This window comes from Ursus maritimus, unplaced genomic scaffold (assembly GCF_017311325.1).
Source record: "Ursus maritimus isolate PB19 unplaced genomic scaffold, ASM1731132v1 scaffold_22, whole genome shotgun sequence".
NCBI lineage: Eukaryota > Metazoa > Chordata > Mammalia > Carnivora > Ursidae > Ursus > Ursus maritimus.
In genome coordinates, this window is record NW_024424675.1 from 6,463,346 (window position 1) to 6,605,332 (window position 141,987).

The 141,987-nt window shown below is 46.7% G+C and overlaps 3 protein-coding genes and 1 non-coding gene across 6 annotated transcripts; 3 read left to right on the top strand and 1 right to left on the bottom strand.

The window, feature by feature from the left end:
- The first annotated feature begins 3,066 nt into the window (after positions 1 to 3,066).
- OVOL2 (ovo like zinc finger 2) lies at positions 3,067 to 31,031 on the top strand. Its single transcript, XM_040637953.1, has 4 exons — positions 3,067 to 3,166; positions 3,833 to 4,056; positions 16,814 to 17,003; positions 29,496 to 31,031. Exons 1-4 carry the CDS (start codon positions 3,067 to 3,069, stop codon positions 29,807 to 29,809), a joined length of 828 nt encoding a protein of 275 aa, XP_040493887.1. The 3' UTR covers positions 29,810 to 31,031.
- An 18,596-nt stretch (positions 31,032 to 49,627) lies between these two features.
- Positions 49,628 to 65,062, bottom strand: MGME1 (mitochondrial genome maintenance exonuclease 1). The gene is made up of 5 exons (XM_008710021.2): positions 64,886 to 65,062; positions 63,665 to 64,244; positions 59,568 to 59,784; positions 51,165 to 51,297; positions 49,628 to 50,793 (listed from the first exon to the last, which is right to left on the bottom strand). Exons 2-5 carry the CDS (start codon positions 64,176 to 64,178, stop codon positions 50,620 to 50,622), a joined length of 1,038 nt encoding a protein of 345 aa, XP_008708243.1. The 5' UTR covers positions 64,179 to 64,244; positions 64,886 to 65,062; the 3' UTR covers positions 49,628 to 50,619.
- Positions 65,063 to 65,167: 105 nt separating this feature from the next.
- On the top strand, positions 65,168 to 93,468 carry SNX5 (sorting nexin 5). Of its 3 annotated transcripts, XM_040637956.1 has the most exons (14): positions 65,168 to 65,310; positions 65,550 to 65,632; positions 76,961 to 77,065; positions 78,358 to 78,468; positions 79,272 to 79,393; positions 80,554 to 80,677; positions 82,413 to 82,508; positions 83,857 to 83,962; positions 84,048 to 84,123; positions 85,509 to 85,548; positions 85,638 to 85,724; positions 87,592 to 87,751; positions 91,475 to 91,560; positions 92,673 to 93,468. In XM_040637956.1, exons 2-14 carry the CDS (start codon positions 65,582 to 65,584, stop codon positions 92,721 to 92,723), a joined length of 1,215 nt encoding a protein of 404 aa, XP_040493890.1. In that variant the 5' UTR covers positions 65,168 to 65,310; positions 65,550 to 65,581; the 3' UTR covers positions 92,724 to 93,468. The 3 variants fall into 3 exon arrangements, with proteins under 3 accessions (XP_040493890.1, XP_008708242.2, XP_040493888.1); XM_008710020.2 differs by lacking the exon at positions 65,550 to 65,632 and having other exon boundaries at positions 65,289 to 65,310; XM_040637954.1 differs by lacking the exon at positions 65,168 to 65,310 and having other exon boundaries at positions 65,472 to 65,632.
- On the top strand, positions 71,384 to 71,620 carry LOC121104682. Its single transcript, XR_005837031.1, has one exon. It is a non-coding gene; the product is annotated as a small nucleolar RNA SNORD17 (small nucleolar RNA).
- Positions 93,469 to 141,987: the final 48,519 nt, after the last annotated feature.

The window sequence follows — 141,987 nt, forward strand, 5'->3', positions numbered from 1 at the left end:
CGTGAAGTGGAGTGGTGAGGGTAGGCAGCTTGGCCTCGTTCTGCGGTGCTGTCTCCTACAATTTTTTTGGTAAAAATTGACCAAGCTGTGTACTTATGATTTGTGCATTTTTTAAAAACACTATGTTATACTTCGGTAAAAAGAAAAAAAAATTATTTAGGACCATTTCCCCATCATCCTAACCTTTCCTTATCCTCTAAGGATGTCACTGAGCAGGTTTGTACCGGTCTATTTTCAACCTGACTACGTATTGCTGGAGAAAAGGAGTCTTAAGTGAGAATACCATGCTTGTTTTCTTGCATTTGAACAACTACCAGGGGGAGGGGGCACAGGCTGAGGGAGTCTCAGCAGCCCCAGAAGGCAAAATGCAGAGGGGAAATGGAATTGCAGGGAAACAGACTAACGTAAAGCAGAAGGAAAAGCTTTCCGACAGTATTGTCACCTGGCCAGAATAGACTGCTTTTTGAAAAAGTGAGCTCCCAGCCCTATAGGTATTCAAGCAAGGCTGGACACACACCTGCTAAGGACTCTGGAGAGGGCCACCCCCACCTCCCAGTGGAGAGGTGGGGGGCAGGGTGTGGGCCAGATCAGGACTTCTGTCTCTTTCAAAACTACCAGCTTTGAGATTTTTAAAGAATTGAGCTTATTTCTTCTCCTACTTTTAGGGGATGCTCTATCAGCTACTCATAATACTTAGAAAACTAACTATAAAATAAAGAAGAGTCAACAAAAGCAAAACATTGAAAATGTTAATAATACCCATCAATCCCTCTCAAGTCCGATCAAGAGAGAAAAAGAGAAAGATAACACACTACCATTCCTTTCTCCCAAAGAAACAGCCAGCAAATATCATAGTTAGTGTGCATCCAAGAATCAGTGAAAAAAAGTGTAGTTATTCCTGTTAATTTTCATCCCGAATCTGCTTCTTGGGGTGTCCAGCCTTATATTCTGTCATTTTATATTCTTTTCAGATAAAGGACAAACTGGTTCAGGCACTCATTGATTTGAAATCCAATAAAAGAAAAAAAAAATCTCTTAATGGGGTTTCTGCCTTTTTCACAGTATAAGGAATTTTGGAAGAAGGGAGGTTTTAAAGATTTTTACGAGATGGGAGGTAATTTTATGATTTCATAGTTTTACTTTATTTTACTTTCATTCAACCAAGCTCCTTCTTTCTAGAAAACCTTCCGTTTGTTGGTAGATAAAAATACATTCTCAGATTCTCCCAGAAGCTGCGCCATCAGCCTTAGACGAAAAGAAGCCTCGTTTCCTTGTGCCGCTATAGAAATGTCTTCCTTCTCCACTCCGGGCATAACCGGATCAAAGTCTTTTTCATTCTTAGTTGATTGTTCTCAGAAAATCTGGAGTCCAGACAGGCTTGAGCCAGGAGAGGGTGACCTCTTGAGGGCAGACCCCGAGGCATGGCGCTTCTCTCCCCTTCTCAGACCCAGGAGAGCTGCGCCCCCTCTCCGTGCGCGGGGAGAGTACTCCAGCCGGGCCGAGAAATCCGTTACCAGGCTGCTGTGTCCCCAAGGGCCATTCCAGGGCGGAAGAGGACGGGGAAAACCGCTGTGTTGATTGCTCGGCCCTGTGGGCTGGGCGCGCAGCGGGTCAGGTTACAGACAGGTGAGTCCGGCGGATGGGCGAGCTGCGGGCGCCAGGGAACTCCAGGCTAGACGCGCCCCTGCAGCCCCCGGAGCCCACGCCAGTCTGATCGCCCACAGGAGGGGTGAGCCCACCGCAGCGGTGCAGACACTGCTGCGCGTCCCCGGGCGCACCCGAGCAGCGGCCGTGAGAGGCACAGCGCGCGCGCCCCAAATGCCGGCACTGCTGCTCTTAGAAACTTGGCATCTTTTCCCAACTCCTCTTCCTTCGCTCCCAACTCCCCCTCCAGGTATAAAGGCAGAGAGGAAAAGCCAAAACCAAAACTAAATACAAAGCTCTCCAGCCACCTCCCCAGTAACAGCCCAACTTCACTTTACTGGGAAACTTACTTCCCAGCCTCGGAATTTGGGGAGCGGGCGGTTAGGGGGAGACTATAATGGGAGTGGGCGAGGATAAGAAATTTGTTACGAAGCGGCGTTTGCATCACATGCACTTGGCTTTTGTTTCCATTGTGTGTTTATTTGGGTTGATGGGGCTCTTGGGGTGGTAGGTCTTGGGGTGGAAGCTGCTTTAGCAGAGCTAGCCGACTTGTTTTTCCTAGATTGTATAGCACAAATCAATAATAACGACGTGTTCTAAAGCTGCCGAACTTTACATTTTATTATTACAGTCTTTATTGGGGGGACTGTTGTAAATGATGGGGACTAAGCCCCAAAGTTTCCCCCTTTACGAGATCAGAGCCCTGGAGAGGCTCCCCACTGCCTCCACCTTCCACCCGCCCAGATTTCAGCTAGCCGCGGAAACCATCCACCAAGTCCGGAGGAACTGAGCCATTTTCTTGCTTGCCTGTCGGAGACAAATCCACCTGGGGGCGGGGAGGGGGGTGCAACTCGCAGGAAGCTCCAACTCTTAGGATGGATGCCCTGGGAAGCGGACCTGGGGGCTTACCTCTAAGAGTTTGCCCTGAGGTGCATGTGATGGCGACTGGGGCGAGAGGTTGATTAAAAAACGTTCTTCCCTTTTTAAAAAGGGGAGGGGGGAAAGAATCAGACGTTAAATTCTTTTGCAAACATTCATGCCTAAGGAAGGGCTGGAACAGGCAGCCCCGGCCGCCGGAACCGGTCGGACAGGTAGCGAGCTTGTTGACACCGTTATGTTGCAGGGCGCATGCTCACTCCCAAGTTTCCTGGTGCCTTTTCTATTCCACCTTATGAAACTTTTTCCTCGGCGTGGTCTCACCGGCGATTTAAGGCATAGGTGTCGCCGAGCCTGGAGGCTGGGAGTCGCCGGGCGTGCGGGGGAGAGGCCTGGGCCGCGGCGCGGCGGGGGGCGGAGGGAGAGGGCAGGCGAGGCGGGAAGGTGGGCTCTGGCCGCGGGGAGCCGGGGACCGAGTCCCTGCCGCAGCTTCTAGCGGGGAGCAGCCGGGAGGAGGGGGCCGCCGGCTGGGGAGGGGGCCACACCATGCCCAAAGTCTTCCTGGTGAAGAGGAGGAGCCCCGGGGTCTCCGTCCGCAGCTGGGATGAGCTCCCGGATGAGGAAAGGGCAGACACCTACATCCCAGGTGAGCGCCGCGCGGGGGCTGGGCCTGGGCGCGGGACTCCCGGGGTGGGGGCGGGGGTGGTCGGGTCCCTTCGGCTCCTCGGCGGGGGCTGGACTCCCCACCCCTGCCCCCTCTTTCCGGACGGGGGGGTGGTCCTGGAGGAGCGGGAAGATCAAGAGTGAGAGGCTGGGGAACCCGGGACGCCCTGCGCCCCCTTCCCCCTAGTGGGCGCCGGTAATTGCCCGGCGGCGGGACCGTTGGCTGCTGCGCGGGCCGAGGTAAACCAGGAGGGGAGACTGAAGGCCAGTAGGGGCTACTCTCAGTCCCACGTCCTCATGGGGTTGCACCAGGATCCGTCAGCCCTCCGGGCTAGGTGGGTTGAGGTCAGACCCTAACCCCCTATCCCAGCGAGAGGAAACTTGGCGTGCGGGGTCCGCAGCCGCCCAAGGCCCTTGGTTCCTTGTGGGCGCGGGGACTGGGACGGAGGAGCCGCCCCCCGAGCCCCGTGCTCGCTCCGGAGGCCCAGCCGGGGACTCGCTCGCCCACCGCCGCGTGTTGCCCACTTGGCCAGGTGCCCAGGTCCAGGGCGGGGCGGCGGCGGCGGCACCGCCCGCAGGTCAAACTGCCGCGGACGCCCGGGCCTGACGCCGCGTGTCTTGTGTCGGGGCGCCGCCCCTCCCTCCGCAGTGGGCCTAGGCCGTCTGCTCCACGACCCCTCCGAGGACTGCCGCAGCGACGGCGGCAGCAGCAGCAGCAGCGGCGGCAGCAGCAGCGCGGGGGAGCCTGGAGGCGCCGAGAGCAGCTCGTCCCCGCGCGCCCCCGAGCGCGAAATCCCCGAGCCCGGCGACTCCGAGGGCCCGGGCGGACACCTGGCGGCGATGCAGCGCCCGGTCGCCAGGTCGAAAATCAAGGTACGGTGTCGACTCTGCCCCCGCCGCCACCTGCACCACGCCCTGGCGTCGGGCTCCGGGAGCCCGCGCCCCTCCCTGCCGCGCCCGCCCGCGCACTCGGGCACCCGTGCACCCGGGCACCGAGCGCGCCCTCTGCGCTGCTCCTGCACCTGCCTCTGGGTCTCGGCCAGGGCGGCTCTGCGCGTCCTCTTGTCTGCTGGGTAGCCAGCCGCCCGCGCCGCTGAGCCCTGGAGGCCGGCTCCTGAGCCGGCACAGACCGCTGGGGTGGCCTCTGGAACTGCCTAAAAGACCCAGGCCCAGCTTCCTCGCTCTGGCAGCCCATTCTGTGCGCAGAGCCTGAAGAATCACCAGGCCGTCGGGGTTCCCGGGTTCGGAAAGGAGGGACCCAGGCTCTCAGGAATTCCATTCTCTGCGGCGCATTCCTAGGGCTATGTGAATTCCGAGTTTCACACACTTCCTTGCGTTCTGGAGACAGTGGCGGCAGTTTGGCACACAGTGGACCTCTCACAATAACAGCTATTCCCGTTGACAATTATGAAGTGTCCGTTAGACTGGAGGTCTGTGCTGGGCACTTTAAATTTGTCCTGCCTCTCAAATCTTCTTGAATTAAATTGATGGATAAAGGGGTTCAGCTGCAGATTGCCTCAGTGCCCCGCCCCCAGTGGGTTGGAGTGTTTGTTACCCTGCATTATCATTCTTCAGTCCCCCCCTCCCCAAGTCTTCTAGAATTGTAGGCGACATCTTATCGGGACATTCATCTGGCTTTTCTGGGTAGAACTTCCATGATTGCCTGCTCAAATGTATCCGCTACCCGCAAGATTAAGGATTCCCATTCCACTGATTTGGTCGGCTGGAGCCAGGGAGTGGTGTTTTAGGAATCACATGACCCCATTTCCTAGCCTGGTGGGACTCTGCGGGCTTCAGGCCCTGGGTGGTGGGCGATAATTCTTGCGCGCGCCAGGGCGGTCCTGCAGCCCTGCCGCCCAGGTGGGGGTTGGGGGGATGGGGAGGAGGAACTCTAGTGTTTGCTGTGGATTGGGTAAGACTAGGTTACTTTTCCTGGGCGAGGCCATCCCTCCCTATGCATATTACTGGTTCCTGGGGTTTGGCTTGGGGGCTGGCTAGGGTGCATTTGGTTATGAATTGAGGCTAGAGGCTGGAGCCAAATCCTCTGGAAAGACATCTTTAAAGGTTGCTACGGCGCCCGGCGCCTGCTGCTTGGTGTTAAGTGGGCTGCTGAGGTTCAAAGTCAGCTGGCCTGAGGCTTTGCTGGGCCAGATGGGGTTAAATGGGAGGGGACAGTTTGCCGGAGGCTGGCTGGTAGCTCTGCCCTCCAGGAAATTCTACAAAGTGTCCCACTTGCATATTTATCACCGGGCTGGAAGGACAATTGCAACGTTGTTTTGGGATTGACTGTAGTCAGTTTGCCCCTCTGTCCCCCAATTTCCCAGATTACACTGGGAAGAAAATGGCAAGGGAAAAAGATCCAGTCCCTTAACCAACATTTTAGGAGCTCTCTCTTGCCCCAGGCAAACAGCGCCATTGGAACCCTGGATTAAAGGAATAAATACACACCACGGTCTTATTTCTATGATCTTGCCTACATGCTGCCCCCGGGGCTGGGGGGTGGGGTAGAGTGTTACCTCCTCAAACTTAGCACAGCTTCCGGAGAAGTTTCATTTGTTTACTGAGGGTGTTTAGATTCCTTTTCCCTCTCAGCCTCCATCCGAAAATAGGAGACGTTTTGGCATTAAGATGCTCCAAGCCTCCAGTATTACCATCTGTGGTATTGGCCGTTTTCAAATGATTGTCCAAATCACCTGTGACTTAGCATATTGCGTAATTTTAGAGTTCTGTGCAAAACCTGCTGCTCTCTTAAAAATTCGTTTCTTACCCAGAAGAAAAGGAATGCCACTCCAGGATGGGGCCCCTATATGATGCATAATGACTGAGTTTGAATGACTTCAAGACGCTCGCAGAGCAGAGCAGTCAGCTTAGAGGACTAGAGGACTGGCAGGTTTGAGCCAGTGCCCTGCAGAGAGACAACGTCCCATCTAACATTCAGTGCCTGCTCTGTGCCAGGCAGCCAGGAGATAAAAATGTTCCCTGCGTGGTGTTCTAGAATCATCTGACTGTAACGGTTAAGCCTCTACGCTCTGGCCTTGTCACTTCTTAGCTGCCTGACCTTGGGCAAGTTGCTAAGCCCTCTGGGCCTCAGTTTCCTTGTCCGTGAAATGGGAATAATAATGATACCTACCTTATAGAGTGGTGAACATAATAAATGAGTGAAGAGGGGAACATGGTAGGTGCCCATTAACTCCAGCTAGAATTATCAGGGTTGGTGGGGAGACACAAATATTAATTATTAACTCTGTTACAGCAAAGGGACTGCTAAAGCACAGGCCAAGATGTATTAAGTTCTGAGCAGGGGAAGGTTTCTTGGTGTGGATTTGAGGGCAGTGGAGAAGGGGGAGAGGCAGGCTTTAGGGCAGTGGCATGGGCTGAGCCCGAAGCTTGAGTAGGTAAAGGACTCAAAGTTCTGGTACCCGAAGATGGAAAATGGACCTGGTAGGGTCAGAGAGAAGAGAAAAGTGGGAGGTGAGGAGCTGGGACAGGTCGAGATGATGAAGGGGCCAAGCCAAGAGGTTTGGATGCTCCTTTCACAGGCACCAGAGGTGGGGGGGCGGCGGTTCTGGAAGGGTTTTGAGAAGGAAGACCTCACTCAGTTGGGTCCATCTTAACCAGCCGTGTTAGGGATACATTATCTGTCCTGAGTCTTAGTTTCCCTGACCTGTAAGATGAAAAAGCAGTAGAATCGGCCTCTCAGAAGGGTTGGTTAGATGAAATGAGGGGTGCAGAGGGCCTAGCACTTTTGTGTGTGTGTAAATTGGCACTAGGGGGTTAGCTAACAGTGATGTGTGGCAGCTTTCAAGCTCATCTGTTGGTTCGCCAGAATTCTATAGCAGTGGCCAATATTTTGTGGCTTACAGTGGGGACAAGGGATCTGCCAATCTGGTTGTGCTGGTGAGCGGATCTAGAAAGGAGTTGCAGGTGCTGGTTAGGGAACAGGCCTTTTCCAGCCTCTCTGCCTTATGACTGTGTGCCTCAGGGCGGTTTGCAAAACTGTCTCTTCACTACTGAGGATTCAGTAATTTTCCAAACAGATCGAGGTGGAGAGATCATGTGTATCTCAGAAGGCGGTAGTGACAGGCCCAGGTGGCTTTCAGTCTCTTTTGTGCTGGTCCCATTTGCAGGACTCCAGCTGCAGGACAGAGCCCCCCAGAAACCCTGATAATCATTGCCCTTCCTTTGAAGGTTTATCGGAGACTAAGTAACTCTGAAGTTAAATCAGTTAGTTGACGGACATTTTTCCTTCCTGACTCAGTGGCTGGGGGGACCCAGGTGCAAGTACAGAGTAGCAGGTGAATCTGTCTTCTCCCCTTTTCCCCTTCTGTTGGCCTCTCCCAAGGAAACTTCAAAAGGAATTGAGTGTAGAATTCCTTCTAAAGTATTTTGGGTCTTTTACCTGGCTCTGTTGTCCGAGTCTTCAAGTCGTGCCAGACGTAGGAACGTGCGATAGTCTTTTTCCTTTCCTCCCATCGGTTGTCACCCAGCCCCAACAACCCATAATCCGTGGCCATTCCTGCTCATCCAGCCCCACCCATCCCGACACCTGATTTTGAAACAAATCTCAGTTATCATATTATTTTCAACCATAAATACCTCAGAATGTGCCTGTAATAGGTGAAGGCCAAAATACATGATCACACCCACATCAACAGCGGGGTTCACATTGCCGATTGTCTCATAAACTCGTATTTTTTTCAGTTCGCTGAATCAGGTCCACGTACTGTCTACACATTGTAATTGATTGACGCGTCTTTCAGTTCTCCTATAATTTGTCTATGCTCCCTTCATCTCTTGTCCATGTCCTTACAAGGTAATTATTGAAGAGATGAGTAATTTGCTTGGAGAGTTGCTAACAATCTGGATTTTGAGGAATGCATCACCACGGAGTCGAACGCTCCTTGGTCTTCTGCGTTTTCTCTACGCGGGTAGTTGGTTCTGTAGCTGCGCTGCCCGCTATGGTAGCCAGAGTCACACGTGACTGTTCAAATTAAACTACGTAAAATTAAAAATTAAGTTCCTCAGTTGCATGAGCCACATTTCAGGCGCTCAGTAAGCATGTGAGACCAGTGGCTACCGTATTGGACTGTACAGATTAGAACATTTCTGTCATCGCAGAAAGTTCTTTTGGGCAGCACTGCTTTAGATGCTTGCTCAGGTGTATTTATTTTAGCTAAAAAGTATGTCGGGGGGAGGGTCATCTATTAGCATCGAGAAGCACACAATATTTGGTTGTCGCTTCGTGCCGTTAGCAGCTGTCGATACTCAGGGTCTAATTAGGGGCTGTGATATTCTGCCCTTCATTTCTTAGCCAATATTTTTGTATAGAGATATATTTCCCCTCATCTGCTGTTTGGTTCCCAGTGAGACCGTTCATTTAGGAAAGACCAAGTAAGATTCCCTTTATTTACCAGTTTTCAAGCTAATCTTTTGGTTCACCAGAATTCTATAGCGATGGCCAACTTGTTTATTTTTAAAATATTGTTGTGAATCTTGGATTTAAGTGGTTTTTAAAAACCCATCCATTTGTCGGTTGGAAGGGAAGATAAGCTCTGTCCCTAACTCCTTGCCTGTCGTCTTTTATCTCCCGAGACACAATTGGATGCCCCTTGCCCCTGCCCCCATTGTAGCTCACTAACCGTGTCCCTGATGTTTGGCTGACCAGACTTCTCTTCTTGACTCTAAACCCACCAACGGCCGGAAACATTCCTACCGGGCTTGTATCCCCAGCACCTGGTACAGTAATGCCTGACTCATAGGAGGACATAGGTCAACAAAGACCAGAAGTACAGGCGGGGAGGAGGAGTCAGCAGTCCCTGGATATAAATGACAGCATTTGGAAGAAAATAGGAAGCAAGAAGAAAACATAGATCTGGGAAAATATCTGGAATAGATGCTCAAAAAAGGCTAAGTTAATTAGGAGAAAAAGGAATAGGAGAACCATGTAAGTGTTCATTGCACTGGCTTTTAATCTGAGCATGGATGCAGGGGTTTAGTTGCAGACAACAGAATCCATTGTAGTTAGCTTCAGCGGAGCGTGGTTAATGATAGGGTAATAAATGCGCTAAAGAAAGACCAGGATACAATCCCAGAGCCACCGTGCAGAACTGGACCTCTAAGGGAGCTCCACCCTACTGCCTCCATGGCTGCCTGCTCCTGCATGGGGATGCTTCCGCCCAATGAACTCAGGCCCACATTCAAATCTCCTGATACTGCATGTAAATTGGCGGAACCCCAGTCACATCTAAAACCCGCAGCTGCAGGGGAGTCTGGGAAGTGTAGCTGGTAGCTTTTGAGCCTCTGCAGTACAGGAAGGGCCACCAGAAAAAGTAGGAATAGATGCTGAAAAGAGTGTCCATCCGTAGGCTCCACTACAGGGACCCTTAAAGCTTGTGTGGTCCAGTCCCCTCATTTTCAAGGAAAGAAGGGGAAAGCCCAGAGGTGTTTCACTGAATTCAACAGTTTTTGGTAGCAGAGCCCAACCCAAGGATCCTAACTCTTTTAGGGTGGTTGCATTGCATTGTGGGAGGTACCTTTGACACTTTAGCCATTAGCGTTGACAGTCTGACATGAAGCTATTTCTCACCATGATATGAGACAAACAATAGGATTCATTGCCTTTCTCTCCCCCACATCATGCCCAGACCCACGGGCCTGTCCAGGGGAAGTGTAGGCACATGTTTGCAGGCAACAGGCCACATCCAAAATCTCAGTGTGGACACCTACAAGTCGTGTGCCCACAGGCAGGTTAGATCTCTTGGAGCCTCAGTTTTTTCCTGGATTAGAAGGATGTACTCTCTTCATTATCTCTGCATTTGAGAAGGTTCTCCATTCTACCATATAGCGGAGTTGTGAACCCTCAAGAAGTGAGTGGTACAGGGACCAGGAGGGGATTTTTTATACCAAGAGAATTGGGCAATATGCTTAGCATGTTTATTTATTTCTTTATTTTTATTTTTTTTCATTTTTTTAAAGATTTTATTTATTTGAGAGAAAGAGAGGGAGAGAGAGAGCACGAGCAGGGGGAGGGGCAGAGGGAGGACCTATGTCCTCCTGAGTCAGGCATTACTGTACCAGGTGCTGGGGATACAAGCCCGGTAGGAATGTTTCTGGCCATTGGTGTGTTTAGAGTCAAGAAGAGAAGTCTGGTCAGCCAAACATCAGGGACATGGTTAGTGAGCTACAGTGGGGGCAGGGGCAAGGGGCATCCAATTGTGTCTCGGGAGATAAAAGACAACAGGCAAGAAGTTAGGGACAGAGCTTATCTTCTCTTCCAAACAGCAAGATGTGGGGCTCGATCCCAGGACCCTGCGATCAGACCTGAGCCAAAGGCAGATGCTTAACCAACTGCGCCTCCCAGGCGCCCCTGTTTTTTTTTTTTTTAAGTAATCTTTGCCCATCGTGGGGCTCAAGAGTCCCATGCTCTGTCAGCTGAGCCAAGCAGGTGCCCCTTGCTTAGCATGTTTTAAGGCTGAAGCATAGCAAGTGTGTCCATGGGAATCTTATTCAAATGGCCACCACCTTCACAGTACTCTTCCACAGGAAATAGGACCATTAATAATTTAATAAACTTGTCTGGGGGAAGCGTCAACAGAAAATAAAGGATTTTTTTTTCTGCTTTAGAAGTTTGACAGGTAAATGACCTTAGCCAGCTTTGAAGTTGGTCAGAGGGCCAGCCAAAGTCCCTATCTCCCCAGACACTCCTGCAGTTTTCAGCAGCCCTGATACAATGATCGGTTTGTTTTTGCTGCAAAGACCTGTTTTTTTAGAAGAACTAGAGGGAAACCTATGTGTTTTTTAAAATGAAAGTCGAGATCCTGCAGAAAACAGGACAGCAAGCAAAAAAAGCCCCCCCCCCCAACCCTGGCCATGGGGTTGGAGAATCACTCAGTCTCTCTCCATCTTTCTTGCCCTGAATTAATCTCCAGACCGATGTCACCTCCCACCGTCCATGGTAGCTCCCCCATTTCATTAATAAGCCTTTTGCGAAGTGTTAATTTTGGATTAAGGGTGAGACTGTTAAGCTTTTCCAGAAGGTAGCATGGTGTATATACCACCCCGGCAGGTCTGGAGCGGTACCCTATAATTAAACACATTAGTAATTTCCGTATCAAAACACATGAATATTGACACCAAATGGGATGAAGTCTGCATCGCTCCGTGTCTGCTCGGGCCCACTTTTATTGCCAAAGGGAGATATGTGAGAATGTTGGTTTTCAGAGCTTTTTGGATTTCAGAGTCGTGGAGGAAGGACTGGGGGTTGGCAGCTCACACTGAAGGTTAGTTCCCTTTTTTTTTTCCCCATCAGAGAGAAAATTCAAAAGGGCAACAGAGAAACAAGAGATTTTGACCAATTACCTTTTTTTTTTTTTTAAGATTTTATTTATTTATTTGACAGAGAGAGAGAGACAGCCAGCGAGAGAGGAGACACAAGCAGGGGGAGTGGGAGAGGAAGAAGCAGGCTCATAGCAGAAGAGCCTGATGTGGGGCTCGATCCCATAACGCCGGGATCACGCCCTGAGCCGAAGGCAGACGCTTAACTGCTGTGCCACCCAGGCGCCCCTTGACCAATTACCTTTTATTCAGGACCACAGAACTTTGGAACTGGTCTATGAGTTACGAGTTACTGACCTCCATGCCCTTTTTTTTTTTTTTTTTAAAGGTTTGTTTATTTTATTTGAGAGAGAGAGAGCAGGGTCCGGAGAGAGTCTTAAGCAGACTCCACGCTGAGCATGGAGCCTGACTCTGGGTGACCTCAGGACCCTGAGATGGTGACTGGAGCCAAAAGCCAAAACCAAATTTGTCACTTAACTGACTGTGCCATCCAGGCGCCCCCTCCTTTTTAAGTAGCTTGTCTTATTTAATTCTTTAACAATCCTGAGAGGCAAATACAGTTACTGTCCACGTTCTACAGGTGATGAAATTAAGGCTTAGAGAGGGGGAGTAACCTGCCTAGGCCCCACAGACTTTAAGTGGCGGAGCAAGGGTTGAACTTAAGAAAGAGGAAACAGACTCTGCTCTTAGATCCTCAGACTGCCGAAGATGGCTGATCTAAAACCATTTTATCATTTTTTAAAAAAGTAATCTCTACACCCAACGTGGGGCTCGAACTCACAACCCCGAGATCAAGAGTCACATGCTCCACCGACTGAGCCAGCCAGGCATCCCGCCGTTTTATCATACTTACACGTGGGCAGTTGTGGCTCAGGGATATTACATGACATCCCACAAGCAGGTGACGGCAGGTGTAAGCTTTTATTTGATGGTCAGCATTCCCTGTCTGTTCATGCCACTCTCATGTTATAACTACGTAGGCCAAGACGTAACTAGTTTCGGTCTACTACTTGCAAAGTAGCCTAACGAGATAAGATTGGTCAACCTTATTTTGAACTTTTAGGAGATCGGGTGTTGGGTATAAACCTCTGTAAACATTGTAAAGATGACCCAGTGACCTGGGGAGGGATTGCTGGTGCTCTGGCCCGTGGGCTGTCATTCCAGGAATCAGATGTGTCGTCTGAATCCTGCAGCCCATCATGGAAGAGAACGTTAGGAAATGTGGCAGATCTGGTGCTCTGGAGAGAATGTGATACATCTCTTCCTGGGCCAGTTCCCTATTGCGCTTTCACAAGTAACCCCACATTTATCCTAAGACTTTATTTATTAATTTGAGAGAGAGCACACGCCAGCACAGAGTTGGGGAGGGGGGACAGAGGAAGAGGGAGAGGGAGAAGCAGACTCCCCGCTGAGCAGGGGGCCTGAAGCAGGGCTCGATCCTGGGACCCTGGGATCATGACCTGAGCTAGAGGCAGATACCCAGCCGACTGAGCCACACAGGCGCCCCTAGCAGCCTAATTTATTATCCTGTATTCTAGTTCTGTGGAATGACTGGGCTTAGCTGGGCCATTCTTGCCCGAGGTTTCTCTCGTGGTTGCGGTCAGATGGCAGCCGACTGGAATCTTCTGGAGGCTTGACTGGGCTGGATCACGTGTCTGACAGCTGACACTGTTTCCTTTTTCTAGCTGCTTTAATTATATGGTTCTACCATCTTTTTAAAGCCCCTGTTGATGGACATATAGGTTATTCCTGGTCTTTTGCCATTACAGATAGAATTTTAGGGCACCTGACATGTGAAATATACTCTGGGATAAATTTCACATTTAGGAATTTTTCCTACAAATAGTGCTTCCTTTCTGAGAATTGAAATAGTCTGGCAGAAGCTAGCTTCATTAGCCATGGTCTTTTGCCATTTAATTAACTTTACATCTTTCAACAGGGCCCTTTTAAGGCTTCAAATATAATTCACTAATGTCTGGGTGCCTGATTGGTCATAGATAGAGAGAGGTGGCAAACAGTGCTTCTCGGATTCCCTAAATGAGCCCGTTGGTGCTGGCTCAGTTTGCCCTCCTGTGGAATGGGGATGTATAGGAAGATGGAGAAATGGAAAATTTGCCTTTGTTGAGGCACACTTGGAGAATTTCTATTTTTGTTCCAAGAAAACCAGAGGAAAACTCCTCCTGGGACTGGGGCGGGTGGGGGGGACTTAGTTCCCAGTCTCCTCCCCCATTCTCATGTTCTCCCCTCTGTTAAAAGGCTTTCTGTATCTCGGTCAGATGATCCACTGGCCCTGCACTCCTTTAAATTGTCACTAACCTCCTTTCTCTCTACCCTTCAAGATTTTATTCTTTTCAAACAAAATAATGCCAGTGATTTGAGGTTTTCACCCTGGACTGTGATAGAAGATGTCCATATTACATGCAGAGCATTTTAAAACAGGCATTTACCAAAAGGCTTAAAGTAAACAGGAGTTCAGGTTTGGACTATAAGTTGGCAAGTCCTTAAGAACATCCTGCAGGAACAGTTCTAGCTTTCTGCACGTTCTTAAACTACCTGGGTCGGTTGTCTGTGTTCTGTTTTATTAGGCACTCACCAGCTCTCAGTGACCTTTCTCCTGTGTAGACTTGGCCTTGAGAAGCTCCAGGTATTCAGTTTGCCAAGACTTGGGTCATATTTGTCTTTTTTTTTTTTTAAAGATTTTATTTATCAATTTGAGAGAGAGAGCGTGCGAGAGAGAGCACCAGCCGTGGGGAGGAGCAGAGGGAGAGGGAGAAACAGGTTCCCCGCTGAGCAGGGAGCCCAGCTCTGGACTTGGTCCCAGGACCCTGGAATCATGACCTGAGCCATCCAGGCACTCCGAGTCATATTGAGTCTTTTCACATCGCTTCAAGGGCTGCAGTGCCCAGAATGGGGACTTCCAGGCAAGGAGAAGACCTGCCCCATCCTGGTGACAGAAAGAAGAAAGTCTTGGGCTCAACCGGGTCTCCCTCAGGACGAGGGCCAGGCCCTACCCCTTTGGGGGACACAGGGCAGAGGTGGGGTGTGAGCAGTTGGAGGCCCAGGCTGGCTACCCACTGGGTCAACAACCCAATCCCTGAGGCCATCCTCCTGTGTGCCCTCCAGAGGCCCCTCTGCCTTTAAATACAGCTGAGTTTCTTTAGGACCCCAAGGTAGAGCCCCAAAGGGACACTGCCCTGCCCTGCTGCCCCAGCTCTCTTGGGCTCAGGCTAGCCATGTGGAACCCCACGCAGTCTCCTGTTGCCCATTGCCCTCCTCTGGAATATTCTTGGCCGTTGCCCTTCTCTTCCTCCTCATCTTTGCCTGGCTGAGGAGCTCACTTCCTTGGAAGCACCTTCCCTCATACTCTACGTCTGGGCTAGGTGCCTCTCCAAGGTGTCCGTTATGCCCGGAACTTCCCAGATATCAGTGGCCTTTTGATGGGTCTGCTTCCCCACTAGACCAGCAGCTTCTTGGGGACAAGCCATCCTGGTGACTGCACTGCCTCCAGCTCTGAGTACAGGGCCTGTTGCAGATCGGGCACTCCATATGTCTGCTGAGACAAATTAAGCTCCACGCGGACGAGGAGGCCGACCGAAAAACTGTGTTCTGGGGTCTTGTGCCTTCCCCAAGTCTCTTAGTGTTTTGCCACTTGTGAGCCATTGCCAGTCACCACTCCGCACTGGTCTGAGTCTGAGCTTGGGGAACGGGGCGCAGGAATGTGCACAGACACTTGCTGACTTCTGCAATGGGCCCTGATCTTAGGGGTACAGAACACGGTTTGGGCAGAAGCTGCAGTAATTGGAGAAGCTGCATCAGGGAGGGAGTAGTTGAGCTGGGTGTTAGTGGAGGGCAATTACCGAGGGCGGAGGGAAGTGGAAGGGTGTTGGAGGCTATGGAGGTGTTGGGCCAGGCAAGGACCAGCTCTTCCTGTTAGTGATGTTTGTATGAAAATCAGGTTATTAGGCCCTTTTGTAAATAGCAGAGCAATTGGCTCAAGCTTCTAAAGGATTTGATTTGGTAAGTAGGAAACCTTTGATGAAAATATCAGCTCTGGTGTTTTTCACCACTTAATTATAGATTCAAGTTTCTGCCTTAGAGGTGGCCAGCATGGTTGGGGGAACATGGGATGGGAAGCTCCGAGCCTGGGGTTTGATTATTTTGCTGAAAATGAAGCTGTGGGATCCTGACCAAGTCACTTCCCAAAATGATCATTTTATGTGTTCATACTTTGGTGGGTCAGGAGCTGGGGCATGGCCCGGCAGGGCAGTTCTACTCCGGGTGGCATTGACTGGAGCCACTTAGCTGATGGCAGCCATGGGCTGGACACCTCAGTGCCCCTCCCAAGAGCCTTGCCCTCCACATGGCTGCTTGGGCTTCCTCACAGCATGGTGGTCCTAGATGTCTTACATGGAAGCTGGCTTCCAAGAGGGAACAGGCGGAAGATGCAGAGACTCTCTCTCTCTCTCTCTCTCTCTCTCTCTGTCTTTTTTTTTTTTTAAAGAGCACTCGCACACATGGGGGTGGGGGAGGGGAAGAGAGAAAGGGAGAGAGAGAATCCCAAGGAGGCTCCGTGCTCCCTTAACACGGAGCCCCAACGAGTGGGTCTTGATCTCACGACCCAGAGATCATGACCTGAGCCAAAATCAAGAGTCAGATGCTCAACTGAGTGAGCCACCCAGGCGCCCCAGCTGCGAAGTGTCTTGAGACTTAGAACCTACACAGGCCCTGCGCAGATCCCAGGGGAGAGGACAGGGTTTCCATCTCCTGATGGGCGGAGCAGCGTGCAGGCACTGGGAGGAAGGCATTGACTGTAGGTCTGTCTTCGGGGACTCTGTACACAGGCTCCACGACCTCATCAGGACCTGGACTCCTTTCTTTCTGCTCTTCCGTCCCCAGCACTGGCTTCCCCCTCGATGGTCCCGGGTGGCTGCTGAAGCTCCCGCCAGCAGGAGGGAGCAACGCAGGAAGAGGGCACCATGTTCCCCCACAGGAGGGGTATATGCCATTGGCCCACTAGTCCCGCTGCGTGACTTGCCGTCAGGCTGGCAAGGGTAGACGGTCGGCTGGGGGCCCTTGTGCCCAGAACTCAGAATTCTGTTCTGAGGAAGGAGGGAAGAATGAATGCTGGGGGGAGCTGCCAGTTATTTCTTTCCCAAACCCGCTCGGAAGTTGTAGGGGTCGGGAGGCCCGGTCTGGCCAAGCCTGGAGACACACAGGGAGGTGCGCTCCTAGGCTGAGCCCACGGGGTGCGCCCACCAGCACTGGGGCCCTCACCCTCCCTGTCTCTCTGTCCCAGTTCACCACAGGCACGTGCAGCGACCCCGCGGCCCACAGCTGTGAGCTGTGCGGCAAGGCCTTCCGCCTGCAGCGCATGCTCAACCGGCACCTCAAGTGCCACAACCAGGTGAAGAGGCACCTGTGCACCTTCTGCGGCAAGGGCTTCAATGACACCTTCGACCTGAAGAGGCACGTCCGCACGCACACAGGTGAGGAAGGGGCCGCGTGCTTCGCGGTTGCTTTGGTCCTTCTGGGCGGTGGCACTCCTGCTCCTTGGCCACCAGGGAACCAGATCAGGAGCATGGGGCAGGGTGGCATTTCTGGGAAGACGGCAGGTTGGGGCGTGTGAGGCCAGTGCATCCGGGCTCGCCTCCTGCTTATGCCACCAGCCAGCTGAGCCCCTTGGGCTGGGCCAGCCCCTTTTCTGACTCTCTGAGTTTGCGGTCCGGCCCCAGGCTCCCCGGGGGCATAGTTTGGCCACCGTCGGGCTGACTGCCAGAATGGATTCCCGTGGTCTCCCTGCTGGTGTCTCTTGTTCCTTTGTTGGGATGTAAGTCTGTCTCAGAATGAGCTCCTGAGAGGTCAAGAAGAGAAGGAAATGCTCGACTCCTATGTGAGGCTGACAAGTGTCTTCCTCCCCTTGGTCCTTCCTCAGTACAATCTGGGTCCCATCTTCAAATCCCCGTCCCGTCCTGTCCCATTTCATCTCATTTCAACACATCCCGTCCTAACCATTCAGCCCCATCCTGCTCATGACTCATTCTCCCTACAGCCTCCTAGAATTTACTGATCCTCAAGCCCTTTCAGAGTTTGGGGTTTCCCCTGGCATCTTGGTGGGATAGAAGAATGTCCATGCCTCCAGATGGAGATCCCAGCTCTTCTGTCCTCACACAGGGCCCTTCTCCAGTCCTGTGTATTCAGATTTCTTTTATAGCCTTTATCAACACTGTTTTGTTCGGAGAGTGCTGGCCAAGAGCTGTTTCCCGGCCTGGGAAGAGTCCCCTCCACCTGAGAGAGTGGGCTGGCATACTCAAAAGTTCCTTTTAAAAAACCTTTTCTAACGTGGATTTTTCATTTAAATGTAGCATGCACGCAGAAGAGCACACAAATCATAAATGTATAGTTTGGTGAGTTTAGGAATTTTTACAAAGTGAACACACCCATATAACTAGCACCGAGACCAAGAAACAGAATACAGCAGTCCCCCTTATTCATGGGGATACATTCCAAGACCTCAATGGATGTCTGAAACCACAGGTAGTACCAAACCCTCTCTATCCTATATATACTTACCTACGACAAAGTTTAATTTATATATTAGGTGCAGTAAGAGATTAACAATAATAACTGGTAATAAAATAGAACAATTATAGCGATATACTATAATAGAAGTTAAGTGAATGGTGTCTCTCTCTCTCAGAATACCTTATCGTATTATACTCACCCTTCTTGTGATGATGCGAGATGATAAAATGCCTGTGTGATGAGATGAAGCGAGGTGAATGACTGAGGCACTGTGACGCAGCGTTAGGCTACTACTGACCTTCTGGTGATAGGTCGGAAGGAGAACCATCTGCTTTTGCACTGTGGTTGACCGTGGGTAACTGAAATCACTGAAAGCAAACCCACAGATAAGGGGGACTACCGTGCTTGCAGCCCCCAGAAGTCACCGCTTTTCCCTGTGTCAGTATCCCCTTCCCTTGGTCTCGGTGCCTGATTCTGAGCGTAGTAGAGATGGAATCACATAGCGTGTACTCTCCGGGGTCTGGCTGTAAGGCTTCTTTCTTAGTCCGTAGCACCAGTGAATCAGGAAAAGTTTGATCCCTGTGTGGCCAGGCTGGCACCTGAGGTTGGGGCAAGGAGAGTGCTGAGGGAGTGGTGGGCTGACGGGGATCGGGTGGGTTTGGGTTGCAGACCCTGACCCAATGATTTGGGTGTAAGCTGTGTTTTTGGGTGGTGATCTCAGGAAGCACAGTGAGGAGTTACAGAGGGGAGACAGGAAGGGGAAGACAGCCGATAAAAGCAAGCTAATGAGCAGGTTATCACTGTGGGCAACTGGGGCTCAACCCCACTGGGGACCCTCTGAAGAACCATGTAGAATGTACTGCAGAATTGCTCCAGAGGTGAGGAAGCAGGGATGTTTATCCAGTAACTCCCATCCCTCCTTGATAGGGTCCATCCTGGGAACCTCATTTCCTAGGCAGCCCCTTGCAGGTCTCTGGTGTGTCCTGGGGAATCTCCTCATGCAGAGAGGTGCAGGAAGCCGCTGACTTTCCTGGAACTGAGGTGACCCGGTAGAAGGCTGGGGGGTGGGGGTGAGGTGTTGACAGTGTCCTCTCAGGGAGAAGAAGGGTCAGCAAGCGAGGGGGGTAGCTTGGCAGAGACTGGGAGTCCCTGCGGAGGGTGACACAGCCTCTTTAGACGGCAGCAAGCCACGAGTGCTCACTTTCCTCCATGCCAGGCCCTCAGCACTTGCGCTGCTCTGTCAACCCCAAGGCGGCAGTGAGCCCCACTTAGCAGATGAGACCAGGCTCAGGGAGGTCAAATAACCATAGGTGGTGGAGCTGGGAACCAGACCGGCTGGTGCTGGACTTCATGGTCTTCCATTTTCTCAGTCCCCTTCGCTGTCCCCTTTGCCTCCCGGGGCCTTCCTGACCCAGGTGTCTTCCCGAGGCTGGGGCCTCACCAGCTTGCCCCATTCCAGTTTCTGGAAGCCTGCTTGCCCTGCAAGAAGGTGCGATGAGGGGCCGCTCAGGCCTGGCACAGACTGCACGCTGCAGCCTGGGGGCGGGCAGGTTGCACGGGAGGCTTGAGTGTGTGTGCGTTCTGTGGTGCCAGTGGTGCCAGGATACCCACAGAGCGAGCAAGGAAGAAGGCCAGCATCTCAGACTCCTGAGCTCCTCCCTCTCTTGCTCCTCAAAGGTGACATTTCTAGTGACTCATAGAGGGGCTGAAAATTACTGAAGTTGGTGAATCATAATGCCTTCCACCTAGTGCTTTCTCAAAGAGCTTCACGGTTTACCCCATGAAGGGGCGGCATCTAGGAGGGGGAAAGCTGCAGCCGTCCTGGCCAGCACTGCAGCCTCTGGCCGTGGGTAGCCGCCGAGCCCCCAGCATGTGGCTGGTTGGATTAAGATGTGGTGTTCCGTGTAAAACCGACACAAGATTTGGAAGATTCAATGCAAAATAAGAAGTAAAACATTTCAGTTTTTGATGTTGATTCCACGTTGGAATGGTAATATTTTGAATACATTGGGTTAAAATATATCATTGAAATTAATTTCACCTGTTTTCTTTTTCCTTATTTATTTATTTGTTTTTTAGAGAGAGAAAGTGATCATGTGGAGGGGGAGGGGGCAGAAGGAGAGGGAGGGAGAGAATCTTAAGCAGACTCCACACCTAGCACAGAGCCTGTGTGGGGCTCGATCTCACAACCCTGAGATCATGACCTGAGCCGAAATCAAGAGTCGGATACTTAACCGGCTGAGCCACCCAGGTGCCCCTCTTTTTACTTATTTTAATGAGGCTACTGGACATTTTAAGATTAGAAAGTGGCTTGCGTTTTAATTTCTGTTGGGCAGCATTGAATATAAGATCGAATCTACAGGTAGTGATTTAAAATTTTTCAAACATAATTTTGACTTTTAAAGTGATCAACGAATAAAATTAAGGAAATGTCTTGAACCTGTTTTTCCTGCCCTGGTTTATTTGCTGCTGGAGATGTGCCTCCAAGTAATAAGGGACCAGAATGAGGAGCAAAGGGCTTACTGACAAATTAGGCAGTAGCCAACGGAAAAAGGATTCCTGGCTCTGGAGATGCGGCCACGCCAGCAGCGGGAGGAGCCGCCATCGAGTCCTGGTGTGAGGGGCCTGCCCTGCCTTCTCTTGAGCTCTACACAAACCGTTTTATCAGTAAAAAGAGCAAAAATTTGGGATTCTCAAACATTTTCAAAGTTCATGTAAACAACGTGATTCCAAAAGATCTTACCAGAATTCTGCGAATTTGGGTTTTGATTAAGACGTGAAGGTCGGGGGCGGGGGGCACCTGGGTGGCACAGCGGTTAAGCGTCTGCCTTCGGCTCAGGGCGTGATCCCGGCGTTATGGGATCAAGCCCCACATCAGGCTTCTCCGCTATGAGCCTGCTTCTTCCTCTCCCACCCCCCCTGCTTGTGTTCCCTCTCTCACTGGCTGTCTCTCTCTCTGTCGAATAAATAAATAAAATCTTTAAAAAATTAAAAAGTTACAAATTGAGCTACCCTATGATCCAGCCATTGCACTACTGGGTATTTACCCCAAAGATACAGACGTAGTGAAGAGAAGGGCCATATGCACCCCAATGTTCATAGCAGCAATGTCCACAATAGCTAAATCGTGGAAGGAGCCGAGATGCCCTTCAACAGATGACTGGATTAAGAAGTTGTGGTCCATATATACAATGGAATATTACTCAGCAATCAGAAAGAACGATTTCTCAACATTTGCTACAACATGGACGGCCCTGGAGGAGATAATGCTTAGTGAAATAAGTCAAGCAGAGAAAGACAACTATCATATGATTTCTCTCATCTATGGAACATAAGAACTAGAATGATCAGTAGGGGAAGAAAGGGATAAAGAAAGGGGGGGTAATCAGAAGGGGGAATGAAACATGAGAGACTATGGACTATGAGAAACAAACTGAGGGCTACAGAGGGGAGGGGGGTGGGGGAAAGGGATAGACCGGTGATGGGTAGTAAGGAGGGCACCCAGTGCACTGGGTGTTATACACAACTAATGAATCATCGAGCCTTACATCGAAAACCGGGGATGTACTGTATGGTGACTAACATAATATAATAAAAAATCATTATTAAAAAAAAAAATCTTTAAAAAAAAAAAAAAGACGTGAAGGTCGGATTTTTGCTATTGACGATTACAAGTAAATGTATTTAGACCAGAAGCGAAGATGTGTGAACACAGATGCGGTAGACAGCAGTTGAGCGAAGGCTGTGTTGCTTAGTCTGACTGGACCGGTCATGACTAATTTAAACACTTACCTGGGATCGCAGGACCCTTCTTTTGAGAACTGTAGCGGCGTCAATGAGGTGGACAGAGAGAGGCGTAGAGAGCCAGGATTGATCTCTTCTTCCCCCGCATCTCCTGTCCTGTACTGGGAGGGGCAGGGCATCTAGGGAAAGACTCAGAACACAAGGAGACATCTCGGAAGAGACCCAGGGAAACCAGAACCTGTAAATGTCTTACCTTAATATCCAAGTGGATGAAAGAAAAGATTAAGGTTTGTTTTTTTTTTTTTTGGATATCTTCACCAAGGAAAAAGTAACTCAGAGTGTGTGTGTGTGTGTGTGTGTGTGTGTGTGAGTGAGATGGGGAGGGGGGATGTTAGTCATGGGGAAGGGGGGACGTTAGTCAAATGACATCTGATTCAAGGTTGGAAGACAGAAACTGATGTACAAAAAACTAACATTTTGTGAAAATAGATCAGCAAACGAGGGGCTATTTTCAATCCAGACCGTCTTGGGTCAGGTTCCCTAGAAGCAAATTCTGAGATGGTGATTCTTACAAAATGATTTTTTGAGGGAGGGGTCAGAGGAAACCTGGAGGGAAGAGGGAGCAGGACAGGGCAGGGGCAGAGGGTGAGCAGAGATGGGGCCTCAGCCTGGTCCCACGGGGGCTTTGGGGTGTGAACGGCACTCTAGGCAGGTGGGGGACACTTGGATGTCAGTCAGAGGGCTCATCCATTACCCACATAGTAGAGGAAACTGATCTACTTAACTGACAGGACCACTGAGGCCAGCGTGGGAGATTCTGGTCAAAATAGAGAGCAGGGGCCATGAGCTTTAAAAAAAACGAATGTGGAGCGTCTGGGTGGCTCAGTCGGTTAAGCATCTGCCTTCAGCTCAGGTCATGATCTTGGGGTCCTGGGATCGAGTCCGGCGTCAGGCTCCCTGCTCAGCCAGGTGTCTCCTTCTCCCTCTCCCTCTACCCCTCCTCCTCCACACACTCTGTCTGTCTCTCTCTCTCTCTCAAATAAATAAATAAAATCCTAAAAAAAAAAAAAAAAACAATGCATATTCAGTTTGCTGCCTGTGAAAAACATCACAGGCCTGTTTTTAGAGAAGATTCTTTTGGCTTTGTTTAAATGTTTAGGTTGAACCAGCTGGGATGCATCCTAAGAATGGCCATCCATGGAAGGAAATGATTTGCTTTCGGTGGGGGTGCGGTGAGACCTGTATTCTAGAATAAAACGTAATAGCCGGCATTTGCATGTGCCAGACTCAGCACCAAGCACCCACCTCACTGCCCGGGAGCCAGCACCACCACTGGCACCTGGGTGCGTGTTGGAGGGGCAGAACCGCATTTACGGAGGGCCCCAGCACGTCAGGTGTGGCGTGGGCATTGCTTAGTGGTGTGGTCAGATGTGCCAGGCCCTTCAGACAAGTCCAGCATTTATTGAAATTATTTTATTTTTCTTGTTCGGAAAATGCCTACTTATTCCGTAAGAGACTCCAGCCAGTGCAGACCAGAAAGCGTAAGCCACTATAAACAGCTGAAAAGGGCACACGCATCTGTGGGGTCCCCAGCTCAGCCTTTAGGGCGGTGGTGCCATGAAGTAGAACCCACGTTGGTTATAACTTTATGACTGGAATAAAGGAGTCCGTTCAAGGCGCCTGCCAGTCCTGTGGAAGCTTCTAGAGTTCCAGAGAAAGCGAAGCTGAGGAATGCAGATTCGAGGGCCGGGGAGGGGGCACGGGGCCCAGGCTGCAGTATCTGCCCCACCCCTTGGGACGCCCTCTGGCCTTATCTTCCATCGGGCCACATTGAGAGGGATGGGAAGGCAAACAAATCCCATCTTGATTGAAGAAGAGGAAACAATGGTGTCTTTGTTGGGAGCCTACAGGGAAGGATTGACTGGTGGGGGGAAAATGCAGATTGGGAGAAGTTTGCAGTGGGGCAGATGGCAAAAAAAAGAAGGTAAACTCCACCACTGGGGGGTTCAAGGCTGTCTGGTGGGATCACCTCCTTCGCTCCTCAGGCTGTCCCTGCTCTATTTCATTTTGACTTACTTTTTAGCTAAAAAAGCAACAGGAAAGGGGGAAAAAGTGAAAGAAAAAAAAAAGTAAGCCTTCCTCTCCCACCAAGCCCTAAAAGTTCCACACCTGAAAGCAAACCACCATTTAATGTTTCTCCCCCGAAGTTGTTAACACACACTGCTTTTTTCATGTCATATGTATCTTGGACGCTGTTTCATATCTGCACGTAGACACACCTCTTTTTAATTGTTGTCAGAGCATTTTTTAATAGGAGATTACGATTTCAAATACAGAGGCACCATCGTTTTCCCCTTGTCCCAACTGATGAACTTGTTTCCATTCTCAGAGTTTTCTTTCCCTCCCTCCCTTCCTCCCTTTTTAAACATCAGACTACCATGAATACTCTTATACATCCTTTGTCTACCTGTGTGAGCCTTTCTGTAGAAAATTTCCCTGAAGTGGGCCAAAGGGTAGACCCATGGTGGTCTTTGGTGGGCATGGCCACATTGCCTCCCGAGGAGGCTCCCCCAAGGAGGCCTGTAAAAAGCTTCTTGCTGGAGTTCATGTTTGTATGAAGTTCAGTAACGGAGCACAGGGCTACGGCAAGGAGAGCAAGCAGAAAGCACCAGTCGTGAAGAATTTTCTTTGGCGATGTGGGATATGAAGCTTGATTCGGTAATAGGAATAGAAAATTTGAAGAGAAGAAACCCTTTGGGATAACCCAACGCAGTATTTTTTGGATGAGTTCACAGAGGCCATACGGCACAACATTCAAAAGGGTCACAGGAGGTCACAGGTCTCTCCACCAGATACCTAATGACCACATTGAAAACAATATCCCCTTTTTTCCCCCACTGAAATAAACAACACATCCCAAAGTGCATGCAAATACAAAAAGTGTGTATAGAGAGCCAATGTTAGGACAAGTACTACATAAGTGCCCACCAGCCAGTTTATGAATAGAGCCTATCCGTGTTCTGTTGAGCTGAATTATAAACTCTTTGGAGCTGTACCCTACTGAGTACTTAATACGTGCTGGGCCCTTTGCAGGTGACGTCTCCATTAATCCTCAGAGCAGCCTCCTCAGAGGGGGTATGAATGTTATCCCCATTTTACAGGTGAAGAAACTGAGGTTCGGAGGGGTTCAGCCGTCTGTCGTGGGCTCCCGTGATGAGGAGCGGGTGTGTGATGCATGGGTTTTCAGAGGCCTCGGACTCTTGCTGTGTGGTGTCAGGAGGTTAATGGTGTCTCTTGTGGGCACGGTGTTTTCCAGTTCTGTTATCCCACTCCAGACATGGACAGGGTTGGCCTTGGCTCCAGAGTGGGTGAGTCTCCAAAGTCAAGGAGGCCTTGGCGTCAGTCCCCTTTGCCCAGGGGTCCTCTCTGGCCACCTTCATCTCCCACCCACCCCTGAGTTCATGGGAGGATGGGGGCTCCAAGAGGAAGGGGTTTGTTCCCAAGCCCAGAAAGGGTCACCTGGGGGCTGCTGCATGACAGCATCTGCTTGCACCAGTGAGTGATGGATGAGTGTGGTATTTCCAGAGAGGGGAGGTGAAGCAGGTGTGCAAAAGTCAGAACTGCCCTAACTGGGATTTTGGTGCCTGCTGTCTTCCACCCATCTTGGTGTCTGCGAGTCCCCTGTCCTCCAAGCCTGGTTCACATCCCACCCTCCCTGGGAAAAGCCCACCTGCAGCAGTCATCCCCATTCTCTCCATCATCTGGGTGGCGCAGGGCTCTGGAATCTCTAGCCTTTGCTGTCCAGGCCGTGCTAGGTGCTCTGCCTGCGGAAGGTGTCCGCTGACCTGTTGGATGCAGAAGGAAATGCGCTCCTGGCACGCTCACCTCTGCCAGGGGGCAGGGATCTGGCAAAGCCCTGGTCAGCAGCCACTTCAGATCACCTTTCTGGGTCACCAATGGGGTGGGGCTTCCTAGAGCAGGACTGGAAGCATCCTTTCCCTGGGGCCAGGAGCTTGTCTGAGGAACTTGGGGGGGGGGGTGTAAGTGTACTGTTCTCCCCACATGTTTAGTTTGGATGTTTTAGAACAGTAGTGGGTTATTTCCAGTAACTATTGAAAGGCGTAACCGGTCTCTGGGTGAATTTCTTTTTTTTTCTTTTTTTTTCTTTTTTAGATTTTATTTATTTATTTGAGAGAGAGAGAGCAGGGTGGGGAGAGGAAGAGGGAGAAGCAGACTCCCTGCTGAGCAAGGAGCCAGACGGGGCTCCGTCCCACAACCCTGGGATCATGACCCGAGCCGAAGGCAGACAGACGCTCAACTGAGTGAGCCACCCAGGTGTCCCTCTGGGTGAATTTCTATTGTTATGAGCTGTGGGTTTGAAATTAGGTTTGTTGCTTGATCTGCCGGAGGTTGGGGGAGCCAGCTGTTCTTACGGCCCAGAAGGCCCAAAGAGATACAAAGCCCTCTATGGCGTGAGCCTGAAACTCCAGGCAGCCCTGTTCCTTAAGTTTGTTTCTTAAATCTCTTTCTGTGGGCCAGTAGGAGGGGTTCCTTCATTCATTCCTTCATTTAAAAAGTATTTACTGAGCACCTATTATGTACCCAATGCCGAGGATTATAAAGGAGTTTCTTAACTTCTGACAGTTTTTCTAGAATGTGTGGAATATAAGATAGCCCAGCATCCTGCTTGAGTAGAATTGCATTGGCCCAATACACCTTTCTCACGTGAGCGTACAGAACGGGCTTCACGAGTGTGCTTCCGGATGGGGACTGCATGAAAAATGGAACCGATTTGGTCTGTTCGGGTAGTTGGATGGGGGTTGGAGGAAATATTTTTTTCCATTTCAGCTTCCCTTATCATCTGTGTACTTTGTGAACAGGAGGGGGGCTCTCTCGGCCCCCCCCATGAGCCCCCATTAGGGAAGTGGGGACATTGAACCTGGGAGAGAAAATACTGGGGTCAGAGCTGCTTTCAGACCGCAAGTGCCATCCTCATGCCTCATTTGGTATCATTTGTCTGTGAAGCCATCTGGTCCTGGATTTTTGTTTGTTGGGAGTTTTCCGATTACTGATTTGATCTCCTTGCTGGTAATGGGTCTATTCAAATGTTCTGTTTCTTCCTGCTTCAGTTTTGGTCACACCTCATTTGGCGTGGCTTTAGACCTGTGACTCCCAAAAAGGTCCCGGGACAAGCAGCCTCCACGTCATCTGGGAACGTGCTGGAAATGCGGGAGTCTCAGCCCTATCCCAGAATGAGAAATGCCAGGGCTGGGGCCAGGAATCTGTGTTTTGACGAGCTCCCTGGGTTGGAGGACTACCGCTCCACATTTTATTCAGTCGGGGGGTGGGGGGCTGAGACTCTGCATTTTCTACAAGCTCCCAGGGGATGCAGTTCGACGGTTGGTCTGAGCAGCACGCGTGAGGACCCGGACGTACAAGGCAGTCAGTCTGTCTCTGGCTTGTGAAAGGTGGCATTCGGGGACAGCCGTCCAACAAAACACCACGGTGCTGCTACAAAGGAATGAAACTGAGATGTAGGCACCAACATGGGAAAATCCTCCAGATTATTGTGAAGCTAAAAAAGTAGATTTTGAAAATATCTTTGGATAAGTTTGCTTCCATTAAAGCCAGGATAGTAAAATCATCATAAATTCCGTTTTTGTGTAAAAAAATATTTAAACATTTTTAAATGTGAGTTTTAATTCAGCTACTTTTCAGTTGTTCAGTATATTTTTTCCAACAGCTAGAACATTATGGGGAAAAGAATAACCATTTAAAAAATACATGAAAACATCTCATAGCACGCTCGTCTTTGCTTTCACCTCAGGCTCCAGGACGGCATTGTTGGGTCTTGTCCTGTTTAAGATTTTGATAACTGGTTTCTATGGATTTTTTTTAATGTGCTTCGATTTTTGAAATATTATCTCACTTGACTGATGAGTTTTTGGCATGCCCTTAAATTTTGCATCTGAGGCTTTGGAGATTCCCGTAGCGGATAGCTCTTTTGGCCTCCGGGCTCTAAGATGGTCCGACAGTGGGGGCCACCCCCTCTCTGTTCCCTGTACCTCTAAAGGCAAGCCTACGTTAGGTGTGACTTACATCAGTCCATGTGACATTCCGACCTCACAGTCAGGATGAGGGCTCTTAGTGGAAATCGGAAGGTCTGTGCTTTCACGAGGCTGAGCTCCCTGGTGTAGATGGCACATGGGAACTCTCCGTCTAGAAGGCAGGCCCCACTAATATTAGCCCCATGCTGAGGCCAGCACGAGATCTAGTTTGGAAACGCTTTCATAACTATAGCAGATGCCACCCACGTCCAGCCCACGCTCCTGGCTCCTGCCATTTCTGGGCACACCCATCTATGTTGCAGCTGTCCGCACCTGCAACTCTGCCTGAGAATGTTCTTGCTGGCACAAGACAGGGAGGGAGAATCGGCACCACCCAGGGACGGCCCCTAACAGGCTGCTGGAGCGGGAGCGGGGCGGGGGGAGGGAACCCTAGCCGTGAGGGGCAGGATGACGCAGAGGTGAGTGTTCTCCCTTGTCCCCTCACCTTGTCCAGTGGAATTGGACTCTGGTCGCTCATGGCAGTGACCGCCCTGCTGTCCCCACCTTGTAGGGCTCCTTCCTCTCACTGATCCACTTCACTCACCGACAAGCGCTGCTGGAGTCTTTGTCACCGGGTCTGTTTCCAGGAAAACCGCAACTAAAATAAAAACAAGATTTACTTTGCCCACTATAAAGTCAAAACAGTAAGGCATACAAGTGGGAAAACTGAAACCCTTCTCCCAAAGTCAGGTGGGGTTTCTTCACTAGGTTTGCATCCCTTGTTATGTTTGCTCACATGGATGTTGCGAAGCCTTGTAGACACACTTTGCTGCCTTAATCATTTTCCTCGTGTTGAGTCCCTGGTCATGCTGATTTTTTTTTCTTCCTATTTTTCCTACCCCTCAGCTCCTGGCAACCGTTTATCCACTCTGTTCCTATGCATTTGAGTTTTTCACATGAAAGTGGTACCACGCAGCGTTTGCTTTCTCAGTCTGGTTTATTTCACATAAAGCCCTCACGGTTCATCCACGGTGTTGCAAATATCAGGATTTCCTTCTTTCTCGTGGCCGAATAATATTCCATTATATAAATATACCGGTCTTTTTTATTCGTTCATTCATCGATGGGCGCTGAGGTTATTTGCATGTTCTTGGCTGTTGTGAATAATGCTGCAGTGAACACAGGTGTGCCAATGTGTCTTTGAGACCCTCTTTTCATTTCCTTTGGATATATATCCTAGATGTGGGATTTCTAGATCATATGGTAGTGCTATTTTTGATTTTTTGGGAAACCTGCATACTGGTCTCCATAATGGCTGTACCAGTTTACCTTTCCACCAACAGCGCACGAGGGTTCCCTTTTCTCCACATCCTCGCGGACTCTTGCTATCTCTTGTCTTTGATGATAATCATCCTAACAGGTGGGAGGTGGTATTTCATTGCAGCCGTGATTCACGTTCTCCTGACCATCAGCCGTGTGGAGCACCTTGTCATGTACCTGTTGGCTCTTTGCATGCCTTCTTTGGAGAGAGGGGCCTGGTTTTGAACCAGGTGGTTTGTTTTTTGGCTGGTGGGTTGTGCATCATGTTTTTAAATGGCTTCGTGGTTGGGAGGCTCTGGCTTGGCCGTGACCCACTGGTGATGTGTCTGCCCATCGACCTTGCAGGCATTCGCCCCTACAAATGTGACATCTGCAACAAAGCCTTCACCCAGCGCTGCTCCCTGGAGTCCCACCTGAAGAAGATCCACGGGGTGCAGCAGCAGTATGCCTACAAGCAACGCCGGGACAAGCTCTACGTCTGTGAGGATTGTGGCTACACGGGCCCCACCCAGGAGGACCTGTACCTGCACGTGAACAGTGCCCACCCGGGCAGCGCCTTTCTCAAAAAGACATCCAAAAAACTAGCGGCTCTTTTGCAAACCAAGCTGATGTCCACGCGCCAGGGGAATGCCAACCTGAGTGAGGAGGAGGAGAAGTGAGGAGGAGGAGGCAGCCAGAGCAGAGCAGCCGCGTTTACAGGGATTTGGGGTTTGGAAGGTCCCCCGTCGCCCACATCCTGTCCAACAGTCGCATTAACAGATGTTTGCGGATGGTCACGATCTCTGTGAGACATTTTTCTTTCTTTTTATTCTTTATTCTTTCTTCCTTTTTTTTTTTTTTTTTAGGATTTTCACCTGTGTAGGCAGAGGTTTCTTAGAGAGACGCTCATTTTATGGTGCCTTGAAATAAAAGTACTTCCACTTGCCGTGATACCCAAGCAAGGGAAATGCATTGTGTTGTTCCGAAAGAGTTTACAGGACTTACTTTAATAAATGAAATGTTCTCGTGGAACTCTCCTCATAAAAACAAAACAGAACATTGAGTTCTAGCTCCCTGTGTAGGGCCTAATGCGTGACATTTGACGTCAGGTCGTTTGGGGTGGCTCATTCTGTGTTGGCGGGTGAGTTCGAGGAAGCCGATCTTGAGCCCTGGGTAGGAGGGCAGATGGACCGGTGCCCCAAGGCTGATGGGCAGAGATGCAGGGGGTGGCCGGGGAAGGTCACTCATGGACGCTTTCGTCACTTTTTGTGGCCCTGGGGTTACTGTGGAGATGCTCTGGCTTTCTGGGGCAGGGACTTGCTGGCTGCAGGCGCTTGGCCCTCCCTGGAGTTTGGCCCTGGTGGAGAAGCCGCAAACGCTGGACCGTGAGGAATGCTTGCTGGCCGGGTGCACGCTGTGCTCTTGTGGGAGGGACAGCAGTCTCCTTCGGGGCATATGACTGCCGAGCGCTGTGACCTTTGGCCACCTGCATCTCCTTACCTGGGCGGCCTGGCCCCAGAGGCCCAGGAGGTTCACAATAAAGCAGGCCTGAGACTGAAATCGGGCAAAGGAGAGGCAGCAGCCTCTGGGGATGAGAGGGGTGGTTTCCAGGGTCCTTTCATGAGTGGAGGGGTAGCAGGAAGGGCCCGAACCCTCAGGGAACCCTGGTGGCCGAGAGAGATTTTCCCCAGTCCTAGGAGCTGCATGAACTGAGTGGAGTGCTGATTTGCTCTACCCTGCAGTCCTTTGGCTGCCTTCCCCTGGTGCCCCGGGTCTGAGGGCCCCAGTTTCATTTCCACCCTGGAAGAGAAAGAAAATCTTGCATCAGGACCAGGCTGCTTCTTGGTCTGGGGAGCATTTGGGTGATGGGGCCATTTTCGTACTTCTTCCTCCCCACCTCTTCCTCTCCTTTCCTCTTCCTCCTCCTACCACCTCTCTCTCTGCTTCTTTCCCCCATACCCCCACCCGCCAACGTCCTCCTTTCCCACACTGTGGGCCAGGCATTATGCCAAGATCTGGACAATTCCAGTGGCATGGTCTATAACTTGAGTTAACATTTCCTTTGCTAGTCCTCTCTTTTCTTTTTGAGGGGAGGAGATAAACGTTCTGTGGAGCACCTATGATGTGGGGCACCCAGCTTGGCACCCCTGGCTGCAGAACATTCTCTGCAACAGTCCTCAGAGCACTCCTGAGGGGGTCAGCGTCCCGGTACCCAGGAGCAGATGAGGCAACCACAGGGGCCATCGGCTGGTGGCCGGAGGAAAGGGCTGGGAGTCCTGAACCTGGTCAAAATCCCCCTTTCGCTCTCCCCACCTTTAAGAAAAGAAAGAAAACTCCCCAGGTTCAGTTTGGACTACACAAGAGGCGGGCATGAGACTAGGGCAGGCTTTGGGAGATCCTCACCCCTCTGGTTTCTCTGAACGGCAACGCTCAGCGCCCCGGAGCAACCTGAAGGGTCGTCATGGTCCTGCTCTGCCTCGCGTGAAGGTCCAGGAGCTTGGGCCGAGGCCGCAGCACCATGTGGTCTGCATGGCCACGTCCAAGCATCCGCAGCGGCTGGAGATGCGCTTGGGACCCAGAGCAGCAGGTGGGGTATTGCGAAGGCTACGTGGTGTAGCCGTCTGGGACGGCCAGCACTGAGGGCGGCTGCTTGCTGACGTCCTGGCAGGTCTCCTAGCGCTTGCTACATTTGATTTGCTTTCCACAGTTATCTGGGTAATTTTGACAACAAAAATGAGTGTTCCTATAAGGGAATGTCTAAACGACTAGCTGGGGCAGGTGGCCTGTGGCCTGCTTTGCACAGGGAATTGTGAACTAGCTGACATGATGTTCCCTCTAGGGATGGATTTTTATTTACTTATTAAAAAAAATTTTTTTTTAAGTAAGCTCTATACCCAACCTGGGGCTTGAACTCATGTCCCTGAGATCAAGAGCCGAATGCTCCACTGACTGCGATAGATTTTTATTAAACAGAACTCTTTTGCTTGTAAGTGACAGAAACTCAGTTTAAAATGACTTTAACCGGAGCACCTGGCCGGCTCAGTTGGTAGAGCATGCAACTCTAGATCTCAGGGTTGTGAGTTTGAGCCCTGTGCGTGTAGAGATTATGCAAAAATAAAAATCTTTAAAAAAATAAAATGACTTTAACAGAAAAGAGAATGTATTGGCTGACAAATCTAGGGTTGTTCCAGCTTCAGGGATGGCTGGATCTAGGTGCTTAAATCATGTTATCACTCATCTTTCTGTCTGTGTTATATCTGGTTTTCCCACAGGTGACTTCTTTCTCAGGCAGGTTCAAGTGGGGGCCTCATGGCCACCCATTGCTCTGGACTCCTTTCCTGTAGCACAGCAGCTCAGCAGAAGAAGGGTTTGTCTTTCAGCCAAAGATCTTGGGCTGATGCTTCTTGTGTCTTAGTGGCCTGATTTGGCTCTTGGGTCTATCCCTGATACCGTCACTGTGCTCTGGGAGTTAGGGGGCTTTGTTGGCCCGGGCCTGAGCCATATGCTCCTGCCTCCCCCGAAGCCAGGGTGGCATGAGTAGGTCAGCTACACCACTGGCCTGGGAGTAGGAAAGTGGTTCCCCAGCAGAAAAACGGGTGTCGTGATGAGAGAGGAAATGGATGTTGGGCGGGTTTCCTAGTTAGGAAAAGGCACAGCTACTGTAACAAAGATTCCCTACAAATTCTGTGGCTTTAAGAAGAGAGAAGATTGTTTCTCACCTAGCAGTTCTGGGCTGGTGGTGGCTGTCCTCATGCTGTCACTCAGAGACCTGGACTTCCTCTTTTTTTTTTTTTTTTTTAGATTTATTTATTGGGGTGCCTGGGTGGCTTAGTCAAGTGTCTGCCTTCATCTAAGGTCATGATCCCAGGGTCCTGGGATCGAACCCCACATCGGGCTTCCTGCTCAGCAATGAGTCTGTTTCTCCCTCTCCCTCTGCCCCTCCCCCTGCTTGTGCTTGCACACACTCTCTCTCTCTCTCTCTCTTAAATAAGTAAATAAGATTTTTTTACTTAATTTGAGAGAGAGAGCAAGCAAGTGAGGGGGAGGGGCAGAGGGAAAAGGAGAGAATCACAAATGGACTCCACCCTGAGGACAGAGCCCGATGTGGGGCTCGATCCCATGACCCTGAGATCACAACCCAAGCCGAAATCAACAGTCAGATGCTCAACCGATTGAGCCACCCAGGCCCCCCAGAACCCTGGACTTCTTTCCTTTGTTGCTGTGCCACGCCCCGGGACACCTCTATCATTTGCATGGTTGAAGCTGAGTCTCTGTGGGTTTCGTCTGGTGGGAGAATTGCTTGCTTTGGGTTTCTCCACAGGTTCTGAGGCAAGGGTTCAAGTTCAAGTCAACTGCTTAGGAGGCGATCCCAGAAAGCATCTGTAGCAGGAGTGGGGAAGTGTGATAGGAGAGAGCAGACAGCCAAAAAAGGGAATACAATCAAGGAAGTTATGACTGTGGGAATGGGAGCTTGATCCGAGTGGGGATTTCTGGGAAACAGTAGAGACGTGCCTCAGTGTTAGCGCACTTGAGAGCATAGGAAACCATTGGTCCGCTAACTCCGCATCCCTGGGGATTTAGTTGAGGGTGCTGGCATTGGGGACTTTCATTTCTGGGCCCTTCCAGCTTGCCCTGGCCAAGCATGCTTCCCATGCCAGGAGAAGCTGTCAGGCAGAGTTAACAGGGGTTGGCCGTAAGCAGTTTTTAGCACAGAGAGCCGAGTGCCGAGACCTGAGCAGGGTGGTGCGGGGTGTGGTCCTGGTCTGGTACAGGTGTGGAAGGGTCACAGCCACTATCTGAAGCTGCTGGCCCAGACAGGGCAACATAGCCCTTCCATTCCCATTCCAGGGTGAGGATTTGCCACATTACTGGAGGGGCAGGAAAATGCAGCCGTTTCAGCCTTAGCACTCTTGTATGCCAGGACCAGGGAATGGATTGTGGTGGACATCTCGAAGTCTCTGCGACAGCAGACAAAGCCAGCTGACATTCACTCTAGCCTTTGGCCCCCTCTTCCCAACCCTGTTTGCCTGTCCTACTCTCAGCGAGTTGTCAGGAAATCCAGCTAAAGTGTCTGGGATCATGATTTCAAGGGAACTATTTCTCAGGCTGGGGTCCTCGGGACCTTAGGTCCATGGGTGCTGGGCATATGCGTGCATGCATGAGTTATTGTCAATATTGTCTATCCCGCATCGAAAGCCATGTATGAACTTGTGTGAAGCCCAGCCAGCAGGAGCTCCACCTTTGGTTGGTATTAGGTCAGCACAGTATGGAAACTCACGCATGTGCTGGTCAGAAGTGCCTACTGGTGGTGCGTTTTGGAAAAAGGGATCTGTTATCAATTAAGGTGGTGTATTTGATTGATGTCTCAGGTTGAGTTTCTAGAAGCAGAGCCTGAGACAGGGATTCTGGGCTAAGTGATTTCTTGGGAAAGGCTCTCAGGAGAAACCAGTAAGGAGGAGATGGAAATAAGTTACAATAGGAATAAACCATGCAAAGATGTGGGCTCACCTGGAGTCTAGCCTCAGCTTGATCCCAGGGCAACTCTGGAGGGTGAATGGCACTATAGACGCTGTCCCTCTTTGAGGCCAGGGAACCAGTCATTGGCTTTGGGTTATCCCTGGTGGGGAGCAGGAAAAGGACATGACCACTGGGCCATTTAGCTGCCAGTGCTCTAAGCAGCTGGGGGTGTAATCACAGGAATGGACTGTTAGGGGTGAAGAAGCTTGAGGTCTGTGAGCTCTGGCTATTTCTCCATGGATTATGTACTTTTTGATAAGGGACCTCTTTTAGAGCTGAAGGAGTGAATCACTCCCTGCAAATTATGTTGTGTTTTGGGGAGAAATAAAAAATATATATATATTAAAATGCATACCCAAAAACAGTCTTCCTTCCAAATCTGTCCCGCATCTGTCAAGCCTCTCTACCATTATAGTCAACCCCTGTTAGCTTCTTCTGTAACTTTCTTTTTTTTAAGTTTTTATTTATTTATTTACATACTCTCTACACCCAACATGGGGCTCGAACTCACAACCCCCAGATCAAGAGTCGCACGCTCTTCCCACTGAGCCACCGAGGCACCCCTTGTGTCACTTTCTTGAGTCTCTTTCCTCATGTATAAGCACACAGGAATAGAAGTATTGTTGTTCTCCAGGTTTTTTTTATTTTTTTTATTTTTTTTTTTTTAAAGATTTTATTTATTTATTTGACAGAGAGAGAGACAGCCAGCGAGAGAGGGAACACAAGCAGGGGGAGTGGGAGAGGAAGAAGCAGGCTCATAGCAGAAGAGCCTGATGTGGGGCTCGATCCCATAACGCCAGGATCACGCCCTGAGCCGAAGGCAGGCGCTTAACCGCTGTGCCACCCAGGCGCCCCTCCAGGTTTTTTTTAAATTAGATAACATTATGCGTCCTGTTTGGAACCTTGCACTTTCCTCTTTACAATGCATCTGTTAGCTCTTTCTATAATAGGACAACAAAGTTCTCATTCTTCTTTGCAGCTCTCTAGTATTGTGTTGTATGCATGTGTAATGAAGATTATCGATCTTCTACCGATGGGTGTTTATGCTGTTGCCCGTGTTTGGCTGCTCTGAAGAATGGGAGGTGAGGGATTTCATATACATGATGTTTCACATATGTGCAGACCGATCGGTGGGATCAGCTCCCGGAAATGTCATTGTTCAGGCTAAGGGTATACCCACCGTAACACTGATGGATACGGCAAGTTCGCCGTCCCACCAGTGACACGTGAGAACAGCCCCCTCCTCGCCACCCTGCCAGCGTCATTTGCCACGGTTTGGGATTTGGGCCAATCTGATGGGCGAGAAATAGTTGCTCAGTGTGGTTTTACTTTACATGTCTCTCATTGTGTGTGAGAGAAAGATGTTGAGCATTTTTTCAGACAATTAAGGGCCCTTTCTGCGCATTGCCTTGAATGGCCATGTTTCTACCGAGTTGTTGGCCTCTTTTTTTCTGTCCAACCTCGAGGCGTTTGTTTGTTTGTTTAAATATATCAGGAAGTTTAGCTCTTTGTGATGGAAGCTACTGGCTTTCCTCCCAGATTGTCATTTATCTTTCGATTTTGCTCATGCTGCTTTTTCTCGGCCAAACAGAAGTTTCGTGATTTTCATGCAGTTTGAATTGATCCATCTTTTTCTTTTATGGCTGCAAGAGATTGAGTCGTCGTTAGAAAGGCCTTCCCACTCCAAGGTTATATCGGAATTCTGTCGTGCCTTTTTCTAGGATTTTAATGGTTTCGTTTTATCACGTATAAATCTTTGATCCGTTTGGACTGTTTCCTGGCGTCTAGTGGGAGGTATAGATCCAACTTTATCATTTTCCAGATGGCTGACAAGAGATATTTTTTAACAGGGAGCTGGTCCAAAACACACCAGAGAACGCTTTCTTCAGGAAAAGGTCGCGTGCCTCAGCGGAAGGTGTTGCAATTATAGTACGGAGCAGTTTTCTTTAATTAGCAAAGACTCGTTTGTTCAACAAGTATTTACCGAGGGCCCGCTGTGTGCCAAGTACTTTTCTAGATACTGAGGCTCGGGAAAAACATGCAAGTACCTGCCCTCCAGGAGTTCCCATTCTCTTACGGGGAGACACAAGATTTAACCAAGTAAATACATACGGTCTTAGCTTATAGAGAGAAAAATCAAAAATTTGGTGTTCAGTTACTATGACTGTGGAACAAACAGTGCCAGCACTTGGGAGTTCTGTGGGTCGGGGCACAGAATAGGGCGAGGGGGTGGCTTTTCTCTGCTCTATGATGTCCAGGGCCGGAGCTGTAAGACTGGAAGCCTGGGGCCTGCGCACCCCCTGAAGGCTGATTCACTCGTGCAGCGGGCGGGTAATGGTGGCTGTTGGCTAGGGCCTTGGTTCCTCCCCTTCTGGTCTCTCTGGGCAGGCTAGTTGGGGCTTCCTCTGGCATGCTGGGTTCCCAGGCAGAAGGTCCGGAGAGACAGTCAGGAGGAGGCTGTATCACCTAGGAAGAGCCCATCTCCGGAGCCCTGCAGGTGTCACTTGGTTGCATTTTATCTGTTAGAAGTGAGTTCCTAAGGCGGAGCCATATGGAAAGGAAGGGGGATTAAGACTCCCTTTTGATGGGAGGAGTGCTTCTAGAAGAGTTTGTGGGACCACACGAGTTGCAATGGCCATTTTTAGAAAATGCAGTCTGTTGCATTAGGCAAGGAGGGCTGGGGTGGGGAGGCATAGGTGATGTTGGTGGAGATTACTGGTGTTTTATGCAGGGAGCAGGGTCACGCGGCTGGAGGAAGTGGGAGCACGCGCTGCAGTTACCTGGCAGAGGCGATCCAGGCTGAGGGAACGGCAAGGGCAAAGCTATGGTAAAGACCGAGGCTTTTCCTCTGAATGAGTAGGGAAACCATTGAGAATTTTGAGCAGAGGAGTAACGTGATCTCACTTAGGCTTTAATGGGCTTGCTGTGGCTGCTGTGAGAACAGATTTGGAGGTGGGAGGCACGGGTGGAAGTGGGGAGACCAGTTAGGAGGCCTTGCAAAAATCCGGGCAGGACAGGATGGATGCTTGGGTCAGGGTGATAGGGCAGGACGTCGGGAGAATGGCCGGAGGCTAGATACGTACTTAAAAGTAGAGCCGGCTGCGTTTGCTAATGGATTGGATGTGGGTTAACGGCCAGACCACACATCCTGGTTTGTCCGGGACAGCTCTAGTGTATGTAATGAATGACATGGCACTCTAGCTTGAGAAGAAAGCAAGGAGTCCGGAACGGCTTTAAAGTTTTTGGCCTGAGCATCTGGAAGCATCGTGGAGCCCTTTGCTGTGATGGAGTGACTGCACGTCGCTGGTCAGGGAGGCGTGGCCTCAGGGAATCAGAAATGTCCGAGGGTCTCATGAGCACGAGGACAGGTGAGTAGGTGGTGGGGTGTCTGGGGCGGAGGAATGTGAGTGTTACATGACCAGAGAAAGATGAATAAAGATGAATCCAGGAGGCTGGCCGCGGTCGTCCGAGGCCGTGAGAAGAGCCCTGGGCACACCAGTGCAGAAGCTGGGGTGTGAACAAGAACCCACCCCCCCACCCCCCCACCCCCGCCATGGAGAGTAAGAAGGAGTTGCCTAGGGAAGGGGGGGATGCGGTGAGAGGTAGTGGGGGTGCTTTGAATGAAAATCTTTCTCAGATAGAAAATCTTTCTCCTCATCTTAGAGCACAGTGGGGCGCCCGGGGTGCTCAGTCGTTAAGCATCTGCCTTCCACTCAGGTCATGATCCCGGAGTCCTGGGATCGAGCCCTGCCTCAGGCTCCCTGCTCAGCGGGGAGTCTGCTTCTCCCTCTGCCCCTCACCCTGCTCGTGTCCTCTTTCTCTCTCAGATAAATAAATAAAATCTTAAAAAAAAATTTAAATAGAGCACAGTGAGCACAGTCTGACCTTTTGGAAGTGACTTAGTCATCATTCTACATGTGGCCTGTCGTCAGACCACGTGTGGGCATGGCTTCCGTGGCCCACGGGCCCACATCGGGACTGCTCGGCTCCACACCTTCTGTGTGCATTTGGAGTTTTCTGCCTCCCCTCACTGGCAGGTGTCGCTTTCCTTTTGTCCTAGCAGAGGCCCTCCCTCTTTAGTCCAGATCTTTCCAGGCCACAATTGCTCCATAACCGGCTTATCAAGCACACTAAAATAGTAAATTCAGGGGCTGTCCTGTGACCTTTAGTCACTCTTGAGGCTGCTTTGAAGGCTTTTTTCCTTTCTTTTTCATTTTCCCTGGATAATTGCTTACTGGAAGGTAACTTCTAGATAAGCGCAGTCTAACTATAAAAGTTAGTTTGTTGCCAAATTAATTCAGTCGTTCAGTATTTACCAGGAACATGGTCCCCGCAGGAGACGTGTGCTAGGCTCACCTGATTGTCATTCCTACAGCAGATATTAGCGGCGGGCGTGCAGATAGAATGGACAAAAACCCCAGCCTGTTTCCAGTGTACATGCTCGAGAGAAAAGGTAGACCACAGCTGAGATGAAAGAGCGCATGTCATGTATGTAGTTGGTGCTGAGTGCTGTGGAGGAATCATCGGTCAGAGAAGGCGCAGGGAGAGAGCGAGGGGAAGGGGCCACAGTTAAACAGCCTGATCCTGGGAGGCCGGAGTGAGAAGCTGAGGGGGAGTCTTGACCCACAGTCAGGACCCGGCGGCGTTGGGATCAGGTGACCGCTGTGGACCACGGCACTTCGCGAGCTTCCCATCACACTACAGCCAGCTCCCAAGTCCCTTTGTAGGGCCTGTGCCGCTGAGGTGGTCTGGCCTCCAGCTGCCTGTGGGCCCCATGGTTCACGGCCCAGCTCCTGCCTCGGTGGACTCTCCTGTCCTCACACACCCCGAGCACGCTCCTGGCTCAGGGCCTTTGTATGCCCGCGATCGCTACATGTCTCACTCGTCCACCTTGTTCTGCTGTCTGCTCCCACGTCCCACGCTCAGCGAGCGCTGCCTCCCAGTGCCCCCTGCCCAGCATGCCCCCCTGCACACACACACGGAATCTATGCCGCCCTGTGACCCATTTTAACCCACAGAATGTGTCAGGAGGGAGGCTGTGCCAACGGTGGGCCTGAGCCTGAAGATGGCCTGGCAGCTCCTTTTGAATCTGGGGAGCCCTGGGCTGCCATGGGAGAAGTCTGGCTACGCTGCTGGCAAGGCCAGGACGTGGAAGGGCCATCTGGACAGGCCACCCGGGCAGGAAAAGGCCCTGAGACTACCTGGACACGGGCCGGGCTGTGCTGGCATCCCAGCGGGGCCCAGCCTTCTTGCTGTCCCTGCCCAGACACCAGACGTGGGAGTGAGTGGTCTTGGACGTTCCCACTCAGTGAGGCCTCAGAAGACTACAGCCCCAGCGAAGATCTGTGGGGAACCGAGGAGCCACCCAGCTGGGCCCAGTCAGTCCACAGAATCTCGGGAGAGAAGACAAAGACTGTTGTTTGGAGCCCTTCGTTTTGAGGTGGTTTGTACTGCAGCACTAGCTCCCCTGAACACTCCCTGACCACCCAGCCCGTGGTCTCTGTCCCTTCCCTGCCTCGGCTTCTCCTTCACCCCACTTCACATTTCCTGCCATTGGTCCGGGCGTTTGTTTACTGCCCTCTCTCCCACCCCACCGTGATCTCCGCTGGGGGGGGAATCTTCTTCGTTCTGCTCACTGAGCTCATTCCTGGAGCTCGGGACAGTGCCTCGCTGGGCACAGGCGCTCCGTGAATGAATAACTCGCGAATGAATGAATAACAATGAATGAACGTGTTGAATGAATATAATAAGTATCCACTCTCCTAAGATCAGAAGAGCCTTGGTTTCAGAAGGGCCCTTTTCCTCAGAGGAAGAACAGCCCATCCCCAGCGCGTCGGGCCACATGCTGTCCGGTAAGGTACATCCTGCCATTGACCCAGGGCATGAAATCGACACATTTTTATTGAGCTCTTTCTACAGGGAATGCTGATTGGAAGACTAACATAAACATTTAAAAATCAGCAGCAACTTTAAACAAGTCCAGTTCTGTGTTTGGGGACCCCTCCCCCCGTGTCCCCGACAAGGGGGCAAGAAGCAGGAGGGGACGCAAAGCCAGGCTTAGGAAGGGGCAAAGAGCACCCAGGGGCCAGGTGGAAGAACAGAGGGGAGGGCCCTGCCCCAGCTCCTCATGACTCCCAGGGCCCGCCCTGCACCTCCCCCACCCCCATAACGACCTCCCAGGAGGGGCCTGCAGGCTCCCTGAGTCCTGCCCGCCAGGCCAAGGGGCAGATTTGTGTGGTCCCCACGGTGTGTACAGCTGCTATTTCGGTGCTTTCCTCTGTTCCATCGGCCTGACATTTTCTCAACGGATTCCAAGCCCAGTACACCATTTTAGCTGACGTGGGTGAGCATTTCGTGGGGACAGCAGATGGATGGGATGACAAATAGCAGGATGGTGGGGACAGCTGAGAAGTGCTTTTCCTGTGCCAGAGCTGTCGGCAGTGCACGTGCTCCAGCGTAGTCTAGACACTGCGGAAGCCACAGCATGTGCTCCGGGACAGCGGGCAAGCTGGCTTCCATTTCTTTCTTTGCTGCTAAGCGTCCTCCGCTACAGCCATCAACCAACTCACCAACTGTCCCAGCAGCAGACTCCGAGACAGGAGCTCGTTGGACCCCGCGCAGTGTGACAGGTGGCGCGGCAGGGAAGCAGGGCAGAGGAGAGAGGCTACACGGGGTGCGGTGTCGCGGTGAGGGGTGACCGCTGCGGGCGGCTGGGCACAGCACACCCCCGGCTGTCCTGTCCGAGGTGGGAGGAAGCGGGGCTGTTCATCCACCGATTCCTGTTTCTCCCGTTGGCGAAGGGGGGCCCCCCGGGGGCCTCAGTCCGTGGAACGGAGGCCGCCCTGCGGCTAGACCAAAGCTTCAGATCACGCTCAGGTTCTTGGAAGAAGCCGTCTGTCTTAGTTTGGGCTGCCCGAACAACGCCCCGGGGAGCTGGTGAACAATGGAGATTTCTGCCTCACAGTTCTGGGGGCTGGAGGGCCCAGACCGGGGTGCTCCCGTGGTCGGGTTCTAGTGAGCGCCCACCGCCGGGTTGCAGGCCGCCGTCGCCTTCTTGCGTTCTGGTGGGAAGAGGGCAAGCTAGCTCTCTGGCTTCTTCCTAGAAGGGCACTAACAATTCCACCCCCGGGGCTCCACCCTCATGACCTCATCATCCCCCCAAAGCCCCACTTCCCAATCCCATCACACTGGGATGAAGGCTTCTATGTATGAATTCGGGGGGGGACACAAACATTCAGCGCACTGCAGCCATCATTGACAGTGAATGCGGAGGTGGGACGGGCAGGGCCGGGCGGCGTCTCTCCGCCAAGCAGCACCGTCTGTCGCCTGCCCCAGTCAGGCGCTCTGCATGTGAATCCGGACCCTTGCTCATAGTCTAGCGGGGGAGACGGATATAAAGTGGATCCTGCGAACACTGATGCAAAGGCCCGTGTCAAAGGCTGTGGGGGGCGGATCACCACTGAGGGCACCGGGGACCTTTGCCGAGCAGGGAGCAGGAGTGGGGTCTTGGGAGCCAGATATGATTTCAGGGTCACATACGTGTACTACTGCACTCATCGGGTGGCTGCCTTGTGGGGTGTTGGACGCCTGGAATTCTAAATCCGTGAACTGTTCCCGGGCCTTCATCACCGAAGCCTACACCGGAAGGGGGCCGAGGCCTCTCAGTCAATGCCACATCCTTTGGTGGCACGTGAGGTGCAAGGCTAGGAGGGCAAGCTGGCCAATGGCCCTGTGACAAATCAGAGGTCCTGGAGCTGGAAGGTGGTTGGGGAGGCCCTCTCTCCCCACCCCGGCTCTACGACTGGCTGGCTCCTTGATTTTAAGAGCAAATGGGAGGGGAGTGAGCCAACTCTTGGTCATGTGTCCTGGTGGCCCGTCCTCTACGGCCCACTGGCATCTCCTTGTGCCCCCTCTTCATGCCTAGCCTCTGGGAATATCTTACGATCTGCTCTGCGTAGATTACGCTTTACAGATGGAGAAGCAATGTGACATACAGACTCATGCTGGGTGCTTACGGCAACTCTGTGAGGCAGGTATGATGCTCCCAACTACATTTTCAGTTGAGGAAACCAAGGTGCCCCAAATGTCAATCAGCTAGGCCAAGATGTTATAAGGCTAGAAAGTGGCAGGTCCCTGAGGCACTCCCGGGTCTTTATCCCACATCCCGTTTTTCTCTCTCTTCTTACTACCTTTCGAAGGCCCACTGAGCCTTCATGACGGTGGGAAGCGATTCTCTCCTCGTCTCTGGTCTGCCCTCGCGTTTCCTAAAACTTCAGACCATTTCTGTCCTGCACATTTTATGTGCTGCTCTGGAGATAACACAGCGAGTCTTCTATCCTGCTGGTTAGAAGGAGAAGAAAACCTCTGCAGGTTTTCTTTGGCACCTTTTTCTTGAATACCCTCTTTTTTTTTTTTTTAAGATGGGGGGTGCAGAGGGGGAGAGAGAGAGAGAGAATCCCAAGCAGACTCCACTAAGTGCAGAGCCTGACGAGGGGCTTGATCCCACAACCCTGAGATCATGACCTGAGCTGAAATTGAAGAGTCGGCTGCTTAACTAACTGAGCCCCCCAGGCGCCCCTTGAATACCCTCTTCTAACAAAAAGATAGCAGACCTCAGATTTGGCCTTTTGCAAAGCAAGAGAACTGAGTTAGGGTTAATAGCACTGCTTTGTTTTTACTGTATTTACTTTATGGTTGCCTTCTATTTATGGCAAGCCATGGCCTATTTTTATTGTGGTAGTAAGGTGAAGTTTGCTTTTGAAATAAAATTCTTTTTTGTAAGATTTTATTTATTTATTTGAGAAAGAGATAGTGAGAGAACACGAGTGGGAGGGGAGGGGCGGAGAGAGGGAGAAGCAGACTCTCCACTGAGCAGGGAGCCTGAGGCAGCTCGATCTAGGACCCAGGGACCCTGACCTGAGCTGAAGGCAGATGCTTAACCGTTTAACGACTGAGCCACCCAGGCGCCCTGAAATAAAATTCTTTAAATAAAAAAAGCGAACCTGTTTAAAGAGAAATACTGTGTAAATACGAGTCTAAGTTGTCCTCAAAGACGGCAAAAATCCAGGTGGTGGCACAGGAGGGACCGAAGTTTAGGAAATGCTAGTACCCAATAGAGAATAAACTTGATCATTGTTTATTACCACAATAAAACAGCTACCTTCAGGTATCTGTTCTATGCCCAGGACTTTAAATTTGCTCTTTCTAGGGCGCCTGGGTAGTGCAGTCGTTAAAAGCGTCTGCCTTCGGCTCAGGGCGTGATCCTGGCGTACCGGGATCGAGTCCCACATCAGGCTCCTCCGCCATGAGCCTGCTTCTTCCTCTCCCACTCCCCCTGCTGTGTTCCCTCTCTCGCTGGCTGTCTCTCTGTCACATAAATAAATAAAATCTTTAAAAAAAAAAAATTTGCTCTTTCTAATCCCTATAAAAATTCGGTGAAGTTGTTGTCTTGCCCATTTACAGATGAGAAAACCGAAGCTCAGACTTTGGGTAACTTGCCTGAGTCACACTGTCAGCTTGGTAGATTGTAAAAATGCCCCCAGGTCTTCCCTTCCCTGGATCCACCCTCTCTTTGCAATGTGACTTTTTGGCTTCTCTCGTCAAGGGGTGATAAGTGTAATTAACAGTTCCCCTGCCCATCCCCCACCCCCTCCAGAATCTTGGCTTGGTCGCATGACTTGCTTTGGGCAATGGGGCGTCCGGGAACAGGACCCAGACAGGCTTGAAAAGCACAGTGCACTGGGGCTTGTTCCTTTGCTGCTCCCGGGAACCCTTCTGCCACTGCCTTGTGAGCTAGCCAGGCTAGCCTGCTGGAGGACGGGAGACGCAGGGCCATCTCCATGGCCCCAGCTGCTGCTAAGCTAACCACGGGCTATCCTAGATCGTCCTGCCCCAGCTGAGTCCCCACACCAGAGCCTGTCTTCGGACTCATGAGAAATAAGTTTTAAGCCACTAATGTCGGGCTCATTCATAACACAGCAGAGCTAGCTGATGGCGTTGGCAATGGGGGAAGAGCTAGGATTTCTCCTGGTTTGTCCTCCCTCTTTATCTCTCTCTCTCTCTCTCTCTCTCTCTCTCTCTCATGTTTCCCATTCCAGCAAATAACACCCACCTGCTCAAGCCCCGAACCACCTCGATACTTCTTCCTCAACTCTACCCATCCAAACGGCCAGGCAAGGCTCCCAAAGCCCATCTCAGGTCTGACTCTTGCCCAGCATCTCCTGCCGCCTTTCCTGCCCAAGCCACCATCAGCGCTCAACCAGACAGAGAGTTGGCCAGCTTCTTCTGTAGAGGTCTAGAGAGCAAATATTTTAGGCTTTGTGGGTCATACAGCCTTTGTTGCAAATACTTAACTCTGCAGACAATATGTAAGCAAGGGGGTGTCGCTGTGTTCCAATAACACTTTCATTTTTAGACACTAAAATTAGAACTTTTATAATTTTCTTGTGTCACTAAATCGTCTACTTTAGATTTGTCTCAACCGTTTCAAAATGTGAAAACAATTGTTCGCTCACAGACTGTACAGAAACAGGCAGCAGGCTGGATTCAATGTCTGCCTGTTCTGAGGCCCGTAACGTCTATGCTACACCATCTCCTTCCTCATAGTGTTGGTGAGACCTGAGGGAGGATTGGGGTTCGGGCCCAAGCACTTCGAAAACTAAGATCTGGCTGAACAGAAGAAGGGAAGTTATTTTAGGCCGAGGCGTCCACACAAATAACAGCTTAGAAATAGGCATGAGGGGCGCCTGGGTGGCACAGCGGTTGGGCATCTGCCTTCGGCTCAGGGCGTGATCCCGGCGTTATGGGATCGAGCCCCACATCAGGCTCCTCCGCTATGAGCCTGCTTCTTCCTCTCCCACTCCCCCTGCTTGTGTTCCCTCTCTCGCTGGCTGTCTCTATCTCTGTCGAATGAATAAATAAAATCTTTAAAAAAAAAAAAAAGAAAGAAATAGGCATGAGCGTGGTGCCAAGGGACAGTCTAGATCAGCCTTGCTGGGTGTTTCTAATCACAGCCGACCTTTGCTTGTTGTTGTTGAGATTGTTTGCTTTCTTCAACTTTTAATATCCCATTATTTTAGTAATGGTACTTCATTAAATGCATGTTGTATACGCTTTTCAGTGATATTGCTTTATTTATACCTTTATCTTTCATGGAACATTACAGATCTTTAAAAATGTACTTATGTGGGGCGCTTGGGTGGCTTAGTCAGTTAAGCCGGCTCAGGTCAGGATCCCAGGGTCCTGGGATCGAGCCCCACATCGGGTTCCCTGCTCTTCAGGGAGCCTGCTTCTCCCTCTCCCTCTGCCCTTTCCCCCACTCATGCTCGCTCGCTCTGTCTCTCTAATAAATAAAATCTTAAAAAAAAATAATAAAAATGTACCTATGTCTTTGATGATTAATATTGAACATTGTCATGCACTTTTAAATCTTTGTAGACGATGATTTTAAGTCTTCACAGCAGACAGTCCGAGGGGCGGATTTGGAAGGACGGTCCTTGGGACCGTGCTCAGCCCTCTGGGGCGGTTTGAGGGATTGAGGCTGATGCAGGCACTTGGGCGCGTCTCCACTGGGGAGTTGGGATGGCTTAAGGAAAGCCCGCCCTGCTGGGAGCCACAGTCTCCTGCCAGATTGTAAATAGCCTCGTTCCTAATTTATCTCACTCCTCTTTTCTGAGCCAGTGACCCAGATTCGTGGGGCTGTGAGGCTGCACGCACAGGGCTGTGCAGACGGGTCTCCATGTTGCCGTGCTGGAAAAAATGAGGAGAAAATCACGAGCTGCTTAAAAATAGGGGAAGATAATAGAACCCTCGCACAGTGGAATTAAAGCAACCAGACCCGTGGTAGTGACTCGAATGCCCAAAGTACCCCAAGCTACCCGTGTGGCCACCCAGATTTGGCTTGTGCTGTGTCCGTGCAGTCTACTCTTCCCACCACTAGATGGCAATCCCGTTTTAAAGCAAACTGTATTCAAGCACTAACGCGGCTCAAGATAAAAATTAACAGTTTTCACCCCATGATGTTGGGGAAAAAAAAAAAAAGTCTTAAAACTCTTGTGTTAGTGGCTATGTGGGGAAGTAGGGAATTTCAGAAAGCAGTGGTGGCCGCGTAAACGGGTAGCACTGTGTTGGAGGAATTTGAGAGTCACGTTCACGCTGCGCGACGCACGCCGTGTGACCCAGCCCTGCACGTCTGGATTTGATCATTTGCGAAGGATGAAGACGGCTAACGTTAATTTTGTCCCGCGTATGTGCCAGGACCCGCCCTAAGTGCTTACCGCAGCCAGTCCTCCCAACTCCATGCAGCCGGGTACGATGATTTCCCTCCCAATTTACGAAGGAGGAACCCAGGCACACAGAGGTCGGGCACCTTGACGGAGGTTACAGAGCCAGTAAGTGGCAGAGCTCCGGCGCTCACCCCGCTTCCAGTACACTGCACGTGCCTCGTGTACCCCAGGAAACACGCACAGGAGGGTGTTCACTGCGGCGGTGTGTTAGCCAAACCGCCTTAGGGAGACAAGAAAGCCTGGGGGAATACATGCACTCCATCTAGAAGTGGTCTACCCGGCAAAACAAATGTTGCGACAAAGCAAGCAAATATCAAAAAGACGTGAAGCAAAACTGCCTATTATTCGTGGAGACCAGCCTGGAGACTAAAACTATAAAAGGATACACTGGAAAGATACATACCAAATTTATGATGGTTTGTCAGGCGTGAGGGAAATAGGACGAGGGGAACAAAAGACAAAGGCTTTTAAGCGTATCTGTAATTGGTGCAGTTATTTTCTCCTTCTACCTACCAGTCTCTTGAGCAAAAAGGCAAAAGCTCAAACCCTACTCTAATCCAGAATATCATTTTATGATTGGAGCCTCACGAATGCATTCCTCAACCCTGACAACTGTTATTGCCAAGCAACCATACAAACCTTTTGCTTCATCCGGTCATCTCCCCAGAGCTTTTCTCAAGCTCCCTTCTATAGCGTAAACCACTTGAGGCTCCATACCTTGGACTTCCTGCAGCAGCACAAACCCGTAGGCCTCTGAGGTTGGAAGGAAGGGAGGGAAGAGGGGGCAGGGAGCATTCTGCCTTGTTCTTAGTGACTGACGTAAGACAGTGGTTCTCTTTAGGGCACCAGTTCCAAGCAACTGAAGTGTTTTTCAAGTGAAGTTCTGTCTATTCCCTTGCTTCACTTTTGTGGGGGGGGGGGGGTTGGGGAAGGCAGGTTATAACCTAATGTTTAATTGCTCAGGTGGAAAGACACAGTGATTCAAACAAATTACCCTTCTCTAACTCCATTTAAAGCCAGTAGGCAAATTGGTTACCTAGAAACACAATGACTTACAATTAACCCTCTTCCTGTATTTATCAAAGTCAACACATATGAAACCATGGTCATATGGTGACAAGTTTTCCTAGAACTACAGTAGGTTTATAGAGGTTAACGTTCTCTGATTGAAAGGGGATAATGGCTCTGAGCAAGAGGCCAGTTCTGCGGGTGAGGATGGGAAGGGGGAAGGCAAAACTTTTGTATAAAACTGAAAATTGGTTTTTAGTGCCACCAGCATGGAGCTTTTGTCAGCGGCTGAATGCACTAAGAATGTGTAGAACTGCAGAGGAAAAGCGTATGTGGATAGCCTTGAACCTAACAGATTGTCTCCAAACCCAAGACTGTAACACTATGTCCTGTACTATGAGGAAGCCTCCTCACAAGAGCAATGTCTACCTCCTTTAAAAAGTATTTTAGGGGCATCTGGGTGTCTCAGTCAGTTAAGCGTCTGCCTGGGGCTCAGGTCTTGATCCTGGAGTCCTGGGACCCAGCCCCACACTGGGCTCCCTGCTCAGTGAGGTGTCTGCTTCTCCCTTTCCCCCTGCCCCCCCCACCTTGTTCTAATACATAAAATTTTTTAAAAATTTTATTTTAAAGGTTTTTGTCAGAGAGTGAGAGAGAGCGCACGTGCACAGCAGGGAGTGGCAGGCAGGAGAAGCAGGCTGTGCTGAGTAGGAAGCCCGATGCAGGACTCGATCCCAGGACCTTGGGCTCATAACCTGAGCCAAAGGCAAACGTTTAACTGACTGAGACACCCATGTGTCCCTCAAAATAAATTAAAAAAAAATTAAAAAAAATTTTTAATTATCCTCATTTAGAGAATTCCTCATTACAAATCTTCATTTCACTGGAGTTTAATATGCTGTATCACTTAGGGGAACGGGTGGTACCTACAATTTAGTAACATACATGGTAAATCTTGAAAAGTTCTCTCATTTAGAAACTCTGATTTGGCTTTCTTCTCCTATGCCTTAGCAGGGAAAATAACTTTTCATTGACATTTCCCTCTCAAGAGGATTGAGACTCTGTAGTCGGTGAAATCTGAGGAGTATCAGGACTGTAGTGAGAAACTAGTATGCTCTTGTGTCTTTCTAGGAAGCCTGCCCAGGGATTAACTTTGGTTGTTCTCATGCAACCTTGGCTGCCTGGTCAGACTCTGAGGGTCTTGCACGGAACTCTTCATGCCATTAGCTTGGGAGAGTCAGTGCAAAGCAACAGGTCCAACGTGCACTTCTATGAGCCCTAGAGAACTGTATTAAAACGCAGTCTTGCGGGGCCTAGTCTCCTAAATCCTGGAGGGAGGCTTATTAAAGCAGTGTGGAAAAATCTGCTGTTACAACTTTTAAAATCTCACTTGATTTTTGACTTTGGAAAGGCCAGGCTACGTGACTATCTGCTGTTTGAAGAGAATGCAGAGGTGTGTATTACTGAAAGGTCCCTTGCAATCCTCCCTCCTACCTGAAGCTTACCTTCCTTGCCAGGTGACCATGGCAGAGGACGCCTCCTTCTTTTACGCACTTATGGAGAACTCATGCCAAAGCTACTGGGCCAGTGGCAAAACTGTGAATTCTGCTTCTAAATACAAAGTCTAAACAATTTCCAGGTTTACGAAATTATAAACACACAAATCTAAAAAGAAACAGAACCAACAGCCTCATTACTTTACTCATGTTATATTTTATTTCTTATAATTAATGGCTAATTAAAGAAAAAAACTAATTGTAGCACCCTACTATTTTAAGACCACAACTGTAACTTAAATGCTATCCCATTCCATAAAACAGGGAGCCTTCCCCCAAAGCTATAGTGGGCATTTAAGTTTCCCGATCCCAGTGACAACTAATACTTTTTATTACTTATCAAATACACAAAAAATTACTGTTCCCCCAGCTGAAGAATCTCACAAATGATACTTTTTCTTTATGTACATGGTTCACTGACTCAAACCAGAACAGAGCTACTAAAATATCCATCATTACAAATCTCAGACTGGGGTCTAGCTACTCCTGGGGGTTATTTACTGGTATGCTAAGGGGGATTGTCAACCATGTGAAAATGTTCCATCTTTCCAGACAGCAAAGTTGACTTGAGGCTAAGGAATCACATTAAATATAAAAAAAATAAATTTTTTCAAAAAGGGTAAATGGAAGCTTTTTCCCCCATATGAAATATATAGAAAACCTCAACATATAAAACCAGTTTTAGGAAACCACGTTGGCAGGAGGAGTTGGCCCACACGATTTCTCCCTCCACACACAGCATCGGGGCATGTGATCCCTTCCCTCCTGGGGTACCCTGGGGAACTTCTTGCATGCCAAGCCTCACGCCCTCCAATCTCAATTCAAGGACTGGGCATTCTGCTCGGGATACAGAAGTTCTACAGGGGAGTCCATGAGCCACCAACACTGTGCGAATCCTGCTTCCCTTTTTCAGATAAATGATAGACCATGCTTACTTGTGCTTCTTCTATGTGCTCAAGTCTAACCCTTAAAATCTAAACTTTTCTGGCTTTTCGATCTTTTTAGTTGTAATACATTTCAACAAATACTTCCACTTGGGTTATGTAGCTCTCAGATCCTGTGGCATCTCTACCATAAACAGCAACAGATCTTCCCAAACTGTAAGGAACTACTGAATGTTCCCAGACATCATTCTGTCCCCTCATCTGGTTTCTGAATATTCTGATTCTTTTCCTTCTTTGTATATTCTTCTAGTCGAAGAAGCCACTTGGCCCAGTACTGGGAACAGAGCTCAGTGTCCATGAGATGTGGGTGGGCAGGGGATCCATCCTTGTAGGCCACCACAATTAAGCCACACTGAACCTAGGAAGAAACACAGGGCAGTTGCAGCATTTATACAGTAGGACCAGAGTTGAGGTTCATTTCCTTCTTGCTCTAGGGCAAACTCAGAACAAAACAATCTACAGTAAAATCTCCCAACTGCTTCTAAGAGGGGTTGATGAAAGATGGCACCAGGATACATAAGAACACAAAGATGACAAGTAAGATATTGAAGAATGGACTGTAAACACTAAAGCACTATTAGCAATGACAGAAAGCTCCGACAGGGGGAAGTGCTTTTTAAGGTGGTAGAAGGACAAGAAACAGAGCAAGCAGTGGGACACAGACAGAATAAAAATCACAAGGAGTGAAGTAGCCATGGCTTTATGCAAGTAGAGGCTCAGTGTCCTGACCTGAAAGCTATAGTTGGCATCGTTATTTATGGCACCAACATAGGCCACAACCTGCAGCGGGCTGTCAAATGTATTTCGAATATAAGGTTTTGGTTTCTCCGATGTCTTCCAATCAATCACACACAGCTTGCCCCTAAAGAAAAACCAAAGGAAGTCTTCATAGGTAATAGTTCAAACTAAGAAACTCTAAGAGGTTAAGCCTCTTCTTAGGTGTGGTTTACTACTTATCACTCAATGACTGCTGCTTCTGTTCTCCACTTTCCAAAAAGACAGCTGCTCTGAGCTTTACTTCTGAGGATTAGAGAAGTATGGTGTTCTCTTTCCTCTGAGTTCTATATTCAGGTCAGTAATGTGCCTGTCAGAGGTAAGATGGGAAATGCTTCTGGAAGCACACCAGTGAGAGCTACAGGGGTGGACCCATTGGAAGTACTGGGGGACTTTCCCACAGTTCCAGTTTCTAAACTGTCTCAAAAGTCCTCTGGACCTCCACGGCCTTGTTTCCTTTAACAGCTGACACACGAATTGGAACTATGTCTATCACCATCTTAGTTGATCTTATTTCAAGTATCTATCAGGATGAACCACAGGAGACCAGTAGCAAAGTCCCTATCATAAAGGACAAAAGCATCATGGTGCTTCAGAGATTCTCTTGCTCAGAAACCAAAGCTGGGGTTCAGATCTATCAGCATTTAATAGGCACCAGTTATATGCAGAAATAGAAATAAGAAGACTTGGTCCCCGCCCTGAAAGTTTACAGACAGGGTAGGGTGTCTTACTATTAGGGATATTCGGAAAATAAAAAAATTCCTGCCACTTAAAAAAGTCAAACAACCAGTACATTCCTCCCCATTACTCCTCATCCGGTGGGATTTTATACTTGCCAAGTGCAGATATCAGAAGGATCACAGGGTAAGCAGACTGATAACTGGTTACTATCTGTTCATTCTGTCTTTCATGAACTTCAATTTCAAAACCAGCATTTTAGAGGGAGATTTTGTATTAAGTATGTCTGTTACCCACCTGTCACCATAGCTCTACAATTACAACTTATACAAGGTATTTATAAAGTCAACCTAGAGTAGCACTAAAAGAAATAAAATGCAAGCTACGTATGTTATTTCAGATTTTCTAGTAACCACATCAAAAAAGAAAACACAGGTGAAATTTTAATAATTTATTTAACCCAACATACCAAAAATATTTCATTGTGTAATATAAAAAAGTTATTAATGGGATCCTTTACATTCTTTTTTGTACTAAGTCACTGAAACCTACTTTGTATATTTATAGCATACCTCACTTTAGATTGGCCACACTCAAGTATTTAATGGTCGTATGTGCCTAGTGGGTAATCTCTTGGACAGGGCAGGTCTAGAGGTAGTTTTACTGTCTCTCAAACTTTGCAATATTACAAAACAATTATAACCTATGCAAATGAAGAGAAGGCCCCAGTATTCCCAGGGACCTTCATAGTTCTCAACCTGGAATAAATCAAAATACCCTAAAAGAAAGACTTCTGACATGGACCACTGTTTCTTGCAGTGGGACTCGATCCCAGGACCCAAGCTGAAGGCAGACACTTAACCGACTGAGCCACCCAGGCATCCTTCAAATATCTAGTTTTCAACAACAACAAAAATCACAAGGCATACAAAGAAACAGGAAAGTATGGCCCATTCAAAGGAAAAAAAAATAAATCAACAGAAACTGTCCCTGAAAAAGATGTGATGGCAGTTCTACTAGACAAAGACCTTTTTAGTCTTAAAGATGCCCAAAGACCTCAATAAAGGTAAATACGTAGGCAATTATAAAAGCGAGCATTTTTGTAACAATGATTTATACCTCCACTTTTTGTTTTCTACAGCTCTTTTTTTAAAACTTGAAGCAAGCAGAAAAAATTATTGCTCTTTGGTTGGTTGATCATACAAATCTTGATCAATGTTTAAGCACAATGTTTAAGCACTGGTTCATTATGTTCTTCCAACTCTGCTCAAGTGAGCTGCCCCATCAGGGCATTAACTTCAACTAGTGTTTTGCGTGAGTCTCCTGCTGTATCCTTTTGATGGGAAACATCTTCACTCTTATTTTCTATACTCATTCTCATCTCTTTTTTTTTTTAAGAGAGAGCGTGCAAGCACAAGCGTGGGGGGGAGGGGGAGAGGGGCAGACTCCCCTGAGGAGCAGGGAGCCCCATGTGGGGCTTGATCGTAGGACTCTGAGATCATGACTGGAGTGGAAGGCAGACAGTTAACCAACTGAGCCACCCAGGCGCCCCACTCATCTCCTTCTCTAATTACTCTCTGCAGTTCTCCTAATCCAACTTTTTCTTGCATTTCCAGCTCCAGCTGGAATATTAGCTGTTGCTGCTGAAACAGGAGCTCTTCTGACTTGAGTCTCTCCATCATTTCCTGCCCCATCAGAGCTAGTTCTCATTCATGCTCCAAGTTGTCCATTTCGTCTCAGTTGCCCCACAGTCACATTTCCTTGTATTTGTAAATCCACAATACTCTACATTCTATTGGATCCACCAAATTCTTGCCACTTCTGGAAGACCCTAAGGCAGACATGTTCCAAGGTACTTCTCAAGATATATTGACTCCCTTTCTAACTCTTAACCTTAACCTGCCAGCAGCATCCAACTGCTGGCAATGAGCCATGCACCTCAGGTACCAGAGACTGCATGCAGCAAAGAGGAAGGGGCCCACGGACAGGTGAGTGGAGGGTGAGTGGCTTGTTTTCTACATAACTTAAGAGATTAGTAAACCTAAGAAAAATTATGAGTTTATGTTTTGGGGCACATAATATATAAAGACAATTCTGTGACATCAACAACTGAAAGGGACAGGGACAGAGTTGTGATAGGAGCAGTTTTCGTATATCAATTGAAGTTAAGTTAGTACAAATTCAAATTAGAGTGTTATAACTGGGATGTTAAATGTAATTCCCATGGTAATCACAAGGAAATTGGATATAGAATATACACAAAAGGGAATGAGAAATTGAAATGTTTCACTACAAAAAAGGAAACAAAACACAAAAGAAGACAGCAACATAAAGGAAATGAGACAAAAAAGCTATAATGCCTATAGAAAATAAATAACAAAATGACAGAAGTCTCTCCTTATCAGTAACTAATTTAAATGTAAATGGATTAAACTCTCCAGTCAAAAGACAGAGACTGGCAGAATGGATAAAACACATGATTCAAATATATGCTGTCTACAAGAGACTTACTATATACTCAGACACAAACAGGCTGAATGTGAAAAGATAGAAAAAGATATTCCATGCAAATCATAACCAAAAGAGAGCAAAGGTGGCTCTAACAGCAGACAAAATAGTCTTTAAATTAAAAAAGACAAGATAAAGAAAGACATTATGTATTAACAAAAGGTTCAATACATCAAAAAGATACAACAATTATAGACATTTATGCACCTAGTAACAGACTAGCAAACTATATGAAGCAAAAACTGACAAAACTGAAGGGAGAACTACAGTTATTTTTTTTAACTTCTATTTAAGTAATCTCTGCACCCAACATGGGGCTCTGACCCTGAGATTAAGAGTCACATGCTCTTCCGAACAAGCTAGCCAGGTGCCCCAAAAATATGGGTCTATAATAATAGTTGGAGACTTCAATACCTATTTTCAATAATAGAACCAGCAGAAGGAAGTGAGGAAATAAAGGACTTAAAACAACACAATAAACCAACTAGATCTAACGAACATAGTATTCTCTAACCAACAACAGAATACACACCTTTTCAAGCATACACAGGACATTTTCCAGGACATAAATTAGGCCATAAATTAAGTCTGTATATATTTAAAAAGATAGATATCACAAAAGTATCTTCTCCAACCACAAGTTGAAGTTAGAAATCAATAAAAGAAGTAGAACTGGAAAAAAAATCACAAATTTGTGGAAATTAACATAATCAACCAACCAAAGAAGAAATCACAGGGGAAATCAGAAGATACTTACAGGTGAATAAAAATGAAAACATAGCATACCAAAACTTACAGGACACAGTGAAATTAGTATTAAGGAAGCTATACAGCAATAAATACTTATATTAAAAAACAAGGAAGAATTTGGGGCGCCTGGGTGGCTCAGTCGTTAAGCGTCTGCCTTTGGCTCAGGGTGTGATCCCAGGGTCCTGGGATCAAGCTCCACATCAGGCTCCTCCGCTGGGAGCCTGCTTCTTCCTCTCCCACTCCCCCTGCCTGTGTTCCCTCTCTCTCTGGCTGTCTCTCTGTTAAATAAATAAATAAATAAATAAATAAATAAATAAATAAATAACTTAAAAGCAAACAAACAAACAAACAAAAAAAACCCCAAAAAACAAGGAAGAATCAAATCAATATCCTAACCTTACAACTTAAGGAACCAAAAAAACGAAGTAAACCCAAAGCCTATAGAAGGAAATAAAAGAGATTAGAGAAAAGACAAATGAAATTCAGAATAGAAAACCAACAGGAAAAAAAAACAATGAAAATAAACACTGGTTTTTTGAAAAGATCAACAAAATTGACAAACCTTTAGCTAGATGGACTTAGAAAAAAAGAAGACTCAAATTACATAAATCAGAAAAGAAACTGGGACATTACTACTAATTCTACAGAAATAAAAAGGATGAGAGCACTATGAAAAATCATATGCCAACAAGTTGGATAACCTATATGAAATAAACAAATTCCTAGCAACACAAAACCTACCAGGACTAAATCATGAAGAAAGAGAATATCTGAACAGCTCTATAATTAGAAAGGAGATTTCATCAGTAATCAAAAATCTTCTGGCAACTAAAAGCTCTAGACCTGATAACTTTATGAGTGAATCCCACCAAATTTTACATAACTAATGCCAAAGCTAAACCTTTTCCAGAGAAATTGAAAAGTAGGGAACTCTTCTTAACTCATTCTATGAATCCAGCATTACCCTGATACCAAAGCCAGACAAAGACACTACAAGAAAACTACAGAATAATAATCCTTATGAACATGGATGCAAAAATCATCAACAAAATAGTAGCAAATCAAATTCAGCAACATATTAAAAGAATTATACAGCATCACAAAGTGGGCTTTATTCCTGGAATGCAAGGATGGTTTAACACACAAAAATCAACCAATGTGATATATTTTATTAACAGAATGAAGGAAACCACTTATCTTAACTGATGAAGAAAAAGCATCTGACAAAATGAAATACCCTTTATGAAAAAAAATACTCAACAAGCTAGGGATAGAAAAAAACTACCTCAACATAATAAAATCCATATATGAAAAGCTCACAGCAAACATCATAATCAATGGTGAAAGGCTGGAAGGTTTTCCTCTAAGGTCAGGAACAAAGCAAGGCTGTCTACTTTCACCCCTTCTATTCAAGAGACTCAATGTTCTAGCAGGAGCAATTAAGCAAGACAAAGAAATAAAAAAGCATCCAAACTAGAAAGGAAGAAGTAAAATGATCTGTTCACAGATGAATGATCTTTTATCTTAAAAACTCTAAAGAATCCACACAAAAGCTGGTAGGACTATATAAATAAATTCAGCAAAGTAGTAGGATAAAAATTCAACACAAAATTCAAGTACATTTCTATACATAAACAATGAACAATATGGAAAGGAAATTACAAAAACAATTCCATATAGTAACATCAAAATGAATAAAATACTTGGGAATTAACCAAGGAGACTAAAGACTTCCACAATAAAAACTGCAAATCGTTGCTGAAAGAAATTAAAGACCTAAATGGAAACATGCCCCCTGTTCATGGACTGGAAGATTTAATACTGTTAAGATGTTCATATTACCCAAAATGATCTATAAATTTAATACAATCTATAAAAATCTCAAGGACGATTTTTGTACAAATCGAAAACCTATCCTAAATCCACATGGAATCTCAAGGGACTCTGAAAAGCCACAACAACCTTGAAAACTGGAAGACTCACACTTGCTAATTTCAAAGCTTACTACAAAGCTATAATAATTAAAATAGTATGGTACTTGTATAAAGATAGACACATAACCAATAGAAATCAATAGACAGCCCAGAAATAAAACCTCACATACATAGTCACATGATTTTTGACAAAAGGTGCCACGTATACTCAATGAGGAAAGGACAGTCTTTTCAACAAATGGTATTGGGGAAACTGGACATCCACATGCAAAGGAACGAAGTTGGACTCTTACCTAACACCACATACAGAAGTTAACTCAAAATGGATCCATGACCTAAAGGTAAGACCTAAAACTACGTAAAACTCTTAGAAGAAAACAGAGGGCCCAAGCTTAATGACAGTGGATTTGGTGGTGATTTACTGGATGTGACACCAAAGGCACAGGCAACAATGACAACAAAATAAACAAACCGGCTTACAGGAAAAACTTTAAAAATTGTGTAAAGCACAAGGATAAAGTCAGTCACAAAAAGACAAATACTTTGATTCCACCCACATGAAGTAGGTAAATTCATGGAGACAGAAAGTAGAATGATGGTTGCCAGGGGTTGGAAGTAGGGGAGAGTAAGTAATTACTGTTTAATGGGCACAGAAGTTCAGTTTTATAAGGTGACATGCCCTGGAGGTAGATGGTATTGACGGCTGTGCAACATTATGAATGTATTTAATGATACTCAGCTATATACCTAAAAATGGTGAAGTTCATGGTAAATTTTATGTTACATGTATTTTGCCACATTAGAAACCTTTTTTAAAGAAAAAGTGGAGATGGGGGACTTACTTTTAGTAGCTTCGGTTAACCAAACACATATATTACCTATTAAAAATAATAATATTATTAAGTAATAAGCTTTATTAGTTTTCAAAAATATTCAATGGGCATATTCTCAATGTCGATGCTTTCCACTTAAAGAGAAGAGAACAAACATCAGTACTGTGGACAGCACTGTGAAGAGTTTGGTGTCAGGAACTTTTTTTTTTTTTTTAAAGATTTTATTTATTTATTTGAGAGAGAAACCAAGAGAAAGGGGAGGGTTAGAGGGAGAAGCAGACTCCCCGCTAAGCAGGCAGCCTGAGTCAGGATTCGATCCAGGGACTCCGGGATCATGACCTGAGCCAAAGGCAGCCACCCAACCGACTAAGCCACCCAGGCACCCTTGGTATCAGGAACTTCTGGAAGGCCTTGAGTAGAACTGATTGTGTGGCTACCTTGGTTAATCTAAAGGGCAGCTAGAAATAGCCTATTAAATTTCTAGGGACACGGGCTCTTCTCAGATACAAGGCAGTTATGGCACAAAACTAAACAGTTTTCAGACTAATGAATATTGTCACTTTTTTTTTAATTTAAATTTTGACTAGAGTTCCAAGAGTTACACTCACAGGTTTTTACCTATCCTGGTGTGTCGCCCACATCCTTTTTTTGGAATAGGGGTAACCTGCAGGTTATATCTCCCCTTGGAAACTGGAGTTAAGGGGGAAAAACAGTAACAGAGCAGCAATTTAAAAACCCCAGGAAGCTTTAGTAAGCTCAGAGTTTCTATCATGTCAAATACCACCTGGAAGTCAGGAAAAGAAATGATTTTCAGGGCTAGCAGATCAAGGTGCTATTTTTAGGGAAATGGGAAAGAAAATGCGGGAATCAAACTGGATCTCTTGGGGCGCCTGGGTGGCACAGCGGTTGGGCATCTGCCTTCGGCTCAGGGCATGATCCCAGCGTTATGGGATCGAGCCCCACATCAGGCTCCTCCGCTGTGAGCCTGCTTCTTCCTCTCCCACTCCCCCTGCTTGTGTTCCCTCTCTCGCTGGCTGTCTCTATCTCTGTCGAATAAATAAATAAAATCTTTAAAAAAAAAAACCAAACAAAAACAAAAAAAAACCAAACTGGATCTCTTTTTAAGATTTTAGAGAGAGAGAGAGAGAGTGAGAGTGTACGTGTGTGTTGTGGGGGGTTGGGGGGGACAAAGGGAGAGGGAGAGAGTCTTAAGCTGACTCCACACTTAGCACACAGCCCGACCCAGTGCTCGATCTTACGACCCTGAGATCAGGACCTGAGCCAAAAGCAAGAGTTGACCACTTAACCAACTGAGCCACTTAGGTGCCCCATCAAATTGGATCTAGTGGTTAGTAGCTTGCTTGGGGGTAGGGAAGGAGGAACATGCTGGATATTGAAAAATGATTCCTTTTCTCCACCAAACACATTTATGCTGGAACACAGATTTACAAGAATTATGAGGCTCTTCCTCCTGTATCTGTCCTTACCTCCTGCCCCATACCCAATTCTTTTATGTATCATAGAGGTTTTGACTTCACAGGGCTGTACTTTGAAGCAAGAGTTCAGAGGAAAAAATAGTGTTTGACAGGCATCATCTGTTCCGCCCCACATTACTTTATCTCCACACTTTGATAGAACAAAAATCGAATACTTACTGATATTCAGCCACACAGTCCAGTAGACCTACATACTTTAAGGTCTCATGTTGAACAGCACTTTCAAGAGCTCGCACTCCACTGACATCTTTCAGGATATGCTGGACACTTTGGATATATCCAGATTCGAGATTCTCATCTCTCTCTTTCAAGTCCCCTTGGGGTGCAAGTATGCTTTCCAAGGCTTTATGGAACCGTTTCCCTTGTAAAAATATGTCTGAAAAGAAAATCAGGGGAAAAAGAAAAAACAAGAACAAAGCTAGTACTAAAAAACAAGTAACTTAAAAACTTCTGAATATTAAAATTAGAAATTATGTAAGTTACCTTTAAGTGACAACTGCTAAGATCACGTTAGCCTCTTGTGAAATCTAAGAATGCACTTTGAAAAGGAAAGGGACTAAAATAGTTTGAACAATAAAATGAATTAAAATAAAGAATTTCTAGAATTAAGCCAAAGCTACAAGTGAAGATCTGGGGACAAAAGGACCACACTGAGTGTACTGCACTGTGAATTTAAGTATCCATTTTAGTAACCTAACTGCTTACGATAAATAATTGTTAGAAAGTTAAGGAACTGTGCTTGTTCACAGTTCTTTTTACAACCAACACTGAATTAATGAACATAGGTGGGGGAATCCTTTTGCTAACAGGCTTAATGAATGGCAAGGAATAAAAATCAAGGCATATACAAATTAAAACAAATTGGATGTTTTGGAACTTTGGGGCGAGAGAAAATATGTAACACTCTTCCGTACTTTTTTGGGGGGGCTAAACCTCTTAAGACATTTGCTCTGTCCTGAAATTTTTCCTCATATGCTTAAAAAAATTTTATGTATAATTGACATATGAGATTGTATTCGTTTCAGGTATACAACATAATGATACCTGTATATCCTCACACAATTTTAAGTTAAGAAAACACAAACAAATCCAAGAAATTCTACATACTCACTTCACCCTTGATGAGGGAAGGAAACAAAGAGGAGGCATTGTGCTAAGCAGTGGCCTTGGTGCTTTCAAAATACTATTTAACTTTCAAACACAATAACCCAGCAAGATAAGACTCGTTACTCCCAGTTTAATGAGTGAGGGCTACACAATGCTGTTAACTTGCCCCAAAGCGAAAAGGTACACTAGCAGCCTGGCATCAGAGTCCATGTTCAATTCCAGTCCATCATACAACAGAGTGAGGAAGGCAAAATTAGGGACCATTATTTAGAAACACACAGAAGCAGAGTAGAAAATATACATGCGTGGAGACTGACCCATTGAAAATGAGGAAAATCTGATCTAATAAGATAATTTCAAACCATATGCTACATTTATCAAATACTATTTTACCAAGATTTTGAAAGGTCAGTTCTACCATCGTCAAAAAATGGAATCACTTCTGGGAAATTACTTGGAGAGTTCAATGAAATGCAACTAAGAACTGAGCTATTACACTCCAAATTTACTTGGCTCAATTGGACTTATTAGCATATGAAAGGCCTACAAGAAATTTAAGACAGATGGAATTAAAATCTAGGTAAAACTACAGCATTCACCTATAGACAATCTTAAAGCAGAACACAAAACATGGTCAAAAAAGGAAGAAAACAAACTGCTTTATCAATTGCCAAGCAAGTAATTCCTTCTCCACTGCGGACTTAATCCCTGGCTGGGCTCTTCACATGTAAGAGGCAACAAACATGGGAATCTGGATTATAGGATCCCTTAGATTGTAAGGCTCAGAACATTAAATATGACTGAACTTGTCTAAGTAAATTTTACGTTTTATTATTATTATTATTATTTTTAAGATTTTATTTATGTGACAGACAGACAGCAAGAGAGGGAACACAGCAGGGGGAGTGGGAGAGGAAGAAGCAGGCTCACAGCGGAGGAGCCCGATGTGGGACTCGATCCCGGAACGCCGGGATCACGCCCTGAGCCGAAGGCAGACGCTTTAACTACTGCGCTACCCAGGCGCCCCGTTTTATTATTATTTTTTAAAGATTTTATTTATTTGAGAGCAAGGACGAGCAGGGGGAAGGGGCAGAGGGAGAAGCAGACTCCCCACTGAGGCGGGAGCCCGATATGGGACTTGATTCCAGGACCCTGGGATCATGACCTGAGCCGAAGGCAGACGCTTAACTGACTGAGCCACCCAGGCACCCCTGTCTAAATAAATTTTAAAAGGCACAAAATTTATTGCAGATAGCACCAAGTTAGAATATTCATTCAATAAATTAAAGGGATGAAAGTGAAATGTTTTCAAATCCCAGTATATAAAGTGCATTAAAAAAAAAAATCCATCAGTCTCCAAGATTCTGACAAACTGGCAGGATGGGTAATATTTTAAGATTAAAAAGTCACAGCAGCAATAAACTGAAAAGATAAACCCCATCCCTTTCCACTATGATAAACACTTAAATATAAATCCAAGTCAGACTTTCTTATCCTTGGCAATCTTCAAAAGGTAAACTTTTGGTTGAGAAATTGACCAAATGTTGAGAATGCCAGCTCTGGGCACATCTCCATGCTCTTTGGAAAGAGCAGGTAGAAAGGAATTTATCAGTACAGTATTTTAAAAACTACCTCTCCTGAACCACTAATCAATTTAGTGGGTTATGACATGCTTTTTCTTTTTCTTCTTCCTTTCTTTTTTATTGGTAGGGGGAAGCATGACACTAATCCTCATGTGATTGCCCCCTACGGAAAAAAAGTGATTCTGCCTGTTTCTTAGAATTTATCCTGAGTTAAATGAGAAACACATCAGAGTAATAATCTGGATAACAAAGTTGATTATATGGAAAACAACCAGTTTTATCTCTGCTTGGGATAGTGGAGCACCTTCACATTCCCAACAGAAATTCCTTTCCTTTATCAAGCGGGCCTCCAGAGTACTTTTTTACTTTGTGCCAAGGGCTACAAGTCCTAGGTTCCCAAACTCCTAGCAGGTTTCTGCCTTTACTTTTCTATCAGTGATTTCAGGATTCCCACAAACTATGATATTCCAGGTTTAAGGAAAATCAAAAACAACTTCCTATGAGGAAACAATGTCAATTCTAAGTCCTAGTGGTACAAATAAGAAACAGGAGATGCCATTAAAAGATTTAATTTTATGTTGCTTGTTTAGAAAGCAAAGAATAGTTTAGTGGTTGTTACTTATTACCTAAAGGCAGTTAGCTCCTGCATATATTCCTCCCCCTCACACAGCTGAGGAATGTTCTAGAGGACCTTGACCATTTTTTGCCACATCCAGGTGCTGTCTATATACTTAATATACGTGACTACATGTTTTATGTGTTAACCACACACCATTTTTTCTAAGATGCCACAAAATAGGTGCATTACTCTTAAAATTAAAAGTGCTCTGTACCAACCACTGGGGTATACTTACTGCTCTCTTGGAAGCATGGGCTAAGGAATGATCAACATAAAACCTAGCTTTAATAAAAGACAATTACATAATCCTGATGAGGACCAGCTAATTCACCTGTGCCAATGGTCTCTAACCTTGCTACTGAATGCAGCCTGTTTGAAGGAAGCTATTCTCCTCACCTAAGAATTTAGTAAATTAGGAGTTGAAAACTAAAGTTTATTTCTTCTCAATGATCAAGAGCATCAGATTATCTCAATTTACCAAAATCTAAATACAAATCATGTGTTCCGGCTTATTCCTAGTCTTTAAATTTACATGTCAATGAGGATAAGTAGAGCAAGGGGTATTTACTACATTCTGAATAGAATACCTAGCAAACAAGTAGAATTCCATTATCAGGTGATTGAGTCTTTCCCTTACTCGAAGAAGAAAACAGGCAACTTCAATACTTAAGTCTGTAGCTTATAAAAGAATTTTCTGCATCATTCAGTCAAACTACTTGCTCTCTGTGCTCCAGTTTTATCTGAGAAATGAGAATAATAGTATATACGCTTCATAAGGTTGTTATGATGATTGAGTTAATACACATAAAGTGCTACTTAATGCTAATTATCATTCGAAAACAGCGCCTCACTAGTTCAGGTCAAAAAACACCCTAAGTCTTTTCACACAGGTGCTCTATATTCTAGAAAACACAGTAACCATACAGAACCAGGATTGAAAAAATTACTTGAAGAATATTCTGCAAAGCCATCCTCTCCCAGTTCCAGAATCATCCGCTGTCTCCACCTCTCCAAGTAGAAAGTCTGTTCTGATGTCATGGTCTGCTGAAGGATCTTGGTCACACTTGGTATTGTATTTCTTTGCAAAGGGATTTTCAAAGGAATTGTAGGAGTACTTGTTGCATTTGGTTTTATGCTTCTGTCTGGATTGAAGAGAGGACACCAGTTTCGTGGAACTCTTGCTTCCTCCTCTTTCTTTGGGGGCTTACACTTACTCACAGGTCCATAGAGTAAATTATCTTCCTCAAACAACGATTCTGGAGTCTGAGCAAGGGCTCTGGATGACAAGACAGACTGTACTAAATCAGAGTACTTTTCTTGGTCCACTTCTTTATAAGGGTTCACTTTTTTCTTCCTGCTACATGAATAAGAGGAAGTGGAGAAATCCACACGGGCGGTTGGTTTAAGAGAAAACCCCTTTGAACTTCTGAGCAGCCTGCATATGGTCTGAAACGCCTTCATCTTTAGATGCTTTCTCACTTCCCTCTAGTCTACTTGCAATGTTGAGGGCCTTTTATTTTTGCACTCCTATTAAAGAGAAAAGTGGAGTTAGATACCAAATGTACGAAGTATTTGAACGTCTGAAATGGAAGCTGCATCAGTACAAGGCACATTAACCTGCATTCCATTAAGCTTTTTCGACATGTTTGGACAAAGCTATTTCCAAAGACTCTCTTTAATTGCCAGAACGACCAGCACTTGTTAAATATGAAATGGTACAGCTTGGGGCAAGACGTCCCCAATATTTAATCTGAAGAACGGGGACGCCTAGGAAGGGAACATGTGTGAGAGAAAAACAGAACGCTACACTCCGTCCTATAGCGAGCGGCTACGACGGTCACGGTGAACCACTGATCCTTAGATACCAGGCTCCCTGCTAAGGATTCCAGGAGCAGACTTCTCACTAACTCTCACACCCTTTAAGGTGGTTGCTTCTGCGACACCGTTTACAGACATGGAAATTGAGCTTCTGAAGGGTCCCACCAAGAAAGAGCAGGTACGCGGTGTTTAGCGGGGCCCGCCACCGTGATCTCCAGAAGGGGGCCTCCCACTCCGCCCTACGTGTGGAACCACGGTGGGGACAGGACGGCTGGGGCCCCTGGTGTGGGAGTCGGGATTAAGGATAAGACGGCTTAAGCAGAAGCCCAGCTTACGGCCCGGGTCAGTACCTCAGAAGCCACCAGACTTCACTTAACTTCCAGAGCACCGACAACCTCTCGGGACCCGTACTTTCCTCGGTCCCGCGCTCTGATCTAGAGTTAAGCCCCGTCTAAAGGGCGGCGGTCCCGGCATGCACTGCGGCGCTTGCGCCCCGCTGCTAGGCTCTCCTTCACCGCTGTAGACACTCCCGCGATCCTTGGGGAGTCCCTCCCCTCGGGCGTTAGCGCGGGCTCCTCCAAATCGCGCCCTTACGCTCTCACGATATCTTGTGTACGTCACAGCCCGTCGCCATCTTGGACTCTGGCTGAGTAATAAATTGCCTTGCACTAGAGTGCGGGCTTTCTTAAGACGAGCCTTGCTGTGCGAGTACCCGTTGCTCCGAGTCCTTTTCGCGGCCCTGCGGTCGGCGATTTCCGCGTGGCCCGGAGCGAGGGTAGGCCACTCGTAGCTTTTTTGCCCGGCTCCAAGATGGACGGCAGCGGGGACGGGGGAGGCCGCTCTGGGGGAGCACGTGGCGCGCCGCTGGCCTTTCTCGGGGCTGCTGGGATGGTGGCGGAGTCCGGAGGCCTCCCGCCGCCGTCGGGCAGGGAGGCTGGCGGAGGCGGGGCCGCGGCCGCCCCTGAGAGGCGCCCCGGAGGCGGCGGCGGCCCAGCCTCTTCTTTCCTCGCACAGCCAGGCGGCCCCTGCTCGAGGCCCGCGTCGCCATGGCCGCGGTTCCCGAGTTGCTGCAGCAGCAGGAGGAGGACCGCAGTAAGGTGAGGCCCTCCTCGCCCTCATGTTCCAGGACGGGAGGCCCTGCCGACCTCCCGGAGCCCCACATTCCTTCCCCTATCCCTCGCGGGCTGATCCTGCAGCCCTGTTTTTCCGTGAAAGACACCCCCCCACCCTCCGCCGCGCGGAGGCACCTGCCGGACCCCGCGCTTTTTGCTCCCTCCTTTTTGAGGGCTGCGGACCCTGGGTGAGAGCCAGCGTCGCGGAACCGGTCCTGGCTGCACGCGCCCGGGTGTCCGGTACCAAGGGCGCGCGGCGAGTCTGGAGCTCCGCTCTAGAGACTCGAGAAAGTACTCTCACGTAAAAAGTTGTGAGAACTTCTCTGGCTTTGTAAGGATTTGACGATGAACGTGAAATCCACTTGACCTGCAGTAAATGGCATATTTTGGTCTTGTTGCCTTCGAACCAACCCCCCCCCCACCTTGGGAAAGCTTTTTGGCCCATCTACTGGGGAAATTCCATCAAGTCAAATTTGAAGCATGTTCTTTAGAACTTTATAAACGCCAAATGCGTCACTGCGGGAATTTTCGTCATTTTTAGTAGGTACTCAAATACTTGTTAAACTTAGTTTTTCTTTCTAAAAACGTGTGTGTTTATGTAGGCTATCTCCATGCCCCTTAAATCTTGAGGTCTAAAAGATAACTAATGCAATAAGTTCAGGTTATCTTTCATTGGTCATTTACGCTTGTTAGTTTCGCAATTAATAGAGGCGGGTACGAGCCACAGCGTTATGTGCAGAATCATCACCATGGAAGTTTTTCTGACAGAAAATGAGAAAAAAAGTCCTAAGACTACAAAGCGCTCTCAAGTGTAAGTAACCTGGAAGGCATCTTACAGAGTTCCAACTAACTTAGAAGTCAAAGGCAACCTTTGAACCACACACAGCACGTGTGGAGAGACTATTTTTCATCTAGGAAGTACCGAAGTTAACACACAGCTAGCTGGGTATCATTGCCGCGTTAGTTATTGAAATGCAGCTTTGTGTGTGAGGGTACGGTCTTGACTGGGGTATTTACTTTTTTTGAATATTGAAGTAAACTTTTTTTTTTTTTTTTTTTACTAAACCGAAAGTGGGAGCTTGAGATGATGATTCTTTCTAGAATACTGTAGGCATAGTTTTTTCTATAGACGTTTAGATGCTGAATAGGAATTTTGACAGCAATTTGATTTCCCCCCCCCAGTGTGGTACCTCACCTCTTGATCCAGAATCTTTTTTATACAGCTATTTAAAAGGACTTAACTCCTTCAACTGACCTTCCTATTTACTGCACTATATTGTAGCTGCCTTTTAAAGTAATTTTCCCACCACTCTGATGCTCCGGCAGAATTGGAGGACTGTAAAGGCTATTTCCTGCCTGTTTTAGTGGTTACAGGATTATACAGCGTTATTTTTAAGTTACAGAAATCAGGATATTAAAAAAGCTTAATGAAATACCACTCTAACTCATGGCTTCGTTTTGCCTTTTTTTCTTTTCTTCTTTTTTTTTTTTTTAAGATTTTATTTATTTGAGAGAGCCACAAGCAGGGTGGAGGGGCTGAGGGAGAAGGTGAACAGACTCCCGCTGAGTAGGGAGCCCGATGTGGACTCACCAGGACGCTGGGATCATGACCTGAGCTGGAAGCAGATGCTTAACCTTAAGACTGAGCCACCCAGGCGCCCTCATTTTGCTTTATGTCTGTGATGCTAGCGCTGTGGATTGAGTCTAGGTGGTTTTCACTGTTCAGCAAAAGGGAGTTTGGGACAAATGTGAAATAACAGGAAGTCAAATTTTGGGCAAACTATTTTCTTGCCATAATACAGCTTTGTTAGTCAGCTGAAGTATTTTACATTTTTACAGAAAATACCTTAAGTGTGAACTTCCCACTTAGAGATTTACACGAGAATAGGGGTTCATGGCATTTAGATCCACTAGTAAAGTAGGGAACATAATTGACTCATGAGGATTTTGAATGCTATTGCAGTAACTACTTTTTCAGCTTGTTCAGCAAAACTAAAAGGAGTATTGGTTTGTATCTGGTAGCCTAATATTTCCGTTTAGTTACATCCGTTAGTTGAGGGTGTTGGGATTTGTCTCCTTTCCCAGAAAGCAGTTGAGGAAAAGAGATAACATGATTAATTTTGTTTTTTAACTCATCCTCTACAGATAGGGAAGATTGTATTTTGATCTTTAGAAAAGTAAGGTTTTACCAAGTCTAGCTTCTGAAAGAGTTAAAATATTAACATCATTTTAGGCCTTATCGGCATAATAAACTAGTACTGAGATTCCCCATTCCTCCAGAGTTCTCTGGTGTCTTGGAGTTTTTTGTGAGTAGGGGAAAATAATTGGAGATTATGCAGAACCTTTTTCCTGCAAAAATAGTTACCCTGGCCTTCGGTCATTTTGTACTTTTCTAGGCTTCCTGAGCCTTCCCTTTGCCAGAAAGTCATTAAAATAGATGGGCAGCATGTTTGAGTTTCTGCTTAAAGATTCAATGTGTATCTTTCTAAGTTGATGAGTCTCATTTCTATTAGTTTAGCAAACCTATGGTAAATTGAATGTGGGTCCTGATTGCTTCTTAGAGGTTTTTGTTTTTAATGATAAATTGCTACTAGAGTGAAGTTAAGCATGAGAAAGCTGTGAATACTCCTCCCTGTCTATTGCTATTACAGCTTGGCCCTTCACTAGTTGGTTATGTGGAATTTGAATGGTGACTCCTCAGTCAGTCATTAATGTTTATGATGCAGCTCTGGTTTGCAGCTAGTTGTTTTTATTTTATTTGTTTAAAGATTTCATTTATCTCAGAGACAGCAGGGGGAGGGAGAGATAGAATCTTAAGCAGTTTCCATGCTAAGCGTGGAGCCTGAGTATGGGGTGCAATCCCAGGACCCTGAGATCATGACCTGAGCTGAAACTAAGAGTCAGATGCTAATAGATTGCTACCCAGGCACCCTGTGTTTTTTTTTTTTTTGGTTTGTTTTTTAAAGATTTTATTTATTTGACAGCACAAGCAGGGGAAGTGGCAGGGAGAGGGAGAAGCAGGCTCCCCACTGAGCCTGGTGTGGAACCCCACCCCATGTCTTTTTAAACTGGTGTGGAAGTTGTAGGGACACTATTCTCTTTCAGCTTGGATGAAGAGTGACCTACAATTCATGTTACAGGAACAATCTTGAACTTTTTAACAATACTATAGCAAGTCCAAATTACTGATTTTTGTAGACTTAAGTTTCTATTAAAATGGTTGACTTCATTTTGCTCTTAATTTTCTACACGCCAGAAGTATGACTTAATCAGAACTGCCCAAACCTTAGTTCTGGATCAGTAACTTGTACACCGTGTCTTCAGATCCTTATTTGTGAATACTACTTTAGCAGGTCATAATCTGTTCACATTTTTTTGGCTGTGAGAAGAAATGGCCAAGGGAGAATTTTTTACATTTTGAAATTCTCATTTGGTGAGACTTGAACATCTAATATAGAGCTTTAGTTTAAAGCAGGATTTCTCAACCTAAATACTGTGGACATTTTGGGCTTGATAATTTTTTGTTGTGGTGAACTGTCCTGTGCATTGTAGGGTGTTCAGCAGTATTCCTGGCCCCTTTTAGGTGATGGCTCCCTTTCCTCCAGTAGTAGTGAGAATAAAATCATGCATTGTCAAAGGTCCCTTGAGAATCACTTTTCTCCCTAAAATGTGTGATATGTGTGGGTCAGGTTGTGTTACAGAGGCTAATATTTAGTAAGCCCATTTTAAATTTTGTCAGATTTAGGATTGATAAATTCTAGGGAAATAATAAGCATTGTTGACCATCTTTGGAAGTTAGCTTTCTCACTTGTATTGAGGAACCATATCCAAAGATGGTTAAGGGTGGTTTTCTTCATCAGTTGAAGGTTGCAGGGGCTGCTGTGTTTACCGTGGTGTGGAGTTCATTGCCACTTTGGAAACCTGAGGCTGCTGAGGCTCTGACCCAGCACTCGCAGAGCATTGTGGGCCGAGAAGTATGCTGTGGGTAGAACTGGTGTAAAGTCCTGCTTTTTGAACATCTTGCTTTGTTTGTCAGGGCCTGAATGTTTGAGGAAATTAGGCAAGAGTAGTTCTGTAGGTTAGTACTCTGAATGCTTCAAATAGCCAGTGGTGAAAGTCTCATGCCGTGAAGGTAGGTAGTATTTAAGGAAACAGCCTAACTTCTAATGAACCCAGTTCTTTTGAGGAAAGTATTTCAGAGCTTTGTAAAATTCTGCCTTTACTTTTTGAAACGGCAGGAAGACAGCTGCAGGACATCTTGTCTCACACAAATGTGGCAAACTTATCACAAGTATAAGTTGAAGTTTCTCTGCATGATCTAGCCTTCCAAAAAGCTATTTCTTTACCTCTTAACACCTATTTATAATTGGCCAATGAGTTAACTCTTAAAAAGAGATCTTCTCCCTAAAAGAGGAATGTGGAAATCATCAGCTGTTTCACACCCCAAATGCAAACCATAAATACACAGAGGGTGTGTGTAAGTTGTAGCTGGAGGAGCACAGAAATGAGTGAACTTCCTTCACTTTAGAAATTGGGTCCTTGGCTTGATTCCCTCCTGCTTTTTCCTTTCACAAATTTGGTGTAGTTTTTTAAGGTACTACTGTGGTCTGGAGAGAAAGGGTAATTTTCACAAGATAGTTGCCTTTTTTTTTTTTTTTTAAGATTTTACTTATTTGACAGAGAGCACAAGTAGGCAGAGCGGCAGGGAGGGGGAGAAGCAAACTCCACCGAGCAGGAGGCTCTACGCAGGGCTGGATCGCAGAATCATGACCCAAGGTGAAGGCAGACGCTTAACTGACTGAGCCACCCAGGTGCCCCTCAAGATAGTTGCTTATGTTAACTTGCGGTGTGCATTTTCTGCCTGAAGAGTTTACAGTTCACTTGTTGCAGTGGGGCAGACCGTCCGTGCAAATCATGAAGAGCACAAAGGCGGATGTCACCAACTTCCAAGGCTTTCGCTTGACCTTTCACAGAGAGCACTACAAAGCTTGAACATTGTGCCAATGGATAGGGGGAGCTGGTAAATGATACAGTTTTAAAAAGCTAGTATTGCAGTCTTTGCATCTGAATGATCTGGGTAATGTGCCGTACCTCTGACTCAAAGCAGAAGAAATACCACCACAAAGCAGGCTTCCTTCTCTTTGTATGTTATCCTTTGTGTCTCAAATTTAGATGATGCAAGCTTAACCTCAGACACTTCTCTGTCCATGTTGCTGAACCACTTCATTGGTAGTAAAGGTAAATTGTTTTTATTCTCAAACCTGTCTATTTCATCTTGGGTTGATCATAAAGTAAGTTCATGAGGATCAGGTGGTGAATGTTTCTAGTATATGTGCTGCTTAAGCAAGCATGGTGGTTAATGTTTCTAAACATCCTCATCAACGTGACTAGTGTGTAAAATGTCAGGTTTGTTTCAGAGGGCCCTGGACTTGATAGACCAGGAAACTGCTGGGAGCAAGCAGCCCTGGTGGGGAGGTGAAGGACTTGGGGCCTTGAATGGATTCGTTGGAGCTACTTCCTCTGAAGTGTTGGTTTATTGCTTCCTAGTAGAACTTCTGTGGTACAAGATCATTACAGATCATATAGTTCAACCCGTTTGTTTTGTGAACTCATTTGAAAATCAGGGATCTGGCACATAGATGGATTTCTTGAAATTAATGTATTTAAGCCAGTAATTCAGCTTAATCTCTTCTGGTTCCTTGTTGGAATTTCACTAGTTCATAGGCTTGCAGCTTTGTGAAGTGATGATTCAGTTTATCCATTCGCTGAGTGCGCTGCACTGACCTTCTTCCAAGCCTCAGTTCCTGTTCTAGGAACTTGGGGCTATGTAGCCTCCAAATGCCCTGCAGTCTGCGGTGTTCTACCGTGGGCAGCTTGTGTGTTGGTGGACTACCGGTTAGAATGGTTGGTGTCAGCAGGGATGGGTCCCTTTGGGTCCCATCTCACCAAGATGAGTGGTGGAAATCTGATCACTTGCTGCAGGCTTTCATCTAGTTGTAAAAGCATATGAAGTCTTTGGTCCTATTATCTTTGAGGACTGAGATGATATTGGCAGGCCTGAATTATAGGAAGGGGAGATCCAGTTGGTGTGGGGGGAGGGAGGCAGGAGATGAAGGCAAATATCTGTAAAAGCAGAGCCCAGACATTGCTTATAGTTGATTGAATTGTTTTTCATGCACCAGTGCTATGATGAAAAGTTCGAATTGAATGCAGATAATAAATAGATTGTGGTCACCTTTCAGGATGGAGGAAAACTATAACAAACACTTGGAGTAGTAATACTTGAACCATAAAGAGGAGTTTGGAGGATATGTTATTAGAATTTCTTTTTTTTTTTTTTTTTTAAAGATTTTATTTATTTATTTGACAGAGATAGAGACAGCCAGCGAGAGAGGGAACACAAGCAGGGGGAGTGGGAGAGGAAGAAGCAGGCTCATAGCGGAGGAGCCTGATGTGGGGCTCGATCCCAGAACGCCGGGATCACGCCCTGAGCCGAAGGCAGATGCTTAACCACTGTGCCACCCAGGCGCCCCTGTTATTAGAATTTCTAATAGAGCACTTCTTACGAATTGAAACAGTAGCAAAGTATATTTCGTAAGTATGATCATGTGAGTCTTGTTTCAGAACTAATACAAATCTAGAGTAAGTCTGCAGCTGAGCATTTTTTGATATATTTCCTCACTAATGAGTATTGGACTAGGCAAGGTGTGCATACCTTTCTAGCTGAAATACCATTTCTTGGTTCTTGTGATCAAAATGAAAATCTGGTTTACAAGGCAGGCTTCTTGCCTTTGTTTTTGCCTCTGTTTTGGCTACATGCTGTTAACAGACCATTCATGGATGACGTGTCTTATTGCCCCCATCCCTGAAAGGGGTCTTAGTTCCTAGGCAGTAGGAAGGATAACAAAGCAAAATCCTTAGGAGGTAGAAACAGTTTGAAGGGGCGCCTGGGTGGCTCAGTTGTTAAGCGTCTGCCTTCGGCTCAGGGCGTGATCCCGGCATTCTGGGAGGCATTCTGGGATCGAGCCCCACATCAGGCTCCTCTGCTGAGAGCCTGCTTCTTCCTCTCCCACTCCCCCTGCTTGTGTTCCCTCTCTCACTGGCTGTCTCTCTCTTTCTCTGTCAAATAAATAAATAAAAATAAAAATCTTAAAAAAAAGAAACCGTTTGAAGGGAAGACTCATTGGTGTCGCATGTGCTAGCATATCCAGTTTCTTCCTGTGTGTGAAACTGGTTTTGTTAATTTTTTATTTTCAAATTTTTATTTAATTTGTGGTTAGTTACCATATAGTGAAACATTGGTTTCAGGAGCAGAATCTAGTGATTCATTCACTTAGTATAACACCCACTGCTCATCAAAAGTGCCCTCCTTGATACCCATCATTTATTTTTTTATTTTTTTAAAGATTTTATTTATTTATTTGACACAGAGAGAGAGAGACAGCCAGCGAGAGAGGGAACACAAGCAGGGGAGGTGGGAGAGGAAGAAGGAGGCTCCCAGCAGAGCAGTGAGCCCGATGCGGGGCTTGATCCCAGGACCCTGGGATCACGCCCTGAGCTGAAGGCAGATGCTTCCAGTCACAGGTAGCTACCCTTTCCCATCTGTAACCCATTAAGCCATTTGAAGAGGGAGCTTTGCAGATGGTGTTGTCTTGTACCAGGGTGAGTCCTAAGTAAGATTTGGACCAAAAAGCGGTCCTTAGCGGCTCAGAGTCTGCAAATTGTCCTGTAGCAGTATCAGGTGCCCCAGCTGTAAAGGTAATAAATAGGTGAGGAAATGCACAGGGATTCTGTGTCAGTTTTTCTCCGTTTCAGGTTCTCTTACCAAGCATTCAGATTTTTTTTTTAAGATTTTATTTATTTGAGAGAGAGAGAGAGAGCACGAGCAGGGGGAAGGGGCAGAGAGAGGGCAAAGCAGGCTCCCTGGGAGCCTGACTCCAGAATTGGGACCATGACCCTAGCCAACTCAAGCCGCAGAGGCCTAACTGACTGAGCCACTCTGGCACCCCAGCATTCAGGTTTTTTTAAAAACAGTTAAAAATTCGCATTCTAAATGGAACATTGCTTGTTTACCACCCCCCCCTTTTTTTTCTTCTCATAAAATTATTGTAATCCTAACTAAGAATTAATCTGGTAGGGAAGAACGCTGGGGGCCGAAACACCATCTAAAACTTTGGGTATGTGATGCAGTGGTTTCTATGGAAATCTACAAAAGAAAGTTTTAAAACTTCCATTGTTTGAGAGTAGGTAACGTTTTAAATTCGATTCTCAGGAGGTACCTAAGGGAACTGGGAAACAGAAAAATTAATATGCCTAAGGTCAGATCTCAAGTCTGCCTCCTTGCTGATTTAAATAGCCATTCTAGGCATTTTTGGCATCTGTGGCCCAAGTCAAAGACTGACAGTGTTGGCCTGCAGTGCTAAGCAGTACTCTGAATACTTCTTTAGGATAGGGGATGGAGGTGGGTGCATGGGGGAAAGTATGTGGAGGGGTGCTGTCCTTACACCCTCCATCCTTGTGATTTATTAGCAAATACTGTGGCATGGGGCTGCTGGGTGTTGTTTTTGTTGACTAAGAAGAAGGAATGCTGACCTTTTAGTCACACTTGTGCTTCCGGAGTCAGGATACAGTGCTGACTTAGAAGCTTTGAACATTTCACAACTTTTTATTCCTTGATGGTGTATCTGCTGCATTATCTGGAAGCAGCACATGCTTCTTCAGTACAAGAAAGTTCACTTCACTTGTGAATGAGGACTCTTGAGTTGGTAATGGCCTGAATGCTTGGAATTTTACTAGTATCTTTTTTTCAGACAATAATTCTTCAAGGCTCAAATGCAGGCTTTCTGTTATGTGAAGTTTTTTTGGTGGTTAAGACTATGTCAGGTGGTTGGATTTTTTTTCAGTCCCTTTGTAGAGTGATGTGCCCTGGCAAAAATGATTACGTGCTAGAGAAGCTTGGATGCATGATATCCTATGATGGAAAGTCTTTTGAAATCTCCAGTGGTTTTTGCTATTTCTTTGTGTACTTGTTGCAAAAAACCCCAAAAAACAACCCCCCCCCCCATATTTCTATGCTGATGAGAAAGGAAGGTAGTAATATAGTAAATAGTCTGGGGTTTTACCTCTATGTGGTTGAAAGTATGGGAAGAGAGGAAACCAGAATAATTTGTTGAGTGGAACAAAAAGCAGTTGGGAAAGTCCATTGTAGCTTTGACTGAGGTGCTTAAATGAACCCCATTTACTAGAGTGTGTTCCCCTAGGGTCATTCAGTCTTAGTTCAAAATGTAGTCCTTGTGGAGTTTGTAGGCTCATGGAGTTTGCTTCAGTTGTAATGGGCTAAAATGGAATTGTCAGTGTTCAGAAATTGAGAGCTGGCTAGAAACCAGGATTTGTGACATCCTTGGGAGCTGGAATCTTAGGAAAGAGAGTTGTTTAAATGCACCTTAGACCTGTCCCATGGGATACGCTGTCTTTCCAGCAGTATCTCTTGCCTCTTTTACACCTGGCCTACTTTATTTCCTGGACTACCAGATATAAACATAAGATAGATGGGATGGCTAGTATTCTCTGCAATCAATTTGGTGTGTATTTTGCTGTCTTTTCCAACACTGTATTTCCCCAGTGGTAAATGAACAGAAGGAAGGAAGCTTTTATCAGAAATATGTCAGAGCTAGAGTCACAGTTGTGATAAAATGAAGTATCCCTGACCTTGAAGCATTATCTCCGTTTGCAGAGATATCCTAAATGGACATGTGACTGTTAAGCCAAACAAGCAAATTTTTCATAGGAGTCATCAAGAATCCATTTGAAAGAAGTATTGAGGTTGAGATATCAGGGACTGTTAAGTATACTGTGATCTTATTAATACCTGAAGCCTTTCTTTGAATAAGAACTATTTTTTATTATTTGAAGCTTTTTTTTTTTAAAGATTTTATTTATTTATGTGACAGAGAGACAGCCAGTGAGAGAGGGAAACAGCAGGGGAGTGGGAGAGGAAGAAGCAGGCTCCCAGCGGAGGAGCCCGATGTGGGACTCGATCCCGAAACACCAGGATCACTCCCTGAGCCGAAAGCAGACACTTAACAACTGTGCTACCCAGGCGCCCCTGAAGCTGATTTCTTAAGAGGGGAGCCATTGTTCTAGGGCTGACTGGTTTTTGCAGTTTAAAATTTTTTAGTTGCAGTGCTCATGGGGAAAGAGTACTTTTCGATTTTAAGATAGAAAGAGAGAAATAATCCATTTTTTGTATGTGAATATATTTAATCTTTATAGAACTGATTTAACCAGATTTTCTAGTTTCAGAAGTTAAACCTTGGTGTTGAACTTCAAATTTTGGAGCAAAGAATTCGAAGGAAAATATGTCCGTGTTCCCTACTCTGTCATCCTCTTAAAGCCAGTCTTCACTTGGCATTCCCGGGGTTCAGTAATCTAGAGTGTTGTGACAATTCAGCACCAGCTTACTAGTTGGGTGAGCGGGGGATGAGCTGCTTACTCCACATATACTGTCATGCTGTGTTTGTGTCAGATCTTCAGATTGACCATCAGCTTGTCTGCTTTCAGAATTAGGTAATTTATCATGTTTTAAATTTAGTAGGAGAGCCATTTTAACCACATCCCCCCGCAGCAGTCTAGTTCTTTCAGAATTCTTAAACTGGGAAAAAGAAATTGGGTATTCTTTTCCTCTGTATTTCCAGATCACAAAATCAGTTACTTTTGCTTCCAGGACAGTGCTCACACTTGTCCTCATGTGTCACCACAGTGGGATACTCCTAATTGAGGCTTTTGTTTTTATAATAATTCACATCTTGTGTCTAGATTTCTCATCTCTTTGAAACAGTCCTGGTTCTCTCGAGCTGATTTTTCTTGTCTTTCTACTTAGAAATCCCATACCACATGACTGTTCATTGTATCTTCTCTTTGTTTTCTTAGTTTCTAACTTCTTTCAGTTCTGCGTACTATCTGGTAATGCCTTTTGAATGTTCTTTGTAGTTGGGGCATTTATGTGAGAAGTTCAAGATCTCATTCTATCTAGTTCCAAGCAACTTTAGTTGAAATATTTGGTTAAGTGTATTTTTCATGTAGACATAAAATCTTGTGATTGCTTTGTTCAGAAATACAGGAATATTTTGGACCTACCCATTCATTTAAAGAGCAGGTTTCCCCACAATTTCAAGTAAACTTGAGAGATCTAAACTGACTTTGTTATAAATGATCTTGTATAGAATGCTTCTTAATTCCTGGCTTTCATTTTTGGAAGGATACTTTTTAACACTACAGTGAAATTGGGACTAATAGCCAAAAAATGTATTTCAGCTGAGATCTGTATCTGTGGACCTGAATGTTGATCCCTCGCTTCAGATTGACATACCCGATGCGCTCAGTGAGAGAGATAAGGTCAAATTTACAGTGCACACCAAGGTAAGTGACAGAATGACTTCAGTCATCAAAGCAATGCTATGTTGTAGTTTCGTGATTCACCGTGGGCAAGAAGAGATGTCCTGAACTGAAATGGTTGCTGTTATTTTGCAGCAGTAGCACTGCTGCTGATCACTCGTCTTGCTTGTAGTGAGCACCAGATAAATGCTCTTCCTTCAGCATTTTCCACTGGGCTGGAGCCCTAGGGCTGTGGGTATTGCTGGTGGTGTGTGGCTTATACTCTGCTCTGTGAGGAAGCAAACCAGGCATAGTGATATGTGGAGCCACTACCTACACAGCTCAAATCATCCACCTTTGTTTTTATTTGCATGAGTGAGAAGTGCTTGCTTTTTCCCATATTAAGTTGGCCTTTGCCCCTCCTGTTGTGATTCAAAACACTTTTCTCTTTATCCAATTTTTTACAAAGATTTTATTTATTTTAGAGAAATATATTTATTTGAGAGAAAGCATGAACAGGGGAAGGAGCAGAGAGAGAGGGAGAGATAATCTTCAGCAGACTCTCTCTGAGCCTGGAGCCCTGTGTAGGGCTTCATCTCCAACCCTGAGAACATGATCTGAGCCAAAAATCCAGTCAATCTGAGCCACCGAAGAGCCTCATATACAGATTTTTATTTGACAAAGGCAATATGCCAGTCTGAAAAATACGGAGAGTATATGTAATGTTCATCCTTTCAGGAACATTTTCAGTGTCCTTTCTCCTTCCATACTAGTTAAAATGTCTTGAAATCTTGTTTTATGCCAGGCATTGTTGTAAAGGGTTTACATGGATTTAATTTTGTTTTTATAATAACCCTATGATAGTATTGTCTTATCCCCTTTTATACAGGTGAGGAAACCGAGCCACAGGTTTAAGTAAATTAAATGGCTGAGGCACGATTTGAATTGGGCAGTTTGATGCTATACAAAGTTTTTGGGTTACATGCCATCTCCAGCGTACAGACATGCTATCTGTACGGTCCTCCCCCATGTGGTTTTCTCTTAATACCTTGGTGGCTTGATTAGCATACCTCACTCAGGAGGCAATGTGATCACTATGTGATTATATCTGCCTGAGATGACCTGAGAGGTGTTTTGTGAAAAGAATTCCTTAAAGAACATGTTGAATCTTCAGCAGTGACTTCTGCAGTGAGATCATGTGTTGCTGCTTTTGTTCTTGACTGGGTCTCACTGAGATGTTTTGTTATGCAGAATTTTCCCATAGCACAGCCCAGGAAACCCAAACCACTTTATCAAAAAGTGGTGGTTCCCAGTTAACTTCTTACTGTTTTTCACAGACCACGCTGCCCACGTTTCAGAGCCCAGAGTTTTCTGTTACAAGGCAACATGAAGACTTTGTGTGGCTACATGACACTCTTATTGAAACTGCAGACTATGCTGGGCTTATCGTAAGTGCATTTTGGAAGATCAAATAATTACTGAAGCCAGTTTTTCTACCCTATCTTGTTCATTTTAACTTTTACCCATTTTTTATAATGGGTTGTGAAAACTGATTTCATGTACCAACTGGAGCCTGTGCTATTGGTAAAGGCTAAACTACATGAGAACTGTGTTACAGCTATGAGGGGAAGCATAGTCTTAAGACCTTAAGACTAAATGGTTTCATGGTTTGAATCTTCTCTACCTTTGGGTTTGGTATTTATTTCTCTGGTACTTTCAGGCATGAAGTAGAATTGATTCCTAGGAAATCCTCAGTAGTGGTGATGGTGTATGATAGATTTCTCACAAGTGTTGTCCACTCAAGAGTAGAGGGAGCAGTTTTCTTTGTGCTAATAAAAGTAGTATTGAAGCTTGTGTTTGAGAATATTCTGTTCCCTCAAAATTGGAATCTTTTCATTATCCTCTGGAATTAAAAATTGCCTTTGATGTCTAGAGACTAATTTTGATGGTGCTTCATTGACTTCATTTTAGCACTGATTGTAATATATACGTTTTAAACTGACATTGAAGCAGGTTAAACACTATTATCCCGTACAAATCCTTAATGGGTAACCTGAACAAATGATTATAGTCTGAGTGCCCAGTTGTGGGGAGGAGACTTCTTTTATATGGCCAAAAGGAATACGGTTAAGAGAAAAACAGAGGTTGACCTGTTAGCCCCCTGGGCTGGCTTCCTCCTTGTGCATAGGCACTGAGTAGAACATCACTGCTGGGACAAGAATGCTTGAGAGTTAACCTGCCTCTCCTACAGATTCCGCCTGCTCCTACAAAGCCTGACTTCGATGGCCCTCGAGAAAAGATGCAGAAATTGGGAGAGGGTGAAGGGTCTATGACCAAAGAAGAGTTTGCTAAGATGAAGCAAGAGCTGGAAGCGTAAGTGGGTTTTCTTGATGGGGCTGTTTCTTTTGAGAAGAACCAAACTAGTGATGTGTACAGAAATCAGGAGAAGCTGGCAGTTCTCGTAAAGTATGGCAGTTAATTAGTTGCCTAGCACGCTCGCTGTCTTGTAGAACTACATTTTGCAGTTGATTCCCTGGGGGCTACGGGCACTGGATAGACTGATTGTTTTCCCCCATGTGGACTACTTGTTATGGAATTCTGGTCTGGCATAGTGAAGAAGTAAGCCTTTGTTTGTGTCTTTATGGATAAAGAACTCTTTAGGCTGCTGATAATGTACTAAGTCTTATTCCCTGAAGTTTGGTGACTGGAAGTACAGTTGAAACTAAATTGCAGTGATGCGGTTACAGAGAAGCACTCTGAATAATAATCACATTGATGGTTTGAAAGAAGTCCTATGTTCACAGGAAGCATATTTTAATTTGGTTATAATTATTTCGAACAAAAATGTATCACAGTTGGATATTTGCATTAAACTTGGTTGTGAAATTATCCTTGCCCTTCTTTCTCTTGCCCCCGCTCTCCTTCCACCATCAGTATGGTGCCCATCTCAGCCTTTGTCCTCTGTGCTCTGCCCCATGTCCATATTCTCTAGGGCCAGTGTTCACACCTTCAGGTACTAAGTCATTCTGCACATGCTGGAGTACCTGTCATGGCTTGTTCTGAGGATAAGGTACTGAGCACAACAGACTGAAGTCCTACCATTGAGAAGTTTAGAGTGATCTGTAATGCCTAGGTTGAGATAAAGTCACTTTATAATGTCTGATAATTCCATGCCTTGTTAGATTTCAGTGCTATGTATGTGGCTGCAGGACTAAGGCGTTTTCATTGTTGGACAGAAACCAGTGTTCTGTGGCTGCTAAATACTAGCATATTGCATGTAGGTTTGGGCTTTGTATTCTTGCTCTCTCAACTCCAGTTATAATATTACTTTCCCCTTTCTTTGGTTTATTCCACAGGTTCCCAAATGGCAAATGCCTTATTACTAATTAGATGAAAGGTTATACCAAAATGTTTTGGTCCAGTTCAGGTGTTTTCCTTAGTGGCATGAGCAGAACAGTGGTGATAAACCGGGACCAGTACTGGTCGTTTAGTCGAGCGGTGCCAGCTGAATGCCTTGTGTGCTTCTCTTCCAGTGAGTATCTCGCGGTCTTTAAGAAGACTGTATCCTCCCATGAAGTCTTTCTGCAGCGGCTTTCTTCTCACCCTGTTCTCAGTAAAGATCGCAACTTCCATGTGTTCCTGGAATATGATCAGGATGTAAGGCATTTTTGTTCCATTTCCATGATCGAGTGAAAGTGCACATAATTTTTTTTTTTTATTCTTTTCCTTTTTTTCCTTAGGGAAGGGGGGAGGGGCAGAGGGAGAGCAAGAGAATCCAGAACAGGCTCCACTTCCAGCACGGAGCTCGACGTTGGGGCTCAATACCACAACCCTGAGATCATGACCTGAGCTGAAATCAAGAGTTGGACGTCGATGCTTAACTGACTGAGCCACCCAGGTGCCCCCACATGACTGTATTTAAAAAAAAAAAAAAAAAAAGGCTCGAGGGGCACCATGCTGGCTCAGTCAGAAGAGCATGCAGCTCTTGACCTTGGGGTCATGAGTTTGAGCCCCACGCTGGGTGTAGAGATTGCTTTAAAAAAATAAATATACTTGACGGCCTGATACATTTTCTGAAAAATTGACTTTTAAAGTACTGAATTTTTCAGTGACATAATGGAATCCCTTTTTAGATACGGTTTCCATCTCCCCCATAGAGCCATTTCAAGACATCTTTATAAAATGCTGCTTAAAGATTACTTTTTTCCCCTTTTAATAAAGGACCAATTTTTGGGGCACCTGGGTGGCTCAGTCGTTAAGCGTCTGCCTTCGGCCCAGGGCGTGATCCCAGGATCGAGCTTCTCCCTCTCTCACTCTCCCTGCTTGTGTTCGCTCTCTCACTGGCTGCCTTTCTGTCAAATAAATAAAAAATCTTTAATAAATAAATAAATGACCAATTTTTGCCCTCAGTTAATTTTGGGATTGTTATTTGTTTTGAAAGGTTTTATTTGAGAGAGGGAGAACAAGCGGATGTGGGACCGAGGGAGAAACGGACTCCCCAGTGAGCAGGGAGCCTGATGTGGGAATCCTGACCTGAAGTCAGACATGCAACTGACTGCGCCACCCAGGCACCCCAGTTTTGGGATTAAGAGGAATTTCAGTTCACATTTGTTTCTGGTTACCGGTTTGTTAGAAGGAGTTCAAGGTTTTGCCTTTTTTTTCCCCCCAAGATTTTATGTATTTGTTAGAGTGTGCGTGTGCACACAATCTAAGGGAGCAGGAGGGGGAGAAGCAGACTCCCCACTGAGCTGGGAGCCCGATGCGGAGCTCCATCCCGGGACCTGGAGATCATGACCTGAGCTGAAGGCAGACACTTAACCATCTCTGCCCCTCAGACACCCCGTTGCTTTTTTTTTTAATGGTGTGGGGTTGTTTTTTTGTTTTTACATATGTGTGAGGCAAACCCTGGCTTAAAAATTTCCTCAGCATCTTCTAACCAGCAAAGTTCAGTGAACAACGTAGAACAGTACAATAATTCAGCCAAGGATTTAAAGGCCATTAACGCATGCCTGGCTGTCTCAGTTGGAAGAACTTGCAGTTCTTGATCTTGGGTCCATGAGTTCAGGCCCCATGTTGGGTGCAGAGCCTCCTTAAATAAATAAATAAATAAACAAATAAACAAAACTAAAATGCAAAACAAAATAAAAGCCACTGAGACTTAGTGCCAGGTATTTTTCCAAAATATCGTTAGGTCACGCGTTTAGAACTATGACCTGTGTTTTTAGACTTCGTGGCTAAGATGGAATTACAGGTATCTTAGGTGTGTTCCTATGTTAGTACACAGTATCACTTGGAAGATACTTAGAGCTTAAAGTATTTAGAGAAATATGTATGCCATAAAACTACTTTTTTGTAATTTTTTTCTTTCCCTTTTTTTTCCCCCAACTTCCAGCTAAGTGTTAGGCGGAAAAATACCAAAGAGATGTTTGGTGGCTTTTTCAAAAGTGTGGTGAAAAGTGCTGATGAGGTCCTTTTTTCTGGAGTTAAGGTAAGGGCTTTTAGCTGTTATAGAAAATTCTTCACTTCATGTGAATAGCTGACCTTTTATTTCTTCACAAGAGATATTTGTGAAACAAATGGTATTAATGTCACAGAAATGTAAATAATTTTTTAAATTTTGGTTATTTTTATCTACTCACTGAATTTTCACTTATATTCCTAAAATACCCTGTTCTCAAGGGAGGGGATAAGAACAGTCTCACTTAATTCTTAATTTTCTCCTTTTCTGTACAGAGAGCGGTTACTCAATCATTTCTTAAAAAGAAAATAAGCTACAAGATTAGTATTACATGCCATTCTCCAGAACTATGTTGTCCATTTTGGTAGTCTCAGCTACACCAGATTTTTAATTTTATTTGCATGTCCAGATTTCAAGGATCTGATGTGAAGAAAAGAATGTAAAATACTAACAGTAGTTTCGCCTGTTTTTTGTGGGTTTTTTGTATTGTGGCTACTAGAAAATTTTTAAATAGCACATGTGGTTCACATATTTCTGTTGGACAGAGCTGTTTTAAAAGACTAACAAACAGGTCTCTCATTACCCTCATAGGTGATACTCATCTCTCACTCTTCAGCCCCTTCCACTTTTTAACTGAGTTACCATCTTTTTTTTTTTTTTCAAAGATTTTATTTATTTATTCGACAGAGATAGAGACAGCCAGCGAGAGAGGGAACACAAGCAGGGGGAGTGGTAGAGGAAGAAGCAGGCTCATAGCGGAGAAGCCTGATGTGGGGCTCCATCCCATAACGTCGGGATCACGCTGTGAGCCGAAGGCAGATGCTCAACTGCAGTGCCACCCAGGCGCCCCCTAACTGAGTTACCATCTTGCGTCTAACTTTGCCACTTGTGAGGCCTTGAGCCAGGAGCCCAGAGTATAGGTGCTGAGTAGAGGGCATTGTCAGGAATTTGGAAACTCTAGGAATTTCTCCTTGGTGCATTTGAAGGTGTATGGGGCTGTCCTGGACCCACATATCACAGGATGTTTGGCATCCCTGACTGGTGCCCACCATACAAACAGATGTGGGTATCCACTGCTAGGTTGCAGCCTGCCAGGCAGAACCACTTCTCTGCCAGGATTGCTGGATGTTAGGATACAAGTTTTCCTGGGCATTGTTGAATGGCTCTTGAAAATGGTTTTCTCTTTTGACATTTCCTGCCAGCACTTGAGTTTTGCTCATCTTGGGTATGAAGTGCTGTCTTATCAGTTTGGGTTTCCCTGGTCCATGGAGGTTAAAGTTCTTATGCATGAGCTTATTTCCTTAATGTTTCTTCTGATGCAAAATACATTCGTATTTCTGAGAGTTTTGCTTCTTAAATTTCTTTTTTCCCCTTTTAGGAGGTAGATGACTTCTTTGAGCAAGAGAAGAATTTCCTCATTAACTATTATAATAGGATCAAGGATTCATGTGCAAAAGCTGACAAAATGACCCGATCTCATAAAAGTAAATACCATTCACCCACTAGCCACTTAGCTTTGCTAATGTGCTAGCTCTGTTCATATAAAAAGGACTGTCCTTGTTTCTGCAGATGTTGCAGATGACTATATCCACACTGCAGCCTGTCTGCATAGCCTGGCTTTAGAAGAGCCCACGGTCATCAAAAAGTAAGTTTTTTGTTGGAAAAGCATTTTCCCTACTCCCCTAATTAAAAACTCCTGAGTGGTATAATGAGAATGACTGTATAGTTTCACTTCTGCTTTTGAGTACCAGCTCATCAAGAGTAGAGGATAGTATAGTCTAGCGGTTAAATCTTTACACATCCTCTGAACATAGACACATTTAAGGTGTTTGTAGAGTACTCAGAGGGCACTTTTATACCAGACATGGTAACTGTTGTCAAAGCCTTTATTTTTGTTAAACGGTCTCTTTTTATTGATTTAATTCTGGAATTGTCTCTGAATGAAGTTTGCCTTATATGTTCTCTGGCAGATGGTGTTTCACCTGGTAGTGCCCTGGACCTAAGAAATTTGTTTTGGTTAAGGTGGCCTTAAGGGTAATGCAATGATCCCAGTCTGGTTTTGACTGTGAATTTTTCACAGTTTCTTCATCCTGGGCATTTCTGCTGTGAGACTGCATTCTCCTGAACATGTAGGGCTTCGTATAACAGGTGGTGGTATTTCTGATTTGAAGATGGAAGTCAGGGTAATGTCAAAATCCAAATGTAGCTTTTTTTTTTTTTTTTTAAGATTTTTTTTTTTTTTTTTTTTTAAGATTTTATTTATTTATGTGACAGAGAGACAGCCAGCGAGAGAGGGAACACAGCAGGGGAGTGGGAGAGGAAGAAGCAGGCTCCCAGCGGAGGAGCCTGATGTGGGACTCGATCCCGGAACGCCGGGATCACGCCCTGAGTCGAAGGCAGACGCTTTAACGACTGCGCCACCCAGGCGCCCCTTTTTTTTAAGATTTTTATTCATTCGACAGAGATAAGAGACAGCCAGCGAGAGAGGGAACACAAGCAGGGGGAGCGGGAGAGGAAGAAGCAGGCTCATAGCGGAGGAGCCTGATGTGGGGCTCGATCCCATAACGCCGGGGTCACGCCCTGAGCCGAAGGCAGACGCTTAACCGCTGTGCCACCCAGGCGCCCCACCAAATGTAGCTTTTTAAAATTTTTATTTATTTTACTTATTTAAATAGCATATTTATGGCTTTGGGACACCCATGGTGGCAGCTCATTAGAACCTGCCCTTGGTTAACACAGCTTTGACATTGGTTAAAGACTATCTTGGGACACAGTGTCTGCATGGCAAGGTGGCTGAGGGGCACTGAGAGAGGTGGATAGCCACGAGTGTGGCACTGTAGACCTTCTCAGTTCTGTAACCACCTTCTCTACTAGATTGGGCCAGTTGGTGATGGAAGTACTACTTTGATAAATTACTTCTAAAGCACCAAAGGCTCAGAGTCCTGCATTTACTCATTCATTTCATACTGATGAGGTCCTATTTCATACATGCTTTTAAGACCTTAAGCCAAAATCCGTGTATTTTTTCAGGTACCTATTGAAGGTTGCTGAGCTATTTGAAAAACTTAGGGTAAGGATTTTTATGTTGGTCTTTATAATATGTATTTTATAATCTGTAGATTGCTGCTTAGATGATGGTGACCTTTACTTTTTTAATAGAAAGTAGAAAGTCGAGTCTCCTCAGATGAAGACTTAAAGCTGACGGAGCTCCTCCGATACTACATGCTCAACATAGAGGCTGCGAAGGTAAGGCAGCAGCTGTGTAACCCGTCGGAGTAATACAAGACCACCTGCCGTGACCCAGAGGAGGTCTCAGGTTAGAGATGTACTTTGTTGTTGTTGAAAATGAAAGAAGATAGGAATTGTCAGGATTGTTTGTGTAAGTAGTACTAGTCTAAATAAAGAGATAAACTGAGACAAGTCTGAATGACCAGAAATTGAATTGATTTGGGAATAGCAGAGGAATCACAGTTCAGGAAACACATGCTGTAGCGAGCTATAGGCGAGTACACTAAGGGTTTGGGCTGGGCTTGTGTTTAGCAGGGGTGTGAAGAGAGGGATGTCCAAGCAGTAAGTTCATTTTGGCTTGAGGGTGTTTGTGCCAAGAAGTGAGTTGATCAGTCAGGAGAGACGGCTTTATCTTCCGGGTCTTCTGTAAATTGGGCATTTGAAATCAGTCCCTTAGTTCTTAGGTTCCATTCTTTTGAGGGCATGTGTGTGAGAGTCTCCCATTTCATAGCCTCTGGTTCCGTTTTAGATTGAAATCTTTCTACAGTAACATACCTTTTTGTGGCATTGTGTCCTTAGTTTGTATCAGGGGCAGTAGGGGTGGTGCTGAGTGGACAGGTAGTAATTTGGGGAATTAAAGGCTATTGGATGCGGGTATAATTGAACACATTCCAAAAGGGCTATTTTTTTTTCTTTTTCTTTTCCTTTTTTTTTTTTTTTTTTTTTTTTTTTTTTTTTTTGAGGATTTTAAGATTTTATTCATTTGAGAGAGAGAGAGAGCACAAGCAGGGGGAGAGGCAGAGGGAGAGGGAGAAGCAGACTACCCCCTGAGCTGGGAGCTGGACATGGGACTCGATCCCAGGACCTGGAGAGCATGACCTGAACCAAAGGCAGATGCTTAACCATCTGAGCCACCCAGGTGCCCCCCAAAAGGGCTATTTCTGAGGGAGAAAAGGTTTTGGGGTTTTGTGAGTTTTTTATTGAATTGTAGTTTTGGAGTCTATAAACCATTACTTACCAAAAACAAGACTAAGTGGTAAGTAGAATGACCTTTGGGAATGAAACATGCATTCACTGGCATAACACTACCCTGAATGTCATTAGGAAATAGAAATTTGTTGTTTTCCTCATAGTTTTATTTTTAGTTAATTCGTCTTGCTTGGCATGTTTCCTTAGTCTTCTATTTGAATATATTTTTGTATGCTTTATATTTCTTATTTCAAATTCCAGTAGATTTGAGCTGATGATAAACCCAAGTTTTTTGTGTACACAAAAACATGTATGTTGAACCTCCCGTATCTATTCTGTTTTAAATACAGAGGTAATTTGTACATTGCTGGAGAGAGTCTTTATTTCAGATCAGAGCCTCTGACGGACTTGAGGCAGGGCTTGCAGTGGGGTGAGGTTAGATGTTCTTCCTGCTGCCTCGCTGTTCTAGTAGCATCACTTGACACGCCCAGCAGCGCCTGCTGTTTCAGTAGAAGTTGGTTAGTTTTGTGAAACTGCTTTCCACGATTGAATCATGGAAGTGATTCGTTCAATCCTTTAGTTTTCACTGTTGGGTGTTTTATTGTTTTTAGCTTTTTGAGGTTTTTTGATCCATGTAAAGAATTTCAAAAAGCTCTCAACAGTGCCGCAAGAATTGCTGTTCCCAGGTTAATCTTGAGATTTAAAAAAAAAAAAAAAACAGAAAACCCATAATGGAAGGGGGAGGCCGAAGTGGACTAGATTGTTGCCTTCTGACATCTCAGGCAGTGCATTGGCACCGTGGTACTTGGGCCTTCTTAAATTCTAGAGTAGTTTAGATACTTAGTCTTCCTGTTTTGTTCTCTAGCAATTTCTCAGGATAAGTTTAACTACCATGTCCTGTCAATTTTTTTCTCAGGATCTCTTATACAGACGCACCAAAGCCCTCACCGACTATGAGAACTCAAACAAAGCCTTGGATAAGGCCCGGTTGAAAAGCAAAGATGTCAAGTTGGCTGAGGCACACCAGCAGGAATGCTGCCAGAAATTTGAACAGCTTTCTGAATCTGCGAAAGAAGGTTGAGCAGGGCTGTTCTTTACTTTTTGCTTTTTATTTGGAAATAATTTCAAGCTTAGAAAAGTTGCACAGATAATACAGAGAACACCCATGCATTCTTTACTTGGAGTCCCCTAGCTGTCCAGTTGCCTCTTCTGCTTTGTCACTTGTACACGCACATGTGGTGGCACATGTTTACGGTTACAAATGCACACAGGGTGGAATTTTTTTTTTCCTTTTTCAGCCATTTGAGATTAAGTTGTGTCTACTGTCCTTTTATTCCTAAAAAAAACTTTGTATTTCTGTTACATCCCTATGGTATACTTTTTGACTTTGGTAAACTTTGATACAATACATTCCAACCTGTTGTCTGAATTCTCATTTTGTTGTTTGTCCCAATAATGTCTTCCTGTCTGGGGTTGCTGTTAGGTTACCATAGCTCTTAAGATTCCTTTAATTTGGAAGGAACCCCTTTCAGGGACCCCTGCCCTTGCCCTTTTTTTTTTTTTTTTTTTTTTAAATGACATTTGCCTTTTTGGGGACCAGTCTCTACAAATAGTGTTCCTCATTTTCAGAATGTCTTTTCCCTCATGAGTAGGTTCTGGTTAGGCATTTCCAGCAGAATACTATGTGAGTAATGTGTCTTTCAGGTGTTACATCTGAGGGCTCCTCATTTGTGGTGTTAATTTTGATTACCCAATCAAGGCGTTGCCCAGTTTCTCCACTGCATAATTTTTTTTTCCCCTGTGCCACTAATCAGCAAAGTGAGGGGAGACGGTTTAAGACCTTGCAGATAGCCTGCTCTTCATCATACTTCTCCCTAAGTTTAGTCTGTTTGTTCTTGCCTGAGCCAGCCTTTATTTACTGTGATGTTTGCAGAAAGGCGGTTCCCCTCCCCCAGTTCTAGCATTCTCTTTCCATGCCCTTGGCATCACAATCCTTTAAACATAAGCCTTCCCTTCTTTCCCACATTTCTTTCCTTGTCATTATTTAAGAGTCATGGGTTTTTTTTGTTTGATTTGTTTTTAAGATTTTATTTATTTAACAGAGCCTATGAGTGAGTACAAGCAGAGGGAGAAGCAGGCTCCCCACTGAGTAGGAAGCCTGATGCAGGGCTCGGTCCCAGGACCCCAGGATCATGACCTGAGCGGAAGGCAGACGCTTAACTAACTGAGCCACCCAGGCGCCCCTAGGTTTCTATTTTTGAAAATAGTTTTTAAATTCATTATTGTACTCCATTGTTTTGATGCTCAGTTTGTCCTGAGTTAGGGGGAAGCACCTTTAAGTTGGTGTGTCCAATCTTTTGAGCAGTTGAGATGTTCTGTGTCCCTCTCTAGCCCTGGCAATCACCATTTCTTCCAGAAGCCCAGGTTCTGTTCACTTACAGAATTGTGACAAGATTTGGGTGCTAAGTGCTCATTCCTCCTGGGGTATATCTGCTTCTAGGCCCTTCAGGAGACAGAGCCAGGAAATGGAGGATTGTGTAACTCTGTGTTCAGAAATCATGAGTCCATGGTGGTGACTCAGTGCCAGTCCATAGCCATGGGCTTCTTTCTTGCCTTACCTCATTCCAGAGTAGGGGGGAATATGGCTTAACTTTATTCAGGAGATAGTGTTCCATTTCCACAGGACAGGAGTATATATTGTAGTCTCCTTAGGGGGCATATCACTGCCTGGCAGTTCTCAGGAGACATGGAACATGCTGGAAAAGTAAAGAACTTTTTTTTTTTTTTAAGGTTTTATTTATTTATTAATGAGAAGCAGAAGCAGAGGCAGAGGGAGAAGATGTGGGACTCGATCCCAGGACCTGGGATCATGACCTGACAGACACTTAACTGACTGAGTCACCCAGGCGCCCAAGAATGTATTTGCCTGAATGTGAATATAGTTGTAGTGATACTCTGTACCTGATTCATCCCCAAACTCTGGTTTCTGTGAGAGATCGCTATCTCGTTTTAAGATTTTGTTTTCTCAGAACATTTTTCCCCCCTCCCCTGTGGTTCCGGAATCTAATAAGCATTATCTGAAGATGTCCTGATACTAGGAATGAGCCAGTAGAATTCCTTTGTCTTGGCTCATTGTTTTCAGTAGTATCATTCCTTTGCTGGAACAAACAGAGTTTTTCTGTATAAAAATCTTGAAAAGGGCATGCAGATATGCTCACATGGCTATCTTCTGGATTCTTTCAAAGGAATCTCCTTGCTGCCCTAGGAAAATAAATTCTCGCCCTTTGTTTAATTAGCTAATTTAAAATTATAAGGAAAAGAAAAAACTTCAAAACTTCTGAGTTGAAATCTTAGGTTATTACATAGGCTAGAGTTTATTAGCTCTGACAACTTCAGAGGGGATTAAAGAAAAACTACAGAGCTTTGAAGTGGTGCTGGTTGAGGATTGTCCTTTCCTAAGGTTTGTCCCTGTATTAGATTTTACCCTCTTTATTCAAAATGTAAGGCTGGGTATACTATATGTAAAAGTACAGTATTGTGTAGAATACTGCAGTGAATGGGTCTTAACTAGTTTGCCTCTGGTCCAGGTTCTTAATCATGGCTGAACTGATTGGTCAGTTGAACGAGCATAGTATAAATGATGGTGGTGTGGACAGACATCACGGGAGATGAGACAGGTTAGCATTGAGTCCTGGTCCTGGATGCAGGCCTAGAGGAAAGGCGAGTTTATCTTGACCCTTGGGAAGACCTATTTAGTATATCCAAGGTAATGTCATAACCCATCATGGTAAGATTTGTATTGCAAGTATTTACTTTTTACTGTTGGCTGCTTGATCTTTTCTTTTGGTCAGTGCTGCATAGGCTCGGTACAGGGGAGGGTAAGTTTGCTCCTGAGGACTGGAACACCAGCTTGAGCTGGGGAGGGTTTGACCAAAGGAGTGATGATCAGAACTGCAGGTTTATGGAAGGAATCCAAGGGAGGAAGTACTTATTTTTGTTTTACCCTAATTTTTAATGGGGCATTAATCCTGAATAGTGTTTGGTGATAGGAAAGAACAGATACAAAGGTGACATGTTGTATAGATCATATATACAGAGAAGCTGTCTGAACATAAGCGGTAGTTTCAAAGTTTAAAAATAATCATTAAGTAGCCACTGGTGCAGATATGTATGTTTGGCTCACCACCTCTCCAGCCTTCTTTCCACAAGCGCTGGTAGCTAGAGGATCAGGGCAAGACTGCTCATTCTCCAAGTAGTCTGTGGCATTCTCTGAATTTGAATGTTCAGTAATGGGTGCAGTGCTCATTTTAAAGGCAATGGCAGGGGCACCTGGCTGGCTCACGCGGTAGCTAGAGCATGTGACTCTTGATCTCGGGGTTGTAAGTTTGGGCCCCACGTTGGGTGACGAGATTACTTAAAAAACAAAGGCAGGTGCCTGGGTAGCTCAGTTGGTTAAGCGTCTGCCTTCGGCTGGGTCATGATCCCAGAGTCTGGGATTGAGCCCTGCCTCAGGCTCCCTGCTCAGCAGAGGAGTCTGCTTCTCCCTCTCACTCCCTCCCCGCTCACGTTCTCCCTCCCACTCTCTCTCAAGTAAATAAATGAAATCTTTAAATAAATATGGCAATGGCAGGCACATCACTACATTGTCCATAAAATGTCAGTATGTGTCCCACTTGGCAGAGATGATAAAAATAGGAGAAAATGTGTGTGTCTAAGCTCTGGAGATTATATTTAAGAATGATGTTTGGAAATTAAAAATGAAAATTGTTCAGCTTTTGTTGGTAAACTTTCTTTTACAGAACTAATCAATTTCAAACGAAAGAGAGTGGCAGCATTTAGAAAGAATCTAATTGAAATGTCTGAACTGGAAATAAAGCATGCCAGGGTAAGTGTTTTTCCTTCAAATTAAGCCAGAAACTTTGTAGGGTTCCCCGTCTCAAGTTACTTTACCGGTTCACTGTCCCAGTATCATCGGGCAGATAAGGTTTGCTTTATGGTATTAATCTCTTGTGATGTAGGTGGGAGTTACTTGTTCGATTATTTTTTCTGCTGCAAACCAAAATTCTCTAACATCATGATGAAATACTGCTTTTGAGAAGAGCATATTAGTGTCTTAAGATATTTAATTTTTTTTGTTGTTGTTGTTTAGAAAGGAAAGAACTTCCTTGTGTGTTTAATGTCTGTAGCTTAATTTGGTACAGAAAAGATGATGAAAAATGGTTCTCGATGTTGGGTACACATTCGAATCTCCTTAAGGAGCTTTTAAAGACTTTTTGGTGCTCAGTTTCCGGGCATGGTTCCTGGGTACAGCTCCTTGTGAGTCGCAGAAGTGCTGTCTGACCCAGGGCAGCAGGATCAGCAGGGAGCCATGGTAGGAGGGAACTGTCACTGGCCAATCAGCATTGGTAAAGCAGGAAGACTTTGAACATATGTGTGTATTTTGAATTTATTTTGACTACAATATTTATTTACTTTTTGATTAAGTCCAAGTCCTGTTGTGTATTACCTTTTAAATTGGGGTTTTAGAGTGTCCTGTATGTGTAAATCATAACGGTAATATTCTGGGTGTTCTGAGTTTTCTCAATTCCTTTAAAGTTAGAACTCAATTCCTTTAAAGCAATTTGTGCTGAGTTCTTTATGAATATTTATCATATATAATCTCACTCAAAATTAAGTTTTAGCACCTTTTTAATCTGGTCTTTCCAAGGCCTTCGATTTCAAAGAATAGCTCTTCTGTAGCCTTTAGGTTAAGTCACAGTAAGCAAAATTGGCGGGATTGCATTGAGAGTAGACCTGGGCTGGAGCTGTGAGCCTCTCCAGGTGGCAGTCCCAGACCCTCAGGGAGAGGAACTTGCCAACATGAAATGGGGGTGGGCTGGCTTTAAATCTCTTGTGAAAAGCTTAAGTCAGTAGATTTGAGTTGAATTCTTACAGATGTGTAGGAGGTCTGGACTCTAGAGGGATTCATTGGTCTTTCTCGACTTGTCTTTCTTCCAGAACAATGTCTCCCTCCTGCAGAGCTGCATTGACTTGTTCAAGAACAACTGATCTGCCTTTTCTCTGAATGAAGGACGTGAATGTGAAAGAAAGCCAGCATCACTTGCACTTAAATCATTACCACAGAAGATTTAGTACCTTTGACTTTAGTTTAAAATTATGTGAATAAATATTTTGATTTCTAAAAATCTTAACACTTAACCATGTTGGTTTAAAAAAATTTCTATTGCATGCTACTTGGACATAACTAATTTTTTCTTATGCATTTAATACCTCAGAGTGGGCAGAATCTACATGCTGGGTCCTCCTGTAATTTGTCTTTAGTTATTAAAGAGTGCAGGAAACATGTGCCTTCTGGAACCAAGTACAAGCAACAGCCTGGCACATGTTGTCTCACGGTTTCATGTGCCCATGTCCCTACAGTCAATCTAGAGTAGGAGCCGCTGACAACAAGTAAGTCAGCTGCTTGTTGCAGGTAACACACATTCCATTCCTTAACGTGATTTCCCCCCCTCCCTTATTAAACTCATGGTTCTTTAGTCACCTTAAGTGATTGTACTATAACAAGAGCGAGAAAATCTTGTTTGTCTTTATATACCCTTTGCAGCTCCATTTTTTTGTAGTTGGGATATAAATATTTGAAGGGAGAGAAATATCTTAGGGTATAAAGAATATGGCCTACTTTAGAAGATGGCCAGTCTACATTAAGAAAGATGTGAGCCCCCTTCCTGACCGTAGGGGGAGGTGTGTGTGTGGACTTTTTATAAAGTGTATAATAAAATAATAAATCATGTTACCATATGGAGTATTTTTGTGGAAAACAGGGCCCAAGTGTGCCCCAAGACTGCAGTTGATGCTAACCCTCGATGATGCTGAGGGCATCAAGGCCTCTGCCCACAGTCTTAGCCTCTGTTCTAATCTTAATTTCTTTTGAGACTACTGATGTCCCGTCTTTGAGAAGGTTTCCCAGATCTGGGTTTGTCTGGCTTGCTCGTGGGTTCGATTTGGGTTTGCATTTTTGACATGCTTAGCATAAGTGATGCTGTGTTCTCAAAGGCTGCATCGATCTGTTGTGATGAGCATTTAAGGTAGTACCTGCCAGGGGTTCCCTGTGAGGTTTTACATCTTAACCTTTGTAGGTAACTATTGGGAAGATCCTTTGAGGCTGTGTAAAAGGTGTTTACCCACCGCTTTTACCCTGTTCTTGGATTAGCTATAACGTATAAGGGTTGCAGAATATTGATGTCTGAACACCGCAGAGAGCAGTTTTTCTTCTGTTAAACTGGCATTGAAGGCTTGCTTCCCCCACCCAGCCAGTTACTAAAATGAACCAGGTACCTAAATTTACGAAGCAGGCCAGACACAGTAGCTTGCTTCTTCCATATTTAGGAACATAGTTAGGAATCATGGTGCACAAGATGAATTTAAACAGTTGTAACTCCAGTCTGGGTTTCTCTCCTGCTTACTTGACAGCCCCATACTATACTGTTCATAGTAGCACAAATGTTTAGGCATGGTCGGGGTGGGTAACTTAGTGTCCCAGGGTCACAACTGGTCTAAGGAGCTCCAGCTGCCGCTCCACCATGTTTCAAGGCTTGACTGGGGCCTTGTTGCACTTTGGACGAGGTCTGGCTGGGTGTCAAACAGGCAGCCATCCGCTGGGGTCCTGAGTCCTGAATGAAGCAATTCGGATACCCCTTAATTTTTTTTTTTAAAGATTTTATTTATTTATGTGACAGACAGCCAGCCAGAGAGGGAACACAGCAGGGGGAGTGGGAGAGGAAGAAGCAGGCTCATAGCGGAGGAGCCCGATGTGGGACTCGATCCTGGTACGCCGGGATCACGCCCTGACCCGAAGGCAGACGCTTTAACGACTGCGCTACCCAGGCGCCCCTAGATACCCCTTAATTTTATACCAGTGACTTCCAAGTATAATCTTGGGGCACATTTCCAGGTGTGCACCTTCTGCACTATCTTGGTTTCAAGGATAATTTCATCACAACTGGGTCTGACGGTCATTTCCATGAAACTGTGGGTTCTGAGTGGGTGAGGGGTGTTTCTAGCCCTTTCCCACGGTTGTCGGTCAATGGTGCCATCACTGCCTTTTGTGCTGTCTTGTGCTCAGTATTCCTGAGGACCAGGCAGACCGGCAGAGAGGTAGCCAATATTCTGGACCGGGAAGGCGAGGTAGTGTGCTAGAGGCTGGCGAGTCTCCCACATGCTGCAGAGCCTGTGTGGGTGGGGTGTGGAGCGAAGAAGGCTTCCATGTGGGCCTCAACAGGGAAAGTCAAGTGGCAAACTAGCTGCTGAGGAACTTCTGGGAGTGAAGGTGGGCTTAGAACCTTTCAAAATGTTTTAAGGCCATTGGGTGAGTTGGGGTCACTTCAGAATGATTTGTGGGGGTGTCCGTAAAGCTTCAGTGAGTGACCACTGGTGATCCTAGGGATGTTGAATTGCAGCATGCACAGCCATGGTTCCAAGCTGACAAGGGAAGACCACTCTCTGGTCTGTAAAACTTCAGTCACTTAGCACAAGCTGTGGGCCAGCTATGTCCCCACTTGACCCACCCCCCCTTTTTTTTTGGTGTCAGTATTTACCTTGCCCACGTTTTTGGGGTTGTGAGGTTCATTTGAGAGAATGCCTAGACCCAGCCCTGTAAGGGGCGGATTTTTACTTAGAAGCTCCTTCCTGCAGACGGGGAAAGTAAGCGCCTTGCACCATCAGCCTTCCGCCTGTAGGCGGCAGAGGCTCCCAGGGCAGCCACACGCCCTCTTGTGGGCCTCTTCTCCAGTTGAGAAGGGGGAAAGCCTGGTGGTCCTGCAGAGTTGTTCAAAGGATCATCTTTTTTTTTTTCAATTTTTAAAGGATTTTATTTATTTGAAAGTGCACGAGCAGGGGGGAGAGGCAGAATCAGGCTCCCCGCTGAGCTGGGAGCCCGACATGGGACTTGATCCCAGGACCCCGAGATCATGATCTGAGCTGAAGGCAAAACGCTCAACTGACTGAGCCACCCAGTTGCCCCTTTAATTGATTTTTTTAAAGATTTTTTTTTACTTATTTGACAGAACAAGCAAGGGGAGTGGCAGGGAAAAGCAGGCTCCCCACTTAGCAGGGAGCCCGATGTGGGGCTCAATCCCAGGACCCAGAGATCATGACCTGAGCCGAAAGGAGACTCTTAACTGAGCCACCCAGGCACCCTTCAAAGGATCATCTTGAGGTAGGAAATGTCATGGGACCCAAGGTTTCGAGTTACTCCAATGGTGTATTCCCAGACCAGCAGTCCTCTCCAGGATTCATGTGGGCCTCTGATCCCTGGTGACCCAAGACACAACCTCTGTTGCTGAGGCTGCTCCTTCTGTTCTGGGAACTCGCCTTCTGGGACTGGTGTCAAACAGCTGTGAGGTAATGGGGTTGGGGGGCTTCAGAGCTGGGTCAAGTGACATGCCTGGAAGGAAGGCCGGGAGGACACTTCCCCATCCTGTCCCCTCAACACATGGCTCCCCTTGGGCAGAGCAAGATTCCTTATCAGAGGTTTGCTTTGTCACCAATCAAAGGCATTTACTTTTTGTTTTTAATCTTTGTTTCTGACTGTAAAAGCAATACATACTTAGAAGCAATCCAAACAATAAAAATACGTATAAACTAGAAAGTAAAAGTCCTCTTTTTTATGCATGCCATAAAGTCCATTACATTACAGGGGCACCTGGCTGGCTCAGTTGGAAGTGTGCGACTGGGGGTCATGAGTTTAAGGTCCATGTTGGTATAGAGGTTACTAAAAAATGAATAAAACTTTTTAAAAAGTCAGTTATTAAACAGGTTTCTGATTTTTTCCCCCTAGCCATATGTGTAGTGTGGTTTACAGAAAGCAATTTTAGGGATGCCAGAATTGGGGTGATTTTGGGAGGTTCGTAGCTGTTGGGTATCTCTCTGGAATGGTTTCCATGGCCCTGCAGTCTGAACATCTCTTTGGCATCTTGTCCCTCCTTTAGCAGACAACCCGCCCCCCCGCAAAGATTTCATTACTTAGACTATGAATGAAGTCTGTGGTCATTTTAGGAGGTTTTTAATTTTAATTGGGTCTTTTACACTTTACAAAACTTTAAAGCTTGTTAAACCGTGGGACCTGTAATATTCAAAACGCTCTGGAAAAGGAGACCCATAATCCCAGCCCACAGCCATTTTTCTTTCTGCAGCCCTTGCATTAATTCATCAGGTTCACCCTCAGCCACAGGGGGATTTTTAGCCTCAGTCAGAGGGGAGGGATCTGGGTAGTCGGGGTGTGAGATTCCCACTGAACTTTGATTACGTGGCGGAGGCTGGTGGGCTGTTTGTGTTTCAGAAACCGTCTGTTACTGGTATTTTTTTAGCCACGTCGCAGATCTCTCCTGTCACTTTAGAGTTGTTCGCAGATGGAATGGAGATCGTTTGTCCTTTCTTTGCCATGTCCCCTCCACACCGCAAAGCCACCGAAGGAAATTTTCATGCCCTGGATGATGAAGCCAAGACGAGGCAAGATTCCAGAATAGCAAATAGAGACTGCTGCTGGGGGCGTTAGGCTAGTACCAGTGATTCCTGATTCCAGCCTGATACACATGGTCATTCTTGGCATAGTTGGTGGAAGTTGCAATTCCCCATTGGCCTGTCCTGCCAGTGTAGGGAGGTTTCTGCAAAGCGGTTTGCTGGGTGTGGAAACTTTGAGCCAGAGGCAGCCTTCGAGATTCCAGCTGGCTCCAGCTGTGGCTCCCAGGGCCTCTTCTCCTGGGAGCTGCTGGTTGTATCACACGAGCCCATAATTCAGTCGTGCTGAGAGGCAGGTGGCCGAGCCTGTGTTTGGGGGCAGAAAAAGGGGCAGCAGGAGGAGGAAGAATACAGGGAAAGGATCCTCAGGGGGGCAGAGGAGAAGGAGCCAGGGAGCGTGTGCAGATAGGCGATGGATAAAGCCCCCTTCCTTCCTTCCTTCCTTCCTTCCTTCCTTCCTCCCTTCCATCTGATCTTGGCCTGCTCAGCGCCAAAGCCCCAGAAGACAGGAAATTCCGTCTGGGCGGTCCTGAGGGAAATGCTGGAAACGCCCGCTGAGTCCCTATGGGGCTTGCACCGAGTGTTTTTCTAAGGTCTGGTTTGTGTCTGCAGTGCTTTGGGCCCTCCTTGCACTGTTAAAGCCCTTGTCCCACTAGGAGGGGCAGGGGACACTGAGCTGTTGGGATGTGACTTGCCTCAGAGTTGGGGACAGGAGATGGAGATGCACTATGGTGGGCTGCAAGGGTCCTTGCGGGGAAGGCTGGGAGGGGAGTGGGGTTGAGAGTCTGGGACGGTCCTGCAGTGCCTGCATCGTGGGTCCTGCTATGGCGGCCTAGCTCCATCCTAGATAAGCCCCCGCCCCTACCTTCACCCCTTACGCTTAATTTTAAAACCTAAGTCCATTATGACCCTTCTCTACCTTCCATGACTCTCCATTTGATGCAACAGAAAAGCCCAAGGGTCTGTCTGATTTGCTGCCCCTGCCCTGTGGAGGTATTTTCCAAAGCTGTCCAAGACGATATTTCTATTCCCATGTGTTCTGAATGTGACCTTGCTGCTTCCCCATCACAGGAAGTGAATCTCCTCTCCCTGCCCCCTTGAATCTGAGCTGGCTTTAGTGACACTTGTGTAAGCCATAGAATGGCACAGAAGTGATGTGGGGAGGTACCTTCCCAGTGTAAACCAGAGGAAGCCTCGCTTTCTGGATGACCCTTGTTCCCCCCCGGAACTCTCTGTCTCTATCTCTTTCTCTCTCTCTCTCTCTCTCTGTCTCTCGCAATCCAGCTGCTGTGCTGGGAGAAGCCAAGTCTCATTTGGGAGAGGCCATGTGTCCCAGCTAAGCCCAGCCTTCCAGTCATCCCAGCCCAGGAACCAGACAAGTCTGTAGAGATCTCTAGATCAGTGGTGTCCCATAGTTCTTCATGTGTGATGGAAATGTTCTCTATCTGTGCTGTCCAATACAGTGGCCATAGCCGCATGTTAGCTAAGGTGTAGAGAGAACACAGAACACCCTGTGTTCAGTTTGAATTTGAGTTAAACAGTAAATCTGTAGTATAAGTATGTCCCATGCACTATTTGGAATATACTTACATTAAGAACAATTATTCATTGTGTATCTGAAATCCACATTTCCTGGGCATCCGCCATGTTTATTGGCTAAGTCTGGCACCTGGAAGGTGGCTAGTGCCACCGAGGAAGCGACTTTTACATTTTATTTAAATTTTAATTTGATTTGCCACATGTGCCTGGTGGCTACTGCATTGGACAGAGCACTCTAGAAAATTACAGATCCAGTCACTCCTGTCACCCCAAGACCGTCTTGTCCCCCCAGCTGAAGCCCCAGACTTTGTGTAACCACTAAACCCTGTCTTGAAGCGTGACGTGGTGGTCATTTCAGGTAATGACACTGTGGTGGTTTGCTCTCAGCAACAGCGGCCGAACTCCCCTGACCTCTCTGACCTTCCTCCTTAGACTGCTCCCCAATTCCACTCTAGGGAACTCCGGGCACACTTCTGCCTCAGGCTCTTTGCTTCACCCTTCCCCGGATGGGGAGGGAATGTTCTCCCCCTATACTGGCTCACGCCCTCACCTGCTTCCAATCTTTGCTCAAAGCTCACTTTTCAGTAAGGCCTTCCCTGACCACCCAATTTAATTCTTGATTCACTTTACCTTACTCTATTTAAAAAATTTTCACAAGCTTCTCCATCTTGACTCTATACATATAGCTTATTTTTCATCTATTTCTTTTCAACCATAAGATCAAGGAGGGTAGGCAGGGCTCTTCACCTTTCCTGTTTTCTGATGTGCCCCAGATGCTGAGAAGAGTGCCCTTCACGCAATGGGTAGTCAGTAGATATTTGTGGAATGAGTGAACGAATGTTAAGGGGATGAGGGGGTGACATCTTTCCAGATGCCCCTCAGGTGTGGTTGTGTTGTTCACTGTCCCTAGATTCCCTGTTAAGAGTAGTCACTCAACAAACACTCCATGCCGGGTACTCTCCCAGGACCTGGGGATACAGAGGTGGCCATGACAGGTGACGGCCCTGTCCTCAGGTAGTCTCTCCTCTAAGAGGTTGAGGTTCTGGGAGGGCGACCCTCAAATCACCGTTTAACTTGGTGTTGGTGACATGAACACAGGCGTCGTAGCCACTTTTCCAGGCATGGTCTTGTCTCAGCCTGTCGCCGGGGAAGATTTTTTAAAATGCTGGTGCCTGGGGCCACCTCCATAGCTTCCGATTTTGATGGTACAGGGTATAGCCCAAATGTTGGCAGTTTACAAAATTTACCTGGTTGTTCTGACATATAGGCAGGATTAGAACCACTTGTTTAGGGATGCCTGGGTGGCTCAGTTGGTTAAGAATCCGACTCTTGATCTCGGCTCAGGTCTTGATCTCAGGGTCCTGACTTCAAGGCCAGCGTGGAGGTGGGCCCTACTTAAAAAAAAAATAGAACCCGTTGTTTACATGAATTCTGGTTATTGCCCGTGAGCCAGCCCCATTTTACAGATGAGGACAATGAGGCTCAGAGGCTCTGCCACGTACCCAGAGGCAAAGGGTGAGAAGTGGTGCATCTGGGAGTCCAGATGGTCCTCCTGCTACAGCGCTACAGCGAGGGGACAGGGTCTGACCAAAAGGCAGAGGCCTGGGGCTAGGGCCCCGAGGTCTTCAGAAGAGCCCTGTATCCCACAGGGGGCGGTTAGCCACCTCCCCCAGCGCCTGTCCTCCCTCTATCCGGGCCCTCACCCTAGCTAATCAGGCTAATGAGAGGCTCTCTGGCCCCGCCCACTCCCCCTCTGTAATTTGCTCTCCGCCCTTCCCTCTAATTTTATTGCCTCCTCAGCAGTTTCCCAGGACCTGGGGGCTCTGTTTCCAGTGGGAGGCCCCTCCCTGGCTTAATGAAAGGGGCTGCTTTCCTGCAGCTGGCTGCCTGTCCTGGGAGGGTGGGGGGGATAGGGGTTGGAGGGGCTGCAGCTCTAGAGCCCTACAGGGGGTGGCAAAATCTGGTGGCAAATGTTTCAGAGTAGAAGGCAACAGCGCCTGTGTCCACCAAGTGCCACTCAGAGTAGTCTTTCAGACACTTGCTTAGAAACTTCACAGAGCGTGTAAAGAGAGCAGGGGGCCCGCCACCAGGGGAGAAGCAGCCCGGACACCTGGGTGCCCACTCCGGGTTGGAGCCTCTCCAGTGTGACCGCTTTGTGTTGGGGTTTAACTTCTCTGGGTCTTGTTTTCCCCACCGAACCGTGGCTCCCATGGCAAAGGATTTTGTGGCGTTCTGGAATCATCCGGGCCTTGCAGGGGTAGGTTTCTGCCTCCCTTCCCAGCAGCGGTGACCGGGGGCACACTCCTTTCAGCATTTGTGAGGTGGGGGAACTTCACTCTGAGCACAAGGAGGGGGTCCCTTTGGTGAAGAATTTGGCCCCCTCGCGGGCACCTAAGAGGCATTTGGAATATCGGTCCCCTCTGTGATGAAGATCATAATTCAGACCAGTCTGAGGGGCTGTGAGACCAAAGGCGGGCGGAGTCCACGCAAAGCCTTCTAAGCACAGTGCTCTACATACAGTCGGTGCTTCATAAATGTGACTGTGGTCATACGATTGGTCCCTGCTCCTCTCCTGGCTGGGGGCTGTGCCTGTTGTGCTCAGGCAGACTTAGTGGGTTTATACCTTCCCTGGGGGCTAATTCTAGGAATTCCATCTCTGCCCAAGAAGGGTTCCCAGAGGCCACCCGGAGGCAACAGCTCCGGCAGCAGCCGGAACCCTGCTGCGCTTTTGCGCAGGCACCTCTGTGGGCTGGACGGGCTTGGACAGCGCACTAGTACCCAGCCTGAGGGTGAAGGGTGCCTGCAGCAGTCCTGGGCCAAGCCTTGGCCTGCTCTGCAAAAAGACCCCCTCGGGAGCCATTCTTTGATATATCCGCGGGGTTATCCATTTTCCCCGGGGCCCTGGCCACGGAGGCCACCTCAGCTGTCCCTGCACACGCAGCCTGGCTCTCTGTCCCAGGGAGCGCCCTCCTGCCGCACCCAGGAGTGACCCTCACCTGGCCAGAGGTGGGAGCTGGCGGGATGAATTGGAGGTGGGTGCTGCCCAGTCCCTCAGCCCCACCAGGACTTCCGGGGGCTACCGCCCAAGCAAAGCGTCCACCCTGGAAGGAGCCCAGACGAAGGCAAACATTACCAGCGAACTCCAGAGACTTGCTCTCTGTGGCTTCCCTCCCAAATCCCCAGCATTTCCCCTGAGGCGCCTCCGAGGTTGTGAGGGAGGCTGAGATGCAGGTGGGAGCAGCCTGGGGCTGCCGGGGAGCCCCCTCCTTTCCTCTCTCTTAGTCTCTCCAGCTCTGAGTGGAGGGGCCCAAAGCCAAGACCTGGTAGCCCGTTGTTCCCTTATCCTTTGCTCGCCTCGCATTAAACACCATGAACGTCCATTTAATCAGGGGCTGGGGTTGTCTGGCTTCTTACTTGTGGGGGGGACGTGGGGAGGAGGTAGGGGTTGGGGGAAGGGGGTGGAGGGCGGGCTTTCGTCTGCGCAGGAGAGCCCGGCCAGGCCCCAGCACAGGGGCTCCGAGTGGGGTCTCCTGACGGGGAGTCTGGGGGAGCCCTAGGGTGGTAGCTGGAGGTAGCTCTGGTGATCTGCGGGAGCTCCAGGCAGTATGGGCCTCAGAATATTCCTTCTGTAAGCTGCTCAGCCTCTGGTTTCTCATCTGAGAAGCAGGAGTGAGAGTGTCCCCCACTGGCAGACTGAGGGGAAGGGGGGACCAAGCAGATAAATGCCGAGGGCCCTTTTACACCCTGACGGGTTTATTCAAATGCAGGGACAGCTGTGATTCAGGGGAGCTGACGGCCCAGAGCAAGGCGGGCAGGTGCAGGGATGCCCAGAACAGTGGTGGTCCGTGCCCAGCCGGATAGGAATCACCAGGGTGTGAGATGAAGCCCTTCGTTCATTCCACAAGCAGCTGAGCCCCCACGTGCTGGGTACCAGGGCTAGCATGGAGAAAATAGTATCTTTGCTCTCATGGAGCTTAGACTCTACTGTGAGCGTTGGGGCAGGAGAGACAAACAAATAGGCCAATATAAGAGGAGAAGTGATGCATGCTATCGTGAGGTATCTATCCGGGAGAGTGAATGGGGTGGTTTATACGGACCAGCCAGGATGACCTCACTGAGCAGAGACCTGGGGGCAATGACGTAGACCAGCACGTGGCTATCTAGGGGAAGGGGATTCCAGGCTGAGGAAAGAGCAAGGGTAAAGGTCATGAAGTAGGGACATTTCCAGTATGCTCTCAGTTAGCTATTGCTACATAACAAACTATCCCAGTGCTTAAAATGTGTATTTTGAACGGGTGGGCCCAGCTGGGCAGTTCTGGTAGCTGGGCTCCCTTGGTTGTCTGAGGCCCCCTGCCAGGTGGTCTGGGGCTGGTGGTTTAGAATGGCCCCACCTGGGCTGGCTCACCTCCTCTCCATGTGATCCCCTGCCCCCCCCCCCCGCCCCCCGCCACGGGCTAGACCAGGCTTGTGCTCTCAGCAGCCAGGCAAGCTCCCAGGAGTTTCCACTTGCTGTCTTGGGAGCTTGCCCAAGAAAAGAGTGCCCACGAGAGGGTCCAATCTCCAGCAGGGTTAGAGAATTTGGAGATATTTACCTTTTTTATTATAAATCATCAGAACAGGCTTATGGGATAATGACTAACTGCTGTTTCTATTTTGGGGGTCAGGTTTAGAGGGATCTTAGAGTGAGGGTTGGAATGGCAGAGAATGGGGTGCCATTGAGGGTTGGAGAAGGGGAGTGGTGCCTCTGTGACGAACACCAGGTGTCCAGGGCTGGGTGGGCAGTGGGCGTGGGAGGGGTCTGGAATTTTGGGCAGAGGAAATGGGAGTGCAGGGCCAGGGATTCACCGAAGTGAGGGGAGGGCAGTTGAGGTGGTTGGTGGAGGACATGAGAGCTGTCAGCAAATCCTTAAAGGGCTATCAGGCCAACAAAGGGAAAGGTGGTTCTGGGCAGCCCTAAAAGTCCAGAAGCTGGTGTAAGAGAGACAGGGAGACAGGAGTGGATTCGATCCTGAAGAGCTTTGATCAGCAGCACAGCCCTCAGGACAATGAGCCCCCTGGTGGGGGGAAGGGAGGAGGGGAGGAGGGGAGGAGGGGAGGAGGGGAGGTGGGGCTGGATGCGGATGTGGGCTGGGCTTTGCCTACCAGCTGCCATCTCTCTTTTGGGTGATGCGCCTCCCACCCCAAGTAAACCTCCTCACCCCAGATTTTCCTGTGGGCCACTGTAGAGAGACCCTTGATGACCTCGCCCCTGCCCCTGTGTCCACGTGCCAGGCACCATTCTGCATGGGGCAGCCCCGGGTCGGTCGGTGGGTTGTCACACTCCGGTGCAGCCAGGGCCAGACGAGAGGGAAGCCCAGGGGTTGGGGGGTCAGGGAAGCCTTCCTGTGGGAAGGGACTGAGACTTTCATGGCTTGGAGTAGTTGTCTGGACCATCTGGGTGGGAGGGAGGGGCAAGCAGAGTGACAAAAGCGGGTCTGACTGCTCCATTCTGCAGGGCTGTGGGGAGAGGAAGTAGAAGCCAGGACTCTGGGGCTCTCCTCCCTCACTGCCCCTCACTGCCTGTGTGGCCAAAGAAAGTTGCACCCCCTCTCCGGGCCTTGGCTTACTCTTCTGTTGAGTGAGTCTGATGGGCCTCACAGCTGAATGGGCATCAGAATCACCAGGAAAGGTGCTAAAAATGTACATTCCCGGGCTTCATCCCTGACTGTCTCAAGGGATAGATGTGGGGTAGGGGCAGTCCAAGAAGGTGCCTGCTTACCTAGCACCCCGGAGGCCTCTGATGAGAGCCCTGCACCCATACTTGAGAAGCTCCTCCTAACTCACTGAGGTTGCCAGCTGGCCCTTTGGACCTGGGATCCGCCAAGCACCCTGCTGCCGCAGGACCACTGTTTACCCGGGACCTCCCAGCGCTGGCACTTGTCAGAGATTACAGGTGGCTACTTGGGGCTACACCTTGGCCAAACAAGTTGCTGAGACCCTGGCACGGCTCCCCCATCCTGGAGGCCTGATTCAGAGTCTGCCAGGGTCCTGGAGCATCGGCTGAAAGGCATCAAGGACCTCGGTAAGAGAGAAGGGACGCTCATTGGCCTGGGGATTTCTGTGGGCCCCTCCAGGGGAACCCCTCTAGGCCACATTCTCTCTGCGGCCTCAGCCACTGGGCCTCGTGCTGCTCCTCATCTTTGTCAATATTTATTTCTTCCACAGCCTCCAACAGCCCGGATTTTGCTTAAAGGGCGGGAACAGATGTGGCAGACCTTGCACTCTGCTTCCTGGCGTTTCTGTGCAGGTGGCCTGGTCCTCGGCACGTTCCACTCACCGGGCAGCCCACCTCTGCCTCTGGTTCCAGCACAGGGCTCAAGGCCTGAGGAGACCTTTCTCACATCACCCTTGACTCCACTTCCCCTCAGAGACACCCCCAGACCTGTCCTCTGGCTCCATATTCATCTTGTCTGCACTATAGGCCTGAACTCAGAACATTCTAAATGTTCCTCAAATCCCCTGGCTGCAGCATGGCTCCAGACCCAAGTCCTCACAAGCCCCGGGGAGGTCATTGTGGTGAAAGGCTGTGTGGTTTGAGACAGATGTGAGCATCATTTGCTGTGAAATCAGATCCTGGCATTGGCTGAGGCCAGGAAGACTTGAGCTGGAGCCACGGAGCCATGGAGCCACGGAGCCCCTGATAAATGCGTGAAGCCCTCACACAGGTCAATGAACACTTATTTTTTCCAAATCTGTTCAGATGAAATCTTGTAATTTTTGTCTCCTTTGAACCTCAGGGGTATGTTTCAGAGAGAGAATGTCTTGGCTGTTTCCTCCCCACTCCTGGATTTTGAAATCCAGTTGACCCTTGAACAAGGTGGCAGGTTAGGAGCTCCAACCCCCGTGTAGTCCAAAACCACGTATAACTTTTGACTCCCCCCAAAACTTAACCACTCATAGCTTGCTGTTGACCCGAAGCCTTACCAATAAGATACACAGTTGATTAACACACATTTTATGGGTTATATGTATTATACACTGTATTCTTTTTTTCGTTTTGTTTTCTGTTTTTTGTTTTTTTAAAAGATTTTATTTGTTTATTTGTCAGAGAGAGAGAGAGAGGCAGGTAGAGGGAGAAGCAGGCTCCCCGCTGAGCAAGGAGCCCAATGCGGGACTCGATCCCAGGACCCTGGGATTGTGACCTGAGCCAAAGGCAGACACTTAAACAACTGAGCCACCCAGGTGTCCCTGTTTACTGTATTTTTGCAATAAAGTGAGCTAAAGGAAAGACAATGTTATTAAGAAAATCATAAGGAAGAGAAAATACATTTACAGTCTTGTGCTGTATTTATTGACAAAAATCTAAGTTTCTGGGTCACTTGGGTGGCTCAGTCAGTTAGGCGTCTGCCTTTGGCTCAGGTTATGATCCCAGGGTCCTGAGATTGAGCCCCAGGTGGGGCTCCCTGCTCAGCGGGGAGTCTGTTTCTCCCTCTGCCCCTCCCCTCCCCCCTCCCCCCGCTCGTGCTCTCTCTCAAATAAATAAATAAAACTTTTTTTTTAAAGACTTTATTTATTTATTTGACACAGAGAGAGAGACAGCGAGAGAGGAAACACAGGCAGNNGGAGTGGGAGAGGGAGAAGCAGGCTCCCAGCGGGGCAGGGAGCCTGATGCGGAGCTCGATCCCAGAACCCTGGGATCATGACCTGAGCTGAAGGCAGATGCTTAACGACTGAGCCACCCAGGTGCCTCAATAAATAAAATCTTTAAAAAAAAATTCAAGTTTCCCTATGTCCTTCCCACCACCTCCCCCAACCTTACAAAACCATAGCATAGTGATTAAAACCGGGACATTGACCTTGGTATTAACATCTTTTTTTTTTTTAATATTTTATTTATTTATCCGACAGAGATAGAGACAGCCAGCGAGAGAGGGAACACAAGCAGGGGGAGTGGGAGAGGAAGAAGCAGGCTCATAGCGGAGGAGCCTGATGTGGGGCTCGATCCCAAAGCACCGGGATCACGCCCTGAGCCGAAGGCAGACGCCCAACGACTGTGCCACCCAGGCACCCCAAACATTTTAATCAAACTAAAGCCTCCCATGGTTTTGCACTAATGTCCTTCTTTTGCTCCAGGAAAGGATTCGGGACCCCATGTTGGCATTTACTTGTTTTTTTTCTTTCTGGTGTGCTGTTGTCTGCAAGGGTCATTCCGTCTTTCAGGACCTGGATGCCCAGAGACCTACTGAGCAGTTACTTCACAGAACGCCCCTCCGTGCAGGCCTGTCTGGGGCTTCTCACGACTGGGTGGAAGTCGTGCATCCCAGGCAAGGGCAGTGTGCAGCTCAAGGCACCATGCTGTGGGGTCATGGAGTTGACGCCTCTTACTTCTGCGCTGATGGACTGGATCTGTGGTCATGTAATCTCTGAGGGGTTTTTCTTCTGTAGGATTATATGTACTCGCCACCCCCTGACTAGTTAACAAACTGGGAGAGATGCCTTGAGGCTACTCGAATCCCTTTCCTTCTTAAACCTTCCACACATTCTAGCATCTATCAGCAGATCTGGTCCGTAGTAGGCGTCTGTTTGCCCAGTGCTGATTTTCCCCTTCTCTCCTTCCTCCCACATTTATTCACTGAGTTTCCATTGCAAGAAAGACCTGTCACTTCTGCTCCATTGATTTATTTAGTCAAGTAGTTATTTATATCAGTGTGGACTCATGGATATTTTATTCTGGGGGTTATACTCTCCTACCATCATTATTTATTTTATTGTTCAGATGATTTCAACCCTGGCTGCTCCGAGCTCCTGTGTTCTTTCAACAGGCCCTTTTTTTAATAGTTTCACATGAAGTTCCAGGATTTGCTGCTGGCCTCACTCAGCTAACTGTTAGATACCCTTTTTTTTTTTTTAAGACTTATTTATTTATTTGAGAGAGGGCGCGAGTGCAGGGTGGGAGGAGGGGCAGAAGGAGAGGGAGAGAGAATCTTTTAAGCAGACTCCACACTGACGGCCTAAATCTGTGGTCAAGTGATGAGGAGCCCGGCTTGGGGCTCGATCTCACAACCCTGGGATCACGACCTGAGCCGAAACCAAGAGTCTGACGCTGAACCGACTGCTCCACCCAGGCGCCGCTGTTAGGTATCCTCCTTTGTGGGCTGTGTGGTAGATAGTGGTCTACTGTGGTCACAGAGTGCATCTTCTGGTTGATGTCAATGAGGGGCCAGATTGTGCTCAAAACCTACTCCTTAGTTGACTGGTGTGTTGGCAGAGCTGGTTCTTTGGAAGAAATTTCCACCATTTGGAGTTTGGACGTTGGGACTGTTGTGTTGGGAGGCTCCACGTCTACTGTCTTTTACAACCTATGTTCCTTCGGCCTTCGTGTCTGTACAGTGAAACGCAGCGTTCAAAAGCCCCGGAATGCCCAACTCGTATTGACCTTACCTCCCTTTGCCTGGCATGCACAAGAGCGCCAAGATTTCTTGGATAACCTTGACCCTTGTCCAAGAGCTTCACCTGATCTTACCAACAACTGGGAAAGCTGGGAAGTTTCTTAGTTTGGCTTCTCCCAGAAGCTGACCTTGTTATAAGGATTCGAGTGCAAGTATTTGCTTCGGGACGTGATCTCAGTGGGGAGCGGGAAAGTGAGACAGGGAGTGGAGCGCAGCCATTGTTGTATCATCAAGCGCATTATCACTGCGTGCCCCTGGAGCTCAGTGCTGCTGGAGAACCTCGAGGGAGACAGTATGTAAGAGCTTTTCCGTCCCTCATGAGCTGGGATATTTATATACCAACTCCTGTTAGTTTTTGGTTGAGGGGTCCTCCTGGGCATGTTAATGCTCTAGCACTTCTAAGCATGCAGGCAAGAGTGGGCTCTTGATACTAGAGAAAGTTCTCAGGCAAAGTTGTGCTTGGAGATGATAAGGGTCTTCTGCAGGACACAGGTGAGGCACCAATAGCGCCCACTACAGGCATATCCCCATTTTACAGATGAAGAAACTGAGATACACGGAAATGGTACTGAGCGCTATGATTCGGGTAAGGATTGCATGAAACGGTTCTAAGTCTCCATCCGACCCTGAGATCTTCTCCCTTTGCCTCCGCTTCTCATGGCAAGTTCCTCCTCCGCTCGCTGCCTGCTTACTTGCTACAAGGTGGACTGGCTCGGAAACAGGTGCATATATGCACAACGTCACATCCCATCAGAATGAATGATGGTTCGCCCTAATGTCTTGGTCATTGTACATTCATTGTGTGACTTGGATGGGGACGCGCTCCCGTACTATTTCAGGAAGCTGAGTTGTGTCAACCCACCAGGAAGCTGTGTTAAAAGATTAGGCAAATAGACGGAAGAAACTCCTGGCTTCTTGTTTGCTTAGACTGCTGGGCGGACAGAGAACCTGTTTAATCGCTAGTCCCAGGTCCCTCTGACACCTCCAGCAGCTGCAAGTTCCCAGCACTGGGATGTGTCCCAGTTTCTCACTGTCCCCCCCCGCCCCCCCCACCCCATCTACTTCTTGGTTTTTATTCTGACTCCCTGACCCTCCATATATTCCCAGGCTGTTCTCCTGGTGAACTTTTGCCTTTTGCACCTAGGCCATCCTTATGAGTCCAGAGAGGGACATCTGGGCCAGGGGACCTGGGCTCTGCCAACAGATACACGTGTGGAGCCCCAGCCTCCATTTCCCACCGGAGGGATTGCGGTGTTGCAGGGGAAATTACCCTTCCCCAGCACACCTCCTAGGAATGCCTGGAACAACAAAGCAGATGAGGTTACAAAAGGATTGTTACCACCCAGGGCCTGGCTGACTTCCTGGGCTTGAGGCTTTAAGAGACCTATAAACAGACAATAAGTGTATAAAAAGCAGCTCCACCTCATGGGTATTCAGGAACACGAGAACTAAAACAAGACGCTAGGAATGGGGGAAGGGTGTCTAGCTAGCAAGCTGACCCCAGGTATGACAGGCATGTTTCGTTTTATGGTGCTTCGCTTTATGACGCTTCACAGATAGTGTATTTTTTACCAGTTGAAAGTTTGTGTCAATCCTGTGTCGAGCAAGTCTATTGGCACCATGTTCCAACAGCATTGGCTCACGTGGTGTCTCTGTATTACACTGTGGTAATTCTAGCAGTATTTTAAACTTTTTCATTGTTATGATATTTGCTATGGTGATCTGTGATCAGTGGTTATGAATTGTTGAAAGCTCAGATGATGGTTAGTATTTTTTATTTTATTTTTATTAATCTTTTTAAGTGTTGATATTTTTAAAAATTTTATTTTAAATTCCAGGTATAGTTAACATGCAGTGTTATATTAGTAACAGGTGTACAATATAGTGATTCAACAGTTCCATACATCACCTGGTGTGCCTCACCACGACAAGCGTACTCCTAAATCCCCACCGCCTATTTTACCCATCCCCCCATCCAACTCCCCGATGGTATTTTTTAGCAATCAAATATTTTTAAATTAAGCTAGGTACATTGTTTGTTTTTTTTTAGACATAATGCTATTGCACGATTCAGAGACGACAGAATATTGTGAACATAACTTTTATATATATATTGGGAAACCAAAAAGTTCATTTGACTCACTTCACTGCAGGGATCTGGAAACGAACCAGTAATACCCTTGAGGTATGCCCGTACAATGAAAAAAAAGTTCATATCCAAAACCCCGAGATTCACTTCTTCCATTTACGGCAGAGAGACCCTTGCACACAAGCATGAAGAAGTAGGTACGCACGAGGCTGTTCACCAAAGCAGCTCTTCTCAACCATCTGTAGGCTTTTTATTTCTAATCAGTTGCAAACATGTACACTTTTTATTTTACAATAAGAATGAATTACTAGAGAATGACATTTTAAAATTCAAGACTTACAAAATATAAGCCTGTGATTTTTATTGTGGGATTCAACATGACATCACTCTGTCAAATATAAGTTTCTCAGCGCTTACCCTTAGTTTCTTTTTGTATCTCACCAGAGACTTCTAATAAACAGCTCATGGGCCAGCACCAGGTGCTGGACCACAGCCTTTGGGTAGGGCTGCTCTGCTGTGTTGCTTGCAAAACAAACAAAATCAGAAAGAACCTAAATATTTATCAATACATAAACATTTTATGTCCCTACTATAAAATCCGTGTAATAGTAAAATATAAAGACACGAGACTTGACATGGAAAGGTGGCTGACACACGTTCTTGAGTGGGAAGAGACAACAACACTCTGTATTTTCTATAGGTACATAAATATGAATGAGAGTATATAGAAAGGGACTGGAGGCTCAGTCATTAAGTGGCTCAGTCATTAAGTGTCTGCCTTTGGCTCAGGTCGTGATCCCAGCGCTCTGGCATCAGGCTCCCTGCTCAGCGGGAAGCCTGCTTCTTCCTCTCCCACTCCCCCTGCTTGTGTTCCTTCTCTCACTGCCTCTCTTTCTGCCAAATAAATAAATAAAATCTTAAAAAAAAAAAAGAAAGGGACTGGAAATGCATGCCTGTGGTATTAGGAAAGGTGGGTAGAAGAGGAATCTTTTGTAATGTTTTAATTTTTATGAAAATAATGTATTTAAATATTATTTGCATAATTAAAACAAATTTAACATCTAGGCAAGGTTGATCTAAGGCAAGCAAAAACCTCTCCCCACCCCTCAAAGTTACACTGGAAACCAAATGTTCTCAACTCTTCCCTACCTCCCAAGAGAGTAACACACCACCCGCTCTGCTATGCAGGTGCAATATGGATTGAATAGTAAGGATCAAGGGCAAACTCACATAAAAAAGATGGCACCCTGGCCCCAGTTGTAGGCTGAGAGGTTGGGAGGCTGGTTGGTTGGTTGCATCTGAGCCCCCTGTGAGGTGGCCAGAGGCGGAAGAAAGAATTTGGATTTTAGATTCAAACGTAAAGTAAAACTCTAGCATCTGACTTCTGAGCTGAGGGTAGATTGAACACAGGTATTCAGCCTTGGCTCCCTGCTGAATCTTGGCTCAAATGACAGTAAAGGGAGACAAAATTCAACAAATATGGAGAGAATGGAGCTGGAAGGCTAATGGAGGAGTTGTTGATGGACTTAGCAGACAGGAGGCAATAGGGAAGTGGAAAGTTACATGACTTACACCACAGAACCCCCAAAAGGCTCTTTTATTTTCTCCTCTCTGGGTTCTCTGACCCGAGAGTTGTGACATTTTGTGATGATTTACCTTTATATGAATCTTTCAATATGGAAAAATCACTTCCTTCCATTCTGGTAGTTTCATTGTATAATTTCCTCCCCCACTGTTTTCTCTGTTCTTTTTCTGGAACTCTTCTTAGCTGGATGTCAAACCATCTGGATTAATGCTGTATTTTTCTCATGTTTTCTTTCCCGTTTTCCAGGTTATCATTTTTGTTGCTGTTCTATTTTTAGAAAATGTCATCAACTTCATCCTCTAATGCTTCTATTGGATTTTTTTTCAATTAAATGCACATGTAGTTGTAAGAAATAATACAGGTAGATCTTGTGTACCCTTTATCCCTCTCTCTATTGGTAATGTCTTGCAAAACTATAGTACAACATCACAGCCAGGACATTGACACTGTTACAGTTAAGATACAGAACACTTCTGTCACCATAAGGATCTCTCTAGTAGCACTATTGGAAGGTACATCCACTTGCCTCTTGCAGCCATTCCTTTCTTAACCCATTTCTATAATTTCGTCATTTCAACAATGGAATCATAAATGGAATCACATAGTGGGGATTCTCCCTGGTTATTGATTGTGCCAATAGTTCATGCCTGTAGTATTCCTTGGTATGGACGTACTACCATTTCTTTAACCATTTCCAGTGTTACTTTGAGGGGTGGGGAGAGGCTTTTGATATATCTGTTTCCATTCTTTTATATTCTGTCTATATCATATTTGAAATGAGTTTTTTGTAGATAGCTTATAGTTGGGTCATGTTTCTTGATCCACTCTACCAATTTCTGTCTTTTATTTGGTATATTTAGACCATTTACATTTAATGTAATTATTGATATACTAGGGGTTGAATCTGCTATCTTATTTTTATTTTCTGTTGCTGTCTCTGTTTTTTTTGTTTCTCTGTTTTCTGTCCTTTGCCTTTCTGTTGGTGGTGTGAACTTTTTTGAATTATATTTTGACTTATAGTATTTTTGAGTGTATCTTTTTGAATAGCTCTTTTTAGTGGTTATTACATTATATATATGTAACATTCAAATTTTCCCTTATAGAAAACATGTCATTTCTCTCACTGCTGTCAAGATTTAAAAAAAAAAATTATTTATTTATTTATTTGACAGAGAGAGAGAGCACAAGCAGGGGGAGCAGCAGGCAGAGGGAGAGGGAGAAGTAGGCTCCCTGGTGAGCTGAGAGCCTGACTTGGGGCTTGATTCCAGGGGTCTGGGATCATGACCTGAGCCAAAGGCAGACGCTTAACCAACTGAGCCACTCAGGCACCCCTCAAGATTTTTTTGTCTTTAGTTTTCAGAAGTGTGAATATGGTATGTTTTGATGTGAATTTCTTTAGATTAATCTTATGTGAATCTATAGGTTTATGTCATCAGGCTTCTGATGACACAAATGTTAGATCATTTATTATAGTCCTACAGGGCTCTAAGGTTTTGTTTTTCTTTTTAAAGTCCATTCTCTCTCTGTTATTCAGATTGTGTAATTTCTACAGTTTTATCTTTCAGTTTGCTTGCAAGGCTGCTTTTGCCCCAGTCCTTTGATTAAAGAGGAAGGTTTTTTGGATTTTTTTTGTTTTTTTTGGATGCCTGTTGGCATTTCTGGGGTGTGGGCTTCTCAGGAAGCTATGGGATATATAGGGCAAAAAGAAAAACCAAGAAGCTTACTGCCATGTCATTTTTTGGGTTCCATATCCCCTAATCATGTGCCTTCTTCTACCTTTCAGGTCTTCTTATATTTCTTTTACGTATAATGTCCGGGGGTTTTAGTTAAATGCAGAAGGAAGAATAGGGAAAACTATGTTTACTCCACCTTCCTGGAAACAGAAGTCCACTTCTATCGAATTAAAAAATTTTGGCTATCATATTTTTAATCTCCAAAGAATCTTTCTTGTTTACTAATTGTTACCTTTTTCCTGACTTCCTGTTCTTGTTTCTTGGATGCATTATTTTCTTTTTTCTTTTTAAAATATTTATTTATTTATTTATTTATTTATTTATTTATTTATTTTAATGAGAGAGAGAGAGAGATCATGGGCACACACATGTCAGAGTGGGGCTTGGGGAGGGGCAGAGGGAGAGAGAAACTTAAGCAGACTCCATGCTGAATGTGGAGCCCAATGGGGGGCTTGATCTCAAGACCTTGAGATCACAACCTGAACTGAAACCAAGTTGGGCACTTAACTGCACCATCCAGGTACCCCTGCATTATTTTCTTATATCTCTCTCATGCTTAATCTGTAATAGAGAATTTTTTTCCTGCTTTCTACACTGGTTCGTTTCTTCCAGGTTAGTTTTTCCTTTGTTTTTGTTTTTGTTTTTGTTTTTTTTTAAAGATTTTATTTATTTATTTGACAGAGATAGAGACAGCCAGCGAGAGAGGGAACACAAGCAGGGGGAGTGGGAGAGGAAGAAGCAGGCTCATAGCGGAGGAGCCTGATGTGGGGCTCGATCCCACAACGCCGGGATCATGCCTTGAGCCGAAGGCAGACGCTTAACCACTGTGCCACCCAAGCGCCCCAGTTTTTCCTTTGTTTTTGTTTCCCCACCCCCTTCTCTAAACAAACTTAATATTTTTATTAAGTGGTGGTGGTCACTGGGGCAGGGACAGAGGCAGGGGTTGGACAAGGAAGGAGTGAGAGGGTGTGAGATTTCTTTGTTGATTGTGAATTGGCTGGAGAAGTTGCAGAGTTGGGGAACACAGGATCTGGGAGGATGGGCTCAGGCCAGATATCCACTCAGTTCCTGGGTCTGTCCCAGCATTCCAGTGATATTGTGCTTTTAATTTCAAATTTCACTTGTTCATTTCTGGTATATAAAAAAGCAATTGATTTTTATGTATTGACCTTGTATCCTGTAACCTTTTATAATTGCTTGTTAGTTCCAGGAGTCTTTTTGTTCATTATTTCAGATTTTCTGCATAGACAGTCATGTCATCCATAAATAGTTTTAGTTTTAGTTTTTCCTTCCCAGTATGTATATCTTTTATTTCCTTTTTCTTTTCTTTTTTGTCTTATTGCATTAGCTTCAACCTCCTGTACAATGTTGAAAAGGAGTGGTGACAGTGGACATCCTTGCCTTGTACTGATTTTTGTGGGAATGTTGCAAGTTTTTCATCATTAAGTATGATATTAGCTGTGGGTTTTTGTGCATATTCTTTGTCAAGTTGAGGACATTCTTTTCTATTAGTTAACTGAGAGTTTTTATAATGAACAGGTGTTGGATTTTGTCAAAGGCTTTTTCTGCATGTATTAATGTGATCATATGATTTTTTTCTTTTTTAGTCTGTTGATATATGGATTACATCAATTGATTTTCAAATGTTGACCAACCTTGCCTACCTGTGATAAATTCCACTTGGTTGTGGTATATAATTTTTTTATACATTGTTAAATTTAATTGGTTAATATTTTGTTGGGGATTTTTGCATCTATGTTCATGAGAGATATTGGACTGTAGTTTTCTTTTCTTGAAATATTTTTGTCTGGTTTTGGTGGGAGACTCACCTCATAGGATGAGTTTGGAAGTATTCACTCTGTTTCCATACTCTGAAAGAGACTGTAGAGAATTGGTAAAATCTCATCCTTAAATGGTAGAATTCACCAGTGAAACCATCTGGGCCTCAGACTTTCTATTTTGGAAGGTTAATTATTGATTCAATTTCTATAATAGAGATAAGCCAATTCAGATAGTTAATTTCTTTTTCTGTGAGTTTTGGCAAGTTATATCTTTCAATAAATTGGTCCATTTCTTTTTTTTTTAAGATTTTATTTTTTTATTTGAGAGAGAGAGACAGAGATAACTACAGAGATAGCAAGAGCGAGCATGAGCAGGGAAGAATGGGAGAAGCAGACTCCCCACTGAGCAGGGAGCCTGATGCAGGGCTCAATCCCAGGACCCTGGGATCATGACCTGAGCTGAAAGCAGATGCTTAACCGACTGAGCCACCCAGGTGTCCCCTCCATGGACATTTTTAAGTTTAATTTAATTCAGCTAAAATTTACTTTAGTGTGTATATGGAGAGTTAAAGCTCCAATTTAATAGGGACATAGTTGGACCAACTGCTACCCAACCTACCCAGTCACTCCCCTCCCTCCAGTTTCAAGCACTTCATTACTTCATTAAATATTCTGATTTCCTTCCCCATCATCCATCTCCGATCTACTGTATCATTTCCACCGGCATTTAAGTAGGTTGAATATTTTCCATGTTTAAAAAAACCTCTCCCTTGAGAAGTTCACACCATCTATGTGGTATTCTTGCCAAAATGTTTAACCTGAATCCAATCATGAAGAAACAATCTGACAAATCCAGGATGTGAGACATGCTACGTGACAAGTGGCCTGAACTCTTCAAGCATGTCAGTGCCATGAAAGACAAAAAAAACACTGGGGACTGTTTCAGATTAAAGGAGACTGTAGAGATGTGGCAACTGAATGGAATGCATGAAACTTGACTGGATCATGTGCCAGAGAAAAAGAAAGCAGCTAAAAAGGACATTTCTGGACTGTCAGGGAAATGTGAATATGATCTGTTTATTAGATGATATCATTGATTCAGTGTTAAACTTCTTCCAGTGGGATGTGACCTTGAGGTCACATAGGAGAATGGCCCTTTTCTTAGGAAAAGCATATTGAAGTATTTAGAGATATCTGCAACCTTATTCCCGATGATTCACCCCAAAATGAATATATATGGGTGTGTGTGGAAGATAAATGTGGCGAAGTCTTTACAAATGATGCTTTAAGGTAAAGAGCGAAGAGGGGTGTGTGGTACTCTTCTTTCAACGCCTCTGCAGGCTTGGAACTTTTCAAAATAGAACGTTGAGCAAACTAGAAGACTTCCCTTAATCCATATCTGCCTGCCTCTTAAGTACATTTGCCGTCTGACTCAGCCAAACTTCTACTCCTTCATGTACCAGTCATCTGGTCCATTGCTGGCAGGTTTTTGTCCCACCACTGCACCAAAACTGGTCTCTCTCCTCTATGTCCTGACCCCCTCCATGCTGGCAGCTGTGAGGGCAGTGATCCACACAGATGGCTGCTTCCTTGTCTCCAAAAACCCTAAACTCAGCCTCAGGGCACCTGCTGCTAGTTTTCCTTGTACCTCACTGGTCTCTTCTTGCTCTTCTTTGCTTGCTCCCTTTTCTCTCTACCCTCTCAATTTTTGCTTCCTTGGAGCTCAGGCTCTTTTTCCTTTCAATCCCTCCTTGGGTAAAGTTCATCAACTCCTATGGATTTAAAAACTGAATTTGTTCTAATGATGTCCAGTGATGAGCCTCCAGCCTGGATCTTCCCCACGCTGACAACTCAACAAGTCCCTTACTTCCCATTCCTTTCTGGATAGTTCACAGACATCTCAAATTTAATGTTTACTCGTTGTTTCATCAGCTGCATGAGCATTGATTGAGCCTCCACTATGTCCTGGCAACTGTTCCAAACACTGGGGATGTGGGGAGGGTGAGCCAGTTATGGCTGTACCATTGGAAGACACTCTAGCTGGGAGAAAGAGACAACAAGCAGATACAGAATTTGAGGGTAGTAAGGGCTATGAAGAGAATAAATGAAAACGGAGATGTATGTGTTGGAGAGTGTTCGGTGTGAACTTATATTTTGGGTGATCACAGAAGGCCTCCCTGAGAAGGGGGAGTGTAAATTGAGATCAGGTTGAGAAGCTGGGGCCAGGGTGAGAAGATTGAGATGAGGATTCTAGGTGGAAGGGACAGCTGGTTTATTTTATTTTTCCTAGTTTTTAATTTTATTCTAATTTTATTTTTTTATTTAAATTCAATTAGCCAGCATATAGTACATCATTAGTTTCTGATGTGTTCAAGGATTCATGTTCATCATAACATGTGCCCTCCTTAATGCCCATCACCCAGTTACCCCATCCCCTCACCCACCTCCCCTTCCGCAACCCTCAGTTTGTTCCCCAAAGTCAAGAGTCTCTCATGGTTTGTCTCCCTCTCTGATTTCTTCCCCTTCAGTTTTCCCTCCCTTCCCCTATGATCCTCTGTGCTATTTCTTAAATTCCACGAATGAGTGAAACCATATGATAATTGTCTTTCTCTGCTTGACTTACTTCACTTAGCATAATGCCCTCCAGTTCCACCCATGTCGATGTAAATGGTGGGTATTCATCCTTTCTGATGGCTGAGTAATATTCCATTGTATATATGAACCACATGTTCTTTATCCATTCGTCTGTTGAAGGACATCTTGGCTCCTTCCACAGTTTGGCTATTGTGGACACTAGGGACAGCTGGTTTAGATGCCCTCAGGTGGGAGTGTGCTTGGCATATTTCAGAACTGAGATGTGTCCCCAGAACAGAATCTTGATCCCTTCTCTCTTTGGCTTATTTATTTATTTTTTGAATTTCAGGGTATTTAAGATCTGCTCATCAATTCCATCTGAAAAAGCTTCAGTTGATCTTGAATTCCTATTTCAGAATCTTCAGATCAGGAGTGTCTCCCTCTCTGGGCTAGAAAGCACTTTGATTCTTTTATGGGCAGTGAATCAGGATGTTAGGACAAGATTTAGGCGTTGGTTGGGGTTCTGCCAGTCCTTTTATCTTCCACCACATACAAAGCCCCAATAATAATCCAGACATCTGTTTGAAGGGGGCAGGTTTCCATTGTCTGCTGGGTCTTGGCTCTACCCCCAGCCCACCTGCCATCCTCTGCGGCTGCCTTTGTGTTTCTGGAGACTGGAGGGGGACAGTGCGAGAGGGTCTTGGGACTTTCGGTTTGTAAGTGTCTCTCCCAGCAAAGTGAAAAGGGTGCTCTGACTCTGTTCTGTAACCTTTCTGGGTAGAGATTGCAGCCAATGATGATAAAATCTTTGCACCTCCCTCAGGGCTGGATCCCATTAGGCCTTGCTAATGAGGCAAAAATCTATCTTTTCCTAAGGAGAGTGTGTGTGGGAAACCACTCCTTAAATAGATCAGAACATACTTAGAACTTATTTATTTATTTTTTTTGCATGGGCAACACATTCACATTTTGCTAAAATATTTGATAAACAAAGATTTAAAAAATGTACCCAGAAAGTCTTCTTTATACCACTGTCCCCAACCTCCCAGTTCCTCTCCACCTCCACGTCCTGCCCTGCCCTGCCCTACAAATGCATTACCACTGTTATCAGTTTCTGGTGTATCTTTGTGTGAGGACCCACTCAGAACCCCAGAGTTGGTAGAAAGATTATTTTAAGCTGAAGACAATTTGAGATTCAACAGATGCAGAAGGAAGCCTTTGGAGTTTCCCTTATCTGACTAAAAGTAGAAACTTCTGAGAAAGGAGGACTGCCATAAATCCTCTCTTGCGGGAAGTTTCTACTTCCAGGAGAGAGACCAAGAGTAAGCCTGCCATAAGTGCCCTCTCCAGGGAAGTTTTATGGCCATGAAGAACAGGGAAAGACCACCTGCTGCTGCATAAACAAGCATTATCACAAACTTTCTGATCTCCAGTTTGTTCTTTAAACCCATCTGTCTTTCCTAAAGAAACCTATTTGCTCTTCTCATAGAAGCGTTTATTCTCTCCCTCCCTTTCCCCTACAAAGTTAGGTATATAAGTATATATAAGGCTCAAATTCTAATGAGCACTTTAAGGCACTCATCATTGAGTAATGGGCATGAGTAATGAGTAATACATGTATGTGTGTTGCACGTGTGAATAAGCTGTCTTTTCTCTTGTTGATCTGTCTCTTGTCAGTCTAATTTGCAGGCCCTCATGTGCCGAACCTAAGAGGCTAGAGGACTCTTACCAAGACTTTTTTGTGGGGATTCATAAACAAATATAATCTTCTGAATCTGACTTATACACCTTTTATTTATTTTTTAGACATGATTGGTTTTGTACTGTACGACTGTTAAGCATCTTGCTTTTTTTTTCCACTTAAAAATATATCTTGGTGGGGCACCTGGGTGGTTCAGTTGGGTAAATATCTGCCTTTGGCTCAGGTCATGATCTCAGGGTTCTGGGACCGAGCCCGTATCTTACTCTCTCTCTCTTTCAAATAAATAAAATCTTAAAAAATATATATGTATATCTTGAAAACTTTCAATGTCTGTATATAGAGAGCATCTTCACTACTTTTTTGTACCAGAATAGTATCCGTTGTTGGTATGTTCCATACTTTAAAAAATATATTAAATAATAAATATTCAATATAAATAGTTTAATCAACATTAATATTTTTCGATGACCCTACCGAGGGGCATTTGTGTTGTTCCTGGTCAAGCAGTGTTACAAAAAGTGAGGCAATAAACAACCATGTACATGTATGGTTTCATATGCGTGCAAGTTTTTCTGCAAAACAAATACTTTGAGGTAGAAGTATAGGGTATGTGCATGTGTAATTTTGATAGATTTTTGTCGGACCACCTTCCATGGAGGTTGTACCAGTATATATTCCCATCAGCAACACAGGTGAGTGGGAAAGGAGCCCTGGATGGACAAGCCAGCCTTAATCCTGGGAACTTGAGGTGGGACCATTCACATAGTTTCTTCAGTCTTCCTCAGGGCAAATATAGGACAAGTCTTTATAGAAGAAGGGCATGGGGATTTTCGGCATGGTTTGCCCCAGAGCGGCAGTTAGAATAAGGTCCATCCTTCTGTAGAAATGAACAGTTGATACACAGTAGATGTGGGGAAATTCAGGTGGCCAGGTGGGATTTCCTGGGGATTCTCATAGCAAGCTCTGGTAGGAGCCCACTTTCTCCTTCCTCAAGCACCCTGACAAAGCTGCTTGGCTAAGGTGCCCTCCTTGCTCCCTTAGTCCCAATCATCACCCCTCAATCTGCCTCTCAAGAATGACTCTTCATTGCAGCATTACTTACAATGGAAATAACCTGAGTGTCCATTGACAGATGAATGGGTAAAGAAAATTGGACAGATAAAGCTATAGAGATAATGGAATACTATTCAGCCATAAAAAGAAGGGAATCCTGCCATTTGTGACAACATGGATGGAGCTTGAGGACATCATGCTAAATGAAATAAGGCAAACAGAGAAAGACAAATACTGTATCAACTCACTTATATGTAGAATTGAAAAAAAAAAAAACCCTCATAGAAAAAGAGACCAGATTTGTGGTTATCAGAGGCCGGGGGTGGGAGGTGGGGGAAATGGGTGAAGGTGGTCAAAACGTACAAACTTGCAGTTATAAGATAAATAAGTCCCGGGGATGCCATGTACAATGACGACTACAGTTAACACTGCTGTACCGGAACGAAGGACAATTCCTCGGAGGCATACCTCTGACCTATTTCTCAGGTTCCCTTCCAGATCAGTGCAATAAAGTGAATATCACAATAAAGCAAGTCCAATGAATGTTTTGGTTTCCTAGTGCATATAAAAGTTATGTTTACACAATACCATAGTCTACTAAGCATACAATAGTATACATCTAAGAAATGTAAATACCTTAATTAAAAAACACTTTATTGCTAAAAAATGCTAGCCATCATCTGAGCTTTCCGTGAGCCATAATCACTGATCACAGGTCACCATAACAAATATCATAATAATGAAAAAGTTTGAAATATTGGGCGAATTACCAAAATGTGACACAGAGACACGAGGTGAGCAAATGCCGCTGGGAAAATGATGCGGATAGATTTGCTGCACACGGGTTTGCCACAGACCTTCAGTTTGTAAAAAAGTACAGTATCTGTGAAGCACAATAAAGCAGAGTGCAACAAAATGATGTATGCCTCATTAAATTTTGTTGCTGTTTCACTGGAGGTATCATTTACATCCAGTGAAATCCATGTATGTATTTTACACATTGAGTTCAATGACTTTTGACCAATGCCTGGAACCTTAACAAGATCTAGAGCCTGTCCACCATTTCGGAATGTTCTTTAGTTTCTCTTTGCAGTCTCCTCAATTCCAGGCAAGCCCCGATCTGCTTTCTGTCACTCTAAATCAGTTTTACTTGTTTAAAAATTTTCTATGGAATCATGGGGTAGGCTCTCTTTTGCATCTAGCTCCTTCGTATCCTGCACGGTGATTTCCAGATTCATCCATGTTGTTGCATCTACGAGTAATTTTGTCCTTCTTATTACGATCCCTTTCTGTGGACATATCAAATTTTGTTTGCCCATTTCTTAGTTGATGGATATTTGGATTGTTTCCAGTTAGTAGCAATTGTGAATAAAGCTGCTATGCACATTTGTGTACAAGCCTTTTACTTCTTAAGATAACTTATGTATTTTAATGTGGACATTCATGTAGAGTTGACATGTCCAACATGGCAGTCACTGGCTCGGTGTGGCTATTTATACTTATGGACAAGTCGTCTGGGGGGATATTTGTGGGGTTGTTGTTGTTGTTGTTGTTTGCTCCTGTAAATATCTAAGAGTGGAATTGCTGGGTCATTTGGGAGGTGTATGTTTAAAAGAAACTCCAGTGGTTCCCTGAATGGTTGTAGTATTTTCAGTTCCTGCCAATAAGATACGAAAGTTCCAGTTGCTCTCTGTCCTAGCCAACACTTGGTTTTGCAAACCTTTAATTTTAGCCATTCTAGTGGGTGTTATGTGGTATCTTGCTGTGGTTTTATTTTGCATTTCCCTGGTGACTAATGATGTTCATCATCTTTTCATGTGCTTTTTGGTTATTCATATGTTGTTTGTGAAGTGTCGGTTCATTTCTTTTACCCATTTTTTTTTTCATTGAGTGGTTTGCCTTCCTGTTAGTGACTTGTACAAGTTCTTTATATGTTCAGAACGTAAGTCTTCTTCTTCTTCTCTTCCCACCTCTTTCTCCTCCTTCTCCCCCTTCTTCTTCTTTTTAAAGATACACCTGTTGTGAATATTTTCTCCCAGAATGTGATTTGCCTTTTCAGAGCAGGAAGTTGTAATTCTGGTGATGGCTGACCCTCCTCCAGGCTTGCTGGCCTCCCTGACCCCCTGACTCCCCACAGTTCCCCTTGACTCACTTCAAGTTTTTCCCTTCTTGCTTTGCAGATCAGCTTGTCCAACTCCTCCCTCCATTTGTGCACAGAACTCCTCTCAGTGCTCAGTAAAAAAAAAAAAAAAGAAAAGAAAAGAAAAAAAAGACAGAACCATGTCTCTTTGGAAAGAAGAGAATATCTTTCTGCCCTTCTCACCTGTGGTGCTCTCTCTTCTCTTCCCTTCCACTCCCCCCCCTCATTCCCTGCCTCTCACCCAGCCTTACACAAAATCTCTTTTTGTTCATTCCCTTTACTCCTCCTTAATTGCCTCTGCCCTTGTTTTCCATCTACCTTGGACCAAAAATTAACCTTTGAGGGTGAAATCAAGCCTTTCCCCAAATTGGGGGGAAATTCTCCCAATTTGGGGGGAAATTTGCTTTTATGCAAAGTGTTCTACCAGAAATTTCTCCAGGTCCAGTAGTGTCCAAACAAACTCTCAGGGATGGACTCCTAGAAGGTAAATCTTCCACCACCAGGAACCATGAATTGCAGTTTTATGGGATAAAAAGAGGCCCCCAGACAGGTCACATTCAGCAGCAAATTGTATTTCTTCTCCTGTAACATTCTCACCTGCGTGGGCTTCCTGCCAGGTGTGGGCCTCCTGCTAGATTACATGATGAAATTCTATGGAAGCTCTTGTTAACTTTCATCTCTGTTAGAGTCACTTACCTGGGTAGCTTTGAATCCCCCCTTTCTGTCCCCAAGCTTGGCTCTGCCCATGAGATGGACAGTGGGGGTGGGGGTGTCTCAAAGCGTGGTACCCAGAGCTGCAGCAGCTGCACCACTTAGGAACATGCTAGAAAGGCAGATTTCTACCCACAGCAGCGGGCCTCCCACTTGAGCATGCATCAAATCATGGGAGGGCTCATCAGGACGGTGAGACCAGAAATTGCTGGGGTGGCTCCAGAATCCAGCCAGTTTGGAATGGGCCTGAGAATGTGCATTTCTCACAAGTTCCTGCTTCTGGAATCCACTTTGAGAAACCCTGTGGTGGAGGTCCTGATTCCTTGGCCTGGGGCTGGGTGGGCGGGCTGGGGGAAGCCTATGCTTCGAAAGCTCCGGGTGGTTCTGATGTGCAGCTGAGATTGGTAACTCTGGGTCCACGGGCTGAGCTCTGTGATTCCGGCGGTGTAAGTGGCGCTCTGAATCCAGAATCTTCTTTCTTCATCTGGTCTTCCCTTACAGGCCAGCTCCGGGTGTCCAGGGCACTCAGGTCACCATAAATTCCCTCTAAGGACCTGCGGGGCCCTCTCGGGGGCTCTGAGCAGGCCTGGCTTTCCGGAGTGCTTGGCCTCAGGTGCTTACTGTGGGAGCAGGAAGAGGACAACTCAGGGGAGTGAGTCCCTGGTAAGCTCTGCGCAGCGGCCACAGCCTCCTCAGCGGGAAGGAAATGCGTCTGTTTCTCTGCTCTTTTGGTGCCAGAAAGCAGTAAGGATTGAAACTGTGGCCAAGGGCTTTGGGAAATGACTGAATTGGAGGCTGTTCTGTTAAACTCCCTAGACAACTGTTTCCACCGTATGCCACACAAGCTTTTGGTGTTCAGCTATGCTTCTATCAAGTGTGGTCACCCAAGACTTTTAATTGTGTTTCCTCTTTTATTGAGGCATAATCTACATCCAGTAAAATGCACAGATCTGAAGTGGGTGGTTTGATGAGTTTTTATCTACGTATACATCTGTGGAACTACCACCCAGATCAGCGCAGAGAACATTTCCCTCGTTCCTGAAAGTTCCTTTGAGTCTTTTTCTGGTCAATCCCTACCTCCCCCTTCCCCACCCGGTGACCACAGTCCTGACCTCTATCGCCACACACGACTTTTGCCTGGTCTTGAACTTTGAATACATTGTTATATGGGATGTGTTCCCTTGTATTTGGTTTCTTTCCCTTAACATTGTTTCTGAGATTAATCCCTATTATTATGTGTAAGAGCAATTCGCTCATTTTCCTTCTGTGCTGTACGCAATGTATCTATCCTTCTTCAACTGGTAGGTTTTTGGCTACTACCAATTTAGCCGCCATGTACGTTTCTATACATGTCCTTTGGTGTGCGTAAACACGCTCATTTCTCCTGAGTATATACCCAGGAGCGGAACTGCTCGGTCATGTGTTAAGTGTATGTTTAACATCTTTTCCTTTCTTTCCTTTTCCTTTTCTTCTCTAATAGGTTCCATGTCCAGCTTGGAGCCCATTGTGGGGCTTGAACTCACGACCCTGAGATCAAGACTTGGGCCAAGATCAAGACTTGGGCCAAGATCAAGAGTCAGACGCTTAGCCGACTCAGCCACCCAGGCGCCTCAGTGTATGTTTAATTTTAGAAGGAATTGCCCAAACAGTTCCCTGAAGTGCTTATACCTATTTACACTCCCACCAACCGTCCGTAAGCGTTCCAGTTGCTCCACATCCTTGCCCACCTTGATATTTCTGAGGTGTGATTTCAGCCATCCTAGGGAGGGCACAGTCAGAGCACTTCCCGTTCTAATGTGCATTTCCCTGTCGTCACTGACATGGGCATCTTGTCACATGTTTCCTGGACATTTGGGTATTCATGTTGTGTGAAGTGCCGGTCCATTTGCCTGTTGTTGTTGTTGTTGTTGTTGTTTTTCAATTGGATCTCTGAGACCTTTTCGTAGAGGGCAGAAATGTCATGAAATGGTGTCTTACTTATGCCAGGAATTGAGAGGGGGCTCAAGTGGGCTTGTGAAGGGGAGGAAGAGAGAGAGAAGAGCCCTTCTTAATGAATCTGGCCCCAGCCCCCTTAAGCTTATCAGTCTCTGTCTCCCCAGCACCTAGAACAGTGGGCGGCACAGGACTGGAAACCAGTTAAAGTTCATCAAGTAGGGAGCCTATCCTGTATGGGCGTGTGTGTGTGTGTGTGTGTGTGTGTGTGTAGGGTGGGCTGTTGGGGATCTTACAATGAATGTTATTCTCCACAATCTATTCTTCCAGTCCTCTGAAGCTAGGCTGGACCCTGGGTCTCCTCCAGTTTTGCACAACTGGCCCGTAAGTCGCCCTAGGCTGCCAGCTTGCTAATACAGCCCGGACTCAGGCCTATTGATCAGCCTGCTTGGGTCCCATGAAACACTTCCCCAGTCACGGGGGTCCTCCACATCCCCTGGGATTGTATCCCTATCTACACTCCAATGTCTTCAGGGCCAAGATTTGCATCCAATCGTTCAGGTTTCCTGGCATTTAGATGCCTGGATCCCCAGTCGAGCTCCTCAGGCTGCCCTCCCCAGCCCAGGTCTTTGTTAAACATTTGCTCTGCCCGGGGTGATTTCCAGACGGGTGATTAACTTGGACACATTATGTTCATTTGTGTGCACAGGACTCAGATAAGCAGTCTCCAGCTGCCTTGCACTTGGCTCCTGAGCAGACGGATCAGGATTTGTGAACTGAATGGATAAATGAGTGATTTGGGGTCTGATTCATCTCCCAATCAGGCAAGCTGTCTCTCATTAGTGCCGCCTTGGGCCAAAGGAAAAAACAGGACCATCTTTTCATGTTCTACCAGAGACTCGAACATTTTGACATCTTCTTCTTCTTGATGATTTCCTGACGTCCCAATCTCCCTTAATGATTGAACACTTTGGTGTCAGCTAAGTTGTTTGAAAAAGTAAATCCTTCCTTCCTTCCTTCCTTCCTTCCTTCCTTCCTTCCTTCCTTCCTTCCTTCCCTCCCTACACTTCCCTTCTTTTCCCTTCCCTTTCCTCTTCTTTCTTTCTTCTTTCTTTTCCTTCCTTCCTTCCTTCCTTCCTTCCTTCCTTCCTTCCTTCCTTCCCCCCTACACTTCCCTTCTTTTCCCTTCCCTTTCCTCTTCTTTCTTTCTTTGTTTCTTTCTTCCTTCCTTCCTTCCTTCCTTCCTTCCTTCCTTCCTTCCTTCCTCCTCTGATCTCCCTTCTTTTTCCCTTTCCTCCTTTCTCTTCTTCTTTCTTTCTTCTTCTCTTCCTTCCTTCCTTCCTTCCTTCCTTTCCTTCTTCCTTCCTTCCTTCCCCTTACACTTCCCTTCTTTTCCTTCCTTTCCTCTTCTTTGTTTCTTCTTTCTTTTCCTTCTTCCTTCCTTCCTTCCTTCCTTCCTTCCTTCCCCCTTCCCTACACTTCCCTTCTTTTCCCTTCCCTTTCCCCTTTCTTTCTTTCTTTCTTTCTTTCTTTCTTTCTTTCTTTCCCTTCCTTCCTTCCTTCCTTCCTTCCTTCCTTCCTTCCTTCCTTCCCTCCTTTCTTTTGAGAGAAGAAATTGCCTAAACAGAGAGTGTGAGGGGGTTGGAGAACAGAGGGAGAAGGAGAGAATCTCAAGCAGTCTCCATGCCCAGCATGGAGCCCTACATGGGCTCAGTCCCATGACCCTGAGATCATGATCTGAGCCAAAATCAAGCGTTGGTTGTGCAAACAACTGGGCCACCCAGGTGCCCCCAGTAAATTCTATTTCTGTGTTGACATCATAATATGAGATGTGTCCAATTGGGGGGAAAATGTGGATAAAATGCTCAGTGGTTCAGTTCGGGAATCCTCAGAATCAATCAATCAACCAACCAATCAATTATTTAAGTAACTGGCATTTATTATGTATGTCCTTGGTGCCAGCCATGAGGGATAGAATACTGGGGATTTTAGTCTGGTGGTGGATGCATTTTCTGACTCAGTTTCTCCTCCCAGCACTTCATCTTTGATCCTTTCCTGGCGTGGGGTCTCTCCTTCACTTGTGGATCCACTTGTATCCGGCTAATGGCTCTTGGACCCCAGAGTCTGGCCAGTTTCCAGTGTCTGATTGTGCTAGGTTGTAATCCCACGTGCTGCCAGTAGGTGCCTCCCTTCTAATACCTGATGCTCCAGCTGAACGTTTTGGTTTCCCTGTGACGTATGAGAACAGTGTAAAAATAAATTTTATGGATTTGAAGTTTTATTTTTAAAAAAGTTAACTTTGAATGGAGAGTGGCCGTGGGTAGTGAAGGGTATGTAACATTTTTGGGAACAGTGCTGTCCAATAGAACTTTGGGCAATTTGTTCTGTAGTTTGAGCTGTCTGATGGCAGTGGCCCCTAGCTGTGTGTAACCACTGAGTGCTTGAAATACAGCCAATGTGATGGAGAAACTGAATTTTGTATTTTATTTAATTTTAATTAATTTAAATTTAAATAGTCACATGTGTCCAGTGGTCACTGTATCAGGGAGCCCAGTTTTAGAATCATTTTTGTTTCCATCATTTTGGCAAAGGAAAAGCAAGAGAGGAAATGCAAAACAGAGAAGCGTCCAATAAGTCCCCTCCCCACCAATATCCCTGATGACAATTCCACTTCAGGTTGGTTGAGTGTTAGACTGTGGAGCCAGAGAGATTTGGGAATCAATTCTGGCCTTGCCACTTAATAGCTGCTATGTACATGGGCATGTGAGTTCATCTCTTTGTGCCTCAGTTTCTTCATCTGTAAATTGGGGGTAAGGACACCAACCTCAAGATTACAGTGAGGCGTGAGGGAAGGACAGTCCTCAGGGCGGCACCCGCATATAGTAGGTGCTCAATGAGCACCGGTGTCCAGTAATGAAGGGGCAGTGACAGACAACCTAGCTCTGAGCTGATGGTATTCTTGCTAAGTGTCTCCACTGGGGCTAAATCAGGGTAAGGACACGATCCAAGGTCAAGAATATCAAGCAAATATATTAGCTAGGAGTCACCTAGGCGTCAGGCTGCTTTGTCAACTTCATTCACCCAGAGGTCAAAATCAAGGGGCATGCCAGGGGACTGAGCTGTCTTGCAAGGGGGCAGGGTCTTTATCCCAACCTATGCTCTCTGGATAGTTAACTCCTGCAAGGCTTATGCTCTCTCCCTCCCCCTCCGTGTCCTGACCATGATCGGGGCCAGATGAACATGGACCAGAACTCCCATTCTGGGTCCAGTGGATTGGCTGCTTCCCCCTGTCACCTCTTTGACTAGAGGGTTTTTTGGGTCATATTGCTGGGGGTCCTTCCCACCTGCAACCATCTCATCCCGAGTCCTCAGCGCTTGAGCCTCTGACACACAATGTGTGTGAGAGGGTGTGGATTTCCTTTAAAGCGGTGCTCCTCAAATTTTCCTGTGGACACAGATCCCCTGGAAATCTTGTTAATATGCAGATTCTGGCCCAGGAGGCCTGGGGGTTCTGAGGGTCTGCATTTCTAGCAGACGGGTGTTGCTGGTCCCAGTGACATACTTGAAGTAGCAAGATTGTCTCAATCAGTGGTTCTCAAAGTGTGGTCCTGAGACCGGCAGCATGACATCCCCTCGCCAGAGTTGTAGAAAAGCCCTCTCTTTGGGTCCCATCCTGGGCCTACTGAGTCAGAAACTCTGCGGTGGCACCCAGTAATCTGTGTTTTATCAAGCCTTACCGGTGATTCAAGTGATGTTTGCGAATCACTGTTCTAAATCACTGGTTACAAAACACGGCTGCTCTTTGGAATCGTCTGTTTCCAGTTGATTACCTTTTTTACTTTTTTGATTTGTATTTGATTGTTTCTTTTTGTTTGTTTTTATTCTATTTATTATTATTATTATTATTATTATTATTATTTTAACTAGGCTCCACACCTAGCGTTGAGCCCAGCCTGGGACTTGAAGTCACAACCCTGAGATCAAGACCTGAGCTAAGATCAAGAGTTGAACACTTAACGGACTGAGCCACCCACGTGCCCCTGTTTGTTTGTTTGTTTTTAAAAATCAGCATCAGGGGGGCTCCTGGATGGCTCAGTAGTTAAGCGTCTGTCTACCTTCTGCCCAGGTCATGATCCCAGGGTCCTGGGATCGAGCCCTGCATCGGGCTCCCTGCTCAGCGGGAAGCCTACTTCTCCCTCACCCTCTCCCGCTCCTCCTGCTTGTGTTCCCTCTCTCACTGTCTCTCCCTCTGTCAAATAAATAAATAAAATCTTTAAAAAAAATCAGCATCAGGGAGGTATAATTTCCTGGGGAATTCAAAAAATCTGTTGCTTGGGTCCTAACCTTTGAGCTTCTGGTTTGATTGGTCTGGAATATTGCCCAGGCATGACATTTTTCAGTCTTCCTGGGTGGGATGCAGGGTCAATTTTTTGAAGTCTTGCCTACTCAATAGGGTCACCTGGAAAGCTTTAAAAGGCCCTGGTGCTTGGGTCCCACCGTCAGAGATTTTGATCTAGGGAGTTTTCCAAGCTTTGGAGTTTTAAACGTCTCCCGAGGTTGAGAAGAACTTGGGGGTACGCAGTGGGGGATTCCTGCTTTAGAGCTGGATGGGAAAGGCCCTTTTGTCTTCGCTGGAGAAAGGGATTCTTAGTCCCGAGTGGAAACTCTGAAGGGTCAGTGAGGAATTGGAGTAGTGGGTGATAGAAGGACGAGCCCCCAGACAGGACAGAGATGTCTTTGTCATGGAGCTCACTGCACGTGTACAGAGAGGACAGTCCCCAGGGGCGAAATGCCTCTGGTGCCCGAGGTTTTCAGGCTTGTTTGTATCTTTCAACTTCTTTTATTTTCACATTGTTTCAGGCTTCTAGGAAAACTGCAAGAATAGAACAAAGAATTTTTTTACTCTTCACCCAGATTCAGTGTGTGTGTACGTGTGTAATTTTTTTTCTGAATCACATGAGAATAACTTGCAGACATGATACCCTTTACCCCTCAAAGCTCCAATTGTATAATTCCGAAAAATATAAAGAACATTCTCTTATGTAACCACAATGTAATTACCCAACTCAGGAAACATATAGATTCAATTTTCTATAAACCTTATTCAGGCTCGGATTTAACCAAGGGTCCCAATAATGCTCTTTATAGCTTAAACAATATTCCAAATCACATGTCGCACTTTGCTGTCCACTCTCTCCGCCGGAACTGCTGCTCAGACTTTCTTTGTCTTCCACCACATTGGTGTTTCAGAAGGGTGACTCTGGAGAACGCCCCTCACTTTGGGTCTGTCTGACATTTCCTCATGAGTCCAGTCCCGCTGTGAGTTTTGGCAAGAATACGAGGACAGGATGTTGCGTTCTTCTCGGTTCATCGTATCGGGAGAATGAGGTCCATTTCTTGGTTGATGAGATTTTAAGACAAATTTGGTTAATAAATATTCCCAGTGAGAAGGAAAATAAAAAAGCATCTAAGGAGGTTGGTGTGGTTTGCACAAGCAACTGCGATTAGCTCAGAGTTTCAAAGGATAGGAGCAAAGGTGCAGAAGCAAAGGATTCAAGGCAGAGAGGGAAAAAAATCAGAGAGAGTAATGTCTGGAAAGCAGACTCCTAGAATGAGCAGAGGCTATGAAACCTCCTTAAGGCTACGGCACAGGCTTTTAAATGGCTTGCTTAAAAAACACGAATGTGTTTTTCTGTCAATAAAAAATAGAATGTGTCTATTGTGGAAAACACAAAAAGCAGAAAGAAGAAAACACCTACTCCCTGAGCCCTACAAACAGCTGTAATCGCCGCTAATATTTTGGCAGCCTCCAGAAAGGGCTTTTAAAGCTGTGCTTGGAGCATGAAACGAAATAAGGAAGAGCTGAGTCTTCTCCACTGGGGAAGGTGATGTCATGTTAGCGAAGGCCAGGGAGCAAGGTCTGCCTGTGTGTCCCCTTCACTCGGCCAGGACAATGTCTGTAAGCTAAGAAGGAGAGAACCTATCCAGGGAGGACGTGTGGGGGTGGGTTGGAGAGCCCAGAGCCCAGAGCCATTGCCCCGATCTTTGCAAAACTCAGAGGCTGGCTCCAAAAGTTCGGAGCTGGGCAATATTTTACTGATTTGGAAAAATAAAAGTGAGGGTGAAGGCATGGTGTGTGGCCATGGGGGTGTCGCAACTGGAGACTAAGTGTACTCCTGATTTAGACTGGGGTGGCCCACAGGGCGGGGGCAGGGAGGGAGCATATGTCACCCAAAATAGGCTTGACAACGGTCTGTCCAGGTGGGTATTTCTCATTTCTGTTTTATAGACAAGGAAAGCGAGACTCCAACGTAAGTGATGAGGCAGATCCCATCAGTGCCCCACCCAATACCCTCAGTCACCTGGAGGTCACCCCAGGGGCCCCCATTTGTGCTAATGGCTTCCTGCCTCTCTTTTTAGGGATGTTCTCTGACATTTGGAGCATGGGGAGTTAATGCCCCAAGAGAATCCCTCAATCAGGGAACTGATAGCAAATACCTCAACTTGTTTGCTTTTTGATAAGACAATTTTTTATTGGGTCAAAAAACTCATTATGCATGATGTACCATCTTGACTATTTTTAAGTTTACAGTACGTAGTATGAACTATATGCACCTTGTGCTACAGATCTCGAGAGCTTTTCATCTTGTAAAACTGAAACCCCATATCCCTTGAACAATTCTCCTTTCCCCCTCCCTCCCAGCCCCTGACAACCACCATTCTACTTTCTGTTTCTATGAATTTGACTAGTTTACATAGAGCACCTAGGTGGAATTGGGCAGTGTCTATCCTTCCGTGATGGGCTTATTTCACTTAGCATGATGTCCTCAGCATGCATCTAGGTGGTAGCATGGGACAGAATGTCCTTATATTTTAGGCTGAAAAATATTCCATTGTAGGTTTAGTCCATATCTTATTTATCCATTCATCCATTGATGGACACTTGGATTGCTTCCACCTCTTGGCTCTTGTGAAATAATGCTGCAGTGAACATGGGTATGCAGATATCTCTTGGAGATCCCGTTTTCAATTATTTTGGATATATGCCCAGAAGTATGATGGCTGGATCATATGGTAATTTAATTTTTAAGTTTTTGAGGAATCTTCATACTGTTTTCCACAGTGGCTGCATGGTTTTCTTGATGAGACAGTTGTGAGATGAGTTTTGGCCTCTCTCAGAGGGTCCCCAGAAGGACTGATCATAGTGGTAACCTGTTCGTAAGTGTTCTTCTATTTCCTGCCTCCTCCTTTCTGTTCTCACTCCCCCACTCTCCCACCTGTAGTTCCTGGAACCACCACCCAGATAAATGACACACACCAAGTCTTTGTTGTTGGGTCTGCCTCTTAACTAGCACCCATCACTTGCTTCAGGGTCTCCAGTTCCTAAGTGGCTCATCTGAGTGTTATTGCTATATAATAAACCACCTCAGAGCTCAATGGCTTAAGACAGCAATCTATTATCACTCATCGTTCTGTGGATCGACTGAGCTCAGCCGGGTTGTTTTCACTTAGGGGCTGTGTGGTTGCGGTTAGACGTTGGTGGGGCTGGAGGCATCTGAAGGCTCCCCTGGGCTGGACACCCACAATGGCTCACTCCCACGTGGGGAGCTCAGCTGGGGCTGTCAGCCAGAGATCTTTTAGCGGTCTCTCTGCGTGACGAGGGCTTCCTCACAGCATGCTGGCTGGCTTCAGAGAGCAGCAACCTAAGAATGAACATTCTAAAAGGCAGGAATAGGACAACGCGAGTCCAGTTCAAAGCGTTGCCTGGCAATGGTGCCGTGTCATACGCATCAGTCTCTGGACATGGCTGTGTCAGGTGCATCATACTGTATTGGAGAAAGCACCTGGAGGCTTACCCAGATTCCAGGGGTGGAGAAATAGACTCTGCCACTTGATGCGGAGGAATGTGTAGAATGGGAGATATCTTTGTGGCCATCTTTGGAAAATACAGTTGGCCACGGTGACAGGGCCAGGATTCAAACCCAGGCAGTCTGAGTTGAGAAACTGTGACCTCAATTTCTAGTCTACCTCTGCTTAAGAGGTACGCTCTAGGGGTTCCTGACATTTCTAAAGATTTATTTTTTAATTTTTAAGTAATCTCTACGCCCAACGTGGGGCTCAAATTCACAACCCTGAGATCAAGAGTGGCATGCTCTGTCAACTGAGCCAGCCAGGCACCCCCGGGCTTCCTGACATTTCTAGGAGTCTGGAGAGCCAGCAATAATGGCAAATTTGAGAAATGCTGTTTTTGCTTATTATGACCCCATTTTTATGTCCAGATGGATGTGACCCAGGGAAGTACAGGTCTCAAGTGGATTCCAAAAAGTAGAGACAGCTGATGTCTATGTTGACTTTTGGAAGATGATAGAACAGACCATGATATAGTTCATCTGTAACCATTAGAAAAGAGTGCCATACCCACTCGGGAAAGCTTGGTGGAGGGGGTGAGCATGTCAAGCTGTGGTGGGCTGAACAATGACCCCCCAAGATATCAGGACCTAACCCCTGGATCCTGCAAATGTCATAGGGAAAAAGGGTCTCAGATGATGTGACTAAGGATCTTGACATAGGTAGGTTATCCGGAATTATCTGGGTGGGCCCTGAATGCCATCGCAAGTATCTTTATAAGAAACAGGCAGAGAGGGGTTGACACTCAGCAGAGGAGAAAGTGATGTGAAGACAGAGCAGAGAAAGATTGGAAGGCTGTGGACTTGAAAACTGGAGATGCAGCCATAAGCCAGCAGATGCCAGCGGCCCCCAGGAGACGGAAGAGGCGGGACTGGACTCACAGCCTCCAGAGAGGGCACAGTGCTGCGGACACTTTGGTTTCATACGTCTGGCCTCCGGAATGTGAGAGAACGGATTTCTGTTGTATTAAGCCACCCAGCTTGTGGTAATTTGTTACAGCAGCTGAAGGAAACTAATACGCAAGCCAAGGTAACTTCCTCTGTAGACAGTGGTGGTGGATGGAGTGAGTAAAGCCATTTTAATACAGGCTGGGCAAACCCATTCATGATGAGACTGTTTCCAGGGGAGTGATGGCATTTGCACAACTCTGTACAAAGTTGCATCATCAAGGGGTCTCTGTACCTGGGCAGTGGGGAGTCTACAGAAGGGTGCCAAAGGGCTCTGTTCAGGTCACTCTTTCAGTCAACTTTGTTTGAGGGGCAGAGGGAGAGGGAGAGAGAGAAGCCCAGAAAGACTCCCCGCGGAGCATAGAGCCTGAAATGAGGCTTGATCTCATGACCCCGAGATCATGACCTGAGATGAAATCAGGAGTTGGATGCTTAACCAACTGAACCACCCAGGTGCCCCTCAGTCAACTTTCCGGATGCAGATAGCAAGGAACGATGACACCAAATGTGCAGGTGACCCGAAGTGGGAGGGAAGAGCGACAGTGACAGCTGCGTTGAGGTGAAAGTTATTTTGATAGATTGGAACTTTAGAATAAAGTTGAGATGAAGCTCATGAGACAGAAAGCTAGATTTTAAAGAGAAACCCTTGGTCCAAACACAGAAGTGGTTGAGGGGGTCTGGCTGGGCAGTAGTTTATACAAAAAGGAGCTCAGGGTTTTCGTAGTCAATGGCGGGGTGTCGTTTTTTATAAGGACGTGATTTGGAGCACTCTGCAGGAAGCTAGTGTCCAGCTCACAGAAGGGATGGTCCTACGTGCTCACTGCTGGTTGGAGCCCATTGGACAACGTCGTTCTATTTTTAACACCTCCTTCCTTTTGTTTCGAATAAGAGGCCCATGGTAAGGGATCAGGAAACCATGCATGCTGAATTAGTTTGCCCCTCCAGGTTCGTTCTCTGCCCATCCTCACTCTTCTCTGAGCCTCTAGAGGCTGACCTCTTCAGACTTTATCACCCAAAGTATTAAGTTAGCTAATGCTGTGAAAGAAATCACCCTGTTAACAAAACACAGTGGCCTGAAACAAGAATGATCCTTTAATGTCTCTCAGTTTCTGTGGGTCCAGAGTCCAGGTGGGCTTCACAGAGTGGGCCTGGTTCCAGGTCTTCCATGAGGTCGACATCAGGAAGCACTGGGTCGGGGCGCCTGGGTGGCTCAGTCGGTTAAGCATCTGCCTTGAGTGAGATCATGATCCCAGGGTCCTGGGATTGAGCCCTGTGTCGGGCTCCCTGCTCAGAGGGGAGCCTCCCTCTCCCTCTCACCCCTGCTCGTGTGCTCTCTCTTGCTCTCTCTCTCTCTCAAATAAATAAATGAAATCTTTAAAAACAAAAACAAAACAAAAAAAGATGCACTGGGTCCACACTCATCCAAAGGTCCACACTCATCCAAAGGCTTGACTGGAGCCAGAGGTTCAATGGGCTTCCAAAACGTCTCACGCGTGTGGATGGCAACTTCCTGCCCGCCATGAGGGTGAGGCCCCAATTCTCCACCCTGTGGACCTCTCCACAGGCTGCCGGAGTGTCCTCAGAGGCTCTCCCCAGAGCGAGGGACCCCAGGGAAAGCGAGGTGGCTCCGGCCTCATCGCACATGGGCATCGCCACAGTCCGTCGGGCGGGCCAGCCCTGCGTGATGTTGGGTGGGAGGGGGCATTTGAGGGCCGGGTGGCCAGGAGGTGGGGTCCGTCTGGAAGCCTGCTATGTCAGCAACAGTGGGGCCGGAGGAAAATCAGGAACGACCGAGCCGGAGGGAGGGATGACGTCCGCACTCGCTCAGGTTGGCCCGGCTCCGGCGCCAGCTCCGGGGCAGGGCTCTCCCCTCCTTCGTCCCACCAGCGAGACTCTGGCACGTGCTGGGAGCGAGTGAAGGCCTCCTTTGAGCCCTGCCACGATCCCGTGACGCTGCCCACGGAGCCGGGCCTGGGGGAGGGCAGGGCATTGTGAAGACGAGAGCCGCGGCGCTGCGGGCAGGAGACAATAGCCTCCATTGAGGCAATATGACATAACGGGCCAGCCGGTCCGCGGCCACCACGTCAGGGAACAATGGGCGTTTCAAGAGGGCACAGGAGGTGCTGCTGAGCAGCCGCCCTAAGCCACCGTGCCCCGCATGCCCTCCCGAGCTGCCGTCGCAGAGATGGTGTCAAGGGAGAAATTTTGCTGGGATTTGTCTGAAAAGGTCAGTTGTTCAAAACAGCTTTTTAAACACACAGTGTCTTCTGACCTTGGTGGCAGTTTGTCCTTGCTCGGTTCAGGCTGGTGCTTTTTGGATCCATTTTCCAAGTTGACAAAGCCATCACTCTCCATTAGCACGAGGCGATTAGAGATCAGGAACTAGAAGGAGAAGGTCTGAGCATGATGTGTTTAAAGCAGTCTCGCAGGCGTGCTGGGATTCGTCTGCTTCCTGACTTCTGTCCTTGAGATCACGTCCAGCACAGTGCTGGCTGACGTGCTGTCCTGGGGCGGGGTTCAGGACGCTGGGCTCAGCCACAAGTCTGCGGGCCCGGGCTCTGTGGGCGTCTTGGGTCTCGGACTGAGCAGAACCCTCAGCTGGAGGAGGAGTCTAGCCCGATTGGTGTCATACACTCAATTATCATCAGTGAAGTACAGCTTTGCAGTGATGTCTCATATCTGGGACTCAGAACAGAGAAAAGTCCCCTTAGAAGGACTTTCCTTGGAAAACACTTGCCAGCTACCAAGTCACCCAAGGTAGGGGTTGCATATGGCAGAACCGGGTGTTCCCGATGGGAGCACCATGAGACAACATCTTTGGGAAAGACCCTGCTGATGGGGGGCTTAAAGATCACAGTTCAATGTGGAAGGTCGCCTGCGATATCTGTGAGAGCTGTTTGGGGAGAACGGGCTGGTGTTTTCGATCAGGGCTCAGGTACTTACAGTGGCGTGACCTTTGCAGGTTAATTTGTGCCTGCGTGCAATGGATGGTTGGCATTCAGTGGCCTTCCGGAGCCTGCTCCCCTTTCAGCGTGCCCTTCTCAGGAACTACGTGCCCTCCCCAACCTGGATGCAATTAAGGAGGTTGCTGGAGGGGACATTTGCAGGAAATGTCCTTAACTTAAAGCCAACCCAAGTTTGTGCCATACTTGTATGTACCTGAATGTCTGGGGTCCTGAACAGCTCTGAGTAAGCTGAATTTTCCAGAAGTGGAACCATATTTTAATTGCAGGGGGAAGTTTATTATTTAAAGGCAACTCGTTGAAAATGTTTGAAAGCCCCCCCCCCAAAATCATTTAGTTGTGCAAATAATCACTCCCTAATTTCTGTTCACTAAATTCATAATTTCTAATCAGATTGCATACTTTCAAAGCATTTGTGAAAATTACCTTCCATTGCTCTCCCTTCCCGCTCCCCTCTCGGCCCTCCCTGATCTCTGTCTACTGTGACTTATGTCCTGGGATGCTGGACACATAGCTTGTATCAATGGCAGCCATGACATTTAGCTTCCAGTCTGGTCCACCCAAGGGGAGGCTATCTGGGGCGCAAGAGGAAAGTGACGTCTGGGTATTTGCACTACCTCCCAGCCCTGGCCTCCAGCTTCCTTTCTGGGTCCCCAAGGTTGGGTGCATCTGTCTTCTGAAGGCCCCAGCTCCTGTCCAGGACCCCTCCACACTGTCATTCTCTCTGGGTTCCAGTAATAGTCCCTCACCCTTGGGAATGGCCCCTTGATGTGGCTGGCCCAGTCTTCTGCATGAGCCTGCACTGGTTTCCTAAATCCCACCCGCATCTTTGTAAATGGCGTCTTTATCAAACTCCCCTCAAATTGCCCCGTTCACGTGCTGCCATCTGGGTCTCCACGGACTGTGGCGGACGTGATATTCAAACTTTTACTTTGTGCAATGTTATAGAAAGTTCTTCTGTGGTATCCTCTTCCTCTCTTGAAGGCCTCAGGAGAGAAGTAGATGTGTGCGTTCGATCGAATCGTTATTGTTTGAACTTAAAAAGCAGAGCTGGCCTTTGAAGGAGAGAAGAGTAGCTCTGTGCCTATCTTCAGTGCAAGAATCAACTGTGCTTTAAAAGTCAGAGCTGCCAGGGAACACGGGTGAGACTGAGGATGGGCTCATCCCCAAGAAAGCTTGGAGTAAGTCAAAGCAGGACAGGAGAGAGAGGATGCCACGTCTGCCACCGCACTGGCTGTGGTGGGCTTCAAATGAAAGCCAGATCAGGGGCTGCGGTGGGAGGGGGGTTGAGATGGAGAATAAGTTGGTCCCCTGCTTTAAAAGGGATCCTGGGAGATGGCTCTGGGGAAGGGACGCGTGTTCCGCACACCAGTGATAGTTGCCGTGAAGACATGCTCATGTGCTAGGCTAGGGGACGGGTCCACAAGGTAAATCCTGGTCCAGCGTCTGGAGGGAGGCTAGGGCCTGCTGAATGTGGTGTTGAGCTTCCTGGGGGTAAGGGAATAAAAGCGGGTTGCCGTGCGATATGCAAGTATGAGCCCATTTTGGCGAAGCACAGCCTATATTTATTTAGAATATATGAACTCGTGAGCTGAGGGGGAACCGTATTTGGCCCCATGCGAGGTGTAGGGGAAGGGGAAGCAGGAGAGACACGGGGATGCAGAGGGACAAAAAGAACCAGAGACGAGTACTGCTTCTAGTTCCTCCTTCTTGTCAGGGGTCCTCAGTGCCTTTCCGTGATTCCGTCTTCTTCTCCCCTGTGGATCTGTCATCTGCCAGGTGGGGAATACCGAGGCGGTTAGCACTGCTATGATCATACCCATTTTCCGGATGTGGAAATGAAGGCTGAGAGAAGCCAAGAACTTGGAAGTAAGTGGTGAGTCGAACCAAAGTCCTCTGAGTTGGAAACTGAGCATTTGCCCCTTCACTGGAGCCAGATGTCGTCCAGATCTGGGTGGCTCAGGGCAACACGACAGGAACAGCGACTTGGCGGGGATTATGAAAGACGTTTGCTTCATAGAGGGGCTCCTTACAGCCGGGTGGGCAGAGTGAAGGGAACCAGCATAAAGCGTTGAGTCACCCCAGCAGTGATGGGAGATGATGCCCACTCCACCTGAAGGGCCAGGGGAGAAAGAGCCCCTGCTGGGTTGTGGGGATGGAGGGAGGAGTGGAGGGTCGGGATAAACACTCTGCATGCTCCCCCTGGCTCCTCACCCACCAGTCTCCTGCCTGAGTGTCCCTCAGGCTGGATCCAACAGCAAGAAAACCAGACGTCCAGGCAACGCAATACTCCGGGCTCAGCTTTCCAGGGTGCGGGCTGGGCAGGCAGTGAGCGGGGAGGCAGAGTGCAAGCAGGGACAGAGGGGTTTTCTGGAGAAGCCAGCCAGGGTGCCTGGGAGCCAGGACCCAGCGGCCATCCCCAGGGGGGCATACTCCTTCATGTACCCTAGGAAGTGGTACCCCACCACTACTGCCTGATACGTAACAGGCAGGTAACAAATGTTTGTGATCCGTGTGACCCAGGCAGGGGGTGAGACTGGAGGCCTGGGGAAGGCCTGGAGTGCTATTCCATACCCCCAGCAGTGAGCTGGGTCCAGGCAGTGTATTTGCCTGATGATTCCGGAAGCACAAGGAAAGGGAGACAGGCAGGGGGGGCCAATGGTGGGTGGGCTTGTGGGCGGTTATGAGCATGGGCACCTGGGACTCCATTCTGCTGGGATCACCTGAGGAACCAGGTAGGATGCACCTTAGGATTGTCTCGCTGGGAAGGGGAAGCTGCACCTCCAGACCCTTGTGGGGTGGCTGGCTCCTGGCAGCACTAAGTCCCCGGCCTCTGGGCTGTTCTGAGCACAGGCTGAGCAGCTGAGAAAGGCTTTAGTGGGACAAGGACGGCCATGCAGGTGCTGGAGGTGAGAGCAGCCTTCTTTCTTGGGAACTGTCTGCTGAAGTGCAGGGGAGCTCCCAGGAGGGCTGAGGGGTGGGCAGGGGCCCCAAGGAGGAGAAACAGTGTCTTTAGTTGAGGCCGCGCCGACATGCACCTGCTGTGGGCACAAAGGTGAATAGGACAAGGTATCCAATGAATTAACCATCATCCTTAGAGGCGCTGAGGCCGAGATGCGAAGCACCCTGGGACCTCACAGAGGAGGCTGTGCCTGGCTCACAGTAGACGCTCAATAAAGCTTTATTGAGAGAATTCTCCTCACGGTGGAGGGAATCGAGAAGACTGGGGAACATGGTGTTTGAAGGGTTGACATGGCTGGGAAGGACTTTAACAGTTGGAGAGGACCCCAAGAAGGGTGTTCCTGATCCCCCTGAGCACGGGTATCTCAGGAGCTTGAAGTCAAGTGGGACTGGGGCCACAGGGGCCTAGGAGGGGGCGAGATGAGACAGTGCATCCGGAGATGAGGACTTTGAGTCTCTAGGGGATGTGTTGGCTTTCATCTGCAGACAGTGGGGGTCTGTGCAGGTCCTTGTATCCATCACTGCTGTCTTATTTAGGGTGGGGTGGCTGGGTGTGGGAACGCTGCTGGTGGGGACACTGATTAGGGGACAGCTCGATAGAAGCCTTCAGCGGCCAGCAGGACTGAACCCGGGGAGGGCAAGGCACTGCCCACATTCTGCCAGCAAGCCTTTCTGAAAGCACACAGCCCTGTCAGGCCATCCGAGGTGCCCCACCTGAGTGTGGCTCCGTCTCCTGGGCCACCTGGGCCGCTGCAGACGTGGAGCGAGGCTCCCGGGAGACTCCGTGGCTGTGTCCCAGTGCCTGGCAGAGGAAGGGAGGCGGTGGGCCCTCCAGGCGGGGTGCACAGACCGGTCTTTGTGCTGAGTGGCACAGGGGAGGCGTGGGCTGTCTGCTCAACACAGACTCTCTTTGTGGGCCCCAGGAGCTGGGGTGCGGGGGTGGGGAAGGGGAACGGGAGGCTCCGAGACAGGTTTTCGTGGAGCAGCCCCGATGTGGTGTGCAGGGTTGAGGCCCCACAGAGACAAGGTGGGAAAAAGTCCATTTTGCTTCCAGGGTGTGGGCAGGAAGTCCCAGGAGAAGGTTCCCTTGGCCAGCAGGAGGACACCATAGGGGCGCGGCTGCCACGTGTCTTGTCAGCCCTGAGGGTCTTCCTGACTTGCCCCCTTACTGATTAAACCTACTTGGCACCCAGGGCCCATGGAGCCTGCTCAGGAGCCTTACCCATCTCGAAAGGCCAGGGTTCCAAAGGCACACTGGGAATATCCATCAGGCTTGCCCTGGTGAGGTTCTTGCGTTTAAGCGTCTTGAGTTCAAGCATCCCTGTGAATCTTTCCCACTTCGGCCACAGTTCTCGAGGCCCTGACCAGCTCCTCCTTGACCATTTTTCCTGGCCTTCTCTCGGGCTGTTTCTCTGGCAGCAAATAGTCTGTAAGTGCTCAGAAGGTCTTGCCAGGCAGGGCTGGCCTCATAGGCCTGCAACCCGTGCAGTCACACAGGCCCCGTGCTTGGCTTAATTTGGTTTGGCTTGCTGTCGCCATCTTGAATTTTTTTTTTTTAAAGATTTTATTTATTTATTTGACAGAGATAGAGACAGCCAGCGAGAGAGGGAACACAAGCAGGGGGAGTGGGAGAGGAAGAAGCAGGCTCATAGCAGAGGAGCCTGATGTGGGGCTCGATCCCATAACGCCGGGATCACGCCCTGAGCCGAAGGCAGATGCTTAACCGCTGTGCCACCCAGGTGCCCTGCCAC

Coding starts and splice junctions, on each gene's coding strand:
- OVOL2 (XM_040637953.1), top strand. CDS start 3,067: ATGCCCAAAGTCTTCCTGGTGAAGAGGAGGAGCCCCGGGGTCTCCGTC. Junction 3,167..3,832: donor GGCAGACACCTACATCCCAG/GTGAGCGCCGCG, acceptor CTCCCTCCGCAG/TGGGCCTAGGCCGTCTGCTC. Junction 4,057..16,813: donor TCGCCAGGTCGAAAATCAAG/GTACGGTGTCGA, acceptor TCTCTGTCCCAG/TTCACCACAGGCACGTGCAG.
- MGME1 (XM_008710021.2), bottom strand. CDS start 64,178: ATGAAGGCGTTTCAGACCATATGCAGGCTGCTCAGAAGTTCAAAGGGG. Junction 59,785..63,664: donor CTTTGCAGAATATTCTTCAA/GTAATTTTTTCA, acceptor TTTTCTTTTCAG/ACATATTTTTACAAGGGAAA. Junction 50,794..51,164: donor ATGCCAACTATAGCTTTCAG/GTCAGGACACTG, acceptor GTTTCTTCCTAG/GTTCAGTGTGGCTTAATTGT.
- SNX5 (XM_040637956.1), top strand. CDS start 65,582: ATGGCCGCGGTTCCCGAGTTGCTGCAGCAGCAGGAGGAGGACCGCAGT. Junction 82,509..83,856: donor TCCTTTTTTCTGGAGTTAAG/GTAAGGGCTTTT, acceptor TTCCCCTTTTAG/GAGGTAGATGACTTCTTTGA. Junction 84,124..85,508: donor GAGCCCACGGTCATCAAAAA/GTAAGTTTTTTG, acceptor GTATTTTTTCAG/GTACCTATTGAAGGTTGCTG.